Raw genomic sequence first — 144,179 nt, forward strand, 5'->3', positions numbered from 1 at the left:
GTAGTGGGCGTCCATGCAGGTGTGCTGCCATAGGAACGGGCACACCCGGCCATGCCCTGGGTGTAGCGCCGGGAGGGGCGAGAGCGGGGCCCAGAAGGGAATGGAGTCAGCAGGTGGGGGAGTGTCTGAGGTTATCGCCCGTGAAGGAGTTCATCTACATCTACATGACTACTGTGCAATTCAGAGTTAAGTGCTTGGCAGAGGGTTCATCGAACCACAATCACTATCTCTCTACCATTCCACTCCCGAACAACGTGCGGGAGAAACGAACACCTAAACCTTTCTGTTCGAGCTCTGATTTCTCTTATTTTATTTTGATGATCATTCCTACCTATGTAGGTTGGGCTCAAAAAAATATTTTCGCATTCGGAAAAGAAAGTTGGTGACTGAAATTTCGCAAATAGATCTCGCCGCGACGAAAAACGTCTTCGCTGTAATGACTTCCAACCCAATTCGCGTATCATATCTGCCACACACTCTCCCCTATTACGTGATAATACAAAACGAGCTGCCCTTTTTTGCACCCTTTCGATGTCCTCCGCCAATCCCACCTGGTAAGGATCCCACACTGCGCAGCAATATTCTAACAGAGGACGAACGAGTGTAGTGTAAGCTGTCTCTTTAGTGGACTTGTTGCATCTCCTAAGTGTCCTGCCAATGAAACGCAACCTTTGGCTCGCCTTCCCCACAATATTATCTATGTGGTCTTTCCAACTGAAGTTGTTCGTAATTTTAACACCCAGGTACTTAGTTGAATCGACAGCCTTGAGAATTGTACTATATATCGAGTAATCGAATTCCAACGGATTTATTTTGGAACTCATGTGGATCACCTCACACTTTTCGTTATTTAGCGTCAACTGCCACCTGCCACACCATACAGCAATCTTTTCTAAATCGCTTTGCAACTGATACTGGTCTTCGGATGACCTTACTAGACGGTAAATTACAGCATCATCTGCGGAAAACCTAAGAGAACTGCTGAGATTGTCACCCAGGTCATTGATATAGATAAGGAACAGCAGAGGTCCCAGGACGCTTCCCTGGGGAACACCTAATATCACTTCAGTTTTACTCAATGATTTGCCGTCTATTTCTACGAACTGCGACCTTCCTGACAGGAAATCACGAATCCAGTCGTACAGCTGAGACGATAACCCATAGGCCTGCAGCTTGATTAGAAGTCGCTTGTGAGGAACGGTGTCAAAAGCTTTCCAGAAATCTAGAAGTACGGAATCAACTTGAGATCGCCTGTCGATAGCGGCCATTACTTCGTCCGAATAAAGAGCTAGCTGCGTTGCACAAGAACGATGTTTTCTGAAAGCATGCTGATTACGTATCAATAGATCGTTCCCTTCGAGGTGTTTCATAATGTTTGAATACAGTATATGCTCCAAAACCCTACTGCAAACCGACGTCAATGATATATGTCTGTAGTTCGATGGATCACTCCTACTACCCTTCTTAAACACTGGTGCGACCTGCGCAATTTTCCAATCTGTAGGTACAGATCTATCGGTGAGCGAGCGGTTGCATATGATTGCTAAGTAGGGAGCTATTGTATCAGCGTAATCTGAAAGGAACCTAATAGACTTGCCCGTATCAAGCGATTTGAGTTGCTTCGCAACCCCTAACGTATCTACTTCTAAGAAACTCAAGCTAGCAGCTATTCGTGTTTCAAATTCTGGAATATTCCATTCGTCTTCCCTGGTGAAGGAATTTCGGAAAACTGCGTTCAATAACTCCGCTTTAGCGGCACAGTCGTCGGTAACAGTACCATCGGCACTGTGCAGCGAAGGTATTGACTGCGTCTTGCCGCTTGTGTACTTTACATACGACCTGAATTTCTTCGGATTTTCTACCGAATTTCGGCACGAGTATGACCGGCCACCGGCGTAGTGCGGTAGGTGCTGAGAAACAATGTGAGGGCCGAGGTGGTGGCCGACGGCTCCACTGATTTCATCAGCTACTGTTTGAAAGTGCGGACCAGGCGTTCCGCCGCGCCATTAGATGAAGGATGGAAAGGGGGGAGAGCGAATGTATTTGATACCGTTAGCGGCCCAGAAGTTCTGGAACAAGGACACCGTGAATTGAGGTCCGTTATCTGTGACCAACGTCTGAGTAAGGCCTTCAATGGCCAGCACCTGGGCTAAGGCGGTGAGGGTGGCGTCAGTAGTGGTGGACGCCATGCGGACCACATATGGGTACTTGGAATAGGCATCAATGATGAGGAGCCACATGGAGCCTAAGAAGGGGCCTGCAAAATGGAGATGGATCCTGTCCCAGGGTTGGCTGGGTGTTGGCCAGGGCGCAAAAGATTGTGGAGGACTAGCCTGATGACGCGCACACACTGTGCAACCACGGACCAGGTGCTCAACGTCTCCAACGAGCCCCGGCCAATAGACATGTCGTTGAGCCAACGCCTTCATGCGAGACATCCCCCAGCGTCCGCGGAGTAATAAGTGCAGGACGCGGTGGCGTAAGTCCGGAGGAATGACCACCCGATGAACGTCCGAGTCCGTGGACAACAGGAAGACGTCCTCCATCACCGAAAGTCTGTGTGAGACGTGACGCCACGGGCTGAAGTCAGTTTTCAAACGTCGGGTAAGGCAGGGAGGCCAACCATAGGTCACATAGCGGAGGACTTGCCGCATAATGGGGTCGCTGCGCGTGGAAGCGGCGATTTGCGTAGCCGTCAGAGGAAATCCATCGAGAGTCTCCCGGAGGGCAGAGTCGATGTGGAAGCACAGGACTGCCTGCTGGTCGAACGCCGGATCGGATCCTGCTGGGAGACGTGACAAGGCATCTGCATTAGTGTGTTGGCTGGTGGGCTTATAGCGGATGGTGTAAGTGTAATTACGCAAGAACAACGCCCAGCGCTGGAGCCGTCTGTTCTGGGAGGTGCGAATGGGGCCCGAAAAGCGACACTAAAGGCTTGTGATCCGTGAGGAGGGTGAACTGCGCCCCAAACAGGTAAATGTGAAATTTCTGAACTGCAAGAATAATGGCAAGAGCCTCCTTTTCGATCTGAGAGTAATTCCTATGCGCAGGGGTTAACGTCTTGGATGCATATGCCACAGGTTGTTCCGACCCATCCTCATTCCTGTGTGCCAGGACTGCCGTACGCTGAGGCATCGGCCGCCACCACCAAGGGACGATTAGGAGAGAAAGGCGTAAGGTAAGGGGCAGATTTTAGCATCGTCTTCAGGCGGGTGAAAGCCTGATCGCAGGCAGAAGTCCACATGTAAGGTACCCCTTTGCGACGCAGGCGATTTAGGGGATGCGCGACGTAGGCGGCTTGGGGTAAGAACTTTAAGTAATAATTGGCTTTCCCCAAAAATACCTGGAGTTCGGATAAGTTTTGTGGACGGGGAAGGGCATCGATGGCTGCGACATTGCGGTCCGAAGGGCGAATGCCATCTTTACTGAGCCAATATCCTAAGTACTCGACTTCCGGTTGAAAAAAACTGCAATTCTCCAGTCGACAACATAAACCTGCAGCCTGCAGGGCGTGAAATAAGGTACTGAGGTTGCCCAGATGTTCCTGGCATGTGCACCCCGTGACTAAGATATCATCGAGGTAATTGACACAGGTCGGTATTGTTTGCGTAAGTTGTTCCAGATACCACTGGAAAATCGCAGGGGCAGAGGAAATGCCAAACGGAAGACGGTTGTATTTATAGAGACTAAAAGGCGTGTTGGTGATGACGATGGCCTGCGATTCCTCATCCAACGGCAATTGGTGATAGGCTTTGTCAGATCAATCTTAGAAGAGTACTCGCCACCTGCCAGTTTAGCGAGAAGGTCTTCCTGTTGAGGAATGGGATAAGTTTCGACCAAAGACTGAGCGTCGACCATAGCCCCAAAATCTCCACGAAGACGAAGCGATCCATTGGGTTTCTTGATGACCACTAAGGGCGTTGTCCAGGCACTCGATTGTACTGGCTCAATAACCCCCACAGCCTGGAGCCGATCGAGTTCCTGCTTGACAGCCGCACGCCAAGCTACCGGAATAGGCCAAGCCCAACAAAAGCGAGGCCGTGCGTTCGGCTGTAAAGTGATGAGTGCCTGGAAATCAGAAGTGCAGCCCAGGTCTGCCGAAAACAGGGAGGAAAAGGATGTGCACAGATCGTCTAGGTCCTGAAATGGAACCGTAGTTGAAACGAACTGCACTTCGTCTTGAATGGAAAAGCCAAACCAGGTAAACGCATCTAATCCAAAAATGTCCGAAGCCAACGGGTGGTCCACCACAAATAGGGTAAAGGGCCGGGGAACGTTTTTGTAGATGGCCATAACAGAAAACTGCCCACGGAGAGGGTGGGGACAATTCTGGAGACCCGAGAAGTGCATACGTCGTCAGATTGACCAAAGAAACTGTGGCTCCCGTATCGACCTGGAAACGGACGTCCTCGTCAAAGATGCGTAGGGTGAGGAATAACTTTTGAGCCAATGTGTCCGTCCGAGGGGCGACTGCGTGTAAGGCATGGACGGCTTCCTGTTGGCCTGCAGGGGCCAGACGGGGACTGCTCAAGCGACTACTACAGACTGATCGAAGGTGGCCTTCTTTCTCACAGAGCGAACAGGTCTTCCAGTGATGGGGACAGTCAGCTCGAGTGTGGGCCGAGAAGCACTGGGGGCACGATGGGATGGGGCCACGTGGCCGACGTCGAGGGGCGACCGGCGGTTCGGACACCACAGAGACATCAGACAGTGAGGAATCTCGACGGCGGTGCCCTCTGGAGACTGCGCCCCGTCGAGCGCGGGAAGGAGTGGATCGGGAAGTGGACTCGACCGCTGCCACCTGGGGCCGCGCCTTGAGACGTTCGTTCGCCGCCTGAGCAATTTCGAAGGAATGGGCAATATGCAGAATTTCTTCCCACGAGGGGTTGTCCAACTTTAACGCCGCAGTGCCGACCCCCAGATAGGGCGCCAGTTGAACGACCACATCCCGAATTAACGAATCAGCATATGACGCCTTGCACTGCTGATTGGTGCACGTGAAGTTGCATTTACGGTTGAGGCCTTGCAAATCCGTCACCCAGGAACTGTAGGACTGACCCGGCTGCTTGTGGTATTGATGGAGTTCCAAGCGAGGCGCAAGGACGTGGCATCACTGGGAATAATAGTTAGTTAGCAACACACAGATCTCGTGAAAGGAGAGAGCCACGAGGTCGGCCAACGGTGCCAACTTGCGGAGCAAGAAAAACGTGTCCGGTGAGGCCCAATACAAGAATAACGACCGCTGCAGAGAGTCATCCGACACCATAAAGGCCGTGAAATGTTGCTTCAGAAGATGCAAGTACGTTTCCCAATCCTCTTTTGCGTCGTTGAGCGGTGGGAACGACGGCGGACGCGGGAACGTGTCTGAAAGCGGGGCACTTGGGAGAAGAGGTGGGAGGGAATCCCGCTTATTGACCCTGTCTGAGAGCAACTGCAGTGACGTCTGTAAGACCTCCAACTGCTGCTGCTGCTGTCGCATGAGCTGCTGCTGTTGCTCTAAGAGAGTGAGTAATTTCTCTTCCATACCCCTATGTTCCGTTTACCTCGTCGCCAATGTAGTAACCGAAACCAACTGCGGGAACGCCTTGGGCTGCAGATCGGAGCCGACAGGCGTGGAAGCCGCCGGCGGTGCAGCACGCACCACCGGGCAGAGACAGGGCGAGTCGGACGACAGACCAACGACAACTGACAACAACCGACCATGACCAACTATGAGCGACACAACAAGGAAGAGATAAACAATGGAGGCTTCTGGAAACCACAACACCAAACACCAAACGTAAATCCACTTGGAACCAGACCCAGGCAAATGTCAACAACGAGCAACGACCAGAACGCAGTACTGCCGAGATAGAAACGAAATCCAGAGCGAGTACCAGACTGACTGGACTAGGTTTTTTTTTTCTTTATTGTAATTTGAACACCCCATACAAGGTGGGCGGTCAGTGGAATAGTTTACTCCGCTCTTCAGCCATAAGCATGACAATAAAAAAGAAAGGGAGACATATAAGGAACAGATTGGCGGTTAAAAAACAGTAGATACAATAATTAAAAAACATGAAGCCGTTCACACTCGACGAAACAAACAAGAAAACTGTCGGCACTGTGCACAAACACTGACGAGTTAGACGACACATGTGAACGAAGGAGCGTGGACGGCGAAAAACACTGATGCACAAACACGACGGCACAGACACTAAACCGAGGGCGGTGATCTCCGGCGCGCGAATGTTCACTTTGCGTGTGCGAGTCCGGGGACATGCCAAGAGAGGAGGAGGAGGAGGAGGAGGAGGGGGAGTGGGAGAGCGAGAGGGGAGAGCAGAGACGCCACGGGCAGGGGAGAGGGAGAAGAGAGGAAGGGGGAGGGGAAGCCTGGGGGAAGAGGGGTGGAGGGAGGGGACGGGGGAAAAGGAAAGAGAAGGGAAGGGAAGAGAAGGGAGGGAGGGTGCCAAAGGGAAAGGACATCGGAAGTGGGGGGACAGGGTCAAAGTTGATAAGAGGGGTAGATGGAGGGGACGAGGACATCATCAGGGAGAGGGAGCTGGCGGAAGCCACCTTGGGAGAGGGTAAGGAGGGTGGAGAGATGGAGACCGGGTGGGACGTGGGAATACAGGCGGGGCAGAGGGCGGGGGTGGGAGAGGATCGGGGACACGAGCGGGTCAGGAGGATCAAGTTTACGGGAGGTGTACAGGATCCGTATCCTTTCAAGGAAAAGGAGGAGGTGGGGGAAGGCGATGAGATCATACAGGATCCACGTGGGGGAGGGGAGACGGATGCGATAGGCAAGGCGGAGAGCATGGCGTTCAAGGATTTGGAGGGATTTATAGATGGTAGGTGGGGCGGAGATCCCGGCTGGATGGGCGTAACAAAGGATAGGGCGGATGAGGGATTTATAGGTGTGGAGGATTGTGGAAGGGTCCAGACCCCACGTGTTGCCGGAAAGGAGCTTGGGGAGACGGAGTCGGGAGCGTGCCATGGCTTGGATCGTCTGGAGATGGGGAGTCCAGGAGAGGCGACGGTGGAGGGTGACGCCAAGGTACTTAAGGGTGGGACTGAGGGCGATAGGACGGCCATAGACGGTGAGATAGAAATCAAGGAGGCGGAAGGAAGGGGTGGTTTTGCCTACAATGATCGCCTGGGTTTTGGAGGGATTGACCTTGAGCAACCACTGGTTGCACCAAGCGGTGAACCGGTCAAGATGGGATTGGAGAAGGCGTTGGGAGCGTTGCAGGGTGGGGGCAAGGGCGAGGAAGGCGGTGTCATCGGCAAACTAGAGGAGGTGGACGGGGGGCGACGGCGGCGGCATGTCCGCCATGTACAAAAGGTACAGAAGGGGGGAGAGGACAGAACCTTGGGGCACACCGGCGGAGGGGAAAAAGGTGTAGGAAGCTGTGTTATGGATGGTGACATAGGAAGGACGGCGGGAGAGAAAGGAACCGATCAGACGGACGTAGTTAATGGGAAGGGCAAAGGTTTGGAGCTTGAAGAGGAGACCGGAATGCCAGACGCGGTCATAAGCGCGTTCGAGGTCAAGGGAGAGGAAGATTGCGGAGCGACGGGAATTAAGCTGTTCGGAAAGGAGATGAGTGAGGTGAAGGAGAAGATCGTCGGAAGAGAAGGACGGCCGAAAGCCACACTGGGTGACGGGAAGTAGGCGGTGCTGGGGGAGATGCTGGTGGATGCAGCGGGTGAGGATAGATTCCAGGACCTTGCTGAAGACCGAGGTAAGGCTGATGGGACGGTAGGAGGAGACGGCGGACGGCGGTTTGCCAGGTTTAAGGAACATGAGGATACGGGAGGTTTTCCACAGGTCGGGGTAGTAACCGGTGGACAGGACGACATTGCAGAGCCTGGCCAGGGTGGAGAGGAAAGAGACAGGAGCTTCACGAAGGTGACGGTAGGTGGCACGATCGTGACCAGGAGCGGTGTTGCGTTTTGCGCGGAGTGTATCAATGAGATCCCGTGTAGTGATAGGGGCATTGAGTTCTGTGTGTGTAATGTTGTCCAAGTACTGGAAACCAGGAGCGAGGGGAGGGACAGAGGTGTCAGTTCGATCGCGGATATCCGGGAAGAGGGAGTAATCGAACTGGGGATCATCGGGGATGGAAAAACATCGGTGAGGTAGGAGGCAAAGTGGTTGGCCTTACTAAGGGTGTCAGGGAAAGGGTGATTATCGTGGAGAAGAGGATAGTAGGGGGAGGGTTTAGTTCCGGTAAGGCGACGGAAGGCCGACCAGAACTTGGACGAGTTGATTGGTAGGGTAGCATTTAAATGGGTGCATGTCTGTCGCGAGTCCCGGCGTTTCTTAGCCGTGAGTAAATTACGAACGTGTCGCTGGAGTTGCCGGTGGCGTCGTAGTGTGTCCGGGTCACACGTGCGGAGGAAGGCACGGTAGAGACGACGGGATTCACGGAGGAGGAGAACGGGCTGTGGGGGTAAGGTAGGACGGCGGGGGTGGATGGCGACAGTAGGGACGTGGGCCTCCACGGCCTCAGACAAGGTCTGCTGGAGAAAGCAGGCGGCATGGGTGACATCGTCAGGGTGGTGGTAGGTGAGAGGGTGGCTATCGACCTGGGTGGAAAGGGTATCCCGGTAGGCATTCCAGTCGGCTCGGGAATAGTCGTGGACATACTTAGGGGGAGGATCAGTACGAGGGTCGGGGCGAGGGCGACGACCGTCTGAAATGGTGAGGAGGACAGGGAGATGGTCGCTACCAATAGGCTCCAGGACATCCACCGTTATGCGGCCAAGGAGGTTGGGGAAGGATAGGATAACATCAGGAGTGGAGTTGAATTCGGGACGGGTGTGCTGGGGGATGGGAATGAGGTCGCCTTGAAGGGAGGAGAGGAACCGATGCCACCGCCGTAACTGGGCGGCGGAACGACTATGGATGTTGAGGTCGGCGGCGATCACGTAGGAGGAGAAGGTACGGTCAATGTGAGAGAGGAAGTCGAAGGGAAGAGGGGCGTTAGAGCGGACATAGATGGTGGCGCAGGTAACGGTAAGGCCAGGGAAGAAGAGACTAAGGATCAGGTGTTCGGTGGGGTCGGGAAGGAGAGGTTGGAGCCGAACGGGGATCTGGCGGTGGTGCCCAATGGCAATTCCGCCACGCGCAATCGGGAGGGGATTATCGGAGCGGTGGAGGAGGTAGGGCGAAGTGTGGATGGTGTGGTGGGGTTGGAGGAAGGTTTCATTAAGGAGGAAGGCGTCCACACGGTGGGTGGCAAGGGTATGGAGAAAGAGGTTCTTGTTTGCAGGAAGGGAGCGGATGTTGTTGAAAAGGATACGTTGCTGTCGCGCCATGACAGGGATTTAAACGAGGGTGTCAAGACGGGAGAAGGTGAAATGGGCCTGGTTGTTAGAGTAGGTGGCGTACATTTTGAGGTGGAAAACGGATTGGGCGGCGAGGGAGATCTGTTGGAGGGTGTGTGGGCGCTGAAAAGGATGTACATTCTGCAGGACAATGGTGAGGAATCGGATGATGTCCTCAGCGGTAGGGGGTGGGCGAAGGGAGTTGCCGGGAGGGGTGGGGGCGTCCAGAGGGCAGACAGGAACGGTGAGTTCAGGAGTGGTAGGAGGGGGTCGGGCCTTACACTTCTGGGAGTAGGTGGGATGAGGGACGTTACAGGTATTACAGGAGGGGGGGGACTGGAGATTGGGGCACTGGCGTAAAAAGTGGGCTTGCCTACAGTGCGGGCAGGTGGGGGCCTCGCAGCACTCTGATGTTGGGTGCGCATTATATCGCAAGCACCTTTGGCAGCGGAGGGATTGAGTAGGGGAATGGGAGGGGTCAACTTTATAACGCTGGTTAAAAAGGAGGGCACCCTCCTTCAGGAGACGGTCTATGGAGGGGGCGTGCTCATAGAAAACGCGCATAAGGCGGGTGGGGCCGGCAGCGTTATGGATCCGGCGAACCGCACGCACCTCCAGATGGGGATGGGCCTGAAGCTCCGCCAACACCTCCTCCTCCGTGATCACTGGACTGAGCCGAGTGATCACGGCGGTGAGGGTCGGCGGGCAACGCGGAGATTGGGGTTGGCGGGAGGGAGGTGGCGATGGAGCAGGGGTGAGAGAGGCATGAGGGCCAAAGCGGGTGACAGGGATGCGGGAAAGGAGGTCCGTGTGGAGTGTAGGGCTGGGGGAGGAGATGAGTACCGAATCACGGCGAGGAGTGAGGAGGGAGATGGGGGCACCAGGACAATTCTGGCGAAGGAAGAGGGTGAGGTTCCGGGCTTCAAGGAGGGAGGGATCTGGACAGGAGAGGAGGTAGCGGTAGGAGGAGGGGGTAGAGGAGGAGGAGGAGGGGGCAGGGACGGGCGGGGAGACATCCATGGCATCAGGGGTGGGGGAAGGGGGACGAGGCGGAGCCTTTTTTGGAGCAGACGAGACAGGAGTGCCACTGGGGTGCTTGACGGCGGCGGAGGAGGTGTGGGGGACGGGAACAACTGGAATGTGGCGGGGAGTGGCAGGTCCCGGGGCAGGAGTCGGCACCGGAGATGGTGACGGTGACAGTGAAGGCGAAGGCAACGGCGACGATGACGATGACGGTGGCAGTGGCGGCGGTGATGGCGAAGGTGACGGGGAGACCTGGGCGTGGACAGTGGCCCGACGGGCCACCACCCGAGCCGGAGCTGCAGTGACAGGCTGGGGGAGTGGGGGGAAAGGATCAGAACTAGACGAGCAAGAGGAAGAAGCGGGAGAGGGGGCGACAAAGATAGAGGGTGAAGGGAGAGTGAGGAGAGGTGGGATGGAAGGAGGGGGGGGGACTGGGCACACCAAGTTATAGTGGTGGAGGCGGCGGAAGGGGATGTATAGACGATGGCGGTGGTGGTAGTAGTGACGGTGGTGGTGGGGGCGGACATGACGACAGGAAGAAAAAACGCACAGCACGAAAAGGAAAGAACACAAACTGGGAACAGGCGAAGACGCAGACGGACGAAGACCAGGGTCGGACGACCAGGGCGGACGGCGACGGCGGCGGCGGCGAGCACCGGCGGCTTCGAGCACCGGCTGGCGGCGGCGGCGGCGAACAGACGGACGGACAGCAGGCGGCGGCGAACAGACGGACGGACAGCAGGCGGCGGCGAACAGACGGACGGACAGCAGGCGGCGGCGGCAGGCGGCGGCAGGCGGCGGCGGCGGCGAGCACCAGCAGGCGGCAGGCGGCAGGCGGCGAGCACCGGCAGGCGGCAGGCGGCAGGCGGCAGGCGGCGACCAGGCGGCGGCGGTGAGCACCGGCAGTCGGCGACGGCGAGGACCGGCAGGCGGCGACCAAACGGCGGCGGCGGCGAGGACCGGCAGGCGGCGACCGAACGGCGGCGGCGGCGGCGGCGGCGGCGAGCACCGGCAGGCGGCGGCTGCGGCGGCGAGCAGTAGTGACGGCGAGCAGACGGCAAGGCAAGGAAACGGTGGGGATCTTCCACGTCGAAGTTGCACCCTGAGAGTAGCCCAGGCAGTGAAACTCTTCGATGAAGAAGAGAGGGAATCCAACCCTCGAATGACTGGACTAGGGCAGAGCGGGTCCCTATATACGAAACCGAAGGGAGCGGCTATTGGTCGCTGTCTGCACATGGTGTAGCGGTGGCGCCCTCACTGCGCGAGAGCTGCTGCGCGGAATATTCGCCGCGGAGGCGGAGCCCTCTATGCCCTGACCACGTCCATTTGTTCTGGCACGTGTTCGACTTCTGCGGCGGAAGGTACTAGAATATCGTGGGTTGGATTCCCTCCATTTGAAGTTGACCGATTATACTGCCTAGGCTACCCTCAGGGTGTAATCTACGGTTTCAAAGCGCCCCTTGCTTTTGCTGTTGCAGTCTGCCTGTCTGTCTGTCTGCGTGCCAGCCTGCTTGCCTGGTTGTGCGTCTGCCTGACTGTTTCGTCTGTCTGCTTGCCCGCCGGCCACTGTTATCCGTCGGTCATCGCCACCGCCCGGTGCTGTCCGCCGTCTGTCCGTCCGCCTACGTCCATCGTCGCCGCCGCCTGCTGACCGTCCACCGCCATCCATCCATCGTCGCTGGCATCCATCGTTGGCGCCCATCCGGCCGTCCGTCAGTCGGCATCCTCCAGTGTCATTTACACCTCCCTCTCCCCCACTTCCACTGTCCCTTCCTGGAGTGCCGCCCCTGGCCTCCCTTCTTATACCTCGCCTCCCGTCTCCCTATTCACCCATTACCCCATCTCTTCCCCTGCTGTTTACCCCCACATCTACACCATTCCCCCAGCCTCCACACCCGCAACTGCTCCCTCTCCTACCCCTGCCCTCACGTACGTCTCTGCTGCCGTGTCTGCTGCCACCCCTCAGGTGGTCGGTGGGTTGGTGGTCAGCTTCCCTTCTGTCACCCTCCCCCCCCCCCCGACTTCATCATCTGCGTCCCCCACCCGCATCACGTCATGCTTGGCCACCGTCACCACCACTGAACCAGTTGCATCTCCCAGCACCTCCACCATGTCTATGGGATCTTCTGCCAGCCACCTCCCTTTCCTCCCCATCCCTCTCCCTTCATCCCAGCCTCCACTCTCCAAAATACACCAGAAGTGCATCATTGCTGACTCTGCATCTGCCACTTCCCACAAAAAGTCACCACCTCCTCACCCTCCTTCTGTCTTCTCCATGGACACCACCCCTCCTCCTGACACCCATTCCTCAGCCCCCACCCTTCTCACCTTGTCCTGTCCATCCCGGACCCCAAGTTCGTTGATGCCCATACCCTCACCATGGAGATACGTGAATATCTACCTGGTGCTCCCATCTCCCAACTGATTCCCCACAGGGACTCAGTCCTCATCAAGTCCCCCTCCCCCTCCTATCATATGGACCTCCTCCATAAACTCCCATGCATTATGTTTGGCCCCCACACGTGCCCGACACCCTTCCTCTCCTCTGCCTAACCTTGTCAGCCCCAGCCTCCCAGTCATGTCCCCACCTACACCACTGTGATCACCAAGCTCAGCCTGGTGATCATGGAGGATGAGGTGTTGGTGGAACTGAGCTCAGACCCAGAGCTGAAAATCCTCTCTGCTTGCTGTATCCACAATGCCTCTGGTCCCACCTATCTCATGCAGGTCTTTTCGGATTTCACCCCTTTCATCGAGCAGCTCCTCACCAAAGATGCCCGATTTTCCACAACCACCACCCTGTTGAATCCCCCAAATTCCCTCCCCAGTCCTACCGCTGCCAGTGCTACCTCACGTACAATGATCACCTGACCCCCCAACTGCAAAAACCCTCCCACCTGTCCCCATTGCAAGGCCTCCCACTTTCTCAAAAACTTCGCCAACCTCGCCAACCTTCCTTCCTGTAATACCTGTAATGGCCCTCATCCCACATAATCCCACAAGTGTAAAGCTAAGCACCCTCCTGCCACCCCTGAGCTTACTGTCCCTATCCATCCCATCGATCCTCCTGTCCACCCCAACAATTCCCTCCGTCCACCCCCCACAGCTGAAGACATCATCTGGTTCGTCACCATAGTCCTCCAAAACATTCACCCGTTTCAATGCCCCCCCACCATCCAACAGATTTCCCTCGCTGCCTGCTCCATCTTTCACCTGAACACCTTCGCCACTTACTCCCACAACGAAGCCCACTTCATCTTCATCCATGTAAAAACCCTTGTTTAAGCCTCTTCCCTCCTTCTCTTCACCCCCCTCTCTTCCCATCATGGCATGGCACAAGTGTTGCATCCTATTCCAGAAAATCTCCTCCTTCTGCACCAACAAATACCTACTCATGAACATGCTCTCCCACCACCGGGTCGACACTTCCCTCCTGAACAAAACCTTTCTCCAGCAAAATCATACTATCCACACCACTCCCTATATCCTCCACCGCACTAATGCTCCTGGTCCTCTAGCACAGGGTTGAGTCGCCATCAGCCACCTTAAACACATCCCCGTCTGGCCACAACCCCTCCTCAGTGACCCACCAAACACCTTATCCTCAGTGTCTTCTTCCCCTCCCTCACCATAACCTGCGCCACCATCTATGTCCACTCCACAGCTCCTCTTCCGTATGACTTCATCTCCAACATTGACCACACCTTCTCCACCTATGTGATTGCCACTGACATCAACATCCATAGCCACTCTCCAGCTGCCCTTTGATGGTGGCATCAGTTCCTCCCCATGATCCAAGGTGACCTTGTTCCCATTTCACAGCACACCCATCCTGGAAGCGACGCCACCCCTGATGTTTTCATTGCCTCCACCAACCTCCTTGGGCATATCGTCATCTACATCCTTGACCCCACATCTAGTGACAACCTCTTCATCCTTCTCACCATAGTGTCTGTTCACCACCCCTCTCCAGCTCCCCACCCTGCACCCCCTCCCAAGGTAGTCCATGACTACCGTCATGCCAACTGGGGTGCCTACCAGGAATCCATTGCCACCCGAGTCAAAAGTCACCCTCTTACCTATCACCATCCCGATTTCATCATTCATGCCTCATCTTTCCTTCAGAGGACCATTACTGATGCTGTGGAGGTCCATGTTCCTACTAAAACCATCGACCCCCACCGTTCCACACTCCCTCCATGGACTGTCTTCGTCCTCTGTGAATCCCACTGCCTCTATCACTCCTTCCTGCACACTTCAGACAGTGATACACTCCAACGTCACCAGCACATGCAGCAACATGTACAGACCCTTATTACAGCAAGGAAACGCCGGGACTGGCGCCACACCTATATATGACTCAATGCCACCCTCCCTATCAACTCCTCCAAGTACTGGTCTGCCTTCCATCGCCTTACTGGTTCCCATTCTGCACCCCTTTACCCCCTACTCCATAACGATCGCCCAATTCCCGACAACCTCAGTAAGGCCAACCACTTCACTTCCCACCTTTCTGAGGTCTTCTCCATCCCTGATGATCCCCACTTTGATTATTCTCTTTTCCCCATCATCAAGGAATGCACCAATACCTGTCACTCCACTTGCTCCTAGTCTCCAGTACTTTGGGCAGTTGGCCCCATCCGACATCAACCCTCCAATCACAGCACAAGACATTCAACTTATATTCTGGTCAAAATGCAACATGGCCCCTGGTCACGACTTGTAAGTAGGCTGTTTAGGTTTTCTTATTGGTAACGCCACGTAGCGCTCTGTATGAAAATCACTGGCTGTGCTGTGTGCAGTCTGTGGCTAGTTTGCATTGTTGTCTGCCATTGTAGTGTTGGGCAGCTGGATGTGAACAGCGGGTAGCGTTGCGCAGTTGGAGGTGAGCCGCCAGCAGTGGTGGATGTGGGGAGAGAAATGGCGGAGTTTTGAAATTTGTAACACTGGATGTCATGAACTGCTATATATATTATGACTGTTAAGATAAATACATTGTTTGTTCTCAATTAACATCTTTCATTTGCTAACTATGCCTATCAGTAGTTAGTGCCTTCAGTAGTTTGAATCTTTTATTTAGCTGGCAGTAGTGGCTCTCGCTGTATTGCAGTAGTTCGAGTAACGAAGATTTTTGGTGAGGTAAGTGATTTGTGAAACGTATAGGTTAATGTTAGTCAGGGCCAGTCTTTTGTAGGGATTATTGAAAGTCAGATTGCGTTGCGCTAAAAATATTGTGTGTCACTTTAGTGAATGTTTGAGTACGTTCAGTTTTGCTCAGCTGTTTGAAAAGCAAATAATGTAAGAGGTTTATCAGCATAGTAATTCAGAAATTGTTCTAAGGGGACGTTTCATAGACTGTAATACCTACTGCCACCTTAGACAAAACCGCCTTTTCCTTCCTGACTGTACTTGCCAGTCTCGACAACGTCATCCTCTCAACCGGCCTCTACCCCAACTTGTGGAGGACTTCCTGCATCCTCTCATTCCTCAAACCCAACAAACCCCCTTCTGTCGCCTCTTACTATCATCCCATCTGCCTCACCTCCATCTTCAAATCTATCCTCTCCTGTCATATCTATCAGTACCTTAATCAAAAACCACCTCCTCCCCATTACCCAGTGTGGCTTCCGACCCCCCTTCTCTGCCAAAGACCAACTGCTTAACCTTGTCCTAATTCTCGCCCTCCAGCTAAACTCCCGTCGCTCTGCCATTTTTGTTTCCCATGATCTCTAAATTGCCTAAGACCGCATATGGCATCCCGGTGTCCCCTTTAAACTCCAAAACTATGCTCAACCTATCAATTTTGTCCATCTGACCACTTCCTTCCTCTCATTTCATCATTCCTATGTCACCCTCCATGACACCAACTACTGCATCTTTTATCCCACTGCTGGCGTCCCCCAGGACTCCATCCTCTCCCCTCTCCTGTACACCACCAATACGCCCAAGCCATCCCCTCCGGTCCACCTCCTCCAATATGCTAATGACACTGCCTTCCTGGCTCTCTCTCCTACCCTTGAACAGTCCCAACACACCCTCCAAACCCACCTTGACCAGTTCACCACTCTGTGTAACCAGTGGTTCCTTCATATCAACCCCTCCAAACCCCAGACAATCATCATAAGCCACACCATCTGCTCCTTCTGCCTCCACCATTCTTATCCCACCATTTATGGTTGTCCCATACAGCTCACCCCCACCCTAAGATACCTTGGCCTCACCCTCAACCATCACCTCACCTGGACCCCTCATCTCCTGACCATCCAGCAGAAAGCCCATACCCTTCTCCGCCTCCTGAAGCCCTGTCTGGCCAGACATGCGGATTGCATCCTTCCACCATCCTCCATACCTACAACAAATCCCTCATACATCCTATCCTCTGTTATGCCTGTGTCTCCTGGATCTCCACCACAACCCCCCCCCCCCCCCCCGCGTTTATAAGGCCCTTCAAATCCTCAAACGCCATGTGCTCCACCTTGCCTTCCATATCCACCTTCCTTCACTCACACTACTCCTGTATGACATCATCCCCTTCCCCCACCTCCTTCTTTTCCTCCAACATCTCCACATCCTTTACACTTTCTGCTGGGTTGATCCCCCCCCAATCCCTGGTTTCCTCCTTCCTCTCCACTCCCCCCCCCCCCCACTCTGTTCTCCATCTCCACACCTTTCATTTCCTTCATCAGGGCAATTTCCAGCATCTCCCCCTCCCAGATGTTGAATTTAACCATGACATCTACCCTTCCTTCCAACTGTAACCTGGCCTTGTCCCCTGCCCCTCCCCAGGGCCCCCTTTGTCCTCTCCCCTCCATCCCCAGAGCAGATATTCCTCTTCTCCCTCTGAGTCCCTGCACCCCCTCCTTGGCTTTTTTCCTCTCCCATCTCTTCCCTCCCCAGCCCTCCTTTGGCACGCCCCCCACCTCATCTCCCATCCTCTTCCCTCCTTCTCGCCTCCTTTTATCTTCTTCAATGCCCCCCCCCCACCAGATCCTCCCAGGTCTTTCTTCATTCTCAAGTGTGTTGCATTAGTGTGTTGCATTGTGTTTGGTGCCATTATACAGTGTCATCTAGTGATGCGGTTTTAATTATGTGCTTCACCTGTATATAGTCCAGGATTGTTGGTGTGCTTTCTCTACTGTGGCCGGCATTTACGTTATTTTTGCCTTGAGTGTTTTTCAAGTGTTCTTTTAACTTTATGTCGACTTTTAACTGTCCCCCAGTGTATGTCCCCATATTATTGTGTATTTTAAATCCCACCATCTCCATATCTAGGATTTTTTATGTACCCCTTTTTTATCCCCTTTTTTGTGTAACTGTTCGCCTGTGTATACTTTATATAGCCGTTTGGCTGAAGAGCGATAGTCTGTGCTGCTGCCAGCCCTCCCCTGCCCGTATGGAGCAGGGGAATGTAATTGAAATAACAAAAAAAAAAACGCACAAAAAGCATCAATCACATTGGGTTTTAATTATCTGGAGACCAAAAACCGCACAAAAAGCATCAGTCACATCGGTTTTTAACTGTCCCGAGGCCAAAAACCGCATAACAAGCATCAATCAAAATCAAAGCGGATTATTAATTTCTGTGTGACCTGCACAAATCATGTTCAGTATGCTGTCCACCGTTTTATGCAACAAATTGAAATCGGGAAACAACATGTTCCACAAATAAAAAAAACTGGCTCTAAGCGCTATGGAACTTAACATTTGAGGTCATCAGTCCCCTAGACTTAGAACTACTTGTAATGGTACTTGAATTACGTAACCATTACGGCACCAGACCTTAACCTCTCGATACCAGCAATATTCTACTGTGTTTCTGTAAAGTAGTTAACATATTTCTGAGACAACATTCAGATTTGATTTCATTAATGTAGAGGTACTTTAATACATCGATATGTTTATGTTGCAATGATATTATTCTTATGTGTATTTCTTTTGTCACTATGATCTTTGTCGTACTTGTAACTCTGATTTTTGGGTGCGTAAGCCGTTATTAGAGTCAAGTCTTGGTCGTCATGTTGAAAAGACGCAAATTGTCGTCAGTTTAAAAAATGTGAACTTTAACAGTGAGGAAGATATTTTCAAGTATGTTTTATATTGTGAAGTGATGTTTTGTGAGTTACGTGATATTGCAACAAAAGTAATAAAAAAGGAGTGTAACTTAAATTCGGAGTGCTGATTACTTTTTTTACATCACCATTGTGCTAACTTGCAAAAGTTTAATCTTCAAGAATGTTTTATGAAACACATATATAAAACTTTTGAATATCGCAGAATAACACCTAGGCCTCTTTGCATCCGAGAGGAATCATCACCACCTAGATTTTCGACGATTGAGCCATGAGTTCACAACGAGACCAGCGTGGGAAACATGAAAAGATGAGTGCCTAGTTTATCCATTATTTCATGAAATGACTTTATTAACTGTGCTCTAATGACACCTGCCACATAATATAACATTGTTGTTGCCCGAAAATGCAATATTTAGCAGCGTGAGCAACACTACAAATCATAATTAATTTTTTACCTTTGTTGTGGTAGGGTTGTTAGATACTTAAACCGAACTAACCTAAGTACATCACACACATCCATGCCCGAGGCAGGATTCTAACCTGCGACCATAGTAGCCGCGTGGTTCCGGACTGAAGCGCCTAGAACCGCTCGGCCACAGCGGCCGGCGGTTCAACACCTGATCGAAGCGTTTCCGATGTCACGTTCAGAATTTGTTGGGCAATGCGTACTTTCAAAGCAGCTAAGTTTGCAATCGGTATACTGAACACATCTTTCAGATAGCCCCACAGCCAGAAGAAACATGGATTAAGATCAGGTGGTGGGGACAGTCAGGCAGTAGGGAAATATCGGCTTATAATTCTAGAATTTCCGAAATGACGCTTCAGCAGCTGCTTCACAGCATTTGCAATGAGCGGAGGTGCGCCATCTTGCATAAAAATGATCCCATTCACACATGTACGCTGTTGGAGAGGTGGAATGCCGTGGTTGCGCAAAACACACTAAAGGTGCTTACCAGTGACGGTACAGCTAACAGGACCGAAAGCAAATGACTCTTCGAAAAAATATGGGCCTATGATAAATGATGCCATAAACCCGCACCACACAGTCACCTTTTCAGGATGAAGTGGTACGGGTTGATATGCGTGTGGATTTTCCGTTGCCCATATTCGACAATTCTATATATTGACACATCCTGTCAGATGGAAATGGGCTTCGTCTGTCCACGAAATCTTCGACAGTCAATCATTGTCCACATCCATGCGAGCAAGAAATTCTAAAACAAAGCTCTCTTGTTGACAGGTCAACAGGGACAACTCGTGCACATAGGTAACTTTGACTGGATATCAAAGAAGGATGTTTCGTAGGATTTTACGCACCGTGCTCACTGGTATGTCCAATGTTTGGGCAATTCTCCGTGCACTACACGTTTGCACACCATCACTCGTCTTCTCCTGCATTTCTGTTACCACCTCCCTCAACCAGGGTGCACACGAAAAGAACCCGTCTTTTCGAATTTACGTGTCATTTTCTCAAGATCCACGGCAGTCATCGGACCAACACCTTTTTTCAGCCCCTTCAGTGACCGGAACATCTGCAGAGCGACGTATGCACAGTCATCATTCTTGTACTACAGCTCTACAAGCAGAGCCCGAACTTGCACTGAGACACTCACGGCGAACGTCGCAGTCGTGAAAGGAGGAAAAGCCGTGTACCCGGTATGTTTATACCAACTTCAGTGGCGCATGACAGGTGTTTTCATTTACGTATTCTGACACATACAGCACCATCTATTGATCAATTTTCACACTATTTTTTTTCCTCTGACATACGTTTTCCACCTTCTCCGATAATATTCCGTTGCAATTTGGCGTCATTCTGACCAGTGGTGTTACTTCTACAGCGTTTTGAAAGTTTAACTATAATCACTCTGTATAAAAAAAGGTAAATGCTAAGCAACTACAGACAAGTCGTGCGTGAAGAGACCATTATCTGACATTTGGCGTCCACGACACCGCTTTGTAAGACATTCCTTTTACTACTGATCAATGTGCCAACATCGCCGCTGCACTGCGTTATTATTCACGACTAAACTGTAACTGTCATGTGATAAATACAGTACTACCAAATACTTTTAAAGCGGAGTATATATGAGACAATTGCCCATAAGTTCGTGATATTTTGACTGCGGTGAAGGAACTCATCACTTACACAAAGAAATGTGGTCTTCTCAATGCTTTTGACAAATAGCTGGAACAGTCCAATGATGCTCACTGGAATAAGCGGTTGACAATGTTACAGTTCGTAGAAAGACAATATTCTGCTTTGAGAAAAAGCTCTCTGAGTAGGAAGAAATACCTCGAATCGAAGGAATTGATATCACGCTGAGGAGATAACTAATTTTTATCTCACAGCATGTATACTATTACGTTATTGTAAGTCTTATATGTTATCGTCTAATCTATAACAAGCCATTTAAAATGTAAGGCTTTTTGCAGCGTCTCAAGATAACGTCCGAGGATTTAGACCTGGAGAAGTTACCTATACTGCACCTGACGTCTTTAACTACTGCAAGGTACTGGTAGGATCAGCTTCGCAAAACATCTCTTTTGTAATTTCCCATATCTTAAGAATGATTATGCAAGTAGAGCCTACGTTCGTTTGCCTCTAACTGGTACCAGACACAAAATTTATGATTAATGGGCCAAATTTATTTAAATGTTAATTAACTGAACTGATAAAAAGGCTCCACCACACAGAAAATTTGAAGATTTAATAAAATACTAATCCATATACTGGACATAAAATAATCATGGTAAGTGGAGGTGCAAACTGACTGATTTTAAAGATCCTGACTAGGGAACGGAATGGCGCTGTGAGACGTGATACTAACGAATTTAGCAATATTATCATTTATTTCGTGATGACTGGGTGTTGTGTGATTTCCTTAGGTTAGTTAGGTTTAAGTAGTTCTAAGTTCTAGGGGACTGATGACCATAGATGTTAAGTCCCATAGTGCTCAGAGCCATTTGAACCATTTGAACATTTATTTCCTCATGAAAAGTAATACACACACACACACACACACACACACACAGATGATAAATTAAAATGCAGTTACAGGGACTACTCGAGCGTGAAGCTCGACACATGGCACATTATACAAGGCAACAACTGGACTGACACTTGTGGGGCAAGTCTGCTAATCACACACACCTCGTCCACACTGATCACTCACACATCGTAAGACAGAATTTACAAGAAAGCTTCCCTACTCCATAAGTAACCTCACGGGGTCAGAGTGTGACTGGCTTTAACGGTCAGTTTCAGAGAACAAAGCCCACTTCTGAATTCATGTACAACTCAGTAATTTTAAATAAATTTATCAAATATTAGCACATCTATTCCGCGATGAAACTGAGGCTTCAATTCGAATACGAGAGGTTTTTACGACGAATTGAAGCCTTATGGTTTACAAAGTAACGCATGTGGTGCAGCAGAGTACGGGCTACTAAGTCCGTGAGAATGAAACACAAATTGGACGGCAAATTTAATAAAATTTAACACAAGCATTCCACTAAACACACAACACATTCACACATAAGTTGCAGCTGCACAAAAGATCTCATCGAATAAAGTGAATATCAATAAAATTAATACTGTTCCCTGACTGAAATACCTGGTGCAGCGTGATTATCAATGCCACAGACCAGAGAGACTACTAGAAAATCTCAAACAAAGCTAATTCTTACGCTTTTCAACTTAACAACTAGAGACGGTACTCAGAGCATACTTACTCACAGGTGTCCTAGGGAAGAGTAAAATTAATCTACCCCGCCGCTGGGGTCTGCACAGCGACCCGTTAGGACTCAGAGAGCGTAAGCGGTTTCTACCTGTACCAACCTCGCAATGGATGCTGACCAGTGACCAGTAATGCCTCTCTGACCCAACTTAGCCGTATTCAAAGCTCTACACAAAGGTGGGCTAAACTGCTCTTAAAATTCAGGGAAACTTTCTGGCAACTAAGGAAGCCTTAAGAGCCAGCCACAGACAAACCACACATTCATACTATCAGATGACAGTGGGGGCTAATGGATTACACAGTTACATACAAAACATAGATATGAATTTGAAATTGAAGCAGACATTCTCCTGTGGCGTTGAAATGCTGCTGTAATATCACGCACCCTCGTCCATCTTTCTCTCCAGGCATAGTCATACTGAACATTTGAGTCATTAAGAATTGTAGCAAAACCGAAGGTTGCTTTCCAAGATCAATGGAATGGCTGACATGGAGACGTTTCACTATTACAACATAAAATTATTCCTTTCCATCTTGGCGTAGTGGTACACCAACATTATTATTGCCGCTATTTAAAAACAACAGCAGGCTGCACAGTGTTCTTTATTAACTCAAGAACGATGCTTTTTCGCCCGGATAGGGCATTATAAAAGTAATGTCGTCCTACCCATAAATTTTCAGATAACCTGATGATGCGATATCCGGGCGTAACGCGTCGTTGAGAACACGGTAAAACCTACGACTTTTTTTTAAATTGTGCTGTTACAACCTTTGATTTAGGCGCCTCACGATAGAGAGGCCTCTGAAATAGGACTTTTACGTGAACGCCTCAAATTACACTTAGAGGAAACGTTAACTGTTCAGAGTTGCCATGAGGTAGCAACTTTTCTCTGGCCACCATTTCGTCATTTGAAAATAATATCTAATGATAAGAGGTCTGAAGTCATGGCAGAGGTAAGACGTACAATCCTATTAGTCTTCCCAGTAGCCAGTTTGAAACGGAACTGCCGACTCAGTAACAGCCAACAGTGAAACCGTCACGGAATCGAGTACAGGCCTTATAGGCTCAGAGTCGATGTTCCCTCGCCTAATGAATAGCCGAATATAATGTCGACTGCACTGAAGAGCACCGCTGCAAGTCGATCGAAACATTGGCAGTTTAGTTGCTTTAGTATTTTACAATGACGCACCCAAAGACCCAAAAGAATTTTAGTCTATACGAGAATACGTTATCAGATCGCCTGATCGAATTTTTTAGCGACCTTGGCGGAGCCATGAAATTCATTGAAATCGCTCAGATATCTTCAACAACAGACAACAGAACATTTGATTTTATTTTCAATAAATTTTCGTATTCAGAGTAGGGCTCATATTGGCGCTTATTTTCAGAACGATATACTGAAAACCCTTTGTATTTTTCCAATGAGATACACGACATTATGGTGAAAGAGGCGTGTACGAGCCACGAAGAGCCAATTTTTTCATTACGAGCCACGAAGAGCCAATTTTTTCATCGAATTCCACAAAAACTCCCTTACTGCCTAAGTTAATATGTTTGTTTTGTGGATAGACGTCGACGATTGCTTTACTCCAGTAGATGAGTTGGAGAGATATTTAAATCAAAATAGCAAAATGTAAGTAGCTTCTTATTGGAAAACGAGTGGACCAAATTTTCCGACTCTTCAGAAAATCTCCAGAAAAACATTAGGTATACAAGGATCGAGCTCTACTTCTGGAAAACGCTAGACGGTCACTTTTACCCCCGGACAATACTGGTGCTCTCCTTTTTATTACCACTAAGCGATTCAGAGAGAAATGAGCAAAAAGTATGCTGAAACTCTATTCGAACATTAATTGCCGTTTTCCTTTGTTTCTAGTGGTGAAAAACATTTGGTTTCTGCATATTTTGTTGTGTATGTTTGATTTACGTGCACTGTTTTTCAAACTAGTTTTGATTTTTTGAAATGAAGTAAGACTTAGTTTATTTCCATATTATTACTGAGCAGTGGGCTAATATTAACAGCTTTATTTCAGCCTTTTCCATATTATTACTGAGCAGCGCACTAATATTGACAGCTTTATTTTAGCCTCTACTTTTCATGTTTTAAAGTGAGTATTTAGTAAAGTACATCATTTTATATTAACCCGTTTCGACTGTACTGAGTCATCATCAGAACTAAAACTCCAGTATCTTGTTACGAAAGTAATATATGAAATCGTCATAAAACACTGTGGCAGTTTAAAATATATCTGAAAAATGCGATCAAGACAACTGCGAATACAAAAATCTTTCAGTGAGGGCAGGTGAGTGTGGGACACGCATGACGAAAAGTAACGCTGGGCGTGTCGCTTGAGCGCCATCGGTAGTGCGCTATGCCTACTTAGGGTTGCCCGCGCTGTGTCTCAGCCCGTCCAGTGGCTGTGAGGTGACCACGTCGAATGCGACAGCAAAAGCCCGCGAGCTCTCAGTGCTGCGTGGCGGACTACTCTGCACTGCTCTGAGCAGAACACGGCATTGAAAATGAACATAAATTCAATTATCATCAAACGAAAGTCCCGGCTACCACCGATAAATGTAGGGAGTCGATTTTCAAAGAAGCGACTGACATCCGTGTGACTGATAATGTAATCAATAGGAACACGGGCTTCCAAATCAGCAGGGCATGGGAGCCAGTACTATGCTCCATCAAAGTAAAACGCGACATGCGGACGCGAGAGGCGACGGAGTAAGCGGGCGGAAGGCCACCCCACCGTCGCAGCTGCAGCCCCCCCCCCCTCCCCACTCACCACTCACTACCGAGCACGGTGAGTGGCTGGCGAGGCCCGAACTGTGGACCGGCAGGTATTAATGCCGCCAGCATACATCAGACTCTGCTCGTTAGGGATCATTAACCATCTATGCTAAGGTCAAATTAAGCACACAGCCGCGGGGCGTAGCCACGCGGTCTAGGGCGCCTTGTCACAGTCCGTGAGGCTCCCCACGTCGGGGTTCGAGTCCTTTCTCGGGCATGGGTATGCGTGTGTTGTCCATAGCGTAAGTTAGTTTAAGTTAGATTAAGTAGTGTAGTGGCTCTGAGCACTATGGGACCTAACTGTTGTGGTCATCAGTCCCCTATAACTTAGAACTACTTAAACCTAACTAACCTAAGGACATCACAAACACCCATGCCCGAGGCAGGATTCGAACATGCGACCGCAGCGGTCGCGCGGTTCCAGACTGTAGCGCCTAGAACCGCTCGGCCACTCCGGCCGGCCTAGTGTGTTGTCTTAGGGATTGATGACCTCAGCAGTTAGGTCCCATAAGACCTTACCACAAATTTCCAAAGCACACACAAATAACGCAGTATCGGAGAGCTCCTGCAATACAGCATATCTGACCGACGCTGCCAGGTGAGTACACAGCCAACAAACGAGATGAAATGAGAGTGGTGATGTTTACCCGTCGCCGCTCTGATTTGAGAGACAGACTGACCATCAGGAAATCCCTTGCAGCAATCAGATCAGGCACTTTGCGGTCACATCCGACAATAAGTTAACTGCATGTACACGTTAAGAAGCTGACGATTTTACACATTATCCGCCGACTACACCCCCTACCGTCCAGGGTAACAGTCCTCCTAGCTATTTTATATGGTTGTCCCACGTGGGGGCAACCAGCCCCTCTTTTGAAAACCACCCAGACTCGGCAAAACGATGTCTTCGACTGATTCTTGGGGTGTCCAGGTGGGCAAGAATCCTTGACCTACGTGAAGAGCTTAACCAACCAACCATCGAGGAAACCATCATCCAACACACGCGCAAGCTCCTGGTCAGAACAGAAGCCTTACATCTCACGTCACGTCCCATAGAATGTGATAAATCAGTAGCACCTGAGCGCAGGCACCAGGTCTGGGTGCCTCGGACGATAATCGAAATCCCGCAGTAACTACCCGCCTTAACTTTCATATACAATGACCAGCCAGAACAATATGACCACCGACCTACTATCGATATACACCGTTCCACGTGATAGTAGCGTCACCTTGCGGGAAATGACTGCTAGTCAGACTCACGTGCGGTGCACGTAGTATCAGTGAGCGAGCTATCCTTGTGTAGAATGGGGAAGGTGCGCCATCTATCTGAGTTTGACCGAGGGTAGATTGTGATGGCGCGGAGCCTCAGGACGAGCATTTCGGAAACTGCACGACTTGTCGAGTGTTCGAGGAGTGCTGTGGTCCATGTCTTCAACACGTGGCGAAACCAAGGTGAAACCACGTCCAGAAGTTGTGGTTAGGGCAGCCACCCCTCATTACAGATGTCAGACGCCGTAGGCTGAGCGCGGGCTGGTAAAACTTGACAGGTGGTGAACTATGGAGGAAAAAAACATTAGACTTTAATGCTGGGCAGCGTACAAGTGTGTCTGAACACACAGTGCACCCAGCACTCCAAACGATGGGATTCCGCAGCCGACGACGTACGCATGTGCCAATGTTAACACCACAACATCGGTAACTACGAATGAAACGTGCATGTGACTCTATGCACTGGATGTTGGCGCAGTGGCAGAGCATTGCATGGTCTGATGTATCGCGATATTTTCTTCCTTATGCCGAGGTGGAGGGCGCGAATCCTTCTTCCTCCAGGGGATCAGCTCCTTGACACATGTAACGTTGGACGGAGACAAGCTGGCGGCTGGTCCATTATGCCCTGGAGACCATTCACGTGAGCATCTATGGGTCCAGTGGGGCTCGTGCAGGGCACTATGACGGCCAAGGAGTTTCATACACTGGTTGCAGACCACGTACGCCCCTTCATGACGACCATGTCTCCCAACGGCAGTGGCATATTTCAACAAGATAATACATCATGTCACAAGACCAGGAGTTTGATGGAATAGTTCGAGGGACACCGAGGCAAGTTCTAATTGATGTGCTGGCTTCCCAACTCGCCATATCTAGACCGATCGAGCACATCTCGGATGTGGTTGAATCTGGCGTCAGAGCTCATCAGGCCCCCTCCCCAGAATTACGGGAATAAGGTGCCTTGTATGTGTAGACGTGGTGCCAATACATCTAGCGACCGACCAAGGCCTCACTGCTTCCACGGTTCAAATGGCTCTGAGCACTATGGGACTTAACATCTATGGCCATCAGTCCCCTAGAACTTAGAACTACTTAAACCTAACTAACCTAAGGACATCACACAACACCCAGTCATCACGAGGCAGAAAAAATCCCTGACCCCGCCGGGAATCGAACCCGGGAACCCGGGCGCGGGATGCGAGAACGCTACCGCACGACTACGAGCTGCGGACTCACTGCTTCCATGCCCGAGGCGTTGCAGCTGTTAATAATGCCAAATTTGGACATACCGGCAATTAGGCAGGGGTCATAATGTTCACGCTGATTAGTGTACGTGCTATAAGGGCCGAAGGAAAGCAAGGCCTAGTGCCCTAAGAAGACTGCAATAAGAATGAAGCTACCCACATCCAGACATTAATCACTAAGCAATATATATATATATATATATATATATATATATATATATATATATATATATATTAATTAACACAAACAAACCGCACTCAGTCTTCACATAGAGAGGCCGATTTCATAATTTAATCGACCACTCAGATGACGACTTTGCTTGTTACTGGTACGCAGACCCTGAAGTTGGCCCGGCTACATCGGTATCTCTCAAAGGAAGATTTGACACTCCCACGACCAACATTGCTATCGATCATTACACGGTACCCACTACTAACATAATGATAGCCTTGCACGATCTTTCGAAGATAGCAACAAATCCTCTTCTGCTCTTACTACCCACCTAGACTTTCGCAGAGGTTTTTCCTGCGGCTCCAGCCATGGCACATTTTTCTCTGCTGTCCTTAAAACCGCTCTTCTGCAAACAGGTTTCCACCACTACTGTCACCCGATCGGCCCTTATTAGTGCGTAATCCTACCCAGGCATACGGACAACTTCACAGACCTGCACCCTGCGAACTCTTCGATGCAATTACACGGTTGCGGGTGTGGAGGGGCTCTAAAAATAAAAAAGTCAGATACATCAATCCATCAGCATCATCTGATGATGGTGGAATGGCTATTCACAGAAATACCATGGGCTTTCGGCGTCTACAACCGTTAGTACACCTGAATACCTTGGAACTTGGAAGCGCTATACAAGGTGGTCCTCTGATCGTACTTATACGTTTGTGACTATTACAGTGCCATCTATCACAAAGCGAGAAAAGTGGTCCAACTAAAACATTCATATTTCTTTACGTTCTACACGAATAAAAAATAAAAAATGGTGGTTCCTATTTTAAAAAAAACGCAGTTGATATCCGTTTGATCTATGGCAGCGCCATCTAGCGGGCCAACCGTAGTGTTATCTGGTTTCCCCCTTCAAGCTAGACGAGTTTCGTTGTTTGTAGTTTTTTCGTCTGATGCATATTTCGTGAGATATTTGGCCCGGTCACTATCAATGGAACACCCTGTATAAACTTTCTTTTATATATTTGGGTTTTAAGTGTTGGCATCTCATGATTCCGTTCAGAGTCGCGGAAAAGTCCACAGATGAGTGTTTAAAATAACACAATAATGGTATTTATAGGGTGGCCTGTGTATCATACCAACGGTCTTTAATCTCACATCCATACCTTGCGGGTTGTCGCTGTGTGAATCAGGGGCACTCGAACCTGGGATCTCCTGGCTACTAGGCAGCTGCGTTAACCATTGTGCCATCCAAACACAGTGTTCTACGCAACTGCGCGGAGTGTCTGGGCCCGCTCCGCGGGCGACTCACATTCTCACCTAGCACCACCTACCCGAAGTCCCTGTCCATGTCCTCCATGCTCGATAATTTTGGATTCCCGCAGGAGGTCTAACGTAAATGTGCATCTGCACTAAAGGCTGTTGATTCATTAGCCATCGAGGTGAATCAATTATATGAATATGTGGCGTCTGTTCTTTCGGACATGTCCGAAAGAACAGACACCACACATGCATATAAATATAACAAACTGTGATCCAAAGGCATTTTTGTGATGTCTAAGGCATGAAGAGAATTCTCAGCAGCTGTCCAGTCCAGGCTCCTTACAAAGAAAGAGAGCTGAGTTAAATTAAAATAACGTCTCCAATCGCGAGTTCTTATTATCTAGGCAATCACATATTCAATGACAGTAGTCACAGGCCGATAAATCATTTAATTGAAAGGTCAATGACATTAATCAGTCAATTTATGAATTAAATTCAGTGTTCCCCGGCCAACTACAACCACCGATGCTTCACCTGTGTAGAGGACTATCGAATGGTTGGGACAGAGCTTTTGTCACGTTCACCACTCAGTTAAGTCAGAAAATTCGCAAGATGGTGGGAATTTGTTGCAGTTGAATGCTGTTACAAATTCAAGTGGGAGTCACGCCGAGAGGTAAGAAAATCAGTTATGCCAGCATTCGGAGAACTGACACCACCACAGGGTCACCAACCTGAGTATCAGGGGGCCAAACTGCCTCAATTGCCGGTGCTCGATAGTATTGAAAGATGCAATCGCCATCCCCGAATTGCTCTTCAACTGTGGGAAGCTAGATGGTGCTTATAATATCAATGTAGGCCTATGCTGTGATAGTGCCACGCAAAACAACAAGGAGTGCAAGCCCCCTTGAAGAAAAACACGACCAGACCATAACACCGCCGCCTCCGAATTCTACTGTTGGCACTACACACGCTGGGAGATGACATTCACGAGGCATTCCCCATACTCACACCCTACCATCGAATTCCCCTTTTTTGCACCGTGATTCATCACTCCGCACAACGTTTTTCCACTCTTCAATCGTCCAATGTTTACTCTCCTTACACCAAGCGAGGTGTCATTTTTCCACTATCCGGAGATCATAATGTAGGGTATGCGTTTTTTCCGTAACTTGGTGCAGTCATATTCCGAGATGGTTTACATCCAGCAGACGCGGCCGTCCATGCATCCCCAGTCCGAACATACACCTCGAACGATGCCATTATCCACGGGACGTTAAACCCTAATTATACTGCCCCCGTCTTTCGAACTATGGACTAGGCATCAGAGCAATGAGTCTGGATGCCTAGCAAGGACGTTACTTTGGTGTTGGGGCTGGAAGTCGTATTCGTAGATTCATGTCAGCCATTCACAATCAGAACGTTAATACGGCAGCTTCCGTTCATGGTGCAGGAAAGGCGAATACAGCATCGGTTTGTGAATCAGTTTTACGAGCTCCAAATACGAGAGATTCGTAATTACAGTTACCTGTGTGCTTAGTAGTTCAAATCTTAAATTTAATAGCGTGTTTTGCGGTTACTGGGTGCAGTCTATGTTTTAATAAATGTGTAGTATAGAGCTCCGCTGTCTTTAGTACTGAAAGTGACTGTGATGGCTGTGTCTGGATGCACGCAGACTTGCTGACCTTTCGCTCAAAAATCCAGGTAGTGCTGGCTCGGTCAAGCGCCCTGATGCTGTTAATAATGGGGTCTCATCACTGTGATGTGCCGGACGTGGGGATTCGAGGCACGTCCAGCACTTCCCAAGTGATCCCTAGTCGGTCCATTACAGTGGCCACCCCAGTTAGTGTCCGCATTGAGGTTCACCCCTCACCCGAGGTCCAGTGGAAGGTCGTTTTAAGGTGTAGCAGGAAGCGAAAGACTTTTTGGATGATCATCGAGTGGGGGGGGGGGGGGGGGGGAAGGAGGAGAGTAAGCGATTAGAGGACCTCCCCGGTCCCACTGACAAACACTAAAGGTGCCACAATGAAACTTTCCTCTGAAACAGTGTGTGTGCTGATATGAAATTTCGTGGCAGATTAAAACTGTGTGCCGGACTGAGACGCGAACTCGGGACCATCGGCTTTTCCGAGCCAGATGCAGTCGCTTGTGCTCCTTAAGATTCTGTTGACATCCACCTACAAAGGGAGAAATGATCATTCTAATAAAATGCACGGAAAGATTTAACTATCTCATATCCCTTCGCTCTGTTCCATAGTGGAATGGCAGGGAAACAGAGTAAAACCGATTCGATGAACCCTCTGTCAGGCACTTAAATGTGAGGCCGGCCGCGGTGGTCTAGCGGTTCTGGCGCTGCAGTCCGGAACCGCGGAACTGCTACGGTCGCAGGTTCGAATCCTGCCTCGGGCATGGGTGTATGTGATGTCCTTAGGTTAGTTAGGTTTAAGTAGTTCTAAGTTCTAGGGGACTTATGACCTAAGATGTTGAGTCCCATAGTGCTCAGAGCCATTTTTGAACTTAAATGTGAGTTGCATAACAGTGAGGTAGATTTAAATATAGATGTACTGACATTTGGTTCGACGTTGGACGCCTTCTCCCTCGATAAATCGCCCGAGAGCTGTGGTAATGAACTATTAATATTACGCCCCATCGGCCTCAACTGTAACACAATGAGAAGCGTTCCACTAGCTATAACTGCGGCGGAAACAAATTTATCGTAAAAACAGAAGCGTCGGCGACCTATAATAGTGAGTTAGGTAATGGCAGGCAGCTCTGCAGGGAGTCCCTGGTTAATAGCTGCAGCCAGCCGGCAGCGCACGCCCCGCGCCAGACTCCTGCGGAAATTAAGTTTTTCCTCCGTGCTGCCGTCGCTGCCGCCGCCGCCGCCGCCGCTGCCGCTGCCGTTGCTCTTCCAGACTGACATCTCTGTTTATTTCGTTCTTATTATCTTCCTCCTTTTGCACGCGCCAACCAAGTTACGCGGAAATCCACCGCGACACTACCGTGCTCGTTTGTGAGGGCCTGTGTAGCATCGAGCTAGCAAATGATTCGAACGTCGAGGCTATTCATTGCGAGTCCAACTGGGCCACACCGTGTACGTCGCTACCTCACGGTGCAAATGTTAAGTATCCAGAACGAATTGTTCGTTCTGCGACACAGTGGTCGCACTAAACGTAAAAGCGTCCTAACAGATTCAGAATATGCGCCTGACAAAGACTCGAACTCAGAAAGGTACGCAGGAGAGATGCAGTGCAATTTGAAGCTATCAGGGGGGTATGATAAATCTACATCCACATTTACTTCTGTGCTCCACCAGATGTCTAGCTGAGTGGATATAGTGTACTGGTCTCCACTCCTATTCGAGTCACCACAATAAATGCTGCAGATACCAATTTCTCTAATTTTAATGCCGCTGTCATTATGCGATATGTAAGTTTCTCCTTGAAACGTGGGCTATCGGAACTTTGTAAGCACTGGCAGATTCTATATTTATAAAATTATGAAAAGCATTCGACACGGTACTCCACAGCAGACTGTTAACGAAGGTACGTGCATATGGAATAGGCTCCCAGATACGTGATTGGTTCGAAGACTTCTTACGTAACAAAATCCTGTATGTTGTTCTCGACGGCGAGTGTCCGTAGGAGACAGGGAAGTGTGACAGGACCGTTGCTATTTTCTTTATACATAAATGATCTGGCAGACAGTGTGGACAGTAATCTGCGGCTGTTCGCTGATGATGCTGTGGTGTACAGGAAGGTGTCGACGATAACTGACTGTAGGTTGATACAAGATGACCTAGACAAAATTTCTAGGTGGTGTGATGAATGACAGCTGGCTCTTAATGTAGAAAAATGTAAGTTAATGCCGATGAGTAGCAAAAACAAACGCGTAATGTTCGGATACAGCATTAGTAGTGTCCTGCTTGACGCAACCACCTCGTTCAAATATCAGGGCGTAACGTTGCAACGTGGTGTGAAGTCCCATAGTGCTCAGAGCCATTTGAACCATTTGAAGGCGAATGGTCGATTTTGGTTAGTTGGGAGAATTTTAGGAAAGTGTGTTTCATGTCTAAAGGAGATCGCATATAGGACGTTAGTGCGACCTATTCTTGACTATTGCTTGAGAGTTTGGAATCTGCACCAGGTCTGATTGAAAGAAGACATGGAAGCAATTCAGAGGTGAGGTTTTGGATAAGATACGAGATATTATGGTTCATACGGAGGAATACACATAGTCGTTTTTCCCTCGCTCTATTTACGAGGGAACAGAAAACGAAACGACTAGTTGTGGTGAAAGGTACCCTCCGCCACACACCGTACGGTGGCTTGCAGAGTATGTATTTAGATGTAGATGTAAACGTAGATTTTAATAGATTGTGTATAATGCCTATGTAACTGCTTCTCGTAGTCGACGTGTCTGTTATTCATTCCGTAGTAGTACGCAGTAATGCCTCGTAAGCAATTTGTGCTAATATATGTTTTGTTAAAACCAAGAAAGTGTTAAAACTGATTATCAAGTTTCATATTACGTCTATTCTCATTTTGTATATTTGTCACGTTACCATTTTATGGAGAGAAGTAAGATTCAAAACTGAGAGTGAAGCGTCCTGTCGCCGATGAGCTCATTCGAGAGAGAGGACAAGGATGGTAGTATGCGTTGAAACCGAACTGTGAAAGCCACAAAATACCGAAATTATAACCGTACTGAGATTTGAATCGTGTCCCCTCCTAGTCAGATAACCTTGTCAGCAAGGAACATGGCAACTTCGGTGAGATGCGTAGCACAGAAACAAACTGTGCTGTCAACGAGCACTGAGATTATTAACAGTATTTCACTTTTAAAGAGAATGATTCTTGACTCTGAAAACTCTTCAGGTCAATTTTGGACACCAGGTGTTTTACGTTACGGATGATTTTTGTATCAATATATCCGCGTCTCTCGGGGTACCATTTAACACATGAATTATCCGTGCAAGAGTATACCAATACAGTAAATATATAATGTAAAATTCAACGGTTACTCTCGCGAAGCATTTTCGAAAGTAGTTTTAAGAAGATGCGAATAAATGATTTTGAAACGGAATGACTGTATTATTGTTTGTGTTACCTATCAAAAACCGACATGAAAAGTAAGCTTTTCACTGATATATATATATATATAAAGTTAAATTTAGCCTACTCAGCCATATAGCCAATTAGTTTTTGTTGAATATCAGCATTTTAGATGAATCACTACGCATCGTACCTATTTTTCTCAATTAGTTATGTCTCTCAGACGCGCGAATCCACTTCGCATGTATACATGTTTCTGTTATTCACTTATTATCTACAGAATGAACCAGTAAGCCTTCGATAAAGTTCCAAATGTGATGATACCGACGAAAAGCAAAAAAAATAATTTTTATTTAGCACAAGCTCGCTTAAAAATTAAGAGAACTCGGTAAAGAACCACATGTTCTGTTTGTAGATTTCAAGAAGACCTATGACCGCATACACCACAACAGCCTGTTCCATTGTCTCAAAGCGTTCGGGATGCCACAGAAGATCATCGACCCGATAAAGATCTGTCTGAGTGAGACACGAGGTAAGGTAAAGCTGGCAAACAGACTAAGACATGGCTATAAAATTGTGACAGGTCTCAGGCCCCGAGATGGCTTGTCTCGTACCCTGTTCAGTTTTGTCCTTGAGAAAATCATACGTGACACTTTCAAAAATAACGTTGAATGGATCCAAGTCGAAGGGATATCTAGTACACGCAGATGATATCTGCTTAATCGGCAGCTCTGAAGACGAATTGAAAGAAATGACCAGGCCACTTGAGATGGCTACCAGCAAATGTGAGCTACTCATGAAAAAAGCCAAGACGGATTACCATGTTATCACTCGTCGACAGGCTCAGGATACCGAACATCTACAGTCACTGTGGGTGGGAGGCCGTTCCTACAAGAAAGTCCGCGAATTTAAATACTTGGGAGCACTTTTCACGAACAAATAGTTATACGAAATAGAGATCAAATCCAGCATACTGACAGCGAACTGACCCTTCTACAGCCTAACACAGCTTCTTCGGTCCAACTCCTTCTCATGACAGTTCGAGATACGGCTGTATAAAACCCTGATTCAATTCGTGGTACAATGTGGCTGTGAGACGTGGAGTGTCCGAAAGCTTGACTTTCATAACCTCGTATTCGAGAGAAAAGTGCAGCGGAAGACCTTAGGTCCACTGACGTACGCGAACACCGGCGAATCGAGAATCAGACACAACCATAAGCTAGCCGAATTGTACCGAGATACCAGTATAGCAGGAATCATAAGATACAAGCGGCTACAATCGGCTTGACATGTGGTTCGGATGGAAGACGACAGGTGGCTACGCAATCTCCATGATTTCATCCCTATGGGTAGGAGACCACCGGAATGACAAAAGAAGAGGTGGAGGGATGGGCTCCATGAAGACCTTCAACAGTCAGTGCTAGATGTGCACCGATGGCGGATGGCAGCATTGGATAGAAGTAACTGGAGAAAGAGACTCTTAGCACGGTGCGATCTGTTGGGCCTGTTCACATAGAAGTAAACGTTAAATATGGGATGTAAATTGCATACCAAAAGGACTGTAAGCACTTGGTCACCTTTGCTGTTGTGAAACAAATCTCGTCTACATAAACATCTTTACTTTCCACATTTTGAGGTATGGTAGTATGGATCAAAACAAGAAACAATATACAGTAAACATGGGCTCTAAAGTGCATGCCGGCCGATGTGGCCGAGCGGTTAAAGGCGCTACAGTCTGGAACCGCACGACCGCTACGGTCGCAGGTTCGAATCCTGCCTCGGGCATGGATGTGTGTGATGTCCTTAGGTTAGTTAGGTTTAAGTAGTTCTAAGTTCTAGGGGACTTATGACCACAGCAGTTGAGTCCCATAGTGCTCAGAGCCATTTGAACCATCTAAAGTGCATAGTTGAGAACTATGAGTACTTGTTCATCTTCGCTGCTGTGAAACATCACTTTTATAGAACAAGTGCTCATAGCTCTTAAGGTATGCATTTTTGAGCCCATGCTTACTGGATTTTGTTTCTTGTTTTGGTCTATACTACCTCCTCCTACAATATGAAAACCAAAGAGCTTTCAATACAAAATATCTGTTCACAGCACCGAAGACGAACGAATGCTCATAGCTCTTTAGGTACTCATTTTAAAACCCTAGGTTACTAGGCATTTTTCTTGTTTTGTTCTGTACTACCACCTCTGTCGGTGGAGTTCTGGTACACCCACTGGACACGCTGAAACCGGAGACGGGACCTGAAGTGTAGAGTCTGACATATGAAGCAGCAGCGCTTCTCAAACAAGTAACAGTACACCTTGTGTGAAGTTCGAACGATATTCTTTAACGACAGGTGCAAATACCAACCGACCAACTTTACAGATTGACTGGGTATGCGTTTTTATTTCCGTGATTCGACTATCGAGTCAAATTATCAAAGAACCTGGCAGTATGACCCCACTTATCAGTATGACGCTGCATTACTTCTGGGCTGAATGGATACACTGATTCGGTAGGGAAAGGTTTCATAAGGCCCTTGTATCCTCTCCTGAGGCAAGCTGGCACGCAGTTGTTGTAAATTGTCCTTCATATCCTGGATACTGTCACTGGGTGGGATTTGATATCAGAGCTGGTTCCACACGTGCTCAAAAAACAAAACAAAAAAATGGCTCTGAGCACTATGGGACTTAACTGCTGAGGTCATCAGTCCCCTAGAACTTAGAACTATTTAAACCTAGCTAACCTAAGGACATCACAAACATCCATGCCCGAGGCAGGATTCGAACCTGCGACCATAGCGGTTGCGCGGTTCCAGGCTGTAGGACCTAGAACCGCTCGGCCACTACGGCCGGCGCACACGTGCTCAAATCGGTGAAAAATCTGAAACTGTTGTTGACCATAAGGCTACGTCAACATCACGCAAACAATTCACAGAGACACATGTGCCATCTGTGGACGGGCATTGTTCTGTTGAAAAATGTCACCACAATACTGTGGTAACACATGAAGACTCTGGATGTCCATGACGTGTAGTTGTGCCGTCATAGGTCCCTCAGTCACTATCAGCCCTCACCATGATGGTAAAGGTAACACAGCTGTGACTTTTCCGATCTTTGGCAGAACGGGATCGCTCCTCATCTCGTCGCCATACTAACCAACGATGGTCATCCGCCGTATTGCAGAAACCTGATTTGTCTCTGAACACAGTCCACGCTTCCCCTTCACGGCACCGCTCCGAACGCAGTCGTTTGTGTTGTGGTGTTAAAGGCAAGCTACGCATGGGAGGGTAAATCCCTTGTCCGCCTACTACTATTCTCCGATCATTTGTAGAGGATAATAGAGACTGTTGCGGGGAATCCATAACTTGTTCTTGGATGGCAGGCAGAGATGTGAAGTGGTTACGATACGCTTGATGCACATTACGGCGGTCCTCTCTTGCGGTGGTCAGGAGTAGTCGACGGGAATCTTGCAGACGAGTATGCCTTACGTTCCCACGCGGCCCAGGATAAGGCCACTGTTACATCCGACTGCTCCACAAATCTGAATTCTGCCCGAGCTGACTATCCGGTCAAATGAAGATCCACAATAAAGCACCTTTCAAATTCTGTCAGGTGCTGATATACTGTCTCAAACGAGTACGTGTCATCTCCGTGTTCTTAACAGTAATCATTCAGCATCTGACGCTGTTCGCACTTTTATATACTCTACCAGGCCTGGTAGCAATAGTAAACAGGAACATATTTAATACAGTAATGTAGGGCAAAAGTAAGAAAGTGTGCTCGTCGACGGAAAGAAGCGTGTTGAGTAGAAACAAAGTTAGAAGTTTAGGATCGCTACGAGAAAGGTAGCGTTTAGTTCACATTCTGCATGCTATGATACTTAGTGAATCCACTGTGAGAACTGTTCTTGTATATTCGGAATGAATCCGAAAAGCTGCTCAACCTTCACATAACGTAAGTATGAATAGAGTGATCAAATTTCGCCCAGAGGCGGTGGTCAGAATGGAAGAACTGCTACGCTATTGGATTGAGCCTGCCTCTCTCGGGAGCTACTATTCAAGCTGAAGCCGAGACCGTGAATGCAGATTTAACGAAAGGAGATGACGATATATCACCTTTCTTGGCCAGCTCAGACTGGTTTGATCGCTTCAAGCAACGTTTTCGCTTTCACAACATTAAAATGACAGTAGAGGCATCTGCAACAGACTGGAGCCGAGGAATTTAAAAGACAGGTTTAGAGAAATATTGGCAGAAAAAGGCTACACTGCGAAACAGGTTTTCGTGCTTGATGAAACGGTTTTATTTTCGAAACAAATGCGTAGCTGCTCATGGATTCCTACTGGAGGTTCAAAAGGTTCTAATGGTTCAAATGGCTCTAAGCACTATGGGACTTAACAGCAGAGGTCATCAGTCCCCTAGACTTAGAACTACTTAAATCTAACTAACCTCAGGACATCACACACACCCATGCCCGAGGCAGGATTCGAACCTGCGACCGTAGCAGGCGCGTCGTTCCGGAGTGAAGCGCCTAGAACCGCTAGGCTACCGCGGCCGGCTTCTGCTGGAGGAAAAACAGCACCAGCATTTAAAATGGCTCTGAGCACTATGCGACTTAACTTCTGAGGTCAGCAGTCGCCTAGAACTTAGAACTAATTAAACCTAACTAGCCTAAGGACATCACACACATCCACGCCCGAGGCAGGATTCGAAACTGCGACCGTAGCAGTCGCTCGGCTCCAGACTGTAGCGCCTAGAACCGCACGGCCTCTCCGGCCGGCGCACCAGCATTTAAAGCTACCAACGATCAGTGCACCCTTCTTTTCGGTGGAAACGCTTCAGGAATTGCAAATTAAAAACCCGTATGATCCGCCACTCTCACACCCTATGGGACTAAAGAGTTGTGATAAGAGCAGGCTGGGAATTCACCGGAGACTGAATAAGAAGGTTGGAGATTTATCCTACTTCCAGTGACTATTTTTTAATTAACTAAATAGAGAACCGAAGGCCTACGGTGAGAAAGAAAAGAAAATCTCTTTCAAGATTATTCTCCTCCTTGACAATGTTCCCATCCGCCCACATTTTATTACTGATTCAAATGAAAACACTGAAGTTCTGTTTTCGTCCACTTTTCATTATTGGTTCAAATGAAAACACTGAGTTTCTGTTTCCGCCACCGAGCACTACATCCTTCCTTCAATCCGTGGAACTTTATTTCTACACTAAAGGCATACTATCCGCATGAAGTTTTCTCCAACCTCATAGAAGAATGTGATTCAAGTGACGAACTTATCATCAAGATTTCTGGCGACAGTTTAATATTAAGGTGGCGATTGATGTTATTACAGACCCGTGGACTGGCATCACTGCAAAATTTATAAATTCTGTATGGAGGAAACTTTGCTCCGATACTGTGGCAGTGCTAGAAGAGAGGAACTGCGGACATAGCACGGGAGATTGGAAACACTGATCTCGGTGAAGAGAATGTGTGTGACCTCCTAAACTCTCATTCTGAGGAACTGAGCGACGATGACTTGACTGTTTTCGGTGAAAATAACAATAAAGAAAAAAAAACAGAAGTCGGGGAAGTTCAGCCTGTTAGAAATCTGACAAAGAAGAAAATGGACAAGTCTTTCTGAGTGATTGACGCTGCAGTAACTGTTTTTGAGGAACGTGATCATGATGAAGTAAGGACTGCAATAGTGAAGAGAGAAGTTGTATTTTATGTTAAGTATTACAGACAGCTGAATAATCAACCGGCAAAGATGATTACACAGCTGACAATGAAACATTTCTCTGCAAAACAATGCGAGACTTCAAATGAATGTCAAGCGCCTAGTGAGAAAACTTCTGGTACAAAAGGATTTGAATATAAGAAAATCAGTCACGGAAATTAAACTGACTATAGCACCATCAAATTCTTCCGATGTCGATGATCCAGATGCCATTTAGGATGCATATTTAATGAAAATGATGTTAGTGTACTATTGTGTGCTTCAGTGTTAAATTTTAAGTGCATAAATTTTGCATTAAAACGAGTTTCAGAAAGTTGATATTGATTATTTTGTGTAATACCACTTAGAAACTCTGCTACTTTAGACTCATTATGTGAGCAAACGAGAATCTAACATCATATTTTACGTAGGCCCACATAATGTCACCCGTTTTACGGGAATTCGGTATGCGCGACGATTCCGCGGAACGTAACTACCGCGTATAACGAGATTTATCAGTACATTATCACGTCCATCCCAACCGTGATGCAACTTCGCGTTTTCCACATTAACAAATCAATGCCGGCTTTGAAATAAATGACATGTGGCAGGAAAAATACGAGGCCCCAGATTGAATGCCGAACATTTGGCTGGGTGGGAATTTACCCACATAGCCACCTAAGGACACCAGGAATAAAGTATAACCTTTCAGATCTTAAAACTTCAGCTATAACTGGCTGGATTCCTTGATAATGACTAGCGGTTTCAGGATTAATTAAAGTTAGCACTTTCCGGGAAAGAGACAACCTAGATCTGCAACCATTAGATACAGCTTTTAATATTTACATTTTCTCCGATCTGCGTCCAGCTTGTTTCAGATGCTATTCTTTTCAGTCGACTGGGGAAAACAAGAAAGATTGATGTTTATCTTCAGATCGACGAAGAGAAACATAATAGGCACAAGTTCGAATAGGACATGGATGTGGAAGGAAATTGGCAGCGTTGTTTTCAAGTATATCATCCTGTCACCACCGTTAATTGTCTTTCAAGGAAATTCCTTAATGCCAACAAGGGTATTTGAATCCCTCCTCTTCAAAGTGCGAGTCCAGTGATTTAACTAGTTCGCAAAACTTCTGCTTGCAAAACTTCGATTCCTACTTCAGTTACATTTTGTTAGCAGTATTATTAGTCTGTCACGACGTCGCAAATGCAAGTGCCCGTTTGTAATTATTACATTATTTCGCGTAGTATAAACTCTTTTTCTGGGATGTGTGCCAGTTACGTTAGGTGATTAAATGGCGACTCTGATGAGACATTTTAATACAACTTAATTTCATTATGAGGTTCTTCGTATCGTATAATTTATACTCTATAAGAGAAAACTACATCTTTCTGTTGTGTCTGACTTCGTGTACAATGGTAAGGTTCAAATGGCTCTGAACACTATGGGACTCAACATCTGAGGTCATCGGTCCCCTAGAACTTAGAACTACTTAAACCTAACTAACCTAAGGACATAACACACATCCATGCCCGAGGCAGGATTCGAACCTGCGACCGTAGCGGTCACGCGGTTCCATACTGAAGCTCCTAGAGCCACTAGGCGACAACGGCCGGCCACAATGGTAAGGAGTGGTCGGCTACAGACTGGTGTGGCAACAGTCGTCTTAGAAAAGCTGGTTGGAGCAGAAATGATTGGCGGACAGATTAATACAACAATTTCTCCAAGTGTACAAAGACTCGATACGAATAATGCGACAAGAAATAGAGTTCAGCTATCGGTGTACCAAGGGAGAAGCACGAACTAAGGCGTCGAAGAATAGTGGCTCCAAGCGCGAGTGGGGTTAAGGGGCCGTCGCAGACCGTCCCATAACGCGGCGGCAGAGGACGCTCGTGTTCTGGAGACGGTGGAGGTGTGGCTTAGCGACTGTGCTTCATTGGTTCTGCCAGATACTGCGCGGCCGCTACAGGCTTCAGTCAGAAACTTGCAACTCCGTTGCTATGACGCCCGCGGAGTGGTTCTGATGCGTTATACACTTGCATACTGCGCATTTTGTGAAATGAAAACCTCACAGCAGCATGTAAGATCCTCTCTTCGGAACCAAAACCGGTTTCGTAGCTTCAAGCCGCAGATTCAAGAGGGCTGGTTCAAATGGCTCTGAGCACTATGGGACTCAACTGCTGAGGTCATTAGTCCCCTAGAACTTAGAACTAGTTAAACCTAACTAACCTAAGGACATCACAAACATCCATGCCCGAGGCAGGATTCGAACCTGCGACCGTAGCGGTCTTGCGGTTCCAGACTGCAGCGCCTTTAACCGCACGGCCACTTCGGCCGGCAGATTCAAGAGGGTATCTAAATACAAATGGGAAATATCTGTTGAAAAACAGAATGTCACCTCAATCACTAATAACAGCAATAACTACACGATAAAAGACCCGAATGTGGGAACAGATAGAAGACCCAAAATTCATTATTCGGATAATAGTACTCCGTCAAGTGAGCGTACAGTCGAACTGTAAATCGGCTGAATGGTGCCATCAGCATCCTCCAAAAACTGAGCTGGAACCGACAAATCATAATCAGACTGAATGCAAAAACGATGGGCTGTACCTTAAAAAAACCGCACCCTCTGTGTTGATGCAACTTACCAAAATTCAAGAATGAGACCGCATCGCACTTTAAGAGCTCGAGCAATAACATGTAAGTACTGAACTTGCAGGAACGATCCAGAAGCTGTCAACGTGGCGCATACGCGCTGGACAGGCCCACGCCGCGCCACCGCAGTTACGCCGTGGGCACACGGACGGTGCTTTCGAACGTCAATGCTGAGCGTGCCAACGTGCTGCTGAACGTTCAGAAACGATGTGACTTGTGCATACTGTAGGTGTCGTGATAACTGGGTGTTGTGTGATGACCTTAGGTTAGTTAGGTTTAAGTAGTTCTAAGTTCTAGGGGACTGATGACCATAGCTGTTAAGTCCCATAGTGCTCAGAGCCAGCCATACGGTAGGTGTGATGATGTTTGGTTTATGTGGCGCTCAACTGCGCGGTCATCAGCGCTCGTAAAAAGCCCCGTCCCAATTCTTTCCCAGTACAATTTTTTTTACACAGTCCAAAGTAGCCACTGTCACGAATGATGATGATGACGAGGTCAACACAAACACCCAGTCTCCGGCCAGAGATAATCCCCAACCCGGGAGGGATTCGAGCCCGGGAGCCCGTGATACAGAGGCAGCTACGCCAGCCACTAGACCACAAGCTGCGGACGCCGGGAAATGTGCCTGAGAGTGATATACGCGATCGCAGTGCGTTTCAACGGCAGTTGCCTGCAGTAACTGGCTCGCAAATCACGCTGTTTACGAAACTGACAGGCATAAAACTCCTGCGTTAGCTCTATTAAAACTAACATTTCCGCCCTTATCCATTAGACAGTCAGGTTATTCTGACTGTAGTACACATAAATAAAAATTTCCATATGGATGAACATGGCATACGGCCAAAAGGAATGTACCATGGCCAGTCAAGGAGGACATCAACTTGTAAAAGTTCCATTACAAATAATGCGATGCGAAGATAAAAAATATATAATCAAAATGGTTCAAATGGCTCTGAGCACTATGGGACTTAACTTCTAAGGTCATCAGTCCCCTAGAACTTAGAACTACTTAAACCTAACTAACCTAAGGACCTCACACACATCCATGCCCGAGGCAGGATTCGAACCTGCGACCGTAGCAGTCGCGCGGTTCCGGACTGAGCGCCTAGAACCGCTAGACCACCGCACCGCGGCCGGCAAATATATAATCATTCTCACATTTTAGTAAGACGCTAAGGTCATTCTTAGTTGATCACTATTCCTATTCAGTAGCAGAATCCTTGTAAGAGGCGAAATACAAAACTTGAAACAAGAAAGTGCAAATATATTATTGCAACTAGTGTAAGCTGTCTTGTAGATAAAGGCAACCGCAGAAACTCACTCTTCAGAAACAGCACACTTACAGTTGCATAACACGGAATATTATGGAATATTCTTCTATTAAACTAATATGAAAGTATCAGAACATTTTAGAAAATGAAAAGGTTAGTAAAAAATGAAATTCTGATCTAGCGGGACGCGAACAAGCAACACATGATGAGTCAGATTGCTCATCTATGTCTCTACTCACTGCGCTAAACTGACAAAAAAAGATTTTATCTATACTTTGCATCTTAACTTGTCCTGAAAGCTTTAATCGGAGATATGTTATTAATTGACATTTAATTATAACTAATTGTAACAAGAATTATACGTTTTTTATGAATCCTCAATATTCTGTTGCCTTGAAACGACATACTTTTATAATACTAAGTTACAACAATTTAACCACCAATATGTCTCTTCTCGTCATTTCATTATAACAAATCCTACAATTAACAACTGGTTCTAGAGAGATCCACACCTTGATGGTGCTTGGAAACGACACACACACACACACACACACACACACACACACATATATATATATATATATATATATATATATTCGACTTCAATTAAAGCCATATATATATATATATATATATATATGTATATATATGTATATATATGTATATATATATATATATATATATATATATATATATATATATATATATATGATCCCGTTTCTAAGCACCAGCAATGTCCGGAATTCAGTCGAAAGGCCACCTGTATCAGATTATGCCAGCCCTCTTCAGTACAGTCTCGAGACGAAATTTTGGATTTCAGTTGAATAGGGTGGTCATTGATAGTGACCGGGCCAAATATCTCACCAAATAAGAATCAAACGAAAAAACTACAGAGAACGAAACTCGTCTAGCTTGAAGGGGGAAACCAGATGGCGCTATGGTTGGCCCGTTAGATGGCGCTGCCATAGGTCACACTGATATCAACTGCTTTTTTTAAATAGGAACCCCCATTTTTTATTACATATTCGTGTAGTACGTAAAGAAATATGAATGTTTTAGTTGGACCACTTTTTTCGCTCTGTGATCGATGGTGCTGTATAGTCACAAACGTATAAGTACGTGGTATCACGTAACATTCCGCCAGTGCGGACGGTATTTGCTTCGTGATACATTACCCGTGTTAAAATGGACCGTTTACCAATTGCGGAAAAAGTCGATATCGTGTTGATGTATGGCTATTGTGATCAAAATGCCCAACGGGCGTGTACTATGTATGCTGCTCGGTATCCTGGACGACATCATCTACGTGTCCGGACCGTTCGCCGGATAGTTCGGTAATTTAAGGTAAAAGGAAGTGTTCAGCCACATGTGAAACGTCAGCCACGACCAGCAACAAATGATGATGCCAAAATAAGTGTTTTAGCTGCTGTCGCGGCTAATCCGCACATCAGTAGCAGACAAATTGCGCGAGAATCAGGAATCTGAAAAACGTCGGTGTTAAGAGAATGCTACATCAACATCGATTGCACCCGTACCATATTTCTATGCACCAGGAACTGCATGGCGACGACTTTGAACGGCGTGTACAGTTCTGCCACTGGGCACAAGAGAAATTAGAGGACGATGACAGATTTTTTGCTTGCGTTCCATTTAGTGACGAAGCGTCATTCACCAACAGCGGTAACGTAAACCGGCATAATATGCATTATTGGGCAACGGAAAATCCACGATGGCTGCGGTAAGTGGAACATTAGCGACCTTGGCGGGTTAATGTATGGTGCGGCATTATGGGAGGAAGAATAATTGGAGCCCATTTTATCGATGGCTATCTAAATGGTGCAATGTATGTTGATTTCCTACGTAATATTCTACCGATGTTACTACAAGATGTCTCACTGCATGACAGAATGGCGATGTACACTCCTGGAAATGGAAAAAAGAACACATTGACACCGGTGTGTCAGACCCGCCATACTTGCTCCGGACACTGCGAGAGGGCTGTACAAGCAATGATCACACGCACGGCACAGCGGACACACCAGGAACCGCGGTGTTGGCCGTCGAATGGCGCTAGCTGCGCAGCATTTGTGCACCGCCGCCGTCAGTGTCAGCCAGTTTGCCGTGGCATACGGAGCTCCATCGCAGTCTTTAACACTGGTAGCATGCCGCGACAGCGTGGACGTGAACCGTATGTGCAGTTGACGGACTTTGAGCGAGGGCGTATAGTGGGCATGCGGGAGGCCGGGTGGACGTACCGCCGAATTGCTCAACACGTGGGGCGTGAGGTCTCCACAGTACATCGATGTTGTCGCCAGTGGTCGGCGGAAGGTGCACGTGCCCGTCGACCTGGGACCGGACCGCAGCGACGCACGGATGCACGCCAAGACCGTAGGATCCTACGCAGTGCCGTAGGGGACCGCACCGCCACTTCCCAGCAAATTAGGGACACTGTTGCTCCTGGGGTATCGGCGAGGACCATTCGCAACCGTCTCCATGAAGCTGGGCTACGGTCCCGCACACCGTTAGGCCGTCTTCCGCTCACGCCCCAACATCGTGCAACCCGCCTCCAGTGGTGTCGCGACAGGCGTGAATGGAGGGACGAATGGAGACGTGTCGTCTTCAGCGATGAGAGTCGCTTCTGCCTTGGTGCCAATGATCGTCGTATGCGTGTTTGGCGCCGTGCAGGTGAGCGCCACAATCAGGACTGCATACGACCGAGGCACACAGGGCCAACACCCGGCATCATGGTGTGGGGAGCGATCTCCTACACTGGCCGTACACCACTGGTGATCGTCGAGGGGACACTGAATAGTGCACGGTACATCCAAACCGTCATCGAACCCATCGTTCTACCATTCCTAGACCGGCAAGGGAACTTGCTGTTCCAACAGGACAATGCACGTCCGCATGTATCCCGTGCCACCCAACGTGCTCTAGAAGGTGTAAGTCAACTACCCTGGCCAGCAAGATCTCCGGATCTGTCCCCCATTGAGCATGTTTGGGACTGGATGAAGTGTCGTCTCACGCGGTCTGCACGTCCAGCACGAACGCTGGTCCAACTGAGGCGCCAGGTGGAAATGGCATGACAAGCCGTTCCACAGGACTACATCCAGCATCTCTACGATCGTCTCCATGGGAGAATAGCAGCCTGCATTACTGCGAAAGGTGGATATACACTGTACTAGTGCCGAAATTGTGCATGCTCTGTTGCCTGTGTCTATGGGCCTGTGGTTCTGTCAGTGTGATCATGTGATGTATCTGACCCCAGGAATGTGTCAATAAAGTTTCCCCTTCCTGGGACAATGAATTCACGGTGTTCTTATTTCAATTTCCAGGAGTGTACTTCCAACATGATGGATGTCCGACACATACCTCGCGTGCGGTTGAAGCGGTATTGAATAGAATATTTCATGACAGGTGGATTGGTCGTCGGAGCACCATACCATGGTCCGCCCGTTCACCGGATCTGACGTTCCCGGATTTCTTTGTGTGGGGAAAGTTGAAGGATATTTGCTATCGTGATCCACCGACAACGCCTGACAACATGCGTTAGTGCATTGTCAATGCACGTGCGAACATTACGGAAGGCGAACTACTCGCTGTTGAGAGGAATGTCGTTACACGTATTGCCAAATGCATTGAGGTTGACGCACATCTGTTTGAGCATTTATTGCATTAATGTGGTATTTAAAGGTAATCATCCTGTAACAGCATGCATTCTCAGAAATGATAAGTTCACAAAGGTACATGTATGACATTGGAACAACCGAAATAAAATGTTCAAACGTACATACAGGGTTATTACAAATGATTGAAGCGATTTCACAGCTCTACAATAACTTTATTATTTGAGATATTTTCACAATGCTTTGCACACACATACAAAAACTCAAAAAGTTTTTTTAGGCATTCACAAATGTTCGATATGTGCCCCTTTAGTGATTCGGCAGACATCAAGCCGATAATCAAGTTCCTCCCACACTCGGCGCAGCATGTCCCCATCAATGAGTTCGAAAGCATTGTTGATGCGAGCTCGCAATTCTGGCACGTTTCTTGGTAGAGCAGGTTTAAACACTGAATCTTTCACATCACTATGCGTGAAACTTGCCCGCATGCGTTCAACCGTTTATCGCTCACTGCAGGCCGACCCGTTGATTTCCCCTTACAGAGGCATCCAGAAGCTTTAAACTGCGCATACCATCGCCGAATGGAGTTAGCAGTTGGTGGATCTTTGTTGAACTTCGTCCTCAAGTGTCGTTGCACTGTTATGACTGACTGATGTGAGTGCATTTCAAGCACGACATACGCTTTCTCGGCTCCTCTCGCCATTTTGTCTCACTGCGCTCTCGAGCGCTCTGGCGGCAGAAACCTGAAGTGCGGCTTCAGCCGAACAAAACTTCATGAGTTTTTCTGTGTATCTGTAGTGTGTCGTGACCATATATCAATGAATGGAGCTACAATGAATTTATGAAATCGCTTCAATCATTTGTAATAGCCCTGTACGTTGTGTATTTTAATTTAAAAAACCTACCTGTTACCAACTGTTGGTCTAAAATTGTGGGCCATATGTTTTTGACTATTACAGCGCCATCTATCACAAAGCGAGAAAAGTGGTTCATTTTCTTTACGTACTACACTCATGTGTAATAAAAAATGGGGGTTCCTACTTAAAAAAGCGCAGTTGATATCAGTTTGACCTATGGCAGCGCCATCTATAGGGCCAACCATAGTGCCATCTGGTTTCCCCCTTCAAGCTAGACAAGTTTCGTTCTTTGTAGTTTTTTCGTTTGATGCTTATTTCATGAGATATTTGGCCCAGTCACGATCAATGGACCACCCTATATATCTATATATATACTGAGTGTTAACAGCCGGCCGTTGTGGCCGAGCGGTTCTAGGCACTTCAGTCTGGAACCGCGCGATCAGTGACCTTTAGGGTCGCAGTTTCGAATCCTGCCTCGGGCAAAGATGTGTGTGATGTCCTTAGGTTAGTTAGGTTTAAGTAGTTTTAAGTTCTAGGGGACTAATGACCTCAGACGTTTAGTCCCATAGTTCTCAGAGCCATTTTTTTGAGTGTTAACGTACCGCTGCAGTGCCTCGTTGACGTTGTATCGTCGTTGCCTTATGCGGTGTGTTCATGTGTATAGGTCATTGAAAGCAATCAGCATTGACCTTGCTGGGCAATTTAATAAGCCGCAGGTTATTGGCGGCCCCAGTGTTTCCCGTGGACTTATGACGCAGTTTATTTGTTTACTTGTGATGTATCAGCAGTGTTTGGAGGCAGTACATGGTTGACCCTGGCTGTTGTATGCGGCAGTCATGCAGACTAGTGTGGCCTTGAAGCTTTTTCTTATGCAAACATTTTGGCTTGGAACACTTGAAGTATAGCGGAGAGTACAGGACTACTAGCGAAGATTCCGTATGGTACCTATGGAGATGGTCCAAGAAACGTAGTCTTTGTATTTCATGATCTTTAAGTTATGACTGTTGTAGCCACTTCTGAAATAAATAGGCTCTATTTCAGGCTGCTTTTTTCTATTAATATAACAGCAAACTATGGTGGAAAAATTTTTGTATTTATACTTTCTATTCGCTTAGAAAACTATTTCCGGGTACTATTTCACTGAGAAATATTTTAAATTCCTTATGAAACGTCATATGATTGCTCTTTTCCTTTTTACGCAGTATATGAAGATGTTTCAACTAGGCAGAGAATTTCACAAGTGCCATAAACAGTTTTATGTGTATCGCAGTGTGTGCATCAGTCAGTCCGTGTGGGCACCTTGTGTTTGAGTATGTGTTTCACCACGTTTTGTGCTAAAACGACAAAGTTGATCTTGCGTGGTATCAATAATTTAATAGTTTTGTAGGAGAGTTCTTCATCGTATGTTTTACAGGCAGTGAGCTTCTTCTTCTGCTGAAACTGACTTTTTGCAGCCTGTTCTTCCTTTCCGTATAAGACTGTCATCATACGAGAGGCCTTCAGTGAGTAATGAAACACATTTTCTTCTCGGCCAGTTTCGGTTGAAAAAACGCAGAATTTGTTGCGGGACATCGTGGAACGTGGAATACTCCCGCTTCAGCCCTACAGTTTCACGAAGTTCCGATGGTGGTGGTGCAATACGTAGTCTTCAAAGTGGCGTCTGTAGCTTAGGTACGTTCCAAGTAGAAATCTGTCATCGAGTTTCTTTCGGCAGAAAACTAGAGCATCGCAGATGTTCATAGGCGCTTGTGGAATGGCTACGGAGACGTGGTAGTGAACAAAACCACAGTGAGTCGTTGGGCGAGGCATCTGTTATCATCGCAACAAGGTCGCGCAAACCTGTCCGATCTCCCGCGAGCCGGCCGGCATCACACAGCTGTGACTGCTGCAGTCTTGGAACATGCGGACATTCCCATTCGAGGTGATCGATGGATCGCAGTCGTAGTCAAACACCTTGCAGCACAACTGGACGTCTCTGCTGGTAGTGCTGACACACTCGTCCATCGCTCGTGGTACTTAAACGTGTGCGCCCGCTGGCTTCGTCGCCGTCTCACAGACAACCATAAAGAGCAACAAAGGACCATATGTGCACAGTTGTCTGTGCGTTACGAGGCTAATGGTGACTATATTTTGTCGAACATCGTTACAGGCGATGAGAGATGGATTCATCACTTCATTGGCTACGATGTCGACTAGTTGAGCGGTACTATATGCTAAAAATGGCTCTGAGCACAATGGGACTTAACATCTGAGGTCATCAGTCCCCTAGAACTAAGAACTACTTAAACCTAACTAACCTAAGGACATAACACACACACATGCCGAAGGCAGGACTCGAACCTGCGACCGTAGTGGTCGCGCGGTTCCACACTGAAGCGCCTAGAACGGCTAGACCACTCTGGCCGGCCGGTACTATGGGGACGTACAAACCGTCCCAATAATGTGGACGTCGCATTCACCGGAGATTACGTTTAAATAATTGGTGAATAGTATGACGTATTGAAATCAAGAATGGAACTATCCTACTTCTTAAAAAAAAATTGTTGCATTACCTATGAAACGCCTCTCGTATATCTCTGTTTCGTTTAATTCACATGACTGCCCCAGAGTTTCTCCTGTCGCTAAGTCAAATTCTCTTAACTAGTTTTGGATACCTGCTCTCTGTTCCTCTCGTTTCATGCAACCTTATCTCTGACAGACGTCGATAAACTTCACGTATAGCGATTTGTCAAGCAAAAAGGGAGGACGTATAAAGGGTGAGTCACCTAACGTTACCGCTAGATATATTTCGTAAACCACATCAAATACTGACGAATCGATTCCACAGACCGAACGTGAGGAGAGGGGCTAGTGTAATTGGTTAATACAAACCATAAAAAATGCACGGAAGTATGTTTTTTAACACAAACCTACGTTTTTTTAAATGGAACCCCGTTAGTTTTGTTAGCACATCTGAACATATAAACAAATACGTAATCAGTGCCGTTTGTTGCATTGTAAAATGTTAATTACATCCGGAGATATTGTAAGCTTAAGTTGACGTTTGAGTACCACTCCTCCGCTGTTCGATCGTGTGTATCAGAGAGCACCGAATTACGTAGGGATCCAAAGGGAACGGTGATGGACCTTAGGTACAGAAGAGACTGGAACAGCACATTACGTCCACATGCTAACACCTTTTGATTGGTCTTTTTCACTGACGCACTTGTACATTACCATGAGGGGTGAGGTACACGTACACACGTGGTTTCCGTTTTCAATTAAGGAGTGGAATAGAGTGTGTCCCGACATGTCAGGCCAATAGATGTTCAATATGGTGGCCATCATTTGCTGCACACAATTGCAGTCTCTGTCGAATGAATGTCGTACACGCCGCAGTACGTCTGGTGTCATGTCGCCGCAGGCTGCCACAATAGGTTGTTTCATATGCTCTGGGGTTGTAGGCACATCACGGTACACATTCTCCTTTAACGTACCCCACAGAAAGAAGTCCTGAGGTGTAAGATCAGGAGAACGGGCTGGCCAATTTATGCGTCCTCCACGTCCTATGAAACGCCCGTCGAACGTGTACCTCACCCCTCATGGTAATGTACATGTGCGACAGTGAAAAAGACCAATCAAAAGGTGTTAGCATGTGGACGTAATGTGCTGTTCCAGTCTCTTCTGTACCTAAGGTCCATCACCGTTCCCTTTGGATCCCTACGTAAATCGGTGCTCTCTGATACACACGATCGAACAGCGGAGGAGTGTTACTCAAGCGTCAACTTTAGCTTACAATATCTCCGGATGTAATTAACATTTTACAATGCAACAAACGGCACTGATTACGTATTTGTTTATATGTTCAGATGTGCTAACAAAACTAACGGGGTTCCATTTAAAAAAAACGTAGGTTTGTGTTAAAAAACACACTTCCGTGCACTTTTTCATGGTTTGTATTAACCAATTACACTAGCCCCTCTCCTCACGTTCGATCTGTGGAATCGATTCGTCAGTATTTGATGTGGTTTACGAAATATATCCAGCGGTAATGTTAGGTGACTCACCCTGTATATGAACATTTATAAGATACTTGTACTGCAATGTCACGAAAATAATATGCTGTTGAATACTTGTACACAATGCCTGTTCAGAGCAGACGAAACTTCACGAAAATATAAACATCACCTTCGCCACGTTGTGCTGAGGAGCAGAAGAGAGTATAGTTTAAAAAAAACTGTTAGCGAATACATACAAAATTTGTGATTGAGTACAGGATTTCCTTTCAGGTAAAACTCAACACGTCGTTTTTAACGGAGCATTATCGACTAATGTAATTTAGGGACTGCCACAATGGAGCGTTTGAGGCCAGCTGTAAATGACATTTTACATTAACGCTCTAGCGGATTACGTAGGAAGAACCTAAGGTTATTCGCGGACGATGATGATATCTATGGGAAGGCTGCAACGCTAGAAGACTGTAGCGAAATTCTGGGAGAACTGCAATGGAACCACGGCTTGTGCAGGGACTTTCAGTTGTTGCTGAATGTAAATAACTGTAATGTATTGTGCGTAGATAGGCGAAGAGATCCACTGCTCTTCAAATACGCTATAGGCGACCAATCACTGGCACCAGCAATTACTGTAAAATAACCAAGACTAATTATATGGAGTGACCTAAAATGGAACAACCATATAAAATAATAACAGGAATAGTAGATGACAGACTGAGATTTATTGGAAGATTCTTAAGGAAAGGTAGTTAAGTTACAGAGAAGATGCAACGAGTAGGGGCGTGTTTCGCCACTAGATCGTTTTCACGGCGGGAGAACGTTACAGAGATGCTCAATGAAATCCAGTGTCAGACGCTAAAAGAGAGGCGTTGTGCCTCACGGAGAGGTTTAATGCTGAAATTTGGAGACCAAACGTTCCAAAGTGAATCGGACAATGTACGAGGGGCGTTCAATTAGTACTGCAACACATTTCTTTCTCAGCCAATTCCGGTAGAAATTATGCGGAATTTATTGAGTGACGTCGTGGAATATTCCCGCTTCAGCCCTACAGTTTCATGAAGTATCGGTAGGTGGCGACGCTATACGTAGCCTTCAAAATGGCGTTTGTAACGGTGGTGCCTTCCAAGTAGAGTGTTATCATTGACTTTCTTTGGCGGAAATCCAGAGCATCTCAGATATTCATAGGCACTTACAGAATGTCAACGGAGACCTAGCAATCAACGACAGCCCGGCGAGTCATTGGGCGAGACGATTGTCATCATCGCAAGATCGCAGAAACCTGTCAAATCTCCCGCGTGACGGCCGGCCGCAGGCAGCTGTGACTCCTGCATAGTTGGAATGTGCGGACACTGTTATTCGAGATGACCAACAGATTACAATCAACTACCTGGCTGCATAGCTAGACGTCTGTGTTCGTAGTGCTGACATCCTCCGCCACCACTCGGGATACTCAAATGTACCGGGTGATCAAAAAGTCAGTATAAATTTGAAAACTGAATAAATCACGGAATAATGTAGATAGAGAGGTACAAATTGACACACATGCTTGAAATGACATGGGAATTTGTTATAACCAAAAAAAAAAAAAACACAAAAGTTCAAAAATGTCCGACAGATGGCGCTTCATCTAATCAGAATAGCAGTAATGAGCATAACAAAGTAAGACAAAGCAAAGATGATGTTCTCTACAGGAAACGCTCAATATGTCCACCATCATTCCTCAACAATAGCTGTAGTCGAGGAATAATGTTGTGAACAGCACTGTAAAGCGTGTCCGGAATTATGGTGAGGCATTGGCGTTGAATGTTGTCTTTCAGCATCACTAGAGATGTCGGTCGATCACGATACACTTGCGACTTTAGGTAACCCCAAAGCCAATAATCGCACTTACTGAGGTCTGGGGACCTGGGAGGCCAAGCATGAAGAAAGGGGCTGCTGAGCACACGATCATCACCAAACGACGCGCGAAAGAGATCTTTCACGCGTCTAGCAATGTGGGGTGGAGCGCCATCCTGCATAAACATCGTACGTTCCAGCAGGTGTTTATCAGCCAGGCTGGGGATGATGAGATTCTGTAACGTATCGGCGTACCTCTCACCCGTCACGGTAGCAGTTACAAAACCAGAATCACGCATTTCCTCGAAGATAAAAGGCCCGATAACGGTACATGTAAATCCAATCCATACCGTGATTTTTTCGTCGTACAATGGAGTTTCCACGACAGTTCTAGGGTTTTCGGTAGCCCAAATTCTGCAGTTGTGGGCGTTGACAGACCCTCGGAGCGTGAAATGTGCTTCGTCGGTCCACAACACTTTACTCAGCCAATCGTCATCTTCCGCTATCTTTTGAAACGCCCACACCGCAAATGCCCTCCGCTTCACGAAACCGCCAGGTAACAGTTCATGGTGCCGATGAATTTTGTACGGATAGCATCGGAGGGTACGCCTAAGTGCCAGCCAAACAGTAGTGTATGGAATGCCGGTGCGACGTGCGACTGCACGAGCGCTGACTTCCCCGTGCATAGACAAACGCGCTAGAGTCCCCATTTCTTCCTGAACTGTCTCAGTAGCATTACGCCTTGTGCTCGGTCGGCCACTACGGGGTCTATCGTCTAAACAACCCGTGGCTTCGAACTTCGAAATCATTCTCGCCACAGCTGCATTTGTCAACGGACCTTTACCCGTTCGAATCCCCTTCCTATGGCGATAGGATCGTAACGCTGAAAATAGCACATTCCCCATTCTGATAATACAGCTTCACTAAAAGCGCCTTTTCAGGTAACGTCAACATGCTGCGACTGCTGGCGCATCTGATTCTCTCTCTCATTACAGCTCCTTTTATACATGATTGTCATGCGTAGTCACTGACGTTTTGCTGTCCAGCGCCATAAGTCGGACATTTTGTGAACTTTTGTTTTTGTTCTAGTAAAACCCCACGTCATTCCAAGCATGTGTGTCAATTTTTATTTCTCTATCTACATTATTCCGTGGTTTATTAAGTTTTCAAATTTATACTGACTTTTTGATCACCCGGTATATCACCGTTGGGTTCCTTGCCGCCTAACAGACTGTACAGAGCAACGAAAGATTATCTACGGGGATTTGTTTGCGTGTTACGAGGCTGATCGTAATAATTTTTTGACGAGCGTCGTCACAGGCGGTGAAACATGGGATCATCAATTAGAAGCCGAAACAATCGGGACTCCACGGAGTGGCGCCACACCACCTCTCCTCCGAAGAAAAAGCTCAAAGCCACACCCTCAGCCGCTCAAGTCTTGGCTACGGCCTTCTGCGACTCTGAAGGGGTCATTCTGTTAGATGTCTGATGCAACGATCAACTCTGAAGAGTACTGTGTTTCCCTCTGGAAATTGAAGAAACAACTTTAGCGTCCTCGTCACCACAAACATGCAAACGAGCTTTTCTTTCTCCATGACAACGCAAGGCCTCACACAAGTCTGCGCACCCGAGAGGAGCTCACAAAACTTCACTGACTGTTCTTCCTCATCCACACAACAGCGCGGATCTCGCACCTTCCATGCAGCATGCACTCTGCGGGAAGCAGTACGTGGATGATGGGGAGGTTATTGATGCAGTAAAGTAGTACCACGCGGGCATACAGTCCCTCCTAGTGGGCTGGCGTAAGACCCTCGCACCGAACGGAGATTATACTAAAAAATAGGGTTTTGTAGCCGAAAGAGTGGCGAATAATATGGTGAATTGGAATCCTGAATTAAAGCAACCTACTTTCAGAAAACAATATGTTGCAGTACTTATTTACCACCTCTCGTCTTACTTCCTCCCGCATACCTCTGGGGAAATAATCATGGCGAGAAAGTTGAATGAATCATATGTCATGCGGAGCTTCGTCTAGCGTACGGTCACGCTTCCCACCCGTCATCCGCAAATGGAACAGGAAAGCGGGGAAAACATACGGACATCTGAAGTACCCTCCGCCATATCCCGTAAGATGGTTTTCGGAGTACAGACGTAGACGTACTTTTTTGTCGCCGTCATAGTGAGTCTGACACTCGCCGTACATCCAAAAGTGATCCGGCGGTACATTTTCTTATACGTTACGAGGGTTTTGTGAAAAGTATTGCTCCAGAATTTCTTGTGTGAAATTTCTTAAAGTTTGCTACTCAGAACTGCTACGTGTAACATGACAGCGTGTAACGTAACTATATCGGTGCGTAACAATCAGCGTGCTGTAATCGAGTTTAGAGTTGGAAGAGTTCGTTCACACACGGAGCACCTTCTCCTTCACCATGACAATGCCAGACCAAAACGACTGCTGCGACATTTGCAACAACCAGACGCTTTGGGTTGACTCTCATCGATCTTGCTTCATACAGTCCCGACTTGGTCTCATCCGATTTTCATCTGTCGCCCGAAACTTCAAGAACACCTTCGCAGATTTCACTTTGATAGTGAGGAAACGGTGCAGAGGTGAGGTTTTGGTTCCGTCAAAAAGCCAAACATTCAATAGTGACGGTATCAACAAACTGCTTTCTTGTTGGGAGAAATGTATTCGTCGTCAGGATGACTATGCTCAGAAATAAATATATAGGCACGAAGAATAAAGATACAGAATGTTAATAACGCTTGTTTTATTTGTAAAACCTTTGAGAGTTTTCACATAAAAAACGCAGAGGTTATACTTTTCAGAACGCCCTCGTAGATAGTTATCGCCTTAACATAAATTCAATACGTTGTTATATTTGTTTAGCGTGCTGATTGTAACCATCGCAGTTCTGTCTCAAACTCCTTCTTCAGTGTATCCGTCCATTTTTAATGATCTAAGATAAATTCTAAGCATCGCTACATCGAGAAGAATGTTAATTATTTTTTGTACTTGTTGGCATAGCGTCCTTTTCGATAAGAATGTAATAGTTTCTGTCATTTCTTTCGGTCTGTCTCCCACCTCGCTATCCTTCATCGCCCTATCGAAATTAATTCTTTATTTATTTATTCCTGTCTTTTCTTCCATTTACGCCAATTTCTTTGGCCCTGAACTTACTGACTACCTATTTCTTATTAAGTTTGTTGATGAAAGCTTTAATGATTAGAAATGTAATTCTGACCCCCCTAAGACTGTTGATTTTAATTTCATTAACACATTTTAAACACAGAATTGTGTTACTTTTCGTTATTAAACTTATGACTTCTCAGTCATCAATTTTCATATGCAGTACAATTCCACAAAGAGAACGTGATGTAGAATTCGTAATACCAAGTAACAATTTGTCTGAAAGTTCTAAGGCGGCCGAATCAATTACTTCATAAAAATATTGTCTTATTTATTTCAAAAACACTACAAAATAGAAACCCTGAAGTAAAAATGAACGACGGTTCATAGGGTGTAATGTGTACGTTAGTTGAAACGGCCCAGTAGGTTAGTTTTACCCACATTTGTCTCAGGATAGCGCACGCAAAGAAATGGACATCAGTGCTTTTAGCCATGCTCGAAAGTTTACTGTCAGTTTTGGGAGTTGGGCTTTTTTTTCTTTTTACAGTTAAACGGCAGCGCCAGCCCGCGCGCGGCGCGGCGCACACGTGCGGCCAGGCGTTATCGTGGCTGCGTCCGGTGAAAATCCGAGGGAGCGTGCACCGTGGCCTGTTAATAGTCCCAGGCCTGTCAGCCCGTGCTGCCGCCTGGCGGTGGCGCGCCGCCACGCCTCCCCCCTCCACGGTGGCCGGCCCCCACCCCGCCGCCACAGCCAGCCGGCAAGCGCAGTTGCGCTAAGCGTTAGTCGCGTCTTCGGTATATACTAGTGCGCGCGGCCACGATCGCGCCAGTTGCGCCGCAGAGCCAGACGCGGTGTGGCAGCAGCGAGGTAGGGGGGATAGACAGTTGCCTGTTCTTACGCGTGTGGGCGTGCTGGCTCCTGGCGCCAACGGGTGCAATTTCAAGTAACTGACTGAAAGAACTTTCTCTACTTATTCGACACAGTTATGTAGTGGGACTCGAGTATTTTTTCACCAATTTTGATCTGCAACGTGTGCACCCGGAAGACAGTTTTGACGCCACAGCGGACAGCAGTAGAGCGCCGTGCACGGCCAGTGAGTGCGGTGCCGTCGCACTCGTGAGCTGTCGTCCTCTGCGTGAGCCGGCGGCGATCGGCCGCCAAACGCAGACCTGGATTCCTCGGCGGGCAGGCGACATGTGCGCGCGTCAGTGTACGCCGTGTCCACGTTCCTGGCGCTGTGGCTGGCAAGCGGCGCGTCAGCGGCCAAGGAGCCCGACATCTGCAACTACGGGGCCGACAACGGCACGTGGTGCCGCATCAGGACGCTGGACGCCTCCGGACCGGCGCTGGCCGCGCTGCAGTTGGACCCGTACACTGCCAAGTTGCGCCTCACGTGTAGTCCCGACCTGCTATTCGACAGCGCCTTCACCACCAAGGCGTTCAGCCGTTACCCTCAACTAGAAGACCTCACCCTCGTAAGCTGCAAACTGCGCTCGCTGCCGCCCGACGCCCTCGGAGGCCTTCCGGAGCTGAAACGTCTCAGTATCAACAGCCACAACGGCGACTGGGGCCCAAGTCACTACCTGGAGCTCGCCCCAGGCAGCCTCCGCGGTCTCAGTGAGCTGCAGCACCTCGACTTAGCCTTCAACAACATCCAAGCTCTTCCGGAAGGTTCCTTCTGCAGCCTGACGAACCTGCAGAGCATCAATTTGACCTGCAACCGATTCACGTCCGTCGAACTGGCCGGCTACCCGCCGCATCCGGCGCCTCCAGACTGCCTCGGAGGGTTTGACGTGCGCATCCTCGACCTCTCACGCAACGAAATAGCTGTGCTGGGCGGGGACTCGACGGTCACCAGGCTGAAGCGACTGCAAAAGCTGTATCTCGAGTACAACGCGATCGGCGCCGTCTCGGGAAGCGCCCTCACTGGTCTCACGGAGCTGCGCATGTTCAACATATCGTACAACAAGCTGCACTCGCTGCCCGGCGAGCTCTTCGCCACCAACAAAGAGCTGCGCGAGATCTACCTCCACGGCAACGAACTGCGCGACATGGGCCCCGGCGTCTTCCACAACCTCGAACAGCTGCTCGTCCTCGACTTGTCCCAAAATAAACTCACTGAGCAACATATCAACGAGCACACCTTCGACGGGCTTATTCGGCTCGTCGTCCTCAACTTGTCCAACAACGAAATCAGTCGAATCGGAGGCCGCATGTTTAAGGACGTGTCGTTCTTGCAGATACTAGACTTACGGAACAATACTCTTATGTACATCGAGGACAATACCTTCCTGCCGCTTTACAACTTGCACACCTTGAATCTGAGTCACAATAAGTTGACCAGCCTCAGCGCAGCGACGTTCAGTGGTTTGTTTATTCTGAATTCATTGTCTATGAGCTACAACGAAATCGCTAGCATCCACCATCAAGCATTCAGTAACTGTTCAGGTCTCAAAGAACTTGATATGAGCAATAACTTGATGGACTCTGTACCTGAGGCACTGCAAGCTCTTTCGTTCCTCAAGACGCTCGACTTAGGAGAAAATCAAATTTCTTACTTTCAAAACGGCTCCTTCCGTAACCTGAACCAGCTGACCGGCTTGCGGCTGTTGGGTAACAACGTCGGAAACTTGACGAAGGGGATGTTTTGGGATCTCACCAGCCTGCAGGTGCTCAATCTGTCCAAGAACAAGATCCAGCAGATCGAAAGAGGTACGTTCGAACATAATTATCATATCGAAGCTATAAGGGTCGATTCGAACTATTTGACTGATATTAACGGTGTTTTCACGTCGATTGCGACCCTTGTGTGGTTAAATTTGTCAGAAAATCATCTAGTTTGGTTCGATTACGCTTTTATTCCGTCAAATTTAAAATGGCTGGACATTCATGGAAATTTTATTGAAGCACTGGGAAATTATTACGAAATCCAGGATAAAATGCATATTAAAACAATGGATTGTAGCCACAACAATATAACGGAACTCAATCCTCTGTCTATTCCGAACAGTATAGAGCTTCTATTTATCAACAACAATGAAATAACTGTCATTCAACCGTCAACGTTTGCAGATAAGGTCAATTTAGTGAGAGTTGATATGTACGCTAATAAGATTCTTTCGATGGAACTAGACGCTTTACGCTTGCCTGTCATGCCAGAAAACAGATCTCTTCCAGAATTTTACATGGCTGGCAATCCCTTTCAGTGTGACTGTCAGATGGATTGGTTACCGAAGATAAACAATATGACAAACCCTAGGCAGTACCCGAGGGTGATGGATCTGTCGAGTATTGTGTGTACAATGACGTACGGCCGACACGGCTACGTTGTTAATGCTATAGAAGCCCAGCCATCAAACTTTCTATGCTCTTACGAAACGCACTGTTTTGCCCTGTGCCACTGTTGCGATTTTGACGCGTGTGACTGCGAAATGACGTGTCCGGAGAACTGTACTTGCTACCACGATCAGACATGGGCTCACAACATTGTTGACTGTACTGGACTGAAGAAAACAATTATGCCACCGCGCATCCCCATGGATGCGACCGAAGTGTACTTGGATGGCAACAATTTCGACGAACTGCAGGATCACGTCTTTATCGGCCGGAAAAATCTCCGCGTCCTATTTGTAAATGCTAGCAACGTCAGAACGATACAGAATCGCACTTTTAATGGCCTGCGCTCTCTCGAAATTCTTCATCTAGAAGACAATATGATACGAGAACTGAAAGGCTACGAATTTGAGCGTTTATCGCAGTTAACAGAGCTCTACTTGCAGAATAACAGGATATCTTTCGTGGCCAACATTACACTTTTGCCGCTCATGTCGCTGGAGGTACTGAGACTAGACAACAATCGCCTGATGACATTTCCCGTATGGCAGCTGAACTTGAATGGCAGGCTGTCTGAGATCTGGCTGGGCTACAACCCGTGGACGTGCAGATGTAAGTTCCTACAAGCGTTGCAGGCTTGGGTCTCCGACAACGCACGCAAGGTGATGGACGGCGAGAACATATGGTGCTATATCAATGACACGAAACCGCCACAGCGACGGGAGATCGATTTCAATAGCACCACCTGCAGCGATTACTACGCCAGCGTTTCTGTTATCCAGAGTATCATGATATCCGATTATCTCCCCATGGTAATCACCACACTTTCCGTGTTTATCGTAATACTGACGCTGACTGTCGTCATGTTTGTCTTCAGAGAGCCAGTGAGAATATGGGTATATTCACGATACGGTATACGTCTTTTCGAATTCAAAAGCGGCTCGAAGCAGTTTGCAGAAGAGAGGGAGAAGTTGTATGACGGTTACGTGTGCTACAGCCCCAAGGATGAGGATTTCGTGCTGCATTCTATCGTGGCAGAACTAGAGCACGGGGATCCGTCGTTCCAGCTGTGCCTGCACTATCGCGACCTGCCGCACCAGGCCTACTTCCAGCACTCGACGTCGCCGGTGGTCCTGGAAGCAGCCGAGGCGAGCCGGCGCGTCATCCTGGTGCTGTCTCGCAATTTCATGCAGACCGAGTGGTCGCGCTTCGAGTTCCGGTCGGCGCTGCACGAGGCGCTCAAGGGTCGCGTGTTCAAGTTGGTCGTCGTCGAGGAGAGCAGCAACCTGCCGGAAGCCGAGGAGGACCCGGACCTGCGGCCGTATCTCAAGACGGGCGCCCGCGTGCGCTGGGGAGAGAAGCGTTTCTGGGCCCGCCTGCGCTACGCCATGCCCAACCGCGACAGCTACGCGCGCCACCAGCACCACCACGCCAAGAACAGCAGCATGTACCGGCGCAACATCAACAACTACACGCTCGAGTCGACGATGAGCAACGGCAACCAACACGGGAATGCGAACGACAAGAACCGGCGCCTGCAGCAGCAGGGCCTGGGGCAGCTGGTGCCGCTGCAGCAGCTGCGGGCCAGCAGCGCGAGTGCCAGCAGCAACAGCGGCGACGCACCGCCCAGCTACACGTCGCGCCGGGCGGCCGACGACTCTCCCGCCGCCTCCGCGGCCACGGCCGGCGCCGCCAGCCGCCCCAATTCGGAGCACATCTACTCGTCCATAGACTCGGACTACTCGACGCTGGAGCGCGACGGCTCGGTGGTGCTGCGCGGCCTCTCCAGGCCGCCGTGGCGCACCGCCGCCACCGCCGTCACCGAATCGGGCGGCGTCCAGGCCTACCTAGTCTGAGCCACCGCTCTCCCACCTGTAAGTACACCTTTCGCTTATCTTCTTCCACTTCCCGCTTCTGTGTGAGAATGTGTACATTTTCCCTGCTAACTTTTCCGTAGACGCAAATCTTCATTGCTCTTGTGTGCCGCCAATTTACATTTTCGTATCACTTCTTTTAGGCGTGGTGTTTTCTACTTCTTTTCTTCGATATAAACTGACTTTTGTCTCTCTGTGGCCGTACTTTGTCTGTAACTACTGTGTGACACAATATTCACTCATTATATCTTATTTACTTCTGCAATGCCTGTCGTGTTTCAGAACAAACACTACACTGAAATTTAATTCCTCGAGAATGCTTTAAATTCGAAGCGCGCCGCCTACCAAACATCTAGTGACTGAACATCGTGCATTGTTATTTAATACTTCAAATTTCTTCCTTAGCGTGTCATTACTTCTGGAAAAGATGTGCCTTACCTCATTTCCTTTACGTTAACAGCTGCTTTTCTTCAAAAAATCGTTGCATGGTTGTAGAGCTCCCAGTTTTGTTTCTACGTTTCTCTTTATAGTCCATTTTCCTTCACAATTCAGAATTGGACATCAAAAAGTCGCATATAGCGCTCGATCGACGGACATGTGTACTTATTCTATCGTTCACGTTGTGTTCTCAAATGTAACGCCCTATGTGTAGTAACAATATTAAAATTTTGTGCAGCATGTGTATCAAATATAGCGTCCGTCGTAGTAATTCGTGCTTCAGATTATTAGTTGCTTCATATTATTGCAGCTCGTACTGTGCGCTGCGAACTCGCTTTATTTACATTTGCTTGCAGCGTCTTCGCACTAGATACAGTCCCTAATTTAGTGAGACGGATATGCAAGACACAAACATAATATATCCCTAAATCTAAATTAATGTTTTTCTAGTACTTTATTAAATATTAAACGTCACTTTACCTGGCAAAATGTTCAACTTGAAGTGACAGAGCTACCGTTGCTAACAGGCAACATGTGAACCGTAGTGAAAATGAGAAAATTTCTAATGAAATACAAACTATTTTTAATAGTTTTGATGCACACTTTCAATAATTGAGGGAACTGGTCTTAAAAATATTGGTGTTGCGCTAGCTGTGTGATGTAATTGGATAACTTGGTTATATAATAACTGCAATTATATCTCCCAAGATAAATTTCAGCTAAGCACTTTGACAGTAAAATAATTAACAAAAATTTTCTGCACATCGTTCATGCCTCATCGTTATATTCCAGGATCATAAGTCATCTTCTAGCGTTAGTTTCACTGGAATTAACGGGGTATGTAGAAGTTGTATTTAAGATATGCCGTTATGAAAAAGAATTTTGGTCGAAATTCACCATATTAATTCGCGACGCCCGCTAAAGCTTTTAATATTGACCTGAATAACGATAGGGAATCATATTTCTGTTTTTTTTTTTAATAAGCAGATTATACTGTGTTTCACCAAAAATTTAACCAGAAAATGTAAAGGTATTATCAGAGCACTAACTCTTGTTGGTTAAAGTGAGTGTAAGGGGATTCACTATAAAGGAAATACAATAGAAAATCTAAATATTATTATCTATGCTCAGGGATTACTATTTCACTTCTCCCACTATTTTAAATTGCACATGTAAACAAGCAAATGGCAGTGCTCGTCCGATTTACACAACTCTTTGTGTGGCTTCCGTTAATTCGTGAATTTAACTTTGTTTATAGCGCATGCCGTATCAAGAAATTTAGTGAGCGCAAAGCGCGGCCCGTTACAATGAAATCCATTTTCATTAAATTTCTTCTGCTGCAACGATACTTTCTTCTCTTACTAAACTCATGCCATATTTTTAAATTAGATAAAAGATGGCAGTGTATGTCAACGCCGCTCGACACTCAATGTAGTAAAAGATTCTAACAAGTGGGTCATCTGATCAGAAGCAGGTACTTCTTTGTTGTCGTTTTCACTGCATGAATGATTCATTAGTGAGCCGAGCTCGTTGCTTACGGGACGCTAATAAAAATTCAACACTCTATGCACTAGCGCTGCGGTACCGCCGCACGATTGCGCCGTCGTTGAAGTGATTATTTATTTCTCCCTTCGACAGTGTACATTCAGCAATTGAATATATGAGATAAATTCTGTGTGTTTCACAATGTTTTTCACGCTCTGAAATTTATGTCCTTTAATAAATGAGAGTGCAACATTTACTATATAGTAAAATTGATGAGTTTATGAAAACAGAAAAAAACTTGCAAAATTAAGAGGAACGTTTGTGAGAATTGGAATGCAAAATGTGGCCGTCGTACACATCAACGAGGATTTCCTTTTTGGTTTCAGACGTTCACAAAAGAAAGTACGTTTATAAAATAGCACACTTCGTTTCTGAAATGTCTTATGAATAATTTTTCTCTGGAATAATTATCACAAGTTTATAACTGAGTTTTCCTCTCTGTTTTCTATCGAAATTCGTTTACAAGTGGTGTCCTACGTAACACAATGAAATCCGTTAATTTCTCAGTTCTAGAACTTTTTCTGTTGAAAATTAAGTCCCGTCTTTCCACGTTCTTTGGGTTATTTGTAAGACATCTGTGGAAATTCGCGTACGTTCCATAACCCGCTGTGAGGTTTACTCCAGTTATATACAACACTTCGCGATTGTTTTGTATTAATATTTTTCACATGAAACACTATGCGTCTGTGTCGGTTAAATGTATTGTGATATGTGGTCGTTCATCTTAGGGAAGAGCTCCGAAACGAAAGAATTATTTAGTCGGCAGCTCTGTAAGGAATTCGTAATTGGTATTTAATTCATACACTATGTTTCACAAAGAACATTTTAATACGTTAAAGATTTATTAAATGCACTGCAGGCCTTCAGGTGCACTCGAATAAATATTTTGGACGAGCGCCCGGAATGTCTGCAATTCATCTAGGTGAAGCGGGATAGATAATTCTATTTCTGGGTGGATTGGAATTAGGAGTTAGAGAAGAAAAATGCAATAATTTAAGGTAGACCTAATGCCTCACAGGTTTCCAGGTACGACGTATTGTTGAGAAATAATAGAAACGCATTCGAGATATTGTCTTTCCTAAATTTAGGCTGAGAAATATTTTAGGTAGTGTGAAAATAAAAAATTCACTATAGTCTCATTTTTTTTTCACTCGCGCAAATCGGCACTAGTCGATGGAATACTGTTCAGTGCTTAGATGATGCGAATGGGAACATCGATTTTTACGCTCAGTCTAAAATGCCGTGCTGTGCGGCCGAGGTCTCGATTTTCTCAGTGCGCTCCTTGTTTCGCCGGCGCGCGACGCGTCCTAAGTAATGAGCAAACGGACGCGTTATGCGGGGAAAGTGCTCCGTAAGTAAGGCTTGGCCCGGTCACGCGAGCGCCGTAGCGCCGTCGTGCACGCCACTTATATCACTTTTAATACAAAGGCCGCGAGCTTTTCTGCCAGCTATTTCTGGAATTAAGATAACAAATAATTTAACTTGTTTTGTGGTGTTCCGTCTTTCGTGGAGACATTTACGCCGTGTCAATAGATACGCACCTTGTAGGCGTCATTAGGTTATGTCCTCTTGCTCCCTTTCCCGATTTCCTTCATATTTTGGTTCCCACAAGTGTACCAATGCTATTTTTTTCCTTATTAACATTGTCTTCTGTTTGCACTGGGTAACTCTGACGTTAACATTTCGTCGTGGTTATTCTCTCGCTTCACGTAAATTTTCGTCCGGAGGTATGAAATATGTCTGTGACGCTAATAAGAACGAGGACCAAATATTGGAAGCTGAAGAAGTCGCTTCTAAATTCCGGCCGTAATTCCTTTTTATTTGCTGCAGGCAAGCGTACAGCTAGCCCAAATGTGTTCCTAATGTAAAGGCTTACGTTAAATCAACGGCGAGACACTAGGGTGTTGTATTTTGATACCCAGGGCAGCCGTTATAGCCACGCCGTGGTTAACATTCTGGTTCGTTTGTTTACTGCTGAGCCTTAAGGCACATTCGTATGCTCGCAGTAAGAAGTATGATAGCAACCCTGCTATAACTGTCAAATATCTTTATGTTTTAAGTTAGAGTTGTGTCTCATATATATGATTAACAATAGGACTGTGTGTGTAGGCTGAAGGCAGAGGAACGAGGTGCAGTTCTGACTACCTGTTGAGAAGCTCATTAACCAAACGTTATTCTCGTACAGAATCGAGCTAACCTTTCAATCTGTTAAACATGGTGCCTCCACAATAATTTTCTAATGCGGTAACAGTATATCAGTGTTATTTATTCTTCTTTTGTGAATGGCAGCCAAGCAACTAAAATATGAATTCATTGCCTTGTTTTTCTACAACAATCATTATCGTTAATTTCACCCACAGCACAACTCTCTCGCCGATGTCTTGCCTACAAAAGTGTACTATCTCAAAATAGCTAAAATTTGAAAAGCGTGTGTGCAATTTTTGTACAAAGAGAATTTTTTCCGCAGCAGTTACATTCTCGTCATTATATCCTACGTCGTTACAATTCTTCCTTCTTTCACTTTCTGAAGAAACGCCCTTCAAAATGCTACTGTTTTGCTAATCTAAAGTTACATCGTAAAGGTGGAATAACAAGTGCACTGTTTTTGTGCTACTGAGTTTTGTTTATTTTCAAACTAGTTTTCGGCTTATTGAGCGATTTTCAGGTAACAAGTGACTAGCATATGAAAGGAACACTAGTTCTTAGGTAATCAAACATTATGAGCAGAGAGACAATCCACTTGCATGGAGTTTTGTGCATCAAACTTGTTTCTTATCGTTGAAATTACGCTTTACACAATGGACAATATTAAACGCAATAAATAAATAAACTGCATAATGTTACCGATTAAATGGTTACAATACTAAAGTTTGTTTGTCAGACAATGTCAAGACCTGACAAACTTTAGCATTATAACCATTTAAGTTGTAACTTTGTGTAGTTTAATTATTTATTGTACTTAATACGGTAGTATTCATTGAGTAAAGTCTAATTTCAACCTTAAGAAACAAGTTTGATGTACGACACTCAATGCAAGTGGATTGTAGCTTTGCTTACAGTGTTTGGTTACCTAAGATCTAGTATCCCTTTCATACGTTAGTCAGTTTTTCCTTGAAGATGGTCCAATAAGCCGAAAACTAGTTTGAAACAAATAAAAATCAGGAGAACAAAAACAGTGTACTTGATATTCAACCTTAAATATGGAACTGTTTACCAAGAAGTAAAGGGGGAAACCATGAAAAAGTAACATCTTTTAAAACAATAGCTCTTTTTTCCGCATTTACAAGGCAGCTCTGATAAGAAATCGTTGCGCGTTGCAGTATATATTTTTCAGTCACACGTGATACAACAATTTGAATACGTTATTGGGTAACCGTCAGTTCTTTTTAGTGTACTTATTCAAGATTGCCCACTAACTGTTCAAACGTTTATGAGTAACAATTGAACGAGTAAAATACCTATCTTTGTAAACTGAAAATAATAATTGTGTCTCTCAGAAAGCTGAATTTTATTACCATTTCTTCGTTATATCTCGGGAGAGCGACACAAAATATCACAAATTTTTGCAAAGCCTGCTTTTACTGCTAGGTGAAAATAAACTATGGAAAGCAGTTGCTAGACTATATGTTTCAGTTCAGTGTTGACTTTGTTCTCATTATGTCTTCGGGATTGCATCATGTTCGCTGATGTTGAAAGTCAAACATACAAATTTAGTCTCTCTTTCGACAAAGTTACTAACAATTCATTTAGTGCCACTCAGCTTTTTCACATTCTTAAATTTATTTCTGGAGCAAAAGATACAGTTTTGGTAAAAAATCGAAACAGCGGAAGAACTGTGGAATTACTTAAAAAAAGTGTTAAACTCGCGTTAATGGACTGAATCTGAGTAAAGTGTATGTTCTTGTTATTATGTTTGGAAGCCTGAACACGTACAGATTTACGAAATGATGCTCGCATCTCGTATTTATTGGGTGCTATCAGATAATTAATCTGGTTTAATTTCCGTGTAATGCTCTATTAATAACTTTTAGAAATAAAAACGTAATTCCGCCTCAGCCATCCGGCAAATATGGATAGCTATCGATTGAATGCTCGAGAAGAATTCGTCTCGGGTTGTGACAGTTGAATGGTCTCCGAATAGCTCGAACGTGCGCTTAGTACTTAGCACAGCGCCAGCGCGTCGTTTCCAATTGATGCCGGTAGCCTGCGTTATTGGTCGCTTATCAAAGCAGGCGCTATTACAATTCGAACAGCGCGCCCAGAAAGAAAACAAAACCCAGAGGCAGGTAGCCACGGGAAGAAGGAGAAGGAACTTAGTCATTCCGAAGCGAGGCGTTATCTGCCACACTTTTATAACCTATTTCGAAAGCGGACTGTGGAGAGGTGCGCCACAATAGCGGGCCACAAAAGTGGGCTCATCTCCTGCTGGCTTTCGAAATTATTTATCTGTTTCATTTTGGCTCCCCAGCCAGGCGCCTTGTTTTAAAATGTGATGAGCTGCATCAGTGGCGGCCGAGGGAACCCCCCGGCGAGAATGCGACGGAGATTTATATCCCGCCCGTAGTGTGAACACTAACTGACAATCAGCCGCCCGCGCCCACACTCCAGCCGCCGAACTTGGACGAGTTGTGTGCTGTTTTGTCTCGGGGTGTGGTCCCACAATATTCGTGCTCACGCGCCTTCCCGAACGCGCACACCATAATACGTTTTGTTTCCCGGACTTTTTCGCAAGACAAGAAAACGGAGGAATATTGTCAAAGAAAAGTTTCTGTGTAGGAGATACAACAAGAAGTACAATGTGCCATGCTTGAATTGGAAAAGGAAATGCCGTGTGGCTAGAGCCTTCCGTCGGTTCAAAAATGGCTCTGAGCACTATGGGACTTAACTTCCGAGGTCATCAGTCCCCTAGAACTTAGAAATATTTAAACCTAACTAACCTAAGGACATCACACAAATCCATGTCCGAGGCAGGACTCGAACCTGCGACCGTAGCGGTCGCGCGGCTTTAGGCTGTAGCGCCTAGAACCGCTCGGCCACTCCGGCCGGCTCTCCCGTCGGCTAGACCATTCGTCTGGTGCAGTCTTTCGAGTTGACGCCACTTCGGCGACTTGCGTGTCTATGGGGATGAAATGATGATGATAAGGACAACACAACAGCCAGCCCCTGAGCGGAGAAAATCTCCGACCCAGCCGGGAAACGAACTTGGGCCGTTAGGTTATGACATTCCGCCGCGCTGACTACTCAGCTACCAGGGGCGGACATGCTTGGATTAACTCATTTACATTCCACTATTTATAAATATGACAAAATAAAATTTTTGCGGCTCGTAGAGTTACACATTTACGTTTGCTGTTTTGTGTATGACGCTCCCCGCATACTTTTACATATACAGTCTCATACTGAACTGAAAATTCATCTCTCTAAATTTCCGTGCTATTTGTCTCAGGCAGTAATAATTCTAAAGACTGGGCCCTCTGAAATTTTCTTTCTACTTTACGAACTACCGCTGTATCCGTTGTCAACGAAATGTTTACACTGCATCTAAGGCAACGTATCCAAAAACTGAGCAAATAATAGCGTTCATTCATTGTTCGTAGGGTGTACAAATAAAGTATCAGAGAACTACTTGAGATCTCGATGGCACTTCCAGTCTTTACAGTCAGGCCCTTGGCTGCCTGTTGATTCCTTGCGAGAACGTCAGTCGATACCACAAAACTTTGGTTGTCGCCACTGAATGTATTTAAAAATTATAACTTGATTGTACGAAGTAGTTTTGTTCTACGACTTAACTCATGTGCATTTAAGAATTACATTGGCCTACGTAACTTTTTGAGTTTATTGGCGTTCGGACCGTGCCCATGCAGCCATCTTAGTAGTGTAATGGCAGATTGACGGCAGATGCAAACGTAAGGACAGTACAACACCTAGTCCGCGAGCGAAGAAAATCTTCTACCCAGTGTGGAATCAAATCGGGGCCCCTTCGCTTAAAAATCCGGCGCGCTAACCGAGCACCTACCGAGGCAGACGTGCATAAAAAAAATTGTATGACGGTATTCACATACAATTTCTCAATACAAAGGAAGCAAGTGCGAAAACCTGCATCTCGTGGGTCCAAACAAACATATAATCATCTACATCAATAACATGGAATTTTGATCTTCTATTACTGTTACACGATTTCAAACGATTTGCCACATGCAAAGAGAAAACGAATTTTACCAGCTGGTTATCTTAAAATACAGCCTTCTGATTTCTAACACGTAGGTGTCACAGCAGTTCTGTATCAGCACTCATAAGATTTTGCTTACAATGTAAGCAAAAGTGTTGAAGTGAGAAAAATCACACGAACCGAATAACCAAGACATTACCATCGCTGATCCTGTTTTCTCTGATGTGGAGAGTCGCCTCTGAGTATTAGATCAATCAACGAATACTATTTACATAGCCAATAAATGAAAAAATACATACACTCTGTTATTGTCCAATATTTCTGTTGTCACTCTTCATGATTATATTAGTTATGCCACACACCTACTAATAAATACAGTGCGGTCTATATGACGGCATTCCTAGACTTTTTCGTTACAGTCCTAAGCTGCCACACGATGTGATAAATCTTCTACAAGAGCTACAGTTAAGCAACTGTTTCCAGTTCATAAGGTTTTTGGTAGCGATGCTTTTGCAGCTGGAAAATGCAGTATGTACGTACACCAGATGCCATTCACTTTGTCTTCTCAAGAGCATCACGCACAGTTGTTCCAATTTCCTACGTCTGCTTTTGGAATTTTGCATACATTTTCACTCTCAATTGAAGCACCTTTGATGTGTTCGCCAATATTTTCTGTTATATTTAACTCCACTCCTTTCTTTCTGTCATGTTCTTACTGTTATTCGTTGCGAGTACAGCACGCAATGAAATAACGTAATGACTAATAGACTACGGTACTTGATTAACTGCTTCGAAACTAATAAATCGAGTGAAATTAATCTGTATATCATTTGATGTGCCAGGAAATTGTATTCAGGAAGTTCCATTTATATTGTCATGTAGTAGTGGGCAGCACGTATCTTTGTTTTATATGAGTAGCGTATTGTCTTTTAGTAAGACCCGTACAGGAGATTATACCCGCGCTCTGTAATATCCCGTCCCTGTCCTCTGCGCCGATTCTTAGTGGTAAGCAGCTTTATGACACCTGTGAATAAGAGCATCTCATTAACAACTAGTGATCTCAGAGTGACTGTTGGATGTCTCTCTTGGCTACTTTAATGAATACTCAATAAAATATAAATCCAGGCGACCAGTAATGGGCTACAAGTTCAAGTTCAGTAACTATGTACCTGCACCGCCATGGGCAATATTATGTGGTTATCACCTCGCGCCTTTCTGTTGGCTTTTGGGGTGATGGTTAGCCGCGGAAGGAGTGCTGAGGAAGAGAGAACTTTAATACATTTGGATATGAAATTCATTATCGGCAACAATTTACAGCAGATTCTACCCGTATTTTTAAAGTAACTACCGATTATGGTGTGCAGTATATGGATGTTTATTGTACTGGGATTAGACGATAATGGTGGAAATACCTGCAACATAACTAAGCTGCTAGCTAAAATAACACACTGTAGTACTTAATAAACTTCGTGTATTTTACATCTATAAAAGTTTAGTGTTGTCTGTAACCAGTATAATTCAGTAAACATCTGATTCTATTAAACTTCGAGAAGATAACCCAAAAGACAAGATTATTCTCTTCCGCAACTTTGAAGATATAGGGATCAGAGGACGTTTAATAGTATATATACACACCGCATGTATGTAAATATAACGCAGCTTTATAGGGATCAGAGGACGTTTAATAGTATATATACACACCGCATGTATGTAAATATAACGCAGCTTCAGTTCACCTGTTAGCCTTAGTTAGCGACCTAAGCGACTGTACAATTGAGGGATTGTCACAATCTCTTACTCTGTGTTCTGCAATTCAAAATACTGTTCACCACCTCAGACAAATTCTTCCTCGATTCGCAAACAGGTTTCCCACATCGTCTGTGAACTGTTCGTCCTGATACCCGTTTTCCGCGTGCTGTTGGTACAGTTGGTGCACCTTGTCCCTTATAAACATTTCTGTTTGAATTAACTGCTGATGCAGCTTGATGGGTTTGTCCTCGTTCCTCCTTTGCTTAATATCACATTCATCTACATAAAAACTTTTCCTAATAGAGATTATTAGACTTCCAGGTGGATTATCAGCTATCTAACTTCGGATACTCTTAAGTAGACGAAACCGAATAACTTTATATTTCGTCCTGTGCTGATCGTTCTTTGGAGAGATGTGAAAATGTATTATAAACTTACGCTGAAATACAAGAGATACAAGTCGTTTCGCAGCAATCTGTACAGTTCCATTCTGTTATTCGAAGGTGAATATTACCCTTACTACAGGGAAATCGTTCTGTCGTAACTCGTTACATTGTTATGCTGTGCTACATAATAGCCCTTAGTTAAAACAATAGCCATCCTTTAGTAGAAAAATTTTTGAGACATCAGTACGATTTATTGGCAATTCTACAATGATTACAATACAATAAACTTTCATCGGAAAGTCTTCTATCAGTATTTCGACTAAATGTGACTTATATTAATGGCTGTATCAATGTTTAACAGTCTTAATAGTCCGTTTTCAGACGTTGTCAGTAGGTCAGACTGCCTACAAAGTTGGGCTTAGGTTTCTTCCTGCATAGACCCTTCTTTTAGTGGAATGGATGTTGCGTCACTGATTGGAAAATTTATTCTTCAAATGAAAATCTGAATGCTTGATCTGACCTGGGTGCAGGTACAGTCTCCACATCTTGGAATTCTTCCACAAAATAAACGTTGTCTCTTTTTTTTTTCAGCATCCACTTCTGTCTTGACTGTGTAACACTAACGAATTCACAGTACTACACAATTTGGTCCTTCTACTATGAACTTTCAAATTTTGTTTCACGCCTTTCCTTATACAAGAATAATTCTATCAGTACTACTGTCATCTAAGAGTTGTAGTGAGGCAGTTAATATGAACAGCAGAAGAAATGAGTTAATCTTTAGTCCTGTTGAATGGTTCTTCGCTGTATATTAAGTTGAATAATCCGCTGTCTGCTGAGGGAATGCAAAATACCACGTGTCAGACAGCCGACCAAACACTATTGTTACAGCATATGCTTTGAAACAGCTACTAACCACTTTGGTTTTCAAGCTTATGTTCGACACAGACTATCTTGTACTGAAATAATAACTTCATTAATAGAATCTTGAAGACGTTCTTACAACGAATGCTGCTTGTTTGATGGAATTTTGGAGAACAAATCTTTCTTTTAATGAGGAACTGATTCGAGCAAAATAAATTTTTTCTGCTTTTGAAAGTAAAATCAATGGATCTTCACAGTTTTAGAGCTGTATCGAGTAATCACACATGCAATTTCATACCTTAGTTTCCAATGTATAAGAAGTCAACCACGGGAGTTCTGAAATGTTTGGAAAAGGAACGGAACTAATAAGAGCGCGGAAATTCATGCTAAATTTCAAATTTTTATTCAGTTAAAATAAAAGTACCGTAAAAAGTATTTGAAACATAGAAAATATCATTGCAGTGGAACTGAACAGTAGCAAACTGTCTCATGAAGAATTAAAAAGGGAATCAACCATGGAAGTTCTGAAATGTTTGGAAGAGGAACGACACTAATATGAGTAAGGGCATTCATGCTGAATTTCATATTTTTATTAGGTTAAAACAGAAATAACTTAGAAATATGTTTGAAACACATAGACAATAACATTATAGTAGAAATAAACAGGAGCAAACTGTCTCATGAAAATTTTTAAAAAAAGAAAAAATCTCTTACAGAACGGAACTTGGAGAAGATAGATCAAGGTGTTTAAAATAGGAACGAAATATTTAAGACGCAGTAACATGATAAATAAGAGGCAAATCATGTAAGAATAAACTTCTAGTCGCTGTGGTCAAACACTTTCATAGTCAGTTTTCAGCTGTTTACTTATTTTGTAATTAAATTTTTGCAGAACAGTGAAATATGAACTCGAGAGTAGCGTGAAACTGCAAGTAAGCTGGAAATACATGAAACTGCAAATTTACCTAAAAACATACTTAGCACTATAAAATTGAAAAAAGAAACTGGCACATGGTTTTTGGGAAAACATTTCAACACTGACAAGGGGTAAGACGTCAGAATTTTGGCAGCAGTTTAGTAAAGTACGTGACAGCAGAACGTCAGAATAGTGTAAAGATGAAAATAATTGCTTCTGAAACAGGTCGCATTTTTGATATTGTGTGTCACGCTTAGTCTCCCTTGTATGGACTTGTAAAGGAAAGAGGAAGAGGTGGCAGCATTAAACTCGCCCTAGACTGATAAATTAAAAATGTGAAAGAGAAAGAAGCCCTCATATTCTTGACAACAAGGAAAAGTTATATCACCTTATTCAGGAGATGGGAGCTAAGAGATGCTGAGTAACTCTTGCGTTGCGTTTGTGTGGCCCGTCGCACTCGGTTGTCCGCAGAATGGCGGGAAGGTGGCGGCCGTTGTAATTGGTTGTCGCACGGCGGTTGCGCGCGGCGGCGCTCGGAATTCCGCTAGCGCCGAAATAAATGCGTTACGTCCTCTGGGCTTCTTGGCCGCACTTGTAGGAGTTCTTAAGAGTACACAGTCTCGCTCACGCACTTTACAGCTGCATGTGGCTTCTACACCTGCTCGTGCTTGTATCAAAGCGAAATGTTTCCAGTCTGTTGCAAACCAGTGTCTACATTCGTTGCCCTTAACACAGGAACAAGGCGAGATGGCTGAACCTATTTATGGTAGTAGAGTAATGTCAGGATCTTGTTCGTTGTCATTAACGTTTTCATATTCGTGCTATATTCCGCCACATACTTGGTTGGTTGCCGCTCGTCCATTATTCTGTATGCTTATGTCACCGAGAGGGAAGTTTCAGTGTGGAGAGGCGATCATGAAATTAAATATCCGGAGATTTTTCGTTTTTACCTCCAGTTACTACAAGACAATGCTGGGCTCACGTATTATGACTTGCTGTGGATCTCTAATCTGGTTCTGGTGATGACTACACAAACGCCTTCCTCATTCTTCCCTAGAAAGTGAAATAATAGCCTTACAAAAATGGAAAGAAGCATACACCACACAGTAAATAACTCAATGAGTCTCGCTACTGTCCACCCGGTTGGTGTTATCTCGACGTCCTTCGGAAATGCGTTGTTATTCGATGGGCAGTATTTCCGCCGGCGCAGCGAAGGCGTCTGGGAGCGAATACAGATTAGCATGGGCGGGGGTGGGTGCCGTGCTCACAGCGAGCTGACCGCCGCCCAGCCTTATTGCTTTCGTTCCGGAGACTTGTGCTAATCAGTTGCGCCGCCTTGCGTAACGTGCCGGTAAGTCTTCCCGCGCCGCGTCTGACATAAAAGCGGAAGGTGAGCTCAGGGCCGCGGCAGGGAATCACTTAACGGCGCTAATAATTTAACTCAGCCGCTCGATTTCAAATGTTTCAACACCTCCGCATTGCTTAGGCAACGGGAGTACAGTGCTCATCACCGCGAAGGTCAAGTCGCAGTTCTTCACATAGTTCACTCCTATTAGAGTTAGTTTTACTTTCACTCTTCGCCACGCCTGTGAACCGACTTCCCCAGTCAATTACAGAAGGTATTAAAGTTTAAACTGAAATTAGATCTACGGTCGAACATGCCACTTTTTTCCTTATTTGCTTATAACTGGCTTGTGAAAAGGTCGTAGTGACTCGAAAGAAAAGTATTCTGAAGCAAGCCAGTAATCGGAACTCAGTTTTATTATCATTATGCAATAACATCCTCAAACCTAAAAAAGAAAAAGTATCGTAAGAAAAGCTTGGAATCGTACTTCGATCCTTTTTTACAATGGTGTAATAACGCGCACAATTTTTTAGTCATGAACGTTTTTAGGCACCTTCGTTGCCCTGATTATGGTTTGAATAAAGCGGCTCTTTATAAACATAAAACTGCTACTTTTGAAGCTTTATTTCATCATGTGGTGAATGCATTTACGGAGAAAAATCAAATGATCGTACGGCATTGTTGGGTTATTGGCCGGGAGACACTGTCTATGGTTTTTCGGTTGCCTAGACTCCACTTAGATGACTTACGCGTCGATGATAATGAAAGTAATAATGAGAACATTACAACACCCACTTGATCCAGCTGGGAATCAAACCCAGGCCTTCTGCAGGGCATTGACTGGCGCTAGCCGGTCAGATACGGAGTCGGACTGTTTCTAGGGATAGGGGGAAGGCTTGGAGTTTACGTCGCGTGGACGAGTCTGAACACGAGCCCGAATTGGGATCGATAAGGAAGGAAATCGAACGAGTCCTTCCAAAGCAAGCATTCTGACATTTGCCGTAAATGTTATAGGAAAACCACGGAAAACCTTGTGCCGTAACAACCACTAGCTTTGTGTGTTCAAGGAGTTTGACAGCTTTTACGTTTTATTTTTGTCTACTGCGCCTCCAACCCTGTGCGTTTTGCTGTAGGAAAAGACTTCAAGTGTAATAGAAATATCAACCAAACAGCCAGCTTCACTAGCGGGCAGTGACACTGCACTTACTGTGTTAGATAGTCGCATTATGAGCTGCAACTGTTACTCATCAGCGCAAACAGGCGAGTCAAGTATTCGCGTCCTCGAACGCGAAAGACCGACTCATCCGACACTTGGTGTGACAGACAAAGAACACAGCGTTTTTAAATTCTTACATCACTCTCTTCTACACGAATTCAGACTTATATATAGTTACGTCCCATTTAGCGCACAGTACACACACTTCACGAACTTTTAAAATACTGTAAGCACTTATGATAGCATTACAAAGTTTTCAGTTACACGATACATCCCTATTCCCCAAGAGGACATAAGAAAACTTACGTTACGACTACAGTCCTCCAGCGACACATTCACTGATAACCTAAGACAGAGGTAATAAGAAAAGGACGTTACGGACTACGAGACAGAAGATAGAGGACACGATAGAGAACGGAATAAATAATGAGGCGAAGAAGTTACTAAGTCTTTCCCCTGCGGTACACTTCTCAAGCACTGAGATCTTCAGACGCAAGGCACACTGTCTTAACTACAAAATAGAGCCCTTCTGTATGACCGCTCTAACACCTCAGAAGTGTGGTAAAACTGTCCTGGCCGATCAGCGGAAGATTATATGGTTATTAACACAGCGGGGGCACATTTCTGCATCGATCATTGTAAATTTCGTCGCATTTTTATCAAGAAATATTTGCAGTAGTTCAAGCTATATGGACTGTTTCCTTTGATGTTGCCGGCCGCGGTGGTCCCGCGGTTCTAGGCGCTCAGTCCGGAGCCGCGCAACTGCTACGGTCGCAGGTTCGAATCCTGCCTCGGGCATGGATGTGTGTGATGTCCTTAGGTTAGTTAGGTTTAAGTAGTTCTAAGTTCTAGGGGACTGATGACCACAGATGTTAAGTCCCATAGTGTTCAGAGCCATTTGAACCATTTTGAACCTTTGATGTTAGTTCCATGGTTATATAGTTTGTAATGTGCATCTCTATGAAGAGTCAGTTACTGTCAGAACATTCAGAGACGCTGCAGTTGTTCAGTTCCAATAGAATGAATAATATGTGGAGACCATTGAGCGAGTAGTTTAGAGGTATAATGATAGAATTATATTAGGACTTGGAGTTAGTGATTTCACATCACTCTTGTCGTAAGCTGATTCTCGGTATGAATATGAAGAGTCACTCACAATAATAATCCCTCCCTCCGCTTAACACTATTATTTTATCTGCGTTTCATTAATTACACTTCTGAAGTCGGCCCCATTTTCGGTTTCTAGGCCCATCTATTTCACTGTGACTGCATACACTCATTCGTGACACGTCTGGTACGTTTATGATGTCACTTTCTTCTTTCGAGGTGGGTGAGAGTGGAAAATTCAAGTTACAATACAGGCTTTGTCAATGACCGTATTTTCTTTTCTCACCGAGAAATGCTCCCCGTCGTTTATATCAGTTTCAAAGAATATCCGCCCATTCAAAACGCTTGGTCATTTTCACTACAGGTGTTGCTGTATACGAAAACGAACGGTATCTATTGTAATTAGAAAACCTGTAGTTTCAGTTAGATGAAATCATTCTTCAGGTTTAGAGGAGAAATCCATACTTATCAACCATAAACTGTGAAAATTGTGCTATACACTCTTCTACCTATCCCCGTCCTCGTTTGGGGAGTCAGATGAACTGGCACCACACAAGGAAAGGTTCAGTGTTTCCCTTGTACTGCAATATCACCGAACGTACTCAGTACAGACCGAGCGAGATTGCGCAGTGGTAAGGCAATGGCCAAGCGTTGTGGAGAACTACGGTTTGTGTACTTGTCTGGTCATCAAGATTTAGGTTTTCCGTGGTTTCCCTAAATCGCTTAAGGCGAATTTCGGTATGGTTCCATTGAAAATAACCTTTGTGTGTTGTCTCAAACAACCTCGTGGACAGACGATAAACACTAATGTTCATTCCTGCTGAATGTAGGTGTGGTAGGAATCTTTCGAACTGATTTTCGCCGAACTTCAGAGCGAACAGGCTACATACGTACCTAGTCACCCTTGAATCTATGCAAGTCTTCTGTAAATAAAACCTTCCACAACTAAATTGTCTTCTGAGGATAAAACCATTATAAAATTCTGCAATTAAGTCGATAACTCAGTATTTTGAAATGTTCGTCTTTGGTGTTGGCTGATACAAACTGAAAACGCTTCTTTCATGGCCCATGCGTGATCGGATATCAGAAGGAGGCCAGACGTTCTTCATCTCGTCGAGGACAAAATCATTACGAAAGTAGTTGTAAATTGATGGGTGATTAATAAATTACCTTGACGCGTTGTAAGGAACATTACGACTGTCACTATCAAAGAACACCACATAACACTTAAAAAAAAGAGAGAGGTTGGGAGTGTGAACCATGAATCTCCCGAATACGAATTCATTGTTTTAACCACAGTGTCTTCTCTCACCGACTGGTTTCAGTCCACGGCAGTAGATAAGCGATTTTCTTATTAATGGTCGAGGTTTCTTTTTTTCAACTTTTGGTGCCTGACTGCTTACATTCGCGTGTTGCTTCCTCAGTCCATTTCATGAGGTAGGTTTATAGTCTGTGCTCTCCTTACTAAAACTATCTGCGTTATGCTCAAACAGTATTTCTTTTTCCTATTCACTTATAACTGATTACTCGTTTCAACATTCTATTTTCCTCCATTATTTTGGTATGGTGTGCTCATTTTATGTGCCGTTGCTGTATTTTTCGTTCATGCCATTTACACTGTTCGATCAAATGTAAATGGACGTTAATATGGGATGTGTCCACACTTGGCCTTCATGACGACTTGAACTCTGCTGTAGCTCTTTCACTGAGGTGGCTAAATGCCTGTGGAGGAATGACAGCCGGTTCTTCGTCAAGAGCCGAAGACGACAAGTGATATTGGATGCTGGGTTCTGGAACAAAGGCGACGTTCTAACTCATCCCGAAGGTGTTCCGTTGGATGCAGGTCGGTCTCTGGGCTAGCCAGTCTTTTTGAGGAATCTTACTGTTCACCAACTATTGCCATACAGGTGCTACTTCATGGCAAGTTGCATTGTCATGCTGATACAGTCATCGTCTCCGAACTGTTCCTCTACTGTACGCAGTACACTATGCTGTAAAATTTGTCCATATCCTTCTGCGGTTAGTATTACCTTAATCGCAATAAGGGGACCACACCATAACCAAGAAAGACATCTCCATAGCATAACACCACTTTCTCCGGATTTCACTCACTTTTGGCCTACAGCAGACGGCAGGTAAAGTTCTCCAAATATTCGCGACACCCAAAGACTTCCATCCGATTGCTACAGGTTATGGCATAATTCATCACTCATTTCCAGTCATCCACTGTCCAGTTACGTCGCTCTTTACACCACCTCAAGCGTCGCTAAACAGTGACTTCAGAAATGTTTGGCTGATGGGGAGCTAGCTGTTCGACCATTGTACTCCACTATTTCTAGCTCCCTATGCACAGTAACTGTGCTAGTTGGACTGCTCGTAACGCTTTGGAACTCATGAGTGGGTCCTTCTGGTTATTCGATGCGACTTTTTACAACCACCCTCCTCAATGCACAACAGAGTCTTTCCGTTAGTACTTGATGTTCGTGTGGTCTTGGTTTGGCTATAGGTATTCCTTAGCGTTTCCACTCCACGAACACATCACCAGCAGTCGCATTTTGTACAGCTTTAGAGGGAGTGAGATGTCAAAAAAAAAAAAAGGTTCAAATGGCTCTGAGCACTATGGGACTAACTTCTGAGGTCATCAGTCCCCTACAACTTAGAACTACTTAAACCTAACTAACCTAAGGACATCACACACATCCATGACCGAGGCAGGATTCGAACCTGCGACCGTAGCGGTCTCGCGGTTCCAGACTGTAGCGCCTAGAACCGCTCGGCCACTCCGGCCGGCGATTGAGATGTCCCCGATGGACTTGTTACTAGGATGACATGCCGTGACTAGTCCACTGTTGACGTCACTAAGCTCCCCTGGTCGACACAGCCCGCTGTTACTGCTCCTTTACTGACAACTGAACACTCCCCGCGCCTTTTATGCATCTCGTGACATCTCGTGATCAGTTCCGCATTACGTGTGGGTGTCTGGATGCTTTTGATCATACACGAGTAGTGCATGTTATCTGTGAAGGAAGTAAAGTGGTTACGTTCTAGGAACCATCCTAGCGATCACATTCTACGAAGCTCACTGTAAATTAGGACGGAAGTATACGAAACTATTGCTTTAAGTATTGTGTACCTTCTTTTCGTGTGGATTCACTTCAGTCCTGGCCATTAGATTAATTTCGTCCTGAATAACAGAAGCGAATTCCGCAGTTGTTTTATTCAAATGAAATTCAGTGGCTCTATTTGTATTTGCGGAACTGAATTGAGAAGCGGCTATCGCTGTTGCGTTCAGAGGAAATGAGTCGCCCTAATCTGAAGTTTCTGGCTATGTCCACTAAGGGAATGTGACGTTCAGCGTAGTTGAAATCCGCCCCAGTGTCGTGGCGTAAGGTTACCTCCGCCGCCCCGTGGGTAGCGCACGGGCGGCTGGTCGCAGGCGCCGTAGCGGTGCGGAAGAATGTCTGCCTGCTTCATAACGGCGGCCGGCGCGAGAGAAGTTCGCGGTCGAGTCGAATCGATAGCTCCCCCACGTGACGTCACGGAGTGCACTGTTGTTAGCCGACCGTTTATTAATCACGATTTATCCTTTGGCGGAGATGTTTCTCGGCCTTATCTGAGTGGCGGGGGGCGAGCTCGTAACGGTTTCTAACCCGCCGCTCGGAGATTGATAGAATTGTGTTGGTCGCGTCCATCAGGCGCACGCCACGGTCCCGTCGCCGCATTATTACTTTACATTGCGGAAATATGGTCCCGAGAACGAGTTCTCAAGCCACAACAGCAACAGTTACGAGTTACTCCGGCGGGAGATTCCCACCTGCTGATACGCCTCACCTCTAAGGAGCTGCATTGGCCTGTAATTAGAAATATATCTTCCAGATACCACTCAAGCCCGTTTGTTAGTGCTCTGGATACGGCTAAGGATCACGCAGGGTTCGCTTCGCACCTGTGTGTAGGTGCTAGTCCAGTTGGCACCTCCGTTCCGTACTACAAAAGCGTTTTTTATTCGTGCTTCGTTAGCATCACCCGGCTGTATGAAATGCTGTCATTAGGATGACTGTTGGAAAGCGATTTATGGTTTAAATTAGAAACATCAGAAGTTAAGTTAAAATCTTCATTGCGTAATTGGCTGTAACTATGACTTGGTAGACAGGTAGCGTTATAAAAATTAAGAAGCATTGCTCTTTTTTTTCTACATCTCTACTGCTGTCATGCGCTCTACATTTTCAGTCTGCATGCGAGGCTGTACACCGCACTAGTATTGTAAGTAAATGGGTACAATTTGAGTACAATGTGTAAATAGTAGTTGTATATTCAAATAATTTCTTATCCATCTTGTCAAATAACCATAATTTACACAGAGAAATGTGGCGTAGTTGTTACGGCACTGAATAGCACCAGAGTCTGTTATTTCATATTGCTTTCGTAAAACTCGCACTTTGTTTCAACCCGTTTGATGCCCACATACAGTAAAGAACTATCTAAGAGTTTCATTTTCCATCATCAAAATTATTTATTTTATAGATAGAAAGATAGCGCGACTGTGCCAGTGTAGTGGGGGCAATGTGTTGCAGTACCTGCCTCCTGAGGTAGTGATTGATAGACAACTTCAGCATGAAGGGCATCGTGTAGTTTGAGTCTGTTTCCTTCAAATACAAATCCAGCGACTTCGCGACTGCGGCACCACGTTGGGTAAGGAGGAATAGGAAGATGCCTTGCTCTCACTCCTTCCTTTCCACTTCCCCATCCCTCTCCAGTTCATTCAAAACCACGGTCACACACAGAAAATAATGTAGTGTTAACATTTGTCCCCTAGTTTGGTACCGCAGGTAGAATGCTTCGAATTTGGTGCTCTAAGTACTATTGTATACTGCACCAAACACATAACCGACAAAAGACAAATCGTTTTCTTATTTGCGTTTATTTAGCTAGCTAGCATTGTATGCAGATGCGGGGACTTACAATGGCACATATTTTACAGAATATTTGTCACTGTACTGTTTGGACGGAGAGCGTTAGCCTCATTTCCCACTGAGATAAGAGTTCCGAATAAACTGACAGTTACGTTTAGGTTGGCATCGCAGGTAGTTCCGTTGGCCAAGCGGCGTTAGTTGGCTTAAACGAGAATCATGAATAAAATAATACTCCTTTCATTGATGACACAGTGTTATGTTTTTTGTCACTTCAAACGAGCAGCAAATAAGAATTACTTTAGCGGTCGACGAACATTCAGCCAGGGACAAGTTAAAGCAATGGGTGCGCGGACAATTCAATGGACCGTGGGCAGCGCTGCTAATTCTCTGCAGAGCATAATGCAGGAGATGACGTTGAAGTGCACTCTACCGTTTTCCCACCGTAAACTCTTTGGTGAGTTGATACGCACTTTCCGCTGAGGAAGAGGCGACCATTAAATGATCTCGTTATAGTCCTTATACCACGGCATTTCTCATCGGTCTCAGGCAGCATATCTTCTGCTGTCCCTCGCGCAACGCTAGAACGCCGTGTATGGGTGTAGCTTCTTGGCAAGAACTACGCTAATCAGTGTTAATGAAGACATTCTCCTCGTCGACATAACGGTTTAGGGTTAACCTGCCCTGCGAGTCATCAGGTTATTCAAGCCTCTGCCGCAGTTAGTGCGCGGCAAGTCAGCTTCGCCGTCGAGAGGGTGAAGAGTGCAGCGCTCCGTAAATAGCGGCAATAAAAGCGAAATCGTCTGTTCCGCTTACGGTGAAAATGCGATTCAGTTCCACAATCCGCGGGGCGCTCTCCCTTTTCGAAGTTATTTCCTTACACCTCACTATCTCTCTCTCTCTCTCTCTCTCTCTCTGACCCTCATTTAGTCCCGAACGCATTTAGTCAGCGGTCTCACGTTCGAGTTCTGGCCGTCGCGGAGAATGTTAATGCAGCCCTTATGTGGAATTAATGGCAGCGTAGCGGAGGCGAAGCCAGCCGCCCCTGGGCGCGCATAATTACGACAGATGGAATCGGAGACTTGTCAAGACGGCGCCATTTGATAACGCCTTGAATAGGGGGCTTCATCTTTATCGGACTCGCATCGAACGCGCCCGCACCCCTTCGCCGTGTCGACGCTGAGACCTGTCAGAATGTCATCGGCTCTTCCAGCCGGCAGAAGGAAGCATCCGATCGGAATTCAACACCGAATAGTAATTACATGTCTTCTGGCGCTTCTTCAACCGAAATTCACAGTTGCATAGTTGCACATGTTGGCCTCAGGGTGACAAGGGGCGTGGACTGCTTCACAGATATCTTGTCAGAGATTAGGACGGCGGAAGGCAATATCTTCTAGTGATGGACAAGCTCAGTTTTCTCCCAGTTTTATTACATTTCTTAAAATTCAGTTGGTACTCTTTCTGGAGCTGTCGAGTTTAGTGTGCCAAAAGTAAGACGCCAGTTTGATATTCAGAGTTCTCATGTGTACTACGTTTTCCTATTTTATCTTGTTAACATATGTAAGTTAATTAGTGAATTGCAACAGTCCTTCTTTTATTTCTTTATCTTCTTCTCTGCAACATATCACGGTTTCTGAACTTTTCTTTACGACGTATTGTTGTCCTGTGCTACCCATTCATCTCAGGCCAGCGCTTGTACCTTTGATCTCTAGTTGTTTTTTCTAAATTTTCCGAGTTCTATCTTCCTCCACAGTTTTTACTCTCTGCAGGTCCCTCAGCTACTATGGAAGTTATTCCTTGACGTCTTCACACATGTAATGTCATCCACTCCTTCCTTCTTATAAATGTTGCTCACATGTCCCTCTCCTCGTCGATTCTAGGAACAAACTCCTCATTTCTAATCTTATCAGTCCACTTAAACAAAATCGTAAGTGTTCATTCATGTTCTCTCTAAGGTCTTTCTGTAACACGATGTTGTTCTTCTAACTACTCTTACAGAAACTTCGGTTTTTCCTTCCAGAATGATGTATGAAAGTTAAATTATTTACGTTGCACATCAACTGTTCCACACAGGCGGTGTGTCTGCAGGTGTCTTTCACAATATTCACTTCAGAGTACTATTTCGTTCTAAATTGTTCTATCTAAAGACTCTCAGTACTCTCTTGCGAAACCTTAGCTTCAACATCTCGAGTCGGTTTGGAGTGTCCATTGTATGTGCTCCTTTCCATAGCGCAGAGTAATCAATACTTAATATTTCATTATATTTTGAGGTAGTTTTAAATGTAACACGTTTAAGTTTCAAGAAATTTAAAAATCAAATCACACTACTGCTAGAATTACATTTTCACGCCCCTCCCCGTCATATCCATGTCTGTAATAAGCTGATTTTCAACAGCAAGTAAGACTCAACGCGTATAGGAAATTACCACAGCCGCGCGGGATTAGCCGAGCGGTCTGAGGCCCTGCAGTCATGGACTGTGCGGCTGGTCCCGGCGGAGGTTCGAGTCCTCCCTTGGGCATGGGTGTTTCTGTTTGCCCTTAGGATAATTTAGGTTAAGTAGTGTGTAAGCTTAGGGACTGATGACCTTAGCAGTTAAGTCCCATAAGATTTCACACACATTTGAACATTTTTGAAATATATCACAGTTCAACGGCAACAGTGGCGATAGGCGTTTCTGTGCTCCAGGCTGCCGGATTTCTAGCGCTAGAATTAATCTTAATTTGAGAGATGTGAGTCACAGTACACTGTAAACAGATTTCCGTAGAAAGTAATGGCGGCGTTGTCTGTTTCATTTGTGTTCTCGTATAGCGACTTTTGTTTTCAGGGTATCTGACATTTTGCGGTCGTTTGTAAAGGCAAGCCTCGTGGGAGTAGCCGAGCGGTCTAGGGCACTGTAGTCATGGACTGTGCAGCTGGTTCTGGCGGAGGTTCGAGTCCTCCCTCGGACATGGGTGTGTGTGTATGGCCTTAGGATAATTTAGATTAAATAGCGTGTAAGCTTAGGGACTGATGACCTTAGCAGTTGAGTCCCATAAGATTTCACACACATTTGAACATTTTTTGTAAAGGCAAAATATACCTCGCTTACATTTCGTTTTGTTGACCTCAGCCGGCCGTTGTTGCCGAGCGGCTCTAGGCGCTTCAGTCCGGAACCGCGCTGCTGCTACGGTCGTAGGTTCGAATCGTGGCTCGGGCATGGATGTGTGTGATGTCCTTAGGTTAGTTAGGTTTAAGTTCTAAGTCTAGAGGAAGTCCCATAGTACTCAGAGCCATTTGAACCATTTTTGTTGACCGCAAACTTCATGGATCCACAATTCTGAATATTACAAACTGACTTTTTAGACATTTTTGAGGTTGAGGTCCGCTCTCTATCTCTTAATGCATTTAAAACAGACACGGATTCTTGACGTGCACTTTGAATAGCTCCTGTTTACTTCGTTTGAAAATTTCTGTTAAAAAATGGTTCAAATGACTCTGAGCACTATGGGACTTAACATCTGAGGTCATCAGTCCCCTAGAACAAAGTACTACTTAAACCTAACTAACCTAAGGACATCACACACATCCATGCCCAAGGCAGCATTCTAACCTGCGACCGTAGCGGCCACGCGGTTCCAGACTGAAGGGCCTAGAACCGCTCGGCCACACTGGCCGTTAAAATTTCTCTGTTTTACGTGAAGCTTACTATGGTTCATTTGAGAAAACGTTTCTTTGCTATACTAGACTATAATTGTACGTCACCTCCCTATGACACGAAATAAATTGTCTGCCAAGTAGTTGCAAAGAGATTAAATTGAAGGGACCGTTAAAAGAGGTATCGAGGGCGTCTCTAAGGAGCTCGCTATCGAAGTGTTGTTAAACTTCAACCTCCCTTCCTTTTTGTAATTATTCTAACTTGGGAGCGGGTCTTGATGCTTCCGCCGAGGCCTGGCAACCATGCACGTGTTGAAGGACAGTGAGAATGAAGTTCTGTATAGTAGAAAAAAGTAGCTTTCAGTCTCATTTTCTATGCCAGTACTTTTACTCGGTCAGCTTTTGATGATGGAAGCACACGGCATTCGTCATCTTATTCACCACATGAGTCAAGCGCATCGTTCCTAATTCGACAATATACAGCGGTACTTTGTTCAGACAAAAGGGATACTTGTGCACTGATGAACCTACGTCGCTTGTCCGCCTCGGCAGTTGCGCGGTCAACGCCGCGAATTGCTAACCGAAGGGGTTCGATTCTCGGCCGGCTCTGAGATTTTTCTCTGATCGGAATCGGGATGGTGTGTTGCCCTCACGTTTGTATCGTCATAATTGACATTTCATTACAGAGATGGCTGTATGGGCACGTCCCGAAAGCCAGCAACAAAAAATATAAGAAGCTTAAGTCGCTTTCCTTGATACATTTGAATAACATCAGAGTGATCAACAAGTTCTGTCTCATCTCATATATAGCCATAAAAATACTTACTCACCCGAAGTGACATACGGTACTTCTGTCGCGTAAGAAGAAATAGAACTAGGGATACGTTGTCTCTAATTGTTTAAACACCAAAAGGATTTAAAATCTCACGACAAAAGTTGGTTTTGACGTTGTAATGCAGACGTACACTAATTTTTGAATTAACATTGTCGAATGGATTTTTCACTTGACTAACGCGACTACAGACACCTGGGTGCAGTAGGCCGGTGTGACAGCCGCCCACGCCGGAAATTGAACTGGCTGCGTCTTGCAGGCGGGAGGCGCGCCCCACAGCACCATCTCGATCTCCGCCGGCCGTATCTGCCCCACCCTTCCCTCTAGACACACTGTTTTGCCCGAGTCCATGAAATCTTCCTTAGGAAAGTCATCGTATGTACCGTCACTCAATTGTCAAGTCGTATAAGTCATCAAAATTTCTAGAAATTAACCTGCGCTTGTATAGCGGATCATAATTTTTTTACTTCATCTGAAGAGCTAGGACAAAAACAGTACAGAGACTGTAGGCCTGCATCTTGTATTCTCAGTTCCAATATTATTCGCCGTTGAACTCAGGGCTTATTCGCCTCGTAACACGCCTGAAACACGAAGTTCTGGCGACTTAATACAACTGAAGTTATCCAGTAATGTAAAAATAATGATCGTTAATCCGAAGAATGTATTAAATACACGTCTGGGTCAGCTCCCCAGAGTATTACACTTTCAGACGACAAGCACATGACTGCTTAATATTAGTCAGTAACGACCTTATTTACTTAAAGATAACAGTTACCTCAGCTAGTTCGCATTATAAATTCAAAAGAATGTGGGATTCACTCCTGACCCCGGAGACCAAATAACAGCTTGAACTTTATGGATGCAATGCCGAACGTTACGAAGACGTGCGGTTCGACTTACAGCCGACACCAAAGCGAATGCGAATCCATAAAATATACATTTGTAATGACCTCTTTTGATATGTAATAAACCGCGCTTAAAGTAATTTACACCTGAGCGACTTTATCCATCTTTCGTGCAGTTTCACAACGGCAGTCTGAAAATTGCGGGGACGCCCGCAAGCAGATATTTTGATTATCCCATGCAATCCTCTATACGCGGGACGCTGTCGTATCTTACGACTGTGATGCCAGCATCGACAGACGTCCGGTGGTGCTGTGGAAGCTCTTAGCGGCAGGTATAACCGTTAAACTGCCAACGGCGGCAGGTGCGAAATGAAGACATATTCCATATTGCGGGCGACGATTCGATATCACTTTGGGCTCGTTGGCGGCCGTCAGGGTCCGTGATGCGGCCGCTGTATTTCACCTGCTGAAGTCCCTCCCACGAGGGATTTATGGGCGGTGCGGTCATTGCCACCCCGACATTTATCTCCGGCATTCTTCGTCCCCTGCGCTGCTGCGGTCGCACGCGTACTTGCCGTGCCTATCGATTCTCTGGTCCACCGAAAGGGCGGCGCCGGACAGCCCTTTTCCGCTCTCGCAAAATCGAGCGATCACACTACCCATTTCACCCCAACACAACCGAAGGTGATTTATTTGTTTAATTTGCAATTAGACACTGCTGTGTGTGCCGGGCCGCCGGCCCGGGCCACCTCTCTTTCCGTTGTCCCTGCGCGCTCTCGTTATGAAGATGTCCGAATGAAAATGTGCAGCTCGTGTCCAAAGAGGATACCAGAGTATTTGCGCAGAGCTATATTAAAGAGGAGCAACGTCTTTTCAATATTCCTTTGAACAAACATAACAAAAATTGAATTTATCTAAGTATCAATTAATGTATTTCGTCTTTAGCTCATAATAATCGGTTTTCCTCTCCGACGTGAAAATTTGCAACGTGGTCGTTTTTAGTATGTTAAAATAGGCTTCTGACATAAAACAATTTTCTTTTTTGTGGTTTAATCCGGTTTGATGCAGCTCTTCAATCTAGTCGGTTGTGGACGAGTATTTTCATCTTCACGGAACTAGTGCAACAAACTATCATTTGAACCTGCTTACTATGTGCAAGCTTCGGTCTCCGTCTACAATTTTTGCCATCCAATTAACTATTCACTGATGCCTCAAGATGTGTCCTATCTATGTATTCTTGATTTTTGTCCAGTTATGAAATGAAACTTTTTGTCTCCCTGATTTGTGTCTCTACCTCTTCATTAATTATACAAACTAGACACCTACTGCCGGCAGGAGCGGCCGAGCGGTTATAGGCGCTACAGTCTGGAACCGCGTGACCGCTATGGTCGCAGGTTCGAATCCTGCTTCGGGCATGGGTGTGTATGATGTCCTTAGGTTAGTTAGGTTTAAGTAGTTTTAAGTTCTAGGGGACTGATGACCTCAGAAGTTAAGTCCCATAGTGCTCTGAGCCATTTGAACCATTTTTTGACACACCTACTCTTCAATATTCTTTCGTAAAATTATACTTCAAAATCTTCTAAGTTCCTCTTGTCTGTTCTGTTTAACGTCCACGTTTCTCTTCCCTGCAAGACTACGTTCCAGACAACTACCGACACGAAACAACTTTGTATATTCGACTTTTTTTTCTTTGAGGAAGTAACCATACAGCCTTCTCAACAGTGGAAATGTCAGTTATGACAATACGAATGTAAGCACAATACAACAATTTGTTTCCTAACGGAGAAAACTCCCGACCCTGCAAGGAATCGAACCCGAGCCACTTCGGTTAGCCATCCGCCGCTCTGACCTCACAGCTATCGAGGCGGACATATTCCATGTTGAAATTTCTGTTTCCCACGGAAGCTTTTCTTAACAGTCGACATTTCATATCCTCTTACTTCTGTCATCATCTTTTACTTTGTCTGCCCCTGTCTCACTCGCTTTTCAACTACCGCCTTACTTTCATGTCCTTGTACTTTTACAACTGCAGTCTGGTTGCTGTACAGGTTGTCCATTGCCTTTCGTTCCAAATATTTTATCGCTTATAGTTTGAGAATTTAAAACGTGTACTACTCTCTACATTGTCGTAATACTTTCTAAAATCTACAGGTTGTATCACCCAAAAGAGGGCATTTTTTGATATCTAAAATATTCTGAACTATTTTCTGTGCCAAGAAAAAATAGCAACAACTTTTGGATTCTACGTGTAGCTTCGTATTTAACGACACACGATTTCTCATGAAAAGACAATCACATAGTTGTGTAACACATGTTAACGTTAGTACTAAAAAATTTCGGAAAAGGTAGGTCGAAAATGATCGAAATGTAGTAGAGGTGCCTCAAAAAGGAGAATTTTGTGCTTCATAGCAGTATAGGCCTTTAATGATGGCTGAAGCTGTGCTGTTTGAACATTTTGCCCTTTCATATAGGCCATTAACTGCCACAGATGTAGTTCACTTATCATCACTGCCAAGTGTTATGACGATGGGCTTTATTTTTCATGAGCTGTTCAGTAATGTTAAGAAGTATTCAAATATATTTAAAAGTCACGCTTACCTCAGTATCTTGGTAAATTAGAAAAAGTTGCTAGTATTTGCGTTATAATAAAACATCCCTTCCTTGTGAACTATCACTTTCTTAAACCATTGCTCGATATCTCTAACCGATTATAAAACGTTGCTATTGCCAGAGAAAAGAACAAACTGCCACACTATAGGAATATTTCTGGCTTTTGTAATATCCATTGAAAGGAGCGATCCACCTGAGGCGATACACCGTAGAATTCACGTGACAGTGAATAAGCGAGACTTAACTTGAACACTTGACAGTCTTAAATTTCGTTTAGTAAGTTTTTATGTAGTAGTTACCTTAAAGAAAGTTTCCTTTTAACTGGCCGGATCGTAGAATTTCTCACCGTATACAAATTATTAGAGTCCCCCAAAATATCGTACACACCGTAACTCGTGCTGTAAAATAACCTTTTTTGTTACTGTGTTCTCTGGTAAGGGTATTAGTGCGATAGGATTAACAGAAGTCTCGGCACCTGGTGGACGTACCGTTGATGATCTGCCATTAGCGGAGCGATCCCTTTCGTCGCTTACCAGTAGATAATACCCTGCTAATGAACTCGCGCCGCGATAATTGTAACCATTAAAGCTGACGAACAGGTGTCTGTTATGAGTTACAAGCACGTGACGTGTGGAAAGTCCGCCGCTGCCTCAACGGTGCGGCTCGGCTGACGTGCACTTTAATGCCGGGTCGACAGTCCACTTTCTGCCGGCACGGAAGCCCGCTGTGGCGCAGAATGGCCCGCTTTATCTGCCTTTGTGCCGATGTCCTGACTGCGCGTAAACAAGCCTTCCCGAAGAATCCACCAGGTAGACACCCAAGGCGCTCGAAGTTTCGTAGTCATCGCTATGGAGCCCTACAACCGTCATTTTTTTTTTCAGGCCGTTGATTATGCGGATAACATGACGTGGCAGCGACAAGGTAATCTAACAAGAGAAATGAAATTTATTCCAGTAACCAAACTTTACGGATGTGCAACACCTTTTTGTCTTACCTAACTTAAATCTTCATACAGTCTATTCCGTTAGCTCCAGTTTGTTGACTAAGTTTTCGTCAAAATCGGAAAATGTGATTTTCGACATTGATTTACCTTCCGAGATGACATATAGTTCCTCACCCTTTGCATTGTGATGTATTGCACAGAGTAACTAACCTAAGGAACAACTTATTTGACTTGTATCTGATATAATGTTAAATTATGAAGCCCTTTTTGCAATTCAGAACAAGAAGCTGACGATATCTTACGAGAGATTAGGATACTCTGTGGTAGTGCAGTGATGGCAGAAAAGTGTCTGTTATTCTATTTTGCTTTTTCTTGAGTTCGGGGAATAATGTATGTGTGTACAAATGTCTAAACAACTTTTTATGAATATATATACTCTCTGAATAATACAGAAAACAACGCTGACAAACAGCAGATCGATCCTGTCTTATTTCTCATTTTGAAAGCAACATAGGCATGTAGTAGCAACACAGCTTCTGTATTCAGTGCATTTCCGAAAACCATCAATACTGAAATAACTAAGTGCGTCCTAACCGGAAGGACGAAAAATGAGAGTTAGATGGCCAGTCGACTGTGTGGTCATTCGAGACGGACCTGTAGCTCGATCTGCAAAGGATAGAGCAGGAAATTACACCGTGACCTATTTATGGGGACAATTGCGATATTAGCCTCAAGTAGCACTCAGTCCTCACATCGCCTTCCTCAACAAAAACTTTGGCTTGCAATAATATTCGTGCTGTCCTTTTACCCAAGCTCTTTTTGTCTTGAAACCTTGATACTCAGCATCTCCCTCTCACTGCCACAGTCTATACAGGGAGGTCAGAAACAGTCTGAAAAGCTTGTAAAGGTGTTGTAGGGTAGCTTTTGCTGAGGAATATTTGTTAGGAAAAAAATCGAAACGTTGCGCTGTTTCCGACTTAGCTAGCATAATCTGGCTGACTGGCTAACTTCAATGCCAAGTAACACGTGAACTGCACTGCCTACCGAAGTTTTTTCTTAACAGTTATTTGTAAGCACAACCTACCCTGCAACACTCACTCGTATGTCTTTTTCCTACTGCATCCTTTTCCTCCCATTGACACTTTCTCCTGCCTGGCTCTCCCAGTGTCACTCTCTCCGTCCCTTTGTCTCGCTCTTCCTTGCCACTGTCTAGTTCTCTGCCTCACTGCCATTGTTTTGACCAACTCTCTCTTCCATTGCCATTGACTCATTCCGGCTTACTGTCTGCTGCCTTCACCCACCATTGTCTCTTTCCACACATGTGCTTGGGGATGATTTGTTCGGGGTTTTGACCCTAGACCAAGAAACTAACACGTGGGTGTAGGGGATGTGGACAAATTTTTTCGTATTAAAGTTCGCAGATTTGGGATGTTCAGAATCCCCAAGTCTATGTATGATCTCCACTAATCTCTGTTTTACATTTTCACTGTCTCCTCTCTCACTTGCTCCCACTGCCACTATCTCTATCCACCACTCTTTTTCTTTCAATGCCATTTTCTCTCACTCACCACCACTATCTGCTCTCTCTTTCGATTCCACTGGCATTGACGTACTTTGATACATATAAATAACAAATAAGTACATATAATATAAGAGTAATACAAAATCTTCTCACATCCTAATTTACACTACTTTACACAAAAATGAACATTTTTAGGCTACACCTACAGTGTACAAAAAAATTGGAAGTTTGTGCAATTACAGCGCCTTTCGCATGACAAAAATATTTTTCACAATGTGCTCTGGCCTCCAGGTGACAGCGCTGAGTAATTTACAGGTCAAGACAGTTATTTAGGAGCGTCATAAAGTTTTATTAATGAAAAAATGGCGACTAACAACATACTTCGGTGACATGAGTATGTCGCGATGCGCCCAGAACCATCGCCATGTGTTCATTACGTCCGTTAAAATTGTATTTACGCCTAAGACCGCATAATACGTGCGTAAGTACCGAAACTTGATCCTCTGGATCTCGGAAATTAAAAGTGATATCGCAAAAATTTTCGAGGTTGACTGAGACATAATCTTAAGAACGTATGTTGAAAATTTCAACGATTTTCCATGAACAGAAATTATCAAAGTGGCCATCGCCACATCCAGTACTTCCGGTACCCAAAGATCATGGTTATCAAGGCTCACCCTAGACCAGACCTAATGCAGAACAACCAACTGATTTGCTCAGTTTGCCTTGGTTGGAGGAAGTGTATAATGTTTAAATTTTTGACTCTGTACTGAACGATACGGTATGCCCATATTTCCGACAAATATACAAATGGTCGCTACGCCAAGGGCTATCTAAAACACTTGACCCTTTATCTCAGTGATCAATAGAGTCCAAGATATGACCCCCTGGAAAAGCGCATTTTCGAGCTCGACTTTTTAGAACATGGCACCGTGCACAACAAAGACCACGATGGTCGGACGGGTATCTACACCCTGCCGATTTTGAACAGGTGGCACCACATTTGGTCTCTAGAATAGTGTTAGTATGAAAACTATTATGAATAATATATGAATCATTAAAACCATGAGCTTCCAAACACAAGTCAGAAAAACTGTTCTAGTCAACACCACCCAATACGGATACATAGTTGTCGTAATAAAAAAAAGCCATTTATTTGACTCTATTCTTTCTATGTAATTATATAAGGATACCGAAGAACAGAGCTAAATAGCTGAGAGAATACATTGTCGCTTAAATTATAGCCTTGATTACGAAGTCCATTGGTTGTTTTGTTTAACAGCATGTAAAGAAAGAGGTAGTAGCGATGCATTTCTTCCGAGTGACATAACCATTCCGAATGTTTACGTGTTATTTTCATCGGTTTGGTACCGGATGTCCACTCTACCGCACGTAGGTACGGCATTAAAGGAATGTTGTACGTCAACTGAATATGAAAGTTAAAAGACGGATGTGCTTTATTTGAAATGAGCGATGTCAGGCTGAACAATTTGGTGTTGACACGAAGAAACGACAATCGATTCCCGCTGCAGGCGTCATTAACGCTATTATGAGACGCAAGAAGTGATGTAAAATTCAGAGAGAGCTTTGTTCTACTGGTCTTTAGTATAACGGATTATTGTGCATTACGGTAGTCATGGGAGGTACTGTGTACGGCAGTTATTTTCCTCTGCGAGCGGAAATATATTATATGCACGACGACAGTTGTGCTCACTGCAATGACTCAGTTTTATTTTGGGTATCGCACTGAGTTCAATAAATAGGAAAAGAAGCTAAGTAGTGTAATACCCTGTTGGCGTGGAGGCCAGTAGAAACGGAGTACTAACTGTAGCCGCGTAGCATGGTGTGGGCAATCGGCCGTCGCCACTAAACGACTATTCTCCTCATGTTATTCAGGATAACGCGGGACAGCTTAAATCTGCACGGCCAAACTGGCTTCCACAACCTGCTAATCGCGCATACGAGCCCTGCATCGTAGCCTCGCTCCGTAGTTACAATGACTTAGTTATAATTACACATGCGTGTATCTAGCAATTATGTTACCTGGCAGGCTGAAAATGAACGATCGTCAATTTTACAGTTATTCAATTTACTTTGCGTAAACTTTCAACATAGCGAATCCACCGGCAAAAGTAAAATAATCTCATATTATTTGTGGTAGTGTACGACCTGATTTCTTATTCAGTAACACTCTAGATTATAAGATAATTTTTTCTGAAACAATAAGTTTCATTGTGTCTTCTTCATATATCAACCCGATTGCTTCCTGCAGCTTTTCTTCTTCTAGACTTGTGTTGATTCCATGCCCCACACCACTCAGTTAAATATTTTCAGAGCCCAAATGTATTGAAATTTAAATGATCGTTGATCATTAGCGAATTTCCCAAGTCTTGCTTCTATACGGAGGATGCATGAACAACTTTCGAAAATGGTTCAAATGGCTCTGAGCACTATGGGACTTAACATCTGAGGTCATCAGTCCCCTAGAACTTAGAACTACTGAAACCTAACAAACCTAAGGACGTCACGCACATCCGTGCGACGTAGCAGTCGCGCGGTTCCGGACTGAAGTGCCTAGAACCGCTCCAAACCGGCGAACAATCTTCGAGACGTATCTCGTAGCACATGGGCAAACTACATGCCCTCCTCAGTACTTTTCCAGCAAATAACATTTAGTTGGTAGAATATACTACGCAAAAATCAGAGTTATTTAAACTGACACTGTTTTCTTTACGTCGAAAGCAATGTAAACTGACACCGATGTGCCCAGAGTATTAGTCTGTTCGAGCATCTTCTTTCTGGGTACTTATGGATTTGAGTTATTCTTTTCTTTCTCTTTTTTATAAGACTACAGTCAGCAATTTTAACGCAGAAAAGGAAGAAACATACATCCAGATTAAGAACCTGTCGATATCGACGTCGTTACATAAGGATCTATGACTCTTCATCTACAAATACGTTGCAGGACGTCAACCACTCAGGGATCATCAAGCTCATTCTTTGCCCGTAAGAATCTAAGAAAACCACGAAAAACTTACATTACGACGCCGAATTTGAACTCAACTACTCTTGAATTCGAGTCCATTGTCTTAATGACTTAATCCCTGCGCTAACAGCCTCAGCAGATATCACTCAGTTCAAGAATTTGCTATTACCTTCTATGTAAGAGTCGGCCTATATTTTAAAATGATATATTTGTGATTTCCACTAGATACGTTGCCTCCTTCGTCATTGAAGCTACCTCTCCTTTATTGACCTTACTGAGGAGACCTACAAATTGTACTGTCTACAATTTTTACAATGAAAGGCTTGCGCAGTAGCATGAAAGCAAAAGTAAAAGGGAAAAGAAAGTCTACAGTACCTGCAAAATTTAAATTACGTTTTCGACCACCTAATAGCATCGAATTCATTTACAAATCGACCTCTTTCATCACGCAAAAGCCTATAATAATATGCTAATGAAGGTGGCGGGTACAGATAATTTTAAAAATTATTGCAGCTGACAGGGCCTCCATTAAAATTTACATGGTCGTCATATGATATGTGATGAAAGTTGACTGAATGGAAGCGGCAATGCTTTCATCTCGTTATCGGCCAGCGCAGCTAGGCCGCGGATTTGTTCGAAAGTTGGCACTTGTGTAAGCGCGGGGCTTCCCGCGCTTATCCGCCCAACTGAGGAAATCCACAGAAATCCGTCAGCTCGTTAATTGGATCGATTATCCCACGTTAACGAACGTGAGCCGCTGTAATACTGACCATTAACGCAGGTTGCACGTAGCATTTGAGAGGGTGTTCGTTCGCGGTCAGGTAGGAGGATTATTCACATATGAACGAGCTTTAATGTAATGCTGGGCCAAAAGTTGAATCAGCGAGGCACCGCAGACTGACGCATTTTTGTATGATGATAGAAGCCTGTCATGACACTTACCCTGTTATCTATCTCATATCAGAGTCTGCGCATTTATGTTTCAGTCATTCCATCAGGATGAGTCTCGCTTAGTAGTCTCAAGAGTTACTCTCCTACAAAGGAAGCAAAGAAGATTTGAGTTCAACATCCCATCTTCGACGACGTTATCAGAGCTGGAGGTCCGAAAGGAATTATTTCGGTATTCACCTTAACTGATTCAGGAAAACCGCGGAAATTCTAGATCAGCATGGCAGTGAGGCGATTTGTGACTACTGCGCGTAGTTTCTGAACCACTGCGCCAAATAGCTGCTGTCAGGTAATCCCCCCAAGATCATTGTACTAATTAATATTCAATAGGCAAGAAAGAACAAGCACTGACACGTCAGACAACATAATATGATGTGGCTAGAGGTTCTAAATCACACTTTCTTCTACCCTGAGCTCCAGCAATTGGTCATACCGCTTATCGTGTATTAGCCAACTAGACTCGCAATTCAACTACTTCCTTAGTGCCATCATTATGTACGCAGAATGAAGATAAGCGTTACAAAATGTTTGTATCTTCTTAAATGCGTTTGATAGCGCTTTTTCATTCACGTCTTCACTAGATGAGGGTGAAGTAGGCGGCAGCTTACTGCTTTTTAAGCAGAAACCACGGTTGAGGACCCATTATAATATCATAATGATTCGATTGTTGGTAATCCAGATTTACTCTTCTCCCAGACTAATGCTAGGATTCATTGAATTGTATCTCATAATAATTCTCCCACCACAGTAGACATTTCCCTTTCTGTGTAACTTTACTTCATTGTTAAATATCCAGAAATCGAGAAAGTTTTGGCATTCACGTTTCTCCAAGAAAGGCTCTCATGCTTGAAACGGCGTTTCGAGTGAACTGTCATTAATTGCACGCCGCGTCCTTTTCTTACTTTCTTTGTAATGTTTCGTGACAAATAGGTTGTTCCCTGTCAAACACGAGATGCGTGACATGAGTACGAGAAGCTTTCGTGACAGAGATGTGGAGCGAACGCTCCGTCTACTAATAAACTGAGCTTCGCCCGTCCCTCACAACACAGAAACTCTTCGAATCTTGTTTTTCCAGTCTTTGAAATGCTCCGCCTCACTTGAAGCTTTCTTGGAGTCACTGAAATTTAATTTTTTGTGTGATGCATAAAATAAAATGCGCATGTTTCGCCAGCGCCCTATGCGTCGATGATCTATTAGAAGCCGTGGCGCTCACATGAGGTAAGCTGGATACAAAAGGAACAGCCTTATTTCCGGAACACCGAAACGATTTACACATCGTCAGAACTAAAATGGCTTTATGGCTAGCACTTCAGCGACCGGTTTAGGAAGCTAAAAAGAAAATGGAAAATTTAATCAAAGATGTTGAAACAGCTCACATTTCCCGCTTCCGTGCATAATATAACTGATCGACTGTGGACATGTCGTAAGTGAGTAATAAAATGAATAACGATTTATCTGTAGCTTAGATTCTGGCCCTGTAACATCTTCCGAAATAAACTACGCTTACGGTTTGATTATTGCGTAGCCGAGCAAACGTGCGTCGTATTTCATTTCGGTTTGACTGGAGAACCAGCGCGCGTCAACTCAAGTCCTGATTACTTTATTGGAGCCTTCCGAACGTGTGGTTACACCACCGCAATGGACAGGTAATATATTATAATGAGAATTACTTGTAGGATACTGCGCGCTGTTAACCAGAGCGAAGAAAAACAGATTTTGTTGGTTGCCTGTAAAATTTAAACGGTATTTCAGCCCCCTATTACACTGTGACGTACGTTGGTGGTTTTAATGCCGATCGTTATATATTTTTAATTTCTCCATCTCTCGATTCACATAACCTTTTCACGTGAATTAGAAAAATTGGGCTGTTCGTCTAGTTTAGCGAAAAATATAAAGAATGTTTGGAACTGCACGTGATATCTCGCACAAGGTGTTTAAAACAAAACTAAACAAAAAGGAAAAAAAAAGGAATTTTTTCGCCTTTTCAGTAAAAAAGTTGATAGTGTTGATTGCCAGCTGTTTACCACACAGTGAAAACTGTACCGTCTTTTCTGGTTAGTGATTTTTTTTCTTATGTAAGAACCGCTCTTCAGCATGAAACAGCTTTTCAGCATATGGGGTTGACGTCAGTTCATTATTTGTCTTGAGGTTGGAAAAGAAAGGAAGCTGCGGGTGGTGGGAGGCGGGGGGGGGGGGGATGAGAGGGGGCGGTGCGTTTGCTAACTTTGAGACTCGAATAATGAGCGAATACGTGGATGTTTTGGCGTGCGCTTTTTATAAAAGTTGTCGTACAAGCCTGTTTTTCTCAAGGGACTTATATTTTTCCTCCTAGTCAAGTCATTAGAAACTCCCTGCAATGACGTGAAACAAATCACAAATCGAAGGAGGAACGGCCATTTATATTTTTTTAAGAACTGACATATTGCCAAACGGGAGTTTATTGTGACAAGATCGATTAGTATTAATAATGTTCATTTTGCCGGTTTCGGCAATTAGCAGGCAGTTGCCGAAACCGGTAATGTGAACATTTTCATTATTAAGTGATCTTGACGAATTAATTATTACACTCCTTACCATTTTTTCGCTGAATTCTTAAAAATTAATATAGATGTATAAAGACTCACATACGTTTACAGCTATAATAGTTTAGAATTTTGTGTGACGAGTTGTAAAATTGGAAATTTGTCAGAACAAGATGTACGAATAACAAGATATGGATAACGTACCTGAGAAGTTCGGGAGTTATGAAACACCAGTGATACACTACGATAATGTAAACAAAGGAGCCCTTTTCTAAATTGTAAACAGGCGGTTTCCCTTAACGTACCGTGTTGTTTTTATGTCCGTCCGCATTAACGTACATGAGCTAAGAATCAAGCCCATTGGCATAATTTAGTTCAGGACAATGAAAAGTTCTCTTGTCACTCAGAGGTGACCCACGAATGTGAAAACAAATGTGAAGCGAGAAACTTGGGCGCAAATTCCGGTCTACACAAGCAGAGCTCATGTGTCTCACAGCGTGTTCCAGAGAGCTTTATAAATTATTAAAATGCAAAAGCTAAAAGCTTTTTATCCGGTTATGTCGTGGCAGCTTTCCGCATTTTTACGGCGCGACTCCATGCAGCAGTGCGTTTCGGCGTTTCTGGTAATTTTTCCAGCGGAAAATAACAGTAGTCTGAGTACGAGCAACATTTTTACAATGCTTCAAATCGTGTGTCACGTCACGATGACATATTAGTTGAACCACAGTTCCCTCTAATGTAAAACTGTGAAGTGTAATGACGTGTCGTTTAAGTAAAATAATCATTATTTTCATACGTAAAAACAGAAATATCTGTTCTAGTAAACTGCGCTTAGGTAGCGAATAAATCACTTTCATACAGTGTACTCCGTCATCGCCCAAAACCAACATTAGAATTATATTCAGGATAGGCAGCTACTCACATGGTATGTAAGAGTCCTGTAGTTTTAACAAAACTAAAGGGTGTCTTTTTTATCGTAACACATCAATATTAAAAGAAAAAATACTCGTTAATAGGTCTCAATATAAGGAAAGAGGTCCATTATGCCCCTTTCTCATCATATCGCAATGTTCTTTAAACAAAGCGTGAAACCGTAAATGAATCTGGCCAGGACATGATTGAAACTTCAGTCCTCTAAACGAGACTCTTATTCATACATAAAGCGCGTTGGAGAATTTCCAAATTAAAATATATTCTACAGAGAAAGAACTATTACGTTATCTGTCACTTAGCTTTAGCAGCTGGATCACAACAATACTGGTTTGTTATTTCTTTGCATGAGCCTTTCTAGTTTTTGGTATTTCTTTGCATCATACTTTTAGATAAAACATACCTTAATTCTTAGACATAATTTCCTATTTCTTCTGTGTCCTGCGTATGACAATCTTCCTGGGTGAGATGAATCAGCTCCCTTTTCTTCAATATTGTCTGTTATTTTAAAAGAAGGAAACTAACTTAGAAACTACTGAACTTTAAGCAGCTACAAGTTCATAAATTTACTTGCAGTTAATCACAACAAAAGAATAGCAGTAGCAGAGGCTATAGCATATTTATCCGACGTATTATAATAATACAGTAGCTGCTGCTGGCTGGGACGCTTTGGTCGGCTCAAGTCCGCTAGTCAGTGCTCCGCACTGGTGTGAACAGTTCGTTCTGCGCACGACCGCATAACGACGATCTGGAATACACGGAGGAGACCCTATGTGTCATAAAATGATGAATGGCTTCTGTGAAGTAAGATGATAAAACGCCCACTTTCCGTAACGCCCACTTTGGCTATGGTTGCCCCAGATAGAGCCTCTTCTGGAGGGGGAGACACCTCTTGTAACTTCCCCCATATGATAATGACCCTGCCGACTCGAGTGGCACTGTGTACGTTGCGTTTGCAGGCAACATTTTATGCTAGTTTAGAGTCCAGAATTACATCGGATTCGTCGCTTTCCGATTGGACAGATAGAGGAATTCGAGGTTTCGTCACCACAAGCTTTCCCATTATTCGACTATAGCACTTTTTATGAGTTTTGCAGCGCGGGTCATTCCTTCTTATTGGTTTTGCCTATTACTGTTGGCGGGCTACCCAGCATAAAATACCTTTTTACGCTTTCAATAGTGCATATTATTTAGGGAAGCTATATCTCATTATTTTACGGTGTGAGCCGGCGCAGTTGTATGTGATAGAGATTTGGTTAGACTCCCATCGCCCTACATAAACAGTAAGGTTACTTTTGCAAAAATACAATGCTAACTATCTGAAATACTCCTGTTTAATTCGAACTTGTCCTCCATGTAATAATTGCCACGTTGATGAGCTTTTAATCCAACCCCCCTTTCTCTCTCTCAAATATTCGCCAACCCACCCACATTTTGGTTTCTGTGCTATGCCCTTACTCAGTTTAGTAGAATCTTTCCTACCCCTTCCACCCTTCTTTTTCTCTCCAATTTAGTAACTGTTAAACTGAATTGGTCTTCTGTCTAAAACAACACCAAATGGCAACTAGACGCCAATTCATAACTTTCGTTTCTGGTATGTAACACGATGTTCTTTGGCAACTGTTTTCTTATACTAATGCTGTGTCTGTTGAGTCACTTCCATTTCACAGATACGCCATACAGCAATAAACGTACGTCACCATCAGAACGTTTCATTCAACCTGATTCAGAGTGCAATTGTGTTGCAGGTGTTTGTAGAACCTGACCTGTCCAAATTTTTTTTTTTTCGAAACGTGGCAACAGTGCTAAAACACTGTACCAGATGAAATAGGCAGACGTGCTGCTATCACCGGGGATTCCTTGAATTTAGTTTTGTTAATCCATCTTATGATTTTATTATTTAATCTCAGTCCCTGCCATCGCTTTCGGCTATTGAGATTCTGTCTTTCAAATACGGCTATATGCCTTTAAAACACAAAAGTGTTAAATAAATGCGTATGCAAATTGGGAGTTTCTGTTCAGTTTGTGTTGTCCTCATCATTTCATCATCATCCAGGAAAGTGGCGAAATTGGACTGAGCAAAGATTGGGTAATTGTCGGGCGCTGATAACCACGCAGTTGAGCGCCCCACAAACCAAACATCATCATCATCATCTGTTCAGTTTGTAGCACACTAGCTCTAAGAAACTGTACCACAAATATGAAATAAAGGTTGCCATGTGACAGGCAACTTGCTACGTTTTTAGAGCTGTTTTCCCTTCCTGTTTCCGATGTTGAGTAATATTAAATGTGAAGCCTTCATACGTTCGCCGCCACAAATTTTAAGCGAATTATTTAATTATGACATCATATTCCTGTTTAATTAAAAACCATCATCGGTAATATGTGCGGTGGAAATTGCGTCGGATGATCGATGAAGTGATTTCCCTTTTTATTAACAGAAAGCTAAACAATTTACAGCACAGTCTACCTGTCTCGTACAGCGTTATTGGAGACTGTAAGCTGATGGCGGATCCGCAAACGTTCCAAAAGAAGAATATTGCCTTTAACAATGAATAACAGTGAAAGAAGATTCGCTCTGCTGATTGTGGTAGAGTGGCACACATGTTTGTCATTAAATCCCATTTGGAACGGTTGCTGATGAGTTATATTCACACCTTCCGCACTTCTTTCAATGTTGTATGTTTATGCATCCATCAGCTACTGAAAGCTAAAACATGCTTAGTTAGACTCGTACTAAAATTACGATTGTCCGTTCATTGATGCGAAAATTTTAGTGAACGAAAGAAAAAGGAAAAAGTTCGTAGTTTAACTTCCCATTGATGTCGATGTAGGCAAAGGCTGAACACAGTTTCGGAATCAACAAGCATGGAGAAGTAAATCGGCTTTGTTTAAGGAACTACCCCGACATCTGACTTAGATGATGTAATGAAACTACAGAAAGACTAAATCAGGACGAACAGACGAGCATTAGAACCTCATTTCACCCCAATACGAGGTTTTTAAGGACCATTATTGCCTCTCTCTTAATTTCTAAAAATAAGTTACAACCGAAGATTTCTGCCATTTCAAGGCCCATATTATTTTCTTTCAGTGCAGTTATATTCCGTACAATGGTCAAAATATTTGGCGCCCTGTATTTAGCTATGGCGTTTGTAAGCTCTTAAGCACCCTCCCATTGCCCAGTGTGATTTGCTCTTATTTCTGCAAGTGAAGGATGGGCGCTAAATGTAACGATTTAGAGTCCTGATATATATCCCATTAAATACAAGCCATCTGCGTTACATATTCTCCAAATATTTTCCTTGATCACCCATCTCTTCTTCTGAGTACGTATGCGAAATCGAATTCTTTTTAATTACAAAATTTACAAACGTCTCATTCAGTTCGCCGTCTACACAATGAGGAACCTGGCTTGTGATACAAGAGAGGTATCGTATAATACTCTTGCGGTCAAAGGAACTTTGCCCCACGTTCGATAAAACCGTGCACCTGTAATATGAACAGAAAGCTCAATAATTTACCGAGTTTCAACATCCTAGTTGTGTCGAGACAGTTGTTGCATTTGACGGTCGATGTATCGATTCAGTAACTCAGATCCTCCGCTCCCGTGTTTCTGTATGAATGCGACATTTTATTTTGAACACTCAAGTCTCCAAGTGCATTATAAAGGCTGGTGTCAGACAAAGGTTCTGTCATACGCAGAATACTTAAATTATTTATCCATTTATTTTCTTCTGCAACTGACTTAAACTGACCTAACAAAAACACACACAGAAATTCTCCCTCAGGCGAGACGGTGTAACAGTAACTGCCTTGACATGTATACTGGAGATTGGTAATTCGAACTATAGTCCGTCCATTGTGATTTAGGCTTAAACACACTGCATGGATCACTTCGCAAGATAAATTGTTCATACCGCTTGGAAGGAGACGGCGTTGTCATCCTCCCTTCCTTACCGAGATCGTTGTTCTCCTCCGTATGAAACACTTTAACGATGAATTTTAAACACAGAGTAATAATGAAAGAAGCGCTAACACAGAGGACGTTCTTGTTATCAGAGTCACCATATGATGATATTGATATTTTCAAATTAAAATCATTCTGTTAAATACTGACTTAGTGAGCTTCTATTTCGGAGTCCAATGGGAGTGTTATTAACTAATGTGGCCTGTCTTCTTAATCAAGTATATGGCGTTGGTGTTGTGTATACTATCACATTCAACGGATAGTACTAAATGGGATGCAGAAACTGTACTTAGTACAGCGCTAGTCGTTGCTAGAGTAAAAGGAACTGTGCTTAAATCGAAGGTTTGGCTGAGTACGATAGTTAGTTACTGCTCCATCTTTCTTCAAAATATCTATGACGATTTGTTTGGATTCATGTGTGCAGTATTATTCATCTTTTATTCTTACCCTGAGAGAATAGATAAAGAGTACCGATAACGTATCGATCGTACTCTGCGTTCTAAGGGATACGAATCATTGTGTGAATGATATGCATGTGAAATAATGCTGCTTACATATATAAAGGCTATAACGACGGATTTTTTTTTTCGTGAGTCAAAGGTTACCTCGAATGCACCAGTAAAGTGAGAATACGTATTTATTACTGACATCCCTTGAGAAACAATGGGTTGCAATGGGTTGATACAGCTGATGTCAGTATATTGAAGAATACACACGCCGATGCTACAGCATCCATTAGATTACATCAGGAAGATGTGAATGTCTGAGATAAAGAGCGTTCAGTGAACGACATTCTATGGCACAAAAATTATACTCTTTAGTCCTAGAGAAAATTTCCGATTCTTAAACTGCAGAACTTGTATGAGAAACCTTTATTTTGCTTCTGACGACGTACTATTTCCCTATAGTGCAAGTAACCTCCAAAAACGAATGGAAAAAATTGTAAGCAGACCTGGAATTCAATTACAATAAGACTAAAATAAATTATAACAAACAAGTCGGAAACAAAATATTAAAATTAGTTACGTTTTTATAGAACAAGTTAAGGAGTTCTTGTATTTGGCGCAGATGATCAGTTGAAAAACAAATGAGCAGAAGAGTGAAAATGTCCTGGAGTTTCTTTAATAAACCTCGCAAAATGATCAAAGCTAAGTTTATGATGTGCCTGTAAAGGAAATTTTATAGTTGGTTACAATGGGACATAAGAGAGCTATTCAGAAACTCAGGATCACTCAGCGAGTGGTGGACAGCAAAATATCTGGAATTAATAGGAGCCGCGTGGGTAGCCGCGCGGTCTCAGGCGTCTTGTCACAGTTCGCGCGGCTCCCCCCGTCGGAGGTTCGAGTTCTCCTTCGGGCATGGGTGTGACTGCCGTCCTTAGCGTAAGTTAGTTTAAGTTAGATTAGGTAGTGTGTAAGTTTAGGGACCGATGACCTCAGCAGTTTGATTCCATATGACCTTACCACAAATTTCCAATTAATAGGAGAGAAAGGATCGCAAACAAGTGGACGAAGAAACAGACTGGAATAAAAGATGTAATTATGGCCGTAATGAAAATGAAATGGAGCTTGGAGGCATATGTAGCCAAGACAATGTGTGGGTAATGTACAAAGCGAATTCTTATGAAGAAGTTGATGATAAAATGACTTCTTGACACTATTTGCTTTTGAAGTCAGGCTTAAGGATTACTCGAACGACATAACCACGTAACCAAAAGGGGTATTCCGTTGACTACGAGACACCGAGTTCTCTTCCCGCGGCGGGAGATGTCATCGAAGTCCCAGTTCGTTTCTCTCGAAGTTCCCTTCCTTCCACCCACTCAGACGCATTAAATCTGCGTTAGTTCCGTTTAGGGAGCACCGTGAACATTGGCGCGACGCCGTAAGCTATTTCGAAATACGTTTTACTGCTTGGCGTGTAATAGACCATTACCGCGCGGAAAAGGGTGCAACAAATGCCTACGGAGAGTAAGCTGTACATCTTCGAAGAGGCCGGTAGCCGGCCGGCATGTAAATGGGCACGCGTTTTGCACGCGATCGCGCCCTCCCCCGCCTCCACCCACGCCAAGACGAATGGCGGGTGGGCACGTTGCGAGCCGGCTGCCGGAGCCTCGGATACGTGTGCGTCGCTCGTTTATTCAGCGCCGCTGTGCTAACTAACGACCAGCCGCGACGCTTCCGCAGATATTAACTACATCACATGTGCTGAAGGCAGTTCCGCAACAAATTCATCACCGTTCGGCGTTAGGTCCCACGTTAATCGTATCTAAAGTACGTGTAGGAAAATAGCCATACTCTCACCTTTAGATCGTACCAGCATCCTATGAACTACCACGTGCGCCACTATTTTTAGCGCCGGAAATGTTTATGGCGATGTTAACAGCGTGCTCCTGTGAATGAATATATAATCGCAGATTTCAGCCCAAACGACAACGCCTAATGCTAGGGATTTCTCTTAATCATTCTGTCTGCGGAGTTTTATTTTATTACTACATACCTGCAGTCGTTGGTATTTGTTCGCATGATATTTTATTCCATTAGTTGGTCATCTGTCGGTTTTCATTTGTGCGTTTCCACCACCTGAAGTACTAAATGCACTACAGATGTCATTGGCGATTGACGTACTGCGGTATCAGTTTCATACTTCGAAACTTTTAGAGCAAATTTAGACATAGTGTTGTTCATTAAATTCTGCTGTACATAGTTCAGCATATAAAAAAAATGGATTAATTTTGGTAACTTATTACTATTCCCATTAGCAAAACGCAGAAAAATTGATTACGATGTGAAAAGTCATCATTATATTTACATCGTATTAAAAGTCAAATGAAAACCACAAATACCATTTAATACTGCAGTAAGACTGTAAATAATAACTTGCTGAAGTGTGGTTTGGATGAAAATGTAGAAAATAATATTAGTTTAAAAAGATGAAAACTGTTTACGAACTTGACAAACAGATTAGTAAGAAAAGCCGCAGTATTAGACACACTACTAAAGATGTCTGCAAATAAAGCGAAGCGCCTCTGGTCTAAATAAGACTTTTTTTTACATTCGTAAGAGACGGTATGCTATATTATCTGTAAAACTGCTAATACGGAAGAGAGACTAGAAAACCAAATACACAAATTGAATAATGGCGTTTTACAAAAACCTGGGAAACCGATTCCGGTAAAACAGTCTGGTATACAAACATTGTAATATCAGTCTCTTATTTATTCCAGAGACGAGAAATTTTTTGCACAGTGAAAATACTTAGGTTATTTGTACTCTTAAATACTTTTTCGACGTTGTACTTAGAACAACACGTACTAAAAATTTGCCGCTATTGTCGAAGTATTCATGGTGAAACCGTAACATCGGAAGACGTAATCCAATTCAAGAATTACATATCACAGTCCGAAGGTAGGAAGAATTTATTTTCAAGTTATCAGAAATATTATAAATCACCTTTTGAAGGAGGATTAATCCCCGACGAAGGAATGAATTATCCTACATCCGTTAACTTTAAATGAGGGACGAAAAACCACTGTGTTAAACTTAATACAGTGTGAAATTAATGTTGTAATATGAACGACGAAAAATATACCAAAATCAAAATTGGATCTAATTCATTTGTAGAATGTAGCAGAGCACTCCTAGGGAACGTTGAGTTTTATTATTTTTAAGTTCGGGTCTCTTGAGTAATAACTGTAAACGCGGCGTCTAGAAGTTAACTCTTGTTCAGTTCACACTCCTTATCTTTCAGTAGGCTAGGTTACATACAGGAGGCAGTTACTGTACTCTATTTCTGTACTGTGGTATGATAAAGAGGAGCATTGATGTTTCCACTTCCTTCCTGTGGAGAAAACACAGGATGGGGTCCATCATGTGCACTAATTACAATTGTAAAACCAACAATGAATGTCACGGAGTAATTTATGAAGGAAATCCTACAACTGAAAGGATGCAGTTTTTGTTCTCAGGGTGTGTCGTGTGAAAGTCTGAGGCTCGAGAAAGGCGAACGTGGAGGATAACGTATAGGAATGTTATTTGTGAATATTGCAAATTTTGATATATTTTGTGTTCAAAAATGGTTCAAATGGCTCTGAGCACTATGGGACTTAACATCTATGGTCATCAGTCCCCTAGAACTTAGAACTACTTAAACCTAACTAACCTAAGGACATCACACAACACCCAGCCATCACGAGGCAGAGAAAATCTCTGACCCCGCCGGGAATCGAACCCGGGCGCGGGAAGCGAGAACGCTACCGCACGACCACGAGCTGCGGGCTGTATTTTGTGTCTTTGTCTATTCGTCTCGAAACAAGTTTCCAGAATGCGATTTGTGCCCACGACGCGCACAGTCACACTCGTTGTTGCTGCGTTTCAGTAGCTGATAATAATTGCTGTTCAGAATCTGAGGACTACAAACTACTCTACACACATCAGTCTAATTACGACGTTCCATATTGCTTTTAGCAAAGACCTTTCATGATTCAGCTAACTTCTGCTGATTTTTACTTACTGTTTGTAATAAATATGTTGTTTTCAGAAAGTAATAAAACAGAAAACAAATAAAGCAAAAACTTTTTTTTTTTTTTTTTTTTTTTTTTTTTTTTTTTTTTTTTTTTTTTTTGCAAACATGCTTCAATGGCTTGAATCATTTCTTACGTTACTTTGAATTAACTTCCGCAACACTAGTTGTTTTCTCTTCAGGGAATTACACGGATATGACATTCCATGAAACTGTAGCATCACGTGTGCTACGGTGTTCGGCATCAGTAATATTTCCTATCGCTGCGCAAGTACACGACTTTCATCGCATTTACGAAGTAGAGTTCAATACCTAGAGAGAGCGAGAGAGAGAGAGAGATCTGCGCTATTGCTGTTGCTGCCGTGCAAAAGTAGGGACTCGTTACAAGAGAACGCGTATTATATTTTATTCGGTACTTTGGTACATTGAATGTATAACGTGAAAAATTGTGACGATGTGTTTCACTGTTAACAATGAAGGGATTAGTACGAATAGAGGCTAGTTGAGAAGTTCAGAGTATAGTTTATGTCGCAAATTAGTATTGCGTTTCCAGAATATGCGTAAACTGCTGTAGATAAAGCATTACTCAGCGTGTTTCATGCGATGGAGATCGTGCGTATTGGACGTAATGTCATGCTGCTCTTCTTGCGGTAGCACTCACGATATCTGGGCGAATACTTTGATCACTCTGTCAGGAGCCGTGATCAATAACATGCTGGCAGCCTCTCGTTCATTACTTCTGCCACAATTTTGCCTCCTTGTGGCGTACATTGAACCGACGTTCTTTGTGCTGAGACCAATAAATTGCAATAATTTCGAATCTTGCTGCCACTGTATAGTGTTTGATATCATAGTATTTTCTGAAGACCTTGTTTGTAATGTATTATTTATATTACGAAACAGGTTTTTGCTGTTCGTAACTAAAACTTCGATGGAACCCATAGTAAAGCACAGTAGGTGCATGTCTTTTTACAATGCCATATCGATGATTGATAGGATCTCTTTTATTGTCCATTCGCTGTCGGAGAGTGCGAGTGATTCGCGTTTCGGAAATGCGCTGAGTTTACAATTCAGCAGCCACAAGGAAAGATGAATCTGAAACTTGAAGAATAGATGATAGTTGCCACTGATGATGGTGTAGCTAATTGCACAGCGTATATTCCTCATTTCACGATTTAACAGATGAAATGAATTTAAGCATGCTAAAATAAACAGCTGTCTGAGGACATAATTATGTTTCTCATTGTCAGTTGTTATCGCTTTAAATTGCACACCGCATCAGACTTCACAGCGTTTCCTGTGAAGACAAAATTACGTTCCACTTTGCGGCCACCACAGACAACCGCATCCAGGGCCATTGTCTGAAGCCGGTACGGAAGTTAACATTGTGAAGAGATCTACATAAACGTTGCCATTGAAATGGTCCTTCATGCGTTTTCCAGGTCTTTCAAAATTACAGTAGTCATATGTGAGCACTGCTGCTTTTAGTTTATAGCCGAACTTGAGAAGTACCGTACACAAAAGGCCGTAGTCATTATATCATGAAATTCGTTAATGTTTTTAGTTTCAGGTCAATATAATTGTATTTTCTCACGCTTTAAATTCTATTCGGACAACTACATACATATAAAAATCATCTTTTAACTAGCAGATGTGTTGTGCCGTGTGTAGACTGTTCGATGCTGTATTCGTAAACTGGAGAACTGATACATGGTACCGAGTCAAATTAAGTGTATTGATTTTTAAATTAAGTTGAGGGCGTTCCATTTGGAAGGAAGCAACCTGTTCTTCGCCATCTTTGCACAATGTGAGTTTCGCCGTTTGTTGTCGTTTCGCATGTCTGTGGGCGCTTTGGGATGAATATTCCCTGTAATAGTGTTCCCATGCTTTATCACCTCGTTGCTTCGCAGGACAGCTTGCGAGCACGCAGTGGAAAAGCCGGCTCACATTTGACCAAGTAGTACTTGGAGAAGAAGGCTTAAGCCCGCGTAGCTGGATTAGGCAAAAAGCTGTGGCGCCAGCGCGTGAAATCTGTTTGTTTTGCTGGGTGCTGATGTTTGCCAAGGCTGCTTATACACCGTGCAACACAATAAACAAGCAGTGCTTGCGTCTGTCTTACGACTCTACGCGGCTGCCTCTCAGCCGAATATCGTGTCTTCTTGTTTAAGTGCGCACCAAATAGCTACACTGAGTCGTCCGCCAATCGACTTTTCGTACGGTGTTAAAGATGTTTGTTGAATATCTGCAAAGTGTTTTCTTAAATAGAAAGAGTGGTATTAATTGAATGGTACGAGTGCATTGCACGTGGCTTTGGTGCCTCGTTTACAAGTAAGCATCGTGAGAATTCATAAACGAACACCCTGGGGTTTTTGTAGCTTACTGTTTTATAGCGACAGGTGCTTGCTTTGCTATAAAGAACCATCCTGTGGTTTGGGGAAAGGACGGAAAATCTAACTCTAGTGCTCCGAGGTGACATATAAATTCCACTTCTCCCAGGTAACTCTGGTGGTGCGTATAGGAATATTAGGAGCTGTTCGAGTACTCAGTGCAGTAGGAAACTAGGAAACATGCTAAATATGTGTTACGTAAGAATGTACGTGAAAGACGCACTGGGCTTCTGTACGTGTTAATCTTCCAATAAATATGCATATTCTCCTAAACACACACTTCAGTTGGGCGAGCTACAGACCCGTGTTGTCTTTTAAACAATCAACATATTTCTTCAAAGCTTTGAACGAAACACAGAGCCTTCCTTCACTCTTCAGTTTTGTAAAAGTAAACAACAATTATGAAAATTTTCGTTACAATGTAATATGTTTTAAGTAAATGCCTGGTTAGTTTCAAATGCCACACTGAAGAAAATATTACCCTATACCACATAACACAAGCGTCCAGCTATGTCATTGTATGTGGACCTCATGCATAGTTTTTGTGTATATTAAGTGGAAATGTTAGATCGGTCTTACCTGTGTCAACAGTACCAAAGAAACCTATACAGTGATAAAGGACTTTACTAGACATGGTACAACAGAACTGAAACACGTTTGGAGAAAATAAAGAGAAAAGAAGTAGCAAGGCATATTGAGGCTTCTCGTGCTATCTGATGAGTATGTCGTCACACAATCTGCACACACTCGTACACTTCAAGAATGGCGAGCAGCACGATGCGTTACATTTTCAAAGAAACCATCCTGGTTACTTTAATCGGCTTAGGGAAAACACTTAAACGTTCATTCTTGACGGCTGGGCGGAATATGAAACGCACTCCACCGAAATGCGCCAGAGTCTCATAAGCTGCCTCGCCCCGTATAGTGAGAAATGAACAGTTTTTTCCTCAGTGTGCTTACTACAAATAATTTCTTTTGTGTGCTTAGAGCGGACCCATAGACTGTGGGGAAACACATAAGAAATGCATTCGTCCTCGTTCCGGAAATCTACTGTGCTCTACAGTCTGTATCATGCATACATGTCACGCTGTAGCAACTGAAGCACTGAACATAATCATAAGCAGCTGTACGGATAACGCTTTCTATGTGATTTAACAATCTTTAGGCATGGCTTAAGAACGAATTCTTCCGAATGATCCCGTAGGTGGCACATCTTGATATCGCCTTTATAAGATTTTTAACATTTTTCTGTATTTGTTAAATGTGAATCATCTGTATATTCTCAGTAATACCTTTGAACCAATTCATAGCGTTATAACTATAACAGGAACTCTAAGTGTGTTCGAAAGTTATGAGAAGTGTAAAATATATGTACGTCAGCGAAGATAAACTTCTTTCCAAGATCGCTAATAACAAACTTTTTTCTCTATAACCGGTTACGGTAATCAAAGTGTGACTATATGCTAAACAATTGTCTTATAGAGTATCAGGTATAGTATACAAGAAAAACAAAACAGCAAAACAAAATACCTCGACAGACAGATTATTGCGTATGTCTTAAAATAGCAGTAAAACTATTGTTTCTCATGAATGGGCAAGTACGTAACAGGCTTGAAGACCCATGCATCGACATATCAAAAATAAAACAACTGTATACACTGTTATTCACCACATACATCTGTCTTATGTCACTCAGGACGCCGCTTAACTGGCAGTTGGTGAACAGGAAGGATAGGCATTGACAATTGGACCGATAGGTGACCCTAATATAACATGTATTTCTTACTTAAAATCATTTATGTGATTACATACAGCGAGCTAACTAAAACGTGGACGAAAATAAATCTAATAGCGTGTTTATAAAATTGCCAATTAGTAATTAAGGCAGACTCTAAAAAAATATTCATATAACGTTAATTACACCATGTTCCTACGTCGAAGCTGAATTTATGTTTGGTACAGTTACCACAAACTAATGGATTATAGGTTACTTAACACAGGACTTAACAATGGACAAAAACCATAGACACACTCACAAGGTCATTAAAATACGTTGAAAAATTTTTAAAAGTTTTAGAAATCTTAAAAATGCAGGGGTAGAAATTACAACCTGGGCTCCTTCAGTATTATTAAAGTGGCGGTGTAAACTGTGGTTACATGCAAAGCATCGACAATGTACTCAAATTATAACATAGTAAAATATTTATTATAAAGTGTGGAAATATGATTATCAGTTGGGCTTACACAAGGTCATTTGAGCAATCTGGGCTTCTATCACGTCATTTAAGCAGCCGTATAAACTATGGCTATGTCCAAAGTAACAACAGTGTGCTCAGATAGTAGCATAATAAAAATCAAAAGAAAAAAATTAAAACATTATTATAAAGATGCGGAGACACAGTTATCAGCAGGGCTTACACATGTCTTTTGAGTAACCATCCATGCTGCAGAAAAATCTGAGTGAAAACCACATGAGCCAAAAAGGAATAATTACAGCAATGGTGGAAACACTAGTTCAGTGTGGTAGCATTAGATCGACGGTGTGATCACCTGCTTCCGAGATACAGTCTATCCATACACTAATCACATTAAAGCGTGATTGCTAATAACGTGGAAGAGCTCTCAACTCTTGTTTTAAAAATTATTGCCAAATAATTATTATTTGCAGAAGCTACAAAAATTATTCTTGTAGCGCTCATTGCGTAATGTACGTATATGAGGCTGGATTAATATTTGATGCAGTTATTGCAACTGATATATAATAATACACATTTGGTAATTAATAAAACGCACAGACACCGTTATAGGGCCATTAAACATAAACAAAAATTTTTAAACAAATTTCTTATACACTCAGAAAATTGCAGACATAATGTTACAAATCGGACAGCCACAAAGTCTTTTGAGTAACTATGTACGCTGCGGCTATCGTCTGAAAGAGTACTATGTAATCACATAAAAAATGAAAAATAAATGTTTACATAGTTTCCTTTTTTTTAAAGGAGGAAGTATAGTTACAAGCGGGGCTTACATAAAGTCATTTAGGTAGGAGCCTACGCTGTGATCAGATTCTTGTCGTGTCTTCAGCCGGCCCAAACTGCCATATTTCCGCTGTCTATCTGTCCGCCATCAACAGTAATCGGCGAGAGTGCCTTAGCTTTCCTCACCTAATAATGGCGGCCAGGTCGACTGCGGAAATATTGGGTGCAGATGACAGTTCGACCCTGCTGAAGACATGTCAAGAATCTGATCTGTTAATACGCCGGGAAAGTCTACATAGTCACAGTCTACGCTGTGATTACATCTAAGTGAACACCACATGAAAAGAAACTACAGAAACAGTGGTAGCGCACTTAATTCAACGTGGTGGCAGGAGATAGCGGATGTGATGGCCAACCTCAGCGTCACGATCTGTGCTTACCGAGTGTTCTCTTGGGTCTGCTGCTTAAAAGTAGAATATTCAAAAGAGTAAAAGATGGATTGTCTGCTTCCGACGACAAACAAAAGCACCACCGCGGAAGGGTGGAAATAATCTAAATAAACAATAACACGTGTGCATTTCGTTTAGGTTTTTATTACTGCTTCCTCTTCAATACCTCCTATACGCGACATGGCGCCACTCTGAAGTCAATCTACGAAAGGAGTGCTGGAAAATCAACTAGTATTTCGCCCGTGCATGCTTTTCCTGCTAAACTAACTGCGAGATATTTTTGGTCTGATGTTTTTGAAAGACAACACGTCTTTAAATAGGAAGGAGCAAGCATTTCATGAACGAGCAGTCACAGGGCGACTTTGCTTACTGAAAACACAAGGCTGGCATCCTCGTCTAAGCATTACTTTTTCTTTTACAGATCTTGTATGAATGAACGAACGTCATTAACGTTCTTTGTGAATGTGACTAACTTCTTTTTTCTCCACTAACAGGCCTGAAAATACTTTCCACGCTGGCCAATCAGCAATCAGCCTTCTTAGAGAAATACTCCCGTGTTGCCATTGGCTCGAACACAAGCATCCCGCTCTCTTTCACTAACAGCCGAGTGTGTGACACTCCTCACTCTACAGCCATTACTAATATATTTGAGAAGTGTAGTGACCGGCTGGAAACGGTAGATTTAAAATAGTGCACCTTGTTGGCAGGGATCCAGGAGGTGTCGGCCGGCGCGGACCAGGGCAAGCTGCGACAACGTCGGGGAGCAGCGTGTGCCGTGGTCCTCCTGCATGTTAACCAACAAACTACGCTGTGATATTAATTTTATTATCTATTCTTCAAATCCAATTGCCAAATGTAGCTCGAAGAGACTTCCTTTTTTTACATTTTCCTCTGCAACGTTACTACTGTGTGATTATTGTGTATTATTATTTGTAAATACGTAAAGTGAACGTGTGATTGCTGTATAAATAGCGCTACGATATTGCTAAATGTTTGTCGGTTGTTTCCTTCATATTTCAGCCGAATTCTTGCATTCTCTCTTTAAAGAATAAATTTCGCAATTACTAAGCAGTATTATATGTATGATGTGCTGACTGAGTCATGACTTGTCGCTGTAGTGAATGTACTTTTGCATTCTTAAGCGTTTGAGTGTTTTCTCCCGACTGAATATTACCTGTATTTGTTTTCATTGTCAATAAATGTGTATGCCTGTCTTTTATTTAATAATATTATGTTTTTATTTTAGCTATCTGAAGCAGTTGTTACTCCCATGATCTTTTAACTGTAATATATGATCACTCTGAGTTTTATTGAGCACGGTGTTACGGTGGCAAAGCTTTCGTTCTCGCTATCACACACGTGGGTTACACTCCAAAACACGAAAAGAAAAAGGTATACGAGATGAACATTGATGTCTTTCATTGTTTCACTGTAACGTCAACATGCCCCGTACGTTAAAAGGAACTATGTCCATCAGTACCTTTGGTTCTACGAATACTTTTAACTAGGAAAAAAAGCAGAAAATACACACAGTTTATTTTTTGGCTTCAGCAAATTACCAGTGATTATTTAGGTAGTAATAGATGGTCTTGACTAAAAACAGTACATTTTAGAAGTCAGTATTTCGGGATTCTCCGGCAAAGGCTTAAAATGATATTGCTACGATTCTGTGGCAGAGGGCACAGTAATATTTTTAACACTCGAGCAGGCTGGCTAATAATAATCTCTCAATTAACCTAGACACTCCTAGCAATCCATAAACAACTGAAGATAACGAGATAAGGTTTCGCACATATGACAGCGCGCCAAGAAGTATATTTTTATATGCACAGTGCTCTTAATTGCACTGTTTATTGAAATATTCAAATAAATATAATATTAAGTGCTATTGTGCACATTTTTCACGTACTTCGAGAGCCATTTAAAAGAGCATATGATTTATACGACGCCTTTTTGGATGTACAGTGAAACGTTTTTTAAGCAAAAGCGAATATGGTGCCAAATATGAAGTCCCATACTGACGACACTGCAAAGCGTAACGGTTAACGGGATGGGGGTTGCAATGAGAGGTACCATTAACGCACTTACTTAGCTTTTTACGAAAATTTCACTGTATACTATTGTACTCCTCTTTACATGGCTACTCTTTAGGTGGTTTCTCCAGTGTCCTTTACGGACATAAATGTTTCCAATTAACGAAACTATAATTGATTAATCTCAACGTTATAAGGGTTAACTGCACTGAAAAATACCATTCGGTCGTGTGGGATATTAGAGATGGGGCAGCATGATGCCGGGCAGTAAGTATACATACAGTAGTAGAGAATCCATCAACAACGATGTTAGTTTGAGAACCACAGTGCTTTACTAGAACTTGTCATTTTGAAGATCGTCTTACCCTTTATGCCCTGATCTATTCACTAGGTCTCCGAATCACGATAGATCTTATGTTTTGCATGTACAAGTCATTCACAAAAGTGAAAAAAACTATAGGTGACAATGAAACTAGAGCAGTAAGTTGACGAAATCCGAATATTGGTATTTATAGTCTGACACTTATTAGCTGGGATTTCACAGTCTCCCATTAAATGTTTCGTTTCTTTGGCATTAGTTTGTCTCCAAATTAATGTTATATCCCAACTGCACAGCGAGAAAATAATTATACATTGTCTGTTCGAAAGTGTCCGGACACCTATTAGTGGACATTAATATGGATTGTGGCCGCGCTTCACCTTTGTGATGACTAACTCTACTAGGGACACTTTCAACGAGATGTCTGAGTATATGTGGAGGGAGGCAGTCCCCTCTTCCTCAAGAGCCGAAAGCAGAGGAGGTTGTGAATTTGGACGCTGGGGTCTGGAGCGAAGTCGACTTTCTAACTCGTCCCAAAGGTGTTCCATTGGATTCATTTCGGGACCCTGCGCTGGTCATCCCATTATAGGAGTGTTATTGTCCACAAACCATTGCCTCACAGATACTGTACCATGACAGTGTGCATTGCTATTCTGTTGCGAACCATTATCGCCTCCAAAATGTTCCTTAACTTAGTACAAATGCCGCAAAATATATTCATATTCGGACGCCTTTAGCTTTTGCTTAATGTACCACCACATTCACCGTGTTTCGCTGTTGGCATTACAGGACATGACAAGTAACGTTCTCCAGGCATTCGTCGAACCCAAACGCTAAACATCACTTCAAGTGGCGCTTAGCTCTGACTACAGATCTGTGTAGCTTATGCGGTCTGCTCGACCACTGTAGCCATTATTTTTAATTCCATTTTACCCCAATTCCCTTAATACCGTACTCACAGTCATTGTGATAGCTGGACTGCTGGTATCTCACTTCCTTTCACTGGCTTCATACAATTTCTTACCCCCAACTTCCGCAATGCTCGACGGTCCCTGTTAGTCAGTACATGAGGTCTTTCCGGTCTCACTTCAGCCGTAGCAGTTCCTTCGCGTTTCCACTTCACAATAACATCACAGACAGCCGACTTCAGCAGCTTTAGAAGGGTTGAAATTTTCCTAGTGGATTCATTACTCATGTGGCATCCAATGACTAGTCCACGTTCGAAGACCGAGAACGCTCTTGACTGACTCATTCATTGCTGCTTCTCTACTGGTAACACTATACTCCCTGCCTCCTTTTATACAGCCAGGTCCACGTCTCGTCGCATCTAGAGGTCATTTCCGCATTACATAGTGGTGTCCGGATACTTTTGATCAGATAGTGTATGTGAGTAACGTGTAACGTGCAAATTCTATGATTTTTTGCAGTTCAATCCACATACTTCCACAGATCGTAACTGAAAACTGTAGTGTATCTTCGAGGCACCACTGAAAACTGCTGTTCACTTTTACTTCTACCCTCGAAGCATGTCAAGGAAACCAGATACACGCCGTCACTGAGGCGGCGGAGTGAACAAGAGCAGCTGTGCAACAGAACCGCTGTTGTTATGAATCAGCATAAACCCACTATGTTGAATCATTTTCCACAGCTATAACGAACGGCCTGATCGGTGGCATTTTCTTCTGCGTAACTCGCCGGCCGCCAACGACCAGGTATAGTCGGAAATCGATTGAAATCTTTTTTTCAGGATGCTCTCCAGACATACTAATGACGTTTCTTTCTCCGACAGCTTTATTTTTACAGTGGATGCAGCTGTTGCTCAGAGCGTTGCCAGCATTATACATACAGTTTCCCATGCTCAAACTTTTTCCCAGCTAGGGCGATGGCTGCAGAAACGTAGAGAGGAGCAGAGCAGCGCCATCACTGGAAGACGACACAAGTTTCCGGTGCACGGTCAGTTGATATACACAAAAGCGGCCCCTCGTTCCACTTAGGCTGTACCTCCCGTCGCTAGAGATACAGCAGTTGCCTTTACCTTGCAGCCTTGGCGAGGAATTCAGGAGACGACATCCACATAAATACCAACAAGTGGCTCATGGAACACTGGTTTTCTCAGTGAATCGATAAAGTATCACCAGCCAGTACTTCCCTGCGTTATGAAATGTTATTTCTGCGAACAAGTGTCAAGTTGAAGGGATGTTTTTGCATTTCTAAAACTGCACTGTTGTCCTGCTTATCAGTATTTCAAGCCTTGTGAGCGGGACTTTAAGCTGCTGTCACATAAGAACCCCCCTCATAGACTTAATTTGTTTGCTGAAGACAATCAAAAGTGTTGAGAGACATCCTACATCTACAAGCCGTTTCACAATTCATGTTACACACTTATAGAGGTTGTAGAGGGGACTTGGTAGATCAAATTTTACACAGGAACCCATGTCCAGAAACGTCATCCATCGACACTACATAGCGCCAAAGTTATAGGTGCAGACACCTGTAAATGTATGTATATACAAAGTGAAACCTTAATGATGTTACAAACTTTATAGGATGATGGAGGAAGATAAATCTAACAATTTGACGTAAGAGCCTGTATACCGAAAGCGAATGAGTCGAAAATTATAAGCGAAAATCGTTCTGATCCCTCTGACAGTGGAAAACATGTGCTGGTACTGTTGTTGCTAAGACTGTGGGGTAGGCAACTTTCAGAGGTGTTGGTTTGGATCAAAACAAGGAAAAAATTTCTAGCAAACAAGGGCTCTACAATGCATGCCTTAAGAGCTATGAGCACTTGTTCAATAGAGGAAATGTGTTTCACACTAACGAAAATGAACAAGTGCCCATAACTCCGCAGGTATGCATTTTAGAGCCCATGTTTACCCGGCATTTTTCCTTGTTTTGGTCCATACCTCTGAAAGTTGCCTGCGCTGTAATCTAGACAACAACAGTACCAGTACATGTATTCCATTGTCAGAGGTATCAGAACAGTTTTCGCTAGTAACTCTCGACGCATTAGTTTTCGATTCAGGGTTTCTTACCTTAAAAACTAATGCATTTATTTTTCTCCGTAATCCTAGAGAGTTTATGATATTATCATGGAATCTTCCTGCTTATAGGTACATTTACAGGCGCCGGCGCCTATAGCTTTGACTCTCTGTAGTGTCGATGGATATCGTTTCTGGAATGGGTTCCTGCGTTAAAAAAAAGAAAAAAAAACTTCTACATACCCCCTCTACAATCTCTAGAAGTGTGTAACATGAATTGTGAAACACCCTTTATAACAACAGATGTCCGATTGATCTGCGTCCTTTGATTCACATTATTTCCATTTCTTCGGATATGCCTCTTCTGTATTAGTGAAGCAAGTTATGTTGCACTTAGTGTCCACTACAGTTTCTTAAGAGACACTGCCAATTTATGATTTAAGTTTGGGCGGGACTAAAAGTCCAATGGAAGCTTGACATTTTCCATGAAAAGCTCGTCGTTACATTAAATTGTTGCGTTTCGATATTATGGGCATCAATCCGAAGACTGGTTTGATGCAGCTATCAGTGCTAATCTGATCTGTGAAAGCGTCCTTGCACAACTGCTGCAACCTATTCGAACTTGCTTTCTGCAGTCAAGCTTTGGATTCACTCAATAATTTGTAAACCTACACTTCTCTTCCTTACCAAATTTACGATTCGTAGACGCCTCTGGATGTTTCACATTAACCGAGATCAAAATATGGAATATATTTCATTTATTTTCTCCCGCGTGTGATTCAGTATCTCGTGATTAGTTATTGTCTACCTATCGAATCTTCACCATTCTTCGCTAACACCATACTTCAAAATCTTGTAATCTCTTCTTGTCTAAATTGTTTGTTGTCCGCATTGAATATGTGTAAAACACTACACTCCAGACAAATACCTTCGGAAGGTACTTAATAACATTTAAACTTATACTCGATGCAAAAGATTTCTTTTTTTTTTCAATAACGCTTTTCTTGTGGTTGTCAGTCTGTAATTTATGCCCTGTACACTTCGGCCATCTTTACTTATTTTACTGCCCAGACCGCAATAGCCATCAATACTTCAAGTTCTGGTTTCCAGATCTACCACTTTCCACATTGCCTGATCTAATCCAACTACATTCCATTACCCTTGTTTTGCATTTGTCGATATTCACCTTGTAACTTCAAGACAGTATCCATTGGGTTCAACTGATTTTCCAAGTACTTTGCCATCTTTGAAAGGATATTAATATCATCGGCAAAGTTCAAAGTTTTTATTTCTTCTTTTGAAGTTTATCCTTCGTTTCCGGTACTGCTTGCTTAATCCGCGGACTGGATAACATCACGGATTGGGTAAAACATTTTCTCAGCCCCTTCCCAACTACTGTCACCTTCAGTATTTTAGAAAATTCCAGCAATAAGTGTCAAAAGCTCTCTACAAATGCTACAAACATATGTTTTCTTTTCTTCAGTCGTAAAACAGGAATAAAATCCATTTTCCCTCTTGTTTCTTACTAATTCACTGAGAAACACTTTCACACTGATCACGTATTAAAAACGGACACCATTAAAAACCCGATGGCTGCAACTTGATAGCCCTCCAACATATTAAAAGCATGTGATTTACCAGCTTAGTCATCGACATTAATCGTTGGTCGTTCCTAAATATCCGTACATACATCGTTTCATCACTTGTAGGTGGAAGTACAATCTACTTCCCGAAAAAATTACCAACCGAGGTTGCACTTCGCTTAAGACACTTGACTGGCATTCGGAAACGTCGGCTTCAGATCTCTAGCTTAAGGTTTTCCACGATTCCTAAATCTTGTAAGTCAAGGTCGGTTCTATTCAACTCGGACGCTATGCTTGTCCATTCCAAGCTTGTGCTCAGTCTTCAAATACCTTTTTGGCCGATGGAACTTGCGGCTCTAACTTGCCTTCCTTCCTTCTTCTGACATGATTGTCAGTGACGTACAACGTTAGAACCAAAGTAATTGACTTGTCTTTCTCTGCATATGGGCTCCATAGAAATATTTACACTTACATAACTTTAAGACATCAGTAAAAAGTATCAAAACCGGTCTGTCTTAATAACCACTATAGTGATAGGATAGGATGGTTTCTGAAACGAAATCCTGTGCGATATTCGCATCCTACGATTTAGTTTACAGGTTAACTGCAATGAATGAATCTTGTCTGGAAAACACTTGTAGATACACAGACTCGGATAAGAAGTATAAAAACCGATAGAAACATATTATACCTTAACATCACAGCGTGAAACTTGTAAACGTGAACCACTGTATTGCGATGAGGTTATTGATTTTCAATTTTCGAATTCTTGAAAGTAACTGAAGTTGGAACATTTCATTTTTGAGCAATTTCCAAGAGAAACAATGTGCGCAAACGATGTATGAGAAAATTTGTTGACAGACGGCAAAAACTAAAATACCAAGTACAAAAAAATGGTTCAAATGGCTCTGAGCACTATGGGACTTAACATCTATGGTCATCAGTCCCCTAGAACTTAGAACTACTTAAACCTAACTAACCTAAGGACAGCACACAACACCCAGCCATCACGAAGCAGAGAAAATCCCTGACCCTGCCGGGAATCGAACCCGGGAACCCGGGCGTGGGAAGCGAGAACGCTACCGCACGACCACGAGATGCGGGCTAGCAAGTACATAGAGGATCATAATATTAAACTGATGCGTAGCATAAAGTAGTGTGCTAAACTTGAATAGCCTATGATTAGTACCATTACTTCAAATTATTTAAGTGATTTACAGATATTCTTCTGGATGTTTGCGTTTTAAATAACTTGGGTACTCGAAAGAAAAACAAGTGGCGGTAAGTGCTTCATTATTGCCTTTGACCATAAGTCATCATTAAATAGTAATTCAAACGCTAATAGGGAACAACACCGGAAAGAAAGCTTGAAGGGACAACATACTGATGGCACACTGGGACACATTCTATCAAAAGAAATGAATAAGGTAAACTAAAAGAACGAACAAAGTAGTGAATATCCACAAGGCAACAATGGGCAGCATAAATTCAGAAGCAAGATACAAGATGAGACATAACGTTGTATGGAGCAGTACTTTTGGGGGCTAACGGAGATCAACAAAGGTAAAAAACTGGGATTTATTTGTAACCATTTTCAGGACCAGCTGTGTGAAGTTATGATCCTATCCTTCCTGCAATCAAATTCCGTATAATTTTATAATGATTTACAAATAAATTTCATATACCCTCTATTACGCAGAACGTTTCACAAATGCACTGAAGTTCTTGTCATGTTCTGGGTTGCCACAACTTTGGCGGTCTCCCCAATTGCTCAGTTTGTGGTTCTTACAAAGTCTGAGCAGCTAACTAGTAGTTTTATCCAGACTTAAAGTAAACTTAGTGGCACTACAGTCCACACAGATTTTTATACTATCGTCCGTTGCTGCAGCCTCTGCATTAGACCTGATCATACAGCAGCACACCTACATCATACTCCGCAAGCCACTTAATGGTGTGTGGCGGAGGGTACTATCGGTACCACTACCTGATTCCTTCAACCCTGTTCCACTCGCGAATAGCGCGTGGGAGGAATGATTGTCTGTATGCATCTGTATTGGCTCTAATTTCTCGAATTTTCTCGTTGTGGTCAATACGCGATATATATGTGGCTGGAAGTCATATATTGTCCGATTCCTCCTGATATGTGCTGTCCTGGAATTTCAATAGCAAATCTCTCCGTGATGCACAACGCCTCTCTTGTAACGTCTGTCAGTGGAGTTTGTTTAGCATCTCCCTTACGCTCTCTCGCCAGCAAAACGATCTGGTGACGAAACGCACCGCTCTTCGTTGGATCTTCTCTATCTCTTCTATCAGTCCTACCTGATAGGGATCCCAGATAGATGAACAATATTCAAGAATCGGGCGAACAAGTGCCTTATCCGCCAATTCTTCCGTGGATGAGTTACATTTCCTTAAGATTCTTCCGATGAATCTGAGTCTGGTGTCTGCTTTTATCACTGTCTGTTTTATATGGTCATTCCACTTAGGGTCGCTCTGGATAGTTACGCCTGGATATTTTACGGCAGGCGCTATCTCCAGCTATTTGTCATCAATATGTAGCTGTACAGTAGTGGATTTCTTTTCCCATGTATGTGCAATATGTTACATTTATTTACGTTCAGGGTCAACAGCAAGAGTCTGCACCATTCATCAATTCTCTGCAGTTGGTTCTTCAGATTCTTACTACGTTTTGGCATTGCCACTTTGGTATAGAAAACTGCATCATCTGCGAATAGCCCTAAAGAGCATCCGACACTTTCTACTAATGTTGTGATATGCGGTCAACATACCAATTTTCCCGGTACATTATGTCGGCCTACGAAACCGTGGCCGATTCTTTTCAGTTAGTTCCTCAGTTGCCCACGCGAGGCAGTTGATCAGATGTCATTTCGCTTACCATTTCAGAACATTGTTTTAGGAACCAGCTACACTTAGTTCATGTTTTATTTATCTATATTTCATTTTTCCTAGTAGCCCCTTTCTCAAGCGCTCATTCATGTGCACTGCCAAGCTGTGTAGCAGTAGTCTTGCCTCATCTACACGAAAAAATGAAATACAAAGGAATGTAACAAAACCAGACTGTAGGTTGGAAATTTTTATTTCCATACGTAATACTTTATTAGCTACGACTCCGCAAGTAGAGATCTTCTTCGGAAGTAATGGAGCAGATTATTTAAAAATACTCGACAGTCTCAATGACTGAACCTCGTGCTTCTTAGACATGTTGATCGTTCAGCCCAGTAGCAGCTTGATACAGACATACTCAGTTGAAATATAAATGTCAGTCAAATGACGAAGGGGCAGACCGAAAAAAAGTAAGAAGTAAGTGAACTGTCAGTAATTTCAAAAGTAATCGACATAACGGTTAACACATTTACTCCACTGTGAGGCAAAACAGTCAGCGCCTTCATGAAAAACATGTGTGTTGTTGCCTTAGGAACCATGATTGTACCCATGTGTGCACATGTGTACACCTCTTCGTCTGAAGCAAATCAGTGGCCCCGAATGTCTTTCTTCAGGGCTCCAAAGATATGGAAATCGCAACTGTGTGAGGATGTGTAAAGGGCTCGCCAGCGAAACTTCCGCAGCGTAGTTGAAACGACTTCGGTAACGTGAGGGGTCCGCCCAGCCTTCTTTTGATCTGTACTTTGTCATCGTGTTTATACACTTCTTTCTCACTTCTTAATGTAAGTATTGCTGCTGTTGTTTCGTTTTCCCCGCTGTCCTTCCTTCTTTTCTCCTGATTTGTGTAGTATCTATCTTTAATGCGACAATTAGTGTTCATAGTGCATATTGGCATATTCGAACATGAATTCAAAGAAATATTTCAAATCATATCAACCTGCTAGTCCATATGGGCAACACCTCATTTCCATTTTGTGACATATGTTTTTACATTCAGATGAAAAGTAATAAGAGTTTCCTTTTTCGACTTCGTATGTTGTTTCCTCACAGTAGGCTGGCTCTGAGCACTATGGGACTTAACTTCTGAGGTCATCAGTCCCCTAGAACTTAGAACTACTTAAACCTAACTAACCTAAGGACATCACACACATCCATGCTCGAGGCAGGATTCGAACCTGCGACCGTAGCGGTCGCCCGGTTCCAGTCTGTAGCGCCTAGAACCGCTCGGCCACCCCGGCCGGCCTCACAGTAGGTTCATGGCGCTGAAATGCTGTTGGTTTCTAGCCTCATGAAGGCACTGAACCAGAGTTTTGCTATTCTCCATGTAGTAATAAAGCTTCCCACGCCCCTCCCCTCCTCCCTCCCACTCCCACCCCTCTCTACTACTGCGTACTCTTCACGCACCATTCCGGAGTCGCTTTGAATTCTGCATCGCCATATTTTTAAGTTCTTCTGTATCTCCAGCACTTTCACTGTGAGTATTTCTTGAGTAATGGGGAAGGCTTCATAGAGTTTCCATCGCAACTCCTGCATAATGTGCTGGCTCATATCTGTAAATCCTACATTCTCAGGTCTCTTAAAACTCCTACGTTGTCAAGTAGCATTTTGTAATCAGTTCTTCATCTGACGGCATCTGCTAACGTTCGCTTCCTAGCTGCCACACAGCTGTTCGGATCCTCGTGTTTCGTTAATGACCATGAACTTACAATTAGAGTCGTATTGTCCGCGTGAACCAGTTGTGAACTACAAACTCTAAGATGTGTCTCAGTGTAATCACTTCTATAACTGAGTCGGTTGTCAACCGCTACTATTTATCGTCTTTAAGATTTGACAGTGAAAGTAAACTGAATGCTCTGGTCACTTTTGAGAAGTCAGTTGTCGCAAAATTCAAACGCTAACGCGTCTCTTATGGAAACTGCATCAGATGTATTAAAAGAACACTATAACTCGTAATTTTAACCCATGGAATGGGCTGCTACTGAATGTAATAACATTGACCTCAGTTATCGAAGCTTCATCTCTGAGTGTGAATCGATCTATATATTTCGAATGACGAATTTTGGGAATAACTAGTCATACAGTCGGTTGGTACAATCACTCTTAGGATTTAATATATGATGCCTCACGGCTTTGTTCTACTTCTTACGGAAACCTGTGACGCAAACCACTCAAACTGATACAAAATCGAAATATTGGGGGGCGATAATTAGAAACTGTAATGTATTACATGTATTAGCCCTACCTAGCGAGCTATTTAGGGTCTATGGAATGTCTTGTACGAGATAGTGGTTGCACCAGTAGAACCATTTGTACGCTGTCTTAACTCGACAACCGGTGCGGTCGCTGATGTCCAGTACTTACTAGAACCGGTCTAACCTGTTACGATGCGGGTCGAAAATTTGTCGCAAAGGTGAAACTGGAATAAGGAAAAGAAAAAGGCGAGCGGCTGAGGAAAGAAAGTTGACGTGTCCAGTTACAGGGCGTAACTGCTGACGTCCGGCGCTGTTGTGGCGGCATTCCGGCTGTCGGCGGTCGAGACACTGAGGAACGTAAGCCGGCGAGCCTCCCGAGGCGCGCAAAAGGAAAGCTAAACGCACTCAAAGCAGTACAAAGTGGAGCGTAATTGCACGACCGCGTTCGGGCGTCGCGAGGAATTCGTGGCTGCGTCGTGACTAATGCGAACCGCGGAGCGCAAGGCGGGAGGTTGCCGACTGCCAGCTAATTTGTGCATCCCTGGCCGCCGCCTGGACACCCCTTGCGGCGCGATCTGCCCCACTGTGGGCTTCCCTTTCCCTCGCGCCTGACAAACGCTACGCAGCTGGAATGTGCACGCCCAGGACCTAATTTCCTTTACACAACTATCCCCGGTAAACTGACGGCACGCCCCTCAGTCGCCCCCGACGTGTGCAGCTGAAGTCGTGGGAGGTGCTCGCTGTCCACAAGGGAAAAACTGGATAAGAGGAAAGCAAATCTGAATCTCTCGCTTGGCGCTGCTGCCATATAGAAGCAGTGCCATAGAAACTGATGTTAAATAAAAGCGCCTCGATAAGAGTAGGTCATGTGGACTACTCCAACGTATAAGACTTGCAAGCGTAATGTTTGTAAAAAGCACCATTTATTTTTGAGAAACCACGGGATATGAAGATCAGATGGGCAGCCGTGGAATCGAAACCCACAGCTTATAATTACCTATGCCAGTATTCTGAGTATTGCACCTCCTCACTCGTTATAACTTACGAACAAGATTGTTCTCCATTTTAATGATTTCTGTTTTGGGATATTTTCGTTCTTCATCTAAGTCAGTGGTGTCCAACATACTTTTATGTGCAGCCCAAAAGTACTCGTCTTCGAATGTGGCGCAGGTAAACTAAAACGTTGGACACCCTTGATCTAAGTAACAGATTCTGCGTCGTAGCTGTAGGGTATTTCGTAGTATAAGATGTTTTTTAATTACCTAGCAGTCATTGAATAGGCACTAAGGAATTTGGCGATACTACAGACAGCGCAAATAATTTAAGAAATAAACACAACAATGAAAACTTTAAATGGATGTCGTAAAGTGTGGTCACAGACATCCATGACAGAGAATCCCACATGGCACAGGACAGCTATTTTTTGTTCCAAACTAGCTGGTGTGTCAAAAAAGGACCGTATGAAAATATTAGCAAAACGAGAAAATTCAACAGTTTTGCCAGTTGTGTGCCAAGGAGTTAGAAGGAAAGAAAAACGATCAAGGCTTAATCCTCTGAGACCCAACATGGAAAAATAAATAATTTTAAATTTTTTTACAAAAGTATCTTTTATTTTTAGAGTAAGCAACGAATAAATAGAGAAATTGGCAAAAAGCAAACAATCAATTTTTTAAGGACACCGCTAGGGCATACTGTTTTCAACCACCCACAATTTCCTGTGATATATTTGTAAGCAAATTCTCATTTTTCCTAGACACAATCCCACGTTTTGAAATTTCCATGAACTCGTAATATCTAAAACAATTTAAAGTTCTAAATAACAAGCGAAAACCAATGTCTTTAGTGACATAAAGTATTGTAAGTACGTTTAGTGAGTGTTGTTAGGATTTTGTGACTGTAATGTAATGACGTATGCCTGCGGGACTATACGGAGATTAATGAATTCTGTCTCACAGCTACGTGCTGTCCCATTGTTTTCATTTCCAAACCACTGGTAAAAGCAGTATTATAACGTCAGATTTATCATAGCTTTAGCTGTTGTTACGGAATTTCACTGCCAGTCAACCCCTAAACGTGGCCGCTGTTAATGTCACAATCACGTAGCACAATCTCCGCTACACCTGTTCTTTTGAACGCTGTATGTGCTGCAATGCTCTACTTTTGTGGAAATACCTTAGGGTATCACTAGATGTCTGTGTCTTGCAACAGCGTCGGTTGTTTCATGCTAAAGGCACTGGTACTTCAATACAAAAAATCATTATCAGTATTCTGCCCCAAGGTAGGTTTTCACGTGGTAACTTTCCATACTCTCCTGTCTTCTGCCATCGTCTTCAGATCTGCATAATTTCCTCTTCCCTTTAAGTGGTTTATCATCTTGTATCTCCTTCTTCCTCTCAATCTCCTCTCACAAACTAGACCTTCAAAAGCGTTTATTAGCAGGCACTCACATCTCAAAGAATATCCCATCCAGTTCCCCTTCCTCACTCTTATAATCTGCAGCAGTCATCTGATCTCACCACTCCTTTCCAACACTTCCGTCACTTAATCTTTCCATCCAGCCATTTCTCATCTTCTCGTCCCCGTGTCTATACTTCTGCCGCTAGATTGCCACAATGGAGACATAACATTTGCCACCCATCTGCAGGTGGTCGCTCATGTCGGCACCAATGGTGTGTGTCGCTATGGATCGGTGGAAATCCCCTCTGGCTTTCGGCGGCTATCTGATTTGGTGAAGACTGCCAGTCTCGCTAGCGGGATGAAAGCAGAGCTCACCATCTGCAGCATCGTCGACAGGACTGACTGCGGACCTTTGGTACAGAGCCGAGTGGAGGGTCTGAATCAGAGGCTGAGACGGTTCTGCGACCGTGTGGGCTGCAGATTCCTCGACTTGCGCCATAGGGTGGTGGGGTTTCGGGTTCCGCTGGATAGGTCAGGAGTCCACTACACGCAGCAAGCGGCTACACGGGTAGCAGGGGTTGTGTGGCGTGGGCTGGGCGGTTTTTTAGGTTAGATGGCCTTGGGCAAGTACAGAAAGGGCAACAGCCTCAACGGGTGCGGGGCGAAGTCAGGACATGCGGGGACCAAGCAGCAATCGGTATTGTAATTGTAAACTGTCGAAGCTGCGTTGGTAAAGTACCGGAACTTCAAGCGCTGATAGAAAGCACCGAAGCTGAAATCGTTATAGGTACAGAAAGCTGGCTGAAGCCAGAGATAAATTCTGCCGAAATTTTTACAAAGGTACAGACGGTGTTTAGAAAGGATAGACTGCATGCAACCGGTGGTGGTGTGTTTGTCGCTGTTAGTAGTAGTTTATCCTGTAGTGAAGTAGAAGTGGATAGTTCCTGTGAATTATTATGGGTGGAGGTTACACTCAACAACCGATCTAGGTTAATAGTTGGCTCCTTTTACCAACCTCCCAACTCAGCAGCATTAGTGGCAGAACAACTGAGAGAAAATTTGGAATACATTTCACATAAATTTTCTCAGCATGTTATAGTCTTAGGTGGAGATTTCAATTTACCAGATATAGACTGGGACACTCAGATGTTTAGGACGGGTGGTAGGGACAGAGCATCGAGTGACATTATACTGGGTGCACTATCCGAAAATTACCTCGAGCAATTAAACAGAGAACCGACTCGTGGAGATAACATCTTGGACCTACTGATAACAAACAGACCCGAACTTCTCGACTCTGTATGTGCAGAACAGGGAATCTGTGATCATAAGGCCGTTGCAGCATCCCTGAATATGGAAGTTAATAGGAATATAAAAAAAGGGAAAAAGTTTTATCTGTTTAGCAAGAGTAATAGAAGGCAGATTTCAGACTACCTAACAGATCAAAACGAAAATTTCAGACAATGTTGAGTGTTTATGGAAAAAGTTCAAGGCAATCGTAAAATGCGTTTTAGACAGGTACGTGCCGAGTAAAACTGTGAGGGACGGGAAAAACCCACCGTGGTACAACAACAAAGTTAGGAAACTACTGCGAAAGCAAAGAGAGCTTCACTCCAAGTTTAAACGCAGCCAAAACCTCTCAGACAAACAGAAGCTAAACGATGTCAAAGTTAGCGTAAGGAGGGCTATGCGTGAAGCGTTCAGTGAATTCGAAAGTAAAAGCCTATGTACCGACTTGACAGAAAATCCTAGGAAGTTCTGGTCTTACGTTAAATCAGTAAGTGGCTCGAAACAGCATATCCAGACACTCCGGGATGATGAAGGTATTGAAACAGAGGATGACACGCGTAAAGCTGAAATACTCAACACCTTTTTCCAAAGCTGTTTCACACGGGAGGACCGCACTGCAGTTCCTTCTCTAAATCCTCGCACAAACGAAAAAATGGCTGACATCGAAATAAGTGTCCAAGGAATAGAAAAGCAACTGGAATCACTCAACAGAGGAAAGTCCACTGGACCTGACGGGATACCAATTCGATTCTACACAGATTACGCGAAAGAACTTGCTCCCCTTATAACAGCCGTGTACCGCAAGTCTCTAGAGGAACGGAAGGTTCCAAATGATTGGAAAAGAGCACAGGTAGTCCCAATCTTCAAGAAGGGTCGTCGAGCAGATGCGCAAAACTATAGACCTATATCTCTGACGTCGATCTGTTGTAGAATTTTAGAACATGTTTTTTGCTCGAGTATTATGTCGTTTTTGGAAACCCAGAATCTACTATGTAGGAATCAACATGGATTCCGGAAACAGCGATCGTGTGAGACCCAACTCGCTTTATTTGTTCATGAGACCCAGAAAATATTAGATACAGGCTCCCAGGTAGATGCTATTTTTCTTGACTTCCGGAAGGCGTTCGATACAGTTCCGCACTGTCGCCTGATAAACAAAGTAAGAGCCTACGGAATATCAGACCAGCTGTGTGGCTGGATTGAAGAGTTTTTAGCAAACAGAACACAGCATGTTGTTATCAATGGAGAGATGTCTACAGACGTTAAAGTAACCTCTGGCGTGCTACAGGGGAGTGTTATGGGACCATTGCTTTTCACAATATATATAAATGACCTAGTAGATAGTGTCGGAAGTTCCATGCGGCTTTTCGCGGATGATGCTGTAGTATACAGAGAAGTTGCAGCATTAGAAAATTGTAGCGAAATGCAGGAAGATCTGCAGCGGATAGGCACTTGGTGCAGGGAGTGGCAACTGACCCTTAACATAGACAAATGTAATACATTGCGAATACATAGAAAGAAGGATCCTTTATTGTATGATTATACGATAGCGGAACAAACACTGGTAGCAGTTACTTCTGTAAAATATCTGGGAGTATGCGTGCGGAACGATTTGAAGTGGAATGATCATATAAAATTAATTGTTGGTAAGGCGGGTACCAGGTTGAGATTCATTGGGAGAGTCCTTAGAAAATGTAGTCCATCAACAAACGAGGTGGCTTACATAACACTCGTTCGACCTATACTTAAGTATTGCTCATCAGTGTGGGATCCGTACCAGATCGGGTTGGCGGAGGAGATAGAGAAGATCCAAAGAAGAGCGGCGCGTTTCGTCACAGGGTTATTTGGTAACCGTGATAGCGTTACGGAGATGTTTAACAAACTCAAGTGGCAGACTCTGCAAGAGAGGCGCTCTGCATCGCGGTGTAGCTTGCTCGCCAGGTTTTGAGAGGGTGCGTTTCTGGATGAGGTATCGAATATATTGCTTCCCCCTACTTATACCTCCCTAGGAGATCACGAATGTAAAATTAGAGAGATTAGAGCGCGCACGGAGGCTTTCAGACAGTCGTTTTTCCCGCGAACCATACGCGACTGGAACAGGAAAGGGAGGTAATGACAGTTTCACGTAAAGTGCCCTCCGCCACACACCGTTGGGTGGCTTGCGGAGTATAAATGTAGATGTAGAAGTCTTTTTTTCAGACGTATAACTAATTTGTCAAATAGTAATCCTTCGCTATAGCAATGGGAGTTTCATGTCCCTGATAGTATCTCTTCAGTAATCGTACTTCCAAGATATTTAAGTACTCTTACTGATTAATAACAATTTGTGCTATCTTCGTAAGTGCCAGCCTCCTTCCTTTGACGTTCACCATACTCCTTGTTTTTGTTGTATTGATTCTCATCAGTTATTCCACACAAGCATCGTTCAGATCTTTTAACATTTTATTTACAGTTTGTTCACTTTCTGGCACTAATACCATGTCATCAGCAAATCGTATACGTTCTGTTCTCTTTCCATCAATACAGACTCGTCTTTTTCCATCTAAGCCTTTCCCAATAATCTCTTCCAGGTATAAGTTGAGCTATAAAGTGGAGAGGCAACAATCTTGTCTAGCGCCCCATACAGTGCTGCTTCGTTCAGACATTCCATTCCCCATCCTCTTCATTTTTGGAACACAACCTACGACCAGCTTAGAGACAGAAGTGATGACACATCCGGCAGGACCTGACCATCATTTTACAAGACAATGCTCAAGCACGTACAGTGCAAGCTGTTATGATTTGTTTGACTGATGGGGCTGCTAAGTGCTATACCACCTACTGCACTCCCTTGACTTAAGCCCTCGTAAGTTCAACTCGAATTCTAATCTGAAGGAAACACTTCACAGCATTCGCTTCCGAACTGCTGCAAAATCGTCGGGCAATAAACCGCGCCGCTCGAACTGTCAACTCAACTGGCACTGCTAAGAGTATCCTATGACTTCCACATCGCTGGCAATGGGTTATACACAATGCTGGTGACTACTTTGAAGGTGAGTAAAACTATGAAAGACGTATCTATTTTGTACGAGCTGTGAATAAATAGTTGCCACTATTAAAGTTCCAACCCTCGTATTCAGGGTGTTACAAAAAGGTACGTCCAAACTTTCAGGATACATTCCTCACACACAAAGAAAGAAAATATGTTATGTGGACATGTGTCCGGAAACGCTTACTTTCCATGTTAGAGCTCATTTTATTACTTCTCTTCAAATCACATTAATCATGGAATGGAAACACACAGCAACAGATCGTACCAGCGTGACTTCAAACACTTTGTTACAGGAAATGTTCAAAATGTCCTCCGTTAGCGAGGATACATGCATCCACCCTCGGTCGCATGGAATCCCTGATGCGCTGATGCAGCCCTGGAGAATGGCGTATTGTAACACGGCCGTCCACAATACGAGCACGTAGAGTCTACATTTGGTATCGGGGTTGCGTAGACAAGAGCTTTCAAATGCCCCCATAAATGAAAGTCAAGAGTGTTGAGGTAAGGAGAGCGTGGAGGCCATGGAATTGGTCCGCCTCTACCAATCCATCGGTCACCGAATCTGTTGTTGAGAAGCGTACGAACACTTCGACTGAAATGTGCAGGAGCTCCATCGTGCATGAACCACGTTTTGTGTCGTACTTGTAAAGGCACATGTTCTAGCAGCACAGGTAGAGTATCCCGTATGAAATCATGGCGGTGAATCGAGGAAGTACAGTACATACTGACGAAACTAAAATAAGCTCTAACATGGAAATTAAGCGTTTCCGGACACATGTCCACATAACATCTTTTCTTTATTTGTGTGTGAGGAATGTTTCCTGAAAGTTTGGCCGTACCTTTTTGTAACACCCTGTATATCATCTCCTCCTCACTCAATACTGAAAATATTTCTTTCCTAATAATAATTGACATATCTATGAAGTTTGGTTAAAATACTTGGAAGCACCCGAGTATCACATTCTCCCACCATCCTAGTGATGTTAGGATTGAACCCAGTAATTCTTTTAAGATAGTGAGGTGCATATGTACCAAGTTTGGTTAGATTTCCTCCAACCGTTCAAGCTATAGTCTACACACACGCACACACACAAGCATACATCTGAAGTATATCATCTTTTTGAGTAATGTGTTGTTCATCTTCGCTGTCTTACATTCGTTGTATTTGAATCTGTACAAACTGTGGTTGCTTTTCAGCGAGATATAAAAATCTCTCTATGTTACTCTTATTCTCTGTTTAAATTTTTCTGCAGTGAAACTAAACCAAATCAGTAGCAAATCACTATAAAATACACTACATTTCATATCGATCCTGAAGTTTAAAATCCACTTTAAAGTTCACAGACACACTATCGAAGGATGAAATTTCCTTTTCTTACTGCATTTTCATTCCTGAACTGAATTAACTGTATGTATGGGTTGCGAATCGATTAACTGGGATTCGGTTTCGAGTTTCTAAGTTGCTGTCAACAAAGTATAACTTTTTTTATTCTCGAAATCAATAAACCTAAGGTAAAGTCGTAAATTGTATCAGTTGCTTTTCTCTATAACCTTGTCGACATCTTTCAGATGGTTAATTGTGAAATATTGAATTCTAAAATCAGCATCATCCGTGGTTAAAACCAGCATCATCCTTGGTTAACTTTTAATCCAGTTTTTATTCTTTATGAGTCATTATGGCCAGTTATTTCTTTGTTAAGTCTACTGGTGCAGAAGGTCTGTGATAGTCTTTGTATGCCGCTTAACGGCAAGACGAAGAAGCTAGTGGAGCTGGCTTCGTACTTCGGCTAACCCTTAATCCCGCTGTGAGGAATTAACGCTTTGGCACTGATTTAAGCAGGAGCTTAGGGGACTTGGGCGCCATCCTAAGAGAATTAGAGCAAGGATATACCCCAGTTCCTATCTGAGGCCGTATAACCGATCTTGCATCAGCAACTATACATCGCTCTGTCCGTAACCCTGTGGCTTCTCAAGCGATTTACAAGGATACAATGCCGCAGGCTCATGTCAACAGTGAAGTATTTCAAATTAGATACTGAAAATAGAGAAGCAAGAGCGCATCATATATCTGAATAAACGATCAATTGCAGAAAATTAGCATGAATTATCTTTTTGAATGGTGAAGTCTATAGTGTTAAAAAGATGATCTGATTTGAAAACCGATTTTTGCAGCTTAACATTTTACGAAAATGAAACTTCAGCCGTGGAAGAACCAAGAAGACGAAGTGCTAGAACACTTCAGCTGATATTATAGAAGGCTGCCCTAAATAGCTTTTTTTGTAAAACTTGTTAGCATGTGCTTTTACCTGGCAGAAAATAAGAAAAAAAGGAAGAAATATTTTCTAAAACTAAAGAAACCTGATATCCTAACAGTTTCTTAATCTGGTAGTAAGAGAAGTAATCATTAGTGTTCACTAGGAATAGTAAAACTAGTAGAAAACGTATAGCTCAGAGTAAATTGCCGATGCGAGATAAATGAGATCAAACCAGTAGCATGAGACGTGGATTAACCAAACGAAAATTTTTCTGACATTTTGTAGTGTTGTATATTGTGGTTCAGAACCTCTCATTCTTCACTCTTGCGCCTTTGGAAACAGTATACATTAAAGGTCCGTATTTAGTGGTTAGTTTTGCCTACCTATCGCCATCTGAAGTTATTACTTACTTGGTTATAAACTATATCTTTATCCTGTATCAATTCTGTTGACTGTTTTCACGATATCGGCTAATTACACACATAAATTTGAAATAAAACACAGGATTGCTAATACTTTAGTGGTCTCTTAGTATTCAGCCAGTATTATAATGATCATCGTCCGTCTTTCTTCATTTAGATCTACATTGATTCCAATTTTCTCTATTCTTAAGCAAATTGTCACTTGCGAACGTGCACGACGAAATATAAAATGGTATCTCCTGGTAGAAAAATTGTAAAAGACTTGCTGTTCTAGCGCGCTAACACCTATGGACAGACGTTACTTTCTACTTAATTAATGTAACTAAAGGCCCTTCAGTTCTGTGCCAGTCGGTATTTGGGGTGGCTGCATATTATTCTTATTCAAGACGTTTAAGTGAAGGGTTTCCGTACCGGACTGTTAGTTAGCCAGCTGGGCCGTGGACACAGTTCTGCTCCTTTGTGGACCAGGAGCCGAGGAACACAGCCGTTGGGCATTGCCTATACACTTTGGGCGACGGCTTGTTTATTCGTCCACTGTTCACGGGTGTGTGCACAGTATATACTACTCAGTAGCGCAGGCGTTCCGTTGTACATCATAGCAAAGTAACTTAATTTTTGGCAATGTTCTAGAAGAAAAATGTTAATCGTCTGCACCAAAGCAATGCATTTTCATCTTCTAGGATTTACAGCCTTACAGAAAATTTCTGTTTATGCTGATACAATTATTTGTTTTGGCTTCACTTGTACATGTTGCAGCACTGCTGTGGTAGTACATGTGTGCCTGTTTTAGTTTGCCGTTGGTTAAAATTTACAATATTTTCAAATTTCTTAAAAGCAGGCTTGAAAACATTTCTTTCATATTTCGTATCTCAACACAAAGACATTTTCTGACAGACATAAGGATGAGGCAACAGTAATACTAAAATTAATTAAGAGTATTAGAGTTAATATATGCTACGTTTTTTGGAGCTAAACTTCAGTTTCAAGAATTATAGTTTGAGTTTTTTCCAGCTTACACTTACTCCAGTTTTTCACTTAGCACTAGGTAAAACCAAGTTTCATTATAATTCCTATGACAGCTTTACAGTAGCATAATGTCAAAGTGGTTTAAAACTGCCCTACAAACTAAATGGTTACTTATTCGTTCAGCAAAAGAGGTAGAGTATCTGAACCACTTACGTCGTTCACCGTGTGCATGTGCTATTTGCCACCATCTCTCAGACATTCTGTAGCTGTTTCGACAAACAGAAAGTTCGTGAGTAATATTTTAAGGGCCACAATTGCTGAGTATTACATGACATACTTTCTGTACCATGTCCGCCAAGTATCTGACATATAACGGCATATATAGGAGAAAAAAGAAACTCAAAACGATGACCATTTCGTATATTAAAGCATAACCTTTAATCTTGAACTGATTTCAGTGTACATGAAGGCCAACGTGAAAATTGGAAATGAGGCTGCGGTGCTGAATCTTGGAAACCGTATGTGCATGGGAAACCGTTTAGAAAAATTGAGAACCACATAGTAAGCAGATGAAAAAGTGAGCTAGGAGAAACAAGTTCCATCTAGGTCGACACAGATATGACTTACATATATCTTCATATATCTGTTTTCAACGAAAAACGTAATTGCGTATTCGACTTGACAGGGGTTTGGATCGCAATATACCTGAGCCGCGAACTAGAGGTTTGGCAAATGTACCACACAAGGTTGTGTTTCCTGTTTAAAATTCAAAGAATTGTTAATCTTGGTACTTCTACGATAATGGTGGATTTCACAAACCTCTTATGTGTCTGGAGTTTTCTTGCGTTGATTATGTCTTCCACGTATACAAGTACATACTAAATCACGCCAACACTGATACTAAGCTGAATTTTCTGGACCATGTCATCTACAAGTGAATTTCACGCTACTAAAACCTCTAAGAGACGAACTGTGTGACGTGTTCGTATGATATGATCAAGAAGAATTTTTTTCTGCCTGTGACTGATAAAAATTAACAACTGATGATCCTTTCGTCATTGTTTTACACTTCATATTAGGATATTGACAACACTCTTTTATTCTGATTCTACAGCTACACCTACATCTACATAGGTGCTCCGCAAGCCACCGTAATGTGCGTAGCGGATGGTACCCTGCACCACTATTTGTCATTTCCCCTCCTGTTGCACTCGCAAATAGAGCGAGGGAAAAACGACAGTCTGTACGCCTCCGTATGAGCCCCAATTTCTCGTATTTTATCTTCGTGGACCTTACGCAAAATGTATGTTGGTGGCAGCAGAATCGTTCGGCAGTCAGCTTCAAATGCCGCTTCTCTAAATTTTCTCAGCAATTTTTCCCTAAAAGAACGCCGCCTTCCCTCCGTTGATTCCCATTTGAGCTTCCGAAGTATCTCCGTAACACTTACGTTTTGTTCGAACCTACCGGTAACAAATCTAGCAGCTCTCCTCTGAATGGCTTCGATGTCTTCCTTCAGTTCGACCTGGACCCCAGACACTTGAGCAGTACTCAAGAATAGGTCGCACCAGCGACTTGACTGTGTCAGGCTGGACACTAGTAATACTGTATCCTAACATTACAGGTTTGTTCTTCCTACTCATCCGCATTAACTTAAATTTTTCCCATTTAGGGCTAGCTGCCATTCATCATATCAACTGGAAATTTCTCTTAAGTCGTCTTGTATCTTCCTACTTCGACACTTTTCCGTACACCACTGCGTCATCAGCAAACAAACGCAGACTGCTGCCCACCCTGTCCGCCAAATCATTTATGTATGTGGAGACCCACAGCGATGCTAACAACAGCGGTCCTTCAGTCCTGACAATACACTTTCTCTGATGAACACTCGCTGTCGACGACAACATATTAGGATTTTGAGAAGTCTTCGAGCCACTCACTCATCTGTGAACGTATTCCACATGCTCGTACCTTCGTTAACGTCCTGCAGTGGGACACCGTGTCAAATGCTTTCCAGAAATCTAGAAATATGGAATCTGCCTGTTGCCCTTCATCCATAGTTCTCAATATATCATGAACCATACTCGAAGTGAGAGGGCGTTCAAGGATTCTGCAGCAAACAGAAGTTAGGGATATTGGTCTGCAATTTTGCGGGTCCGTTCTTTCACCTTTCTTATATACTGGAGTCACCTGCGCTTTTTTTCAATCGCTTGGGATAAATGCAAGCTAGGTAAGGGGCCAATGCCGTAGAGCACTCGTTGTAAAATCGAACTGGAATTCCATCCGGACCTGTTGATTTATTTGCTTTCAAATGTTTCAGTTGCTTCTCTACGCCAGGTATGCGTATTTCTGTGTCATCCATACGGGAGCCTGTCCGATGGTCAAATGACGGTATGTTTGTACCTTTCTCCTTTGCGAACAGTTTCTTGAAAGTGAAATTTAAGACTTCAGATTTCGTTTTGCTGTCTTTGACTGCCACACCAGGTTGGTCAACGAAGGACTGAATGGATACCTCAGACACGCTTAGTGATTTTACATACGACCAGAATTTTCTCAGTTTCTGTGCCAGATCTTTACTAAGGCGTGACGGTGGTAGTTGTTGTATGCTTCGCGCATAGATCTTTTCACAGACGCACGAATCTCTACTAACCTTCGATTGCCATCGTTTGTGCGTCCCCTTTTGAACCTAGAGTGCAACAGCCTCTGCTTCCTCAGCATCTTACGAATTTCGCTATTAAACCATGGTGGGTCTCTTCCATCCTTTATTCACTTACTAGGCTCGTTACTCTCCAGACCACGATTTATAATTTGCTTAGACCTCGCCCATAATTCCTCTACATTCACCTTACTGGTGCTAAGAGATGCCAATTCATTGTCTAAGTAAGATGTTAATAACTGCTTATCTGCTCTATCTAGCAGAAACACTCTCCTAGCCTTGTTGACTGATTTATTAACTTTCGTACTCATAGTTGCTATAATAACGTGATGATCGCTAATCCCCGTTTCTATACTGAAATTGTCGATAAGGTCCGGCCTATTTGTAGCTACAAGGGCTAAGATATTTCCATTGCGTGTGGGCTGCCGTGCTAGCTGCTCAAAAGCATTTTCAGAAAACGTGATCAAAAGTATTTCGCATAACTGTCTGTCCGAGAGTTCAGCTGGTTTCATTGTCATGGCGGCATAGCCTCACTATGTTATTATATCTCTTTTGTTCAGCTCCTTATTTCGTGCTTGATTTTTATCTTGGGTAACAGTCATCTTTTTACGTCATCCCCAAAGGGTAACTTGATCGTTGTGACAAGACTACTACATTTTTCAAAAAAATGTTCAAATGTGTGTGAAATCTTATGAGACTTAACTGCTAAGGTCATCAGTCCCTAAGCTTACGCATTACTTAACCTAAATTATCCTAAGGTCAAACACACACACCCAGGCCCGAGGGAGGACTCGAACCTCCGCCGGGAACGGCCGCACAGTCCATGACTGCAGCGCCCTTGACCGCTCAGCTAATCCCGCGCGGCACTACATTTTTCATCCAGGTATTAACTCATCTGTTTCGTTCTGTTTTTACTGTTGGAGATTTCTACAAAGTTTGATCACATATTTTCTTTCTGTTCAAGTTATTTTTACTATTCGACTGTAAGGCTTTGCTGTCTTTGTAAAAAGTCAACACACGTTCCGCTTTATACTAGAACTGTGATACACCTAATGTTTAATTTTTTAACAGAAGTATGAAATAATGTACTTACTAGGAAATCCAGAAAACTCAGTGGTGATCGGGAGCAACGTGTGCCGGTCGTTTAGCAAACCGAACATTGGCATAGTTTTTCATTTTTTCCGGACCTTTTGCTAATAGTGCCATGAATGACATGCGCTAAATAATTTTTGTTGTATAACAAGTGTAACAATTAATGTTCCCTAGTTGCAGACATTATAACACAACTATTAGAACTACACATGTTCGTACACACCAAAATCTTCACGCGAAGTAATTGTCAATCCAACAAAAATTCGTAGCCCTAACGTTGCTTCTTTAAGAGAAATAGAACGGTATGCATGTGCGAAACTCAAAACCACTGGCTTCAAAAAGAAAATAATTACATAGTCGCTCGTCTCTCCATTGATACTTTGGCACGTTTGAATTTCAGTCAAATTGAGCTTAATTTTTCTTCGTAAGTTATTTGCTATTTCAGACAAAAAGTGAAGAGACAAGAGTCACAACGTATTTTTATCATGTTATACCTGCAAACTTCGCATAATTTTTCTATTGCGAATACTTTTCATCCATGCTATTGTAACTCGTCATAATTAGACTTATTCTTTGTGTATCTCGGTATCTAAGCCGTGTAGTATTACAAATACTGTAATGGAGCATGTTAAAAAAATGAAGTGAAATAAAAAATGAACGGGGCACAAGGTTGAATTAGACAATAGCTGGGAAGGAATCAATCTGGCCTTTTCGAAGGAACATTCTAAAATTTCGACGGAAGTTTTTTTAGGGAAACCATGGTAAAAATACATCATGGGTGGTGAGCTGAACACCTGTCCACCAGATTATAGCTATAGGATTGTAACAAATCGCTCATTAATCCTGCTGGTCGGTTTCACTTTGACGTAGTAATGACGATGCTGTGTTAAATTTACTACACTATACGTTCGTGTAGAGCAAATACGCCCTGTGGATATATAACTTCCAAGGAAATGCTACACTGAAAGTAATGTCGACACAATGGAAATAATAACAAATGAGCCTTTCTATTTTCTTGTGTCCGTCCCTTATTCACTCGTAGGGAGCGTTCGAGACGTTCAGCTGAGACACGACGTAACACGGAGATCTTTGGTAGCTAACGTTAAAGAATTGAGCATTTAGGATGGGTCATGCATTTTGGCGTTGTAAATTATAGCTCTACCAAACATGACCAATGTTAAGCGTGTCTGCGTATTTTCGAGCTCCTATGTCATATGTTTTCTTGGCTAGTATGTCGTGCGTAAAATCGATGGTAAAATATACATACGGAACTCCCTGCGCTTGCAATTGCGACTATAGCTGTAATACATACACATAACTACTACTGTCATTAAGTCGGTGCCATTTGACTTATTTTGGAACTGTAGCAGCAAGACTATGGCGGACAGACTTCAGACACGAGCATTAATTCAATGATCTCCCGATACATTTGGTATATTTTCACTTCTAATGTTCATTAAATGTTCACCACACAAAGACAGAGTACACGTAATACGGAGGAGTTTAAAAATAATGTTTTGATACACAGAGCTCGTAAGCAGTCATCGAACATTGGACCATAAGAGAGTTTCAATAGACTATGAGCTTCAAATAGTTTCTCTTCTTTCTTTCCCTCTTGCTTTTCTCTCGCTTTTAATGTCTTGTCTACAATAAGTTTGTTATAGACAGCACATTTACTCGGTTCCAACCAGGGTGGGGCCATGATCATAGCTGCTAGAGACGACATTATGGGCAGCTGTCGGGTGTGTTATCTAATTTAGGGAGACGACTGGCCATTCAAATGAGATGGACTGGACTGTTGTCTTTTCTTGGTCTCCGTTAGCGTAGGATAGTTCATTTTTTGTTCCATTTCGACGACTTGTGCTATAAAGACCTTCCTGTTATGAGATTTTCTTTTTCGGAACACAGTTTTCTGCATCTAATAAGACTGCACTATGTGATATTGAAGTATGCAGGGGGATAACTTTAGAATTTTAACCACTGCTCCCACAAACCCTTTGAACCCTGTGTTTTGGTTGCATCAACTACAGGATCTCTGTTTCCTTCTTGTTCATTCTTCCCGACTACATACGTCCTTTTACTCAAAGAAGCGCAGTGTAGAACCGAAAGGAGTTGGTGGTGGAGACTGTACTGAAGTAAAATAATAAATACAATGAAGCATTTTCAAGCGATTCGATTTTGATGCTCAAGATATTCTATTGTCTGAGATGTGAACATGGAAGCAGTCCAACATGTGCGACCACAGCAAAATGCCGCACAAGATCGGTCGGTTTAGATTATCATGTGAACCAACTTTTTGTCCCGAAAGTGGCTACTTAATAACCTACGCCATGTAAACGTACCGAATGTTGCCAGATATTAGAGTCTTAGAATATGAACGTTAGGTGGTGGCGCTGGGGGTGAGAAGGGGGAGGGAGGATTTGAGAGCCATGCATTGCCGTACAGGGGAAGGTCCTCGTGGCCGTGATTTGTCGTTACCTTCCTCCGACTTGTTATGATGTGGTAGATGTGTACCCATATCGTGTGAGTCACTGAGCCAAGAAGCTACCGAGCCTAACGTCTCCATCCAGCCGACGGATAACTACAACTGTGCCTCAATCTCTCTCACTCCATAACACAATGAGGAGAGATTTAGCTTTTAATGGAGTTTCAGTCAGTACTGAATTGAACATTGTAAAGGGATTATACCAGTGTGCGTGGTAAAACGTGGGCGTGAATTGTCTTGAACCAAGACCGCTCCAGATTTCAGCTTTTAACTCCATGACTTGTGAATAGCATATCCCAGTTTCAAATGAGTCTGGGAGTACATCTCAGATAGTATGGATGATCGAGGCTCTACAAATTCCGTCTATACTCTTCGGTCCCAAAAAGCAATAGCCACGAATTCCTGTGAAGACTGAGTCCGTTCAACGCTTCGCAGCTTTGGTAAGGTTGATGGTTGCACTGCGTCGACAGCAGTTTAGAATACACGTTGCAGTCAGAAATTCATGTTTCATACTCCGTCAGGAATACTCTCCCCTTTAATGGGAATTTCATAAGCGGTGGGGTTACTCATTTTTAAAATCTTATTAACTTGCTTCTTTCATAAAAAGAAAACTACAACAGAATGAGCCTAAACAACCAAT

General features: G+C 44.1%; 1 protein-coding gene across 1 annotated transcript; it reads left to right on the forward strand.

Moving 5' to 3' along the window:
• Positions 1-58,149: 58,149 nt before the first annotated feature.
• Positions 58,150-116,163, forward strand: LOC126183520 (toll-like receptor 7; the record flags this gene model as incomplete). The annotated part of the gene is made up of 2 exons (XM_049925576.1): positions 58,150-62,217; positions 115,644-116,163. A coding segment is annotated over one exon (4,050 nt), but the record flags the coding sequence as incomplete, so codon positions are not given.
• Positions 116,164-144,179: the final 28,016 nt, after the last annotated feature.

This window comes from Schistocerca cancellata, chromosome 4 (assembly GCF_023864275.1).
Source record: "Schistocerca cancellata isolate TAMUIC-IGC-003103 chromosome 4, iqSchCanc2.1, whole genome shotgun sequence".
NCBI classification, from domain to species: domain Eukaryota; kingdom Metazoa; phylum Arthropoda; class Insecta; order Orthoptera; family Acrididae; genus Schistocerca; species Schistocerca cancellata.